Below are 123,438 nucleotides of genomic sequence, written 5' to 3' on the forward strand. Positions count from 1 at the left end.
ACACAAAGGTGCAGCTCACCTGAGAACAGAGTCCTACAAGATGCCCTGGTACTCCTACCACTCTGTTGATGTCATGCTATTTTTACTAGCAATCGCAGTGGTTGCTTTTTTATTGTTTGCCGCGTTACTGTGGTCATGCTTTAGATTGTGATGTAAAAGAGAAGTAAAATCAGACTGAACAGAAAAAACAGGTATTATCAATGTTGACATTGGCTGTCACATAGCAAAACATTAACTAATCTACCTGTGATTGGTTAAACATTCAAAGGAACACATATTTGTTACTTGAAATGTTACTTAATGTCTTACTGCTGTGGTGGAAAAACTATAAGGAGTGAGCCATCCAACTGTTGGCTGAAGCATCATATTCAATGGACAGACGTGATATTATCCATCTCTTCATCTCACCAAAAAACAGCAAATACATAAAACTATTCTTTTAAAGAGCCGTTAAAGGCTGTTAAGTCGCAGCAATCACATATGGGATGAACAAATGCACAAGACCCGTTTAAACCCCCCACTGTTTTCAATAATATCCAATATTTACGGAGAACGGCAGCATCATTCACCATTCAATACTACATTAAAATCCGTGTGTTGTTGTGGGAGACAAGCAGGGCCTGACATTAGCACCCGCCAACTGCGCGTAGAACTCTCTCTCAAGTGGCCACATTGGCGGGTGGAATTTTCTACATCTCTCTAAACGTGTTGTTGTAGTGTAAGGGCGGTTATTAACGTGTGATGAGCGCATCATCCACGAACCCACAACGCTCGGTTGGTGGCAGGTTCTTGCAAACCGACTACGGACCGCGGAGACTATTTTACACTCCGGCGAGCTTGTGTGTGCACTACCTTAGTTTAGCTCGACTGTCTCCGTAACAGACCGTCACAGTAGTCTTCTCAAAGCACATCTGAAATAATAAACTCTTCTCAGGGTACTTCAAGCCTCACGCATTGACCGTGAGACACGCGCGTTCAGCCAGTTCACACGCCACATCTTGAGAGGACCGCGTTAAACCGTCTTGCCCGCCGCACTTTCGTTAGCAACATAGATGCTCGAACACACGTGACAGGTTTTTGCTACAGCGTGAGGTTACGTGCTCAGTGGGCAAGGATGTGGCGGCACAGAGCAGGTGTAGGAAAACCCGCCGCGCAGACACAAAAGAGAAAAACTGGTGATGAAACCAAATATGAAGAGAAGACAAATAAAACTGTTCAGCCAAAAGTGGAGGTTTAGTCGAGAATGGCTGGTTTTGATACAGCAAAGAAAATACAATATTGCACTGATTGTAGGATGTAGTGAAAAGGTTAACATGGTCTCTTTGCTAGTTGGGACAAGCAATTTCACAGTGGAAACAATAAAGGACCATGAAGTTTCCGTTGGCCATGACAAAAGCTTTGCAACTAAACGGATGAAGACAACTAACTTTTGCAGTAAATGTCCTCATGAAATCGAAGAGTTTTACACACCTGCACCAGTTATATGCAATGAGCTTCTCTTCTTGTCTTCAGTCACATTTGTTTTCATACAGTAGAAACTTATAAGAGCTGAAGATTTGTTGACTGTACATATACATTTTATGTGGTCTTGATTTGGGTGTTTGGGTCATTTACAGTTAAAAAAATGTAAATCTAGTTCATGTAAATTGCGGGAAACCGTAGTCAACTAATCAATTTAAACTCAATTGCCCAACAACAAAAATTGCAGCTAATGAAATTGCTGAGTGGCTAGTAACTTTGGAAAACCACTTGCCACAGTGGCTGGTGAGCAAAAATGTTATTGTCAAGCCCTGCTTAAAGGGGTAAACAGTGGGTACACACACTGGAAAAGAGCAGTCAGACACAGGAGTTGCAGTGAATATAACAGGAGTTTATTTTAGAAACTGAAGGGGAGGAGGGAGGGGGCACAAAAAACGGTAACTCAAAGACAAGCTCCTCCGAACTGGCAGTTGGCGTCCGGGGCTCTGTCAGGTTCTTCTTGAGTCGAGAGAGACAGCGATTATTCTTCTCCCGCCAGGCAAGAGGCAGGCTGCGGGCCTTTTACCCTGAGACTTGTTGGGAAGGTGTCTGGTTCTCACTCCTCAGTAGATCAAGACGGTCCCTCTTCCGTTCCCTCTGGTTGAGGTTTAAAAGGCTCCTGATTGATTCAATCCACCAGTGAGGGACAACCCGAGCAGCCTGGGTGGTGAGGAGTTCCCTATGACAATCCTCTGGGGTAGTCCCGCCCATCCAACACCATACCTCTTTGATTGTCTTTGTTTGGCTGTACTCACCGGCTGGGCCATCACAGTGGGAAAATACTTTCAAGCAACACTTCTTGACAACAGTTGCGAAAAGTCATGGTAAAGTCTGTTGAGGGTATTTACGTGTCCATGCCAGCGGGGCAGGTGCGTTGGGTGGTGTAAGTCCCCCCTTCAGGACGTCCTGATCCGCAGGGAGCTCATCCTAAGCACAGTTCACAGCTTTCTCTGATTACATACACTATGAGGCCTTTCTCATTTCAATCCGACCTTCAGATTTCATTTTATTATTATTCAATATGTTGGGATACTTTAAAATTCCACCTCAAACGGTTGTATGTTATTTGTGATAGAGTATCTTTGGCTCTGGAAGAACATGCAGGGTCCGCGCCAATTTCTACAGTTAATGGGCTTAACGATAGGCAAACGCTGTGTAACGCACCACAAGAGACCAGAGTGAACTCAAGCGCAGAGCGCAGTTTTATTAGCGGGGTACAGACAAGGATCAGGCGTGGTAGGGTCCGGTGAACAGGCAGGGGTCGAAAGCCGGGAGCGTGGAGGTAGGCAGAGGTACCGTCGAGGGTCAGGCAGGCGTGAACGAGGTCTGGGACAAAGGACAGGTCAATAACAGGTAGGCAGAAACAGGATATCAAGAGAACTCTCAGAATGTGATGGCAACATGCACAAGACTTCGCACCGGCTTCTGAGGCTTCGGCAGCTTAAATGCCCAACCTCTCCTGATGAGAGAAGAGCCACAGGCTCAGTGGGCTGATCCTGAGTGGCACAAACCATTGTCACGTGCCACAAAGGGGTGACTGAGATCCCGAGCTTCGGACTTTAGTATTCCGGAGACGGGGAACGTCTGCTTGTGACACGCTGTAAGTAACAAAAAATAAGTCAGAGGTGCACAGATGCTGTTTGTGTAGGTTTCAGCATACGTGCTCAGTACCCAGACCAGTCTCTTCTCTATAAAGAATGTGGTGAGACACAAATGCGTCCATAGCCTGAGAATCTACAGACAAGTTTTGTGATCCTCTATAAATAACATGCTATTTGTAGAATGTGTTATCCTGTTGTCTTTGGATCCTGTCTTCTTTAAAAGTTTTGGCATTTAACACAAGTCCAAAGTTAAAATGATATTCCTTATATTACCTTATAGTTTTGTCCCATCATGGTGTTTGTAAAAAGTTTATTGATAGAGGGATGTTACAATCACACCTGGTTTCACAGCTGAGTTCATCACATGTAAAGACAAACTCAACTGATTAAAAAAATCTCTGAGGTTTTTTGTCCTTAAATAAATACTAGTTTTATCATAAAACAATAACAAAAGAAAAACACTGAAAGTCTGTTACAGAATGTGTGTACATCCCACTATTAACTGGTTGCAGCCATCATGAACATGTTGTTACATCTGTAGCTGTCTAAAGGTAATTCATTAGCACTATTAGTTCAGTCTGGAGACAGTTTCTATCCAGGAGGAGAAACAAAAACATTTCAAATGAAATTTCATAAAGATTGAACATTTTCGTTTTACGCACATACACCTCAAACAAAAAAAAGTGTGAAAAAAGTTGAAAAGGTGTAGTGATGCAGTGGAAATCAAACCTGCGGAGTTGTGGAAAACCAGAGTCTTATCAATGTGGTCAAACCTTTCAATAATACTTCAACAACCAAGGAAAAGCAGAGAGTTCTTTTTTTTCTTGGCTTGCAAGCTGAGAGAACTTGTCACAGATACGTATCACAGTAACAGTGGAAAATACTCACATCGAGTGAATGAACGAGGCCGACTGCTTCCTCCCTGGTTACAAACTTTACACTCAACTAAGCCCACTAACTGTTGGTTGAAGCATCATATTTAATGGACACCCATATTATCCATCTCCTCATCCCACTAAAAAAACAGCAAACATATCCAAACATTCTTTTATATAACCCTTAAAAGCTGATAAGTTTCAGCACTGACGTATGGGATGAACAAAGGCACGAGAGCGGTATCACAGTGACAGTGGAAAATACTCGAGTGAATAAAACCTACAGCTTTCATCATATTCTGAAGGTACTCATCAAGGGTCCTGTTGCACAACATCACACCGTGGTCAAGGTGTTGTTTAAGTTAAGATAAGACGCTGGCTACGGTCAACCTTAGGTCGAGCAGAAATGGTTCAATGCTTTTCAGGTATAGACATAGTAAAAGAGAAAGTCTGCTTCTTGAATCAAGCTAAAGAAGAAGTAGTCACGGAAAGCTGCGTACATGCATACAAACAGTTTTTTGTTTTTTATAACGACTATGGCAATGCTATTTTACCCTTTTGATTACTTAATGATCACAGTAAACAATGTAAAATAAACTTGTGGAAAAATAAAAACAGAAGATGAAATGGACAATCAAGACCTGAAAAATAAACCATGAAAAATAAAACCTTAATAGTAACACATGAAAAATAGAACATGAATAGTAACAATAAAACATGAGAAGTAGAATGTGAAAAAAATTACAAAAGTAAAACTAAGAAAAACACTCACACTATGCTATCGAAATGATCGTCTTCGTCAGAATATAAGAATGAGTCTGGATGAAGTTTGTCGATATCAGAGTCAGAGGGAGACAGCAGTGACATCATGTACGGCGGTGGGGTTTTCTCCTTAGTTAACGCAGTGACAATCAGTGTGTTCAAAAAGGTCTGGATGGAATGCAGTAAAAGTCACATGTAATTCGAATGGCGAAGAAACACCCAATTGATGGTAGGATGGAAAAAAGGACAGCCATATATTCACCAAAATGACGATCAAAGAAACCCCCTAATGGGTGGGATGCCAATTCTTCTGAGAGTGTGGTTAGACCCTCTAGGGCCTTTGTTATACTTCCATCAGGGGCTGTGTTGTATTGAAATCTCCAAACATTTTACAGACGCTGCCTTTTACAGCATGTCTAAAGCCATACGATTCTGCCAGGTCATGAGTGAAGAAGCATCTGGCTGTCCAGCAGTTGCTTTCACTGCATCTCTGGTGTAATTCACAAATAGCCACATTTTTATTAATGGTTGGCCACAGGAACAATGATTCAAAACCAGCAGCAATCTTCGAGCCTTGAACTCGTCAGGGACACCTTTAGCTACGCAGTTTGCATCTAAGTACACGTGAGCATCAAAGGAGCCACCAGGTTGGGAGCGTGACGATCTGTGGAGCAAATAGTCATTTGCAGCACTGACATATGTGATGAACAAAGGCTGTACTAAGACCGGTTACATATGACATGGTAAAACAGAAAAATTAAATTCAATAATATCCATATTTACAGCAAACGGCAGCATCATTCACCACTCAATACTAAATTAAAATATTTGTGGTGTGATAACACTTTCAAGCAACACTTTTTGAGAACAGTTACAAAAAGTCATGGTTAGGTCAGTTAAGGGTGCCCGCAGGTGTGTTGGGCGGTGTAAGTCCCCCTCAGTCCGCCCCGGCCTCATTCAATCTTTTTTCTTCAGACTCACTTGCCACTTTTTCATCGCTGCTTCCTCGATTACCCGTCCCACCTTTATTGCTTCCGCTTGGATTTGTTTCTTTGCGGCTTTGTTTGATTACATACACTATGAGACCCACACAGATGAAAATGAGGAGGACTATGCCGATAACCTGGAGTACAAAAGAGTAGAGCAACACTTAAACATCCACAGTGCATTGTTGTTTACCAAAATGTATTAACAGAGCTATATTGATAGCATTATATTATATATAAATATTTTTCAACCAGGCATACTCGGAGGGGGGGGTGTTTTCGCTCCACTGATCAAGTATGTAAACTAGAAAGCCTTCAACTCACCTGAGAGATAGAATAGAACTTCTTTGTGGTGATTAGTTTGTTTGAGGTGACATCTGGCTTACACCACTTCATCTTAGCATCCTTGTCAACTACTACAAATGTACCGTTCCAGGTTGTCATGGCACAAGCAAAGTATTGGCCATCGAAGAACAACAAAATCAGCCACATGAAAGCAGGAACAAAGCAGAAGACGGTTTTCCTGAACCACGCGTCACATCTGCATCTTTCAATGATCAGCATCAAGGTGAAGGCCAAGACGGCAGGAATGATAAAGAACGCGGATGAGAAAAATGCGTTCCATGTAGGGTTGCAAGGACACTCAAATTCGACCTCCACCATCTTCTCCAGTCCCATTTGGATGAAGCTAAAAACCACATTTGGTACCATAGGACGCAAGGAGTTAGTAAGAAGAGTGAGAGAATGCTTGCTAAGTTCTTCTCTCAGCATAGTGAGCCACCATTGTTTTTTACTTTCCATACTAGATTTGCGCTCTTCTTCCATACTAGATTGAGCAAAAAATAAAGGCAACCGCTGCAAAAAGGCCAAAAGAGGGTCTAGTATGTGAACACATTGGCAACAGATAAGCGATGTGTGATTAACGCATCCAGAGGTATGTCTTCCCCTCAGCCACATGCGACACTTCCACTCTGATTGGTTTCAAACAAAGGAGGGTGTGCCGACAGCTCTGACTCTTCTCCAGCTGATTGGTCCGTGCAAGGTTTCAGGTGGGGTTACATTTTGTGGTCTCTGATTGACAAACTGTAGGGAGGGCGGTAAAGTGGAAGGAGGTTTGTTCTGCACAGACTGGCCCTTTGCAGAATGAATGCTTGCAGTTAGATGCAATTATCAGAATAAATATGTATCAGTGACTTCTACAGCTCTGATGGATGAGATATTAAAAGGAATCAGATCATGGATTCATCATCATGTCACTTGGGACTTTGGTTGGAGAGCTTCCCCATGACTTAGCTGATGAGATTGCTGAAGCTTTTGCTAAATTACCACAGAAGGTAATCTGGAAGTATAAAGGGGAGCGACCGGCCACTCTGGGCAACAATACTTTACTTGTAGACTCAATGACACAGAATGACCTGGGACATAAAAATATTCATCATCATGGGAGTTCCAATCGCATTCTCATTGTTTTCTATCAAGCCGACAACCTTTCTAGACTCAGAGCAAAGGGCGTTGCAGAAGTTATGAATGTTCTGAATTGAACACAAAAAACCTTGTGAATGCAATGCAGGAAGTCATGAACAAGCCCTCCTAGAGGAGGAACATGCAGAGCATGTAGGAACATGGAACATGCAACTCTCCAGGCTGCACAGAGATCAGCCGATGAAGCTGCTGGATAACGCCCTCTTCTGGATGGAGTTTGTCATGAGACAAAAATGTGCAGCTCAACTGAGAACAGAGTCCTACAAGATGCCCTGGTACCATTTTAAAGTATTTAATCTCTGTCCAGAGAAGGTTCTAACTGACCATTCTGTCACGGTTTGGGTTCACTTCTTGTTTTATTTTGTAGTTCTATAACATGTCACTTCCTGCACCTGCACCTCCCTAGTGTATTTAAGCCATATGTGTCTGTTATCACTTGTGGCGTCATTACTAAAAGTTAGTTGTCCGCAGCTCATGCCATGACCGTGTTCTTGTCACTGTTTCCTTACTACGTTTTTGCCTTTTTGGAGTTTTGGGTTTTTGGAAGTTTTGACTATTAAAGTCCATTTTTGTTCTCTGCTAAACTCTGCGTTTGAGTCCCACTCCCCTCGCACGGACCTCGCGCTGACACATTCTGTGGTTAACAAATAAATGCTCAACTGTCTGCACCCCATTCACCCGCTTCCTGTTGTTTAAGCTGAGCAGGCAGATCATTTGGCTTTTTGCTTTACTAAGACACACCCACACAGATGCAGGACTCTACTTGAGAGGACCATCACTGTTGACGGGGATTGCAAAAACCTTTCATTTTTATCTCACAGCATGAAAATGGTTCAAACACTGAGTCTGACAGTGAAAACAGATAAATGAGTCACAATGAAAAATTAACGGCACGGTGCGACGGAAAACATGGTTTAAAAAACCTCCTGTTAAATGAGGAAATAATAATTTCTTTTCCAACTACAATTTTGATATTTGAAATAAATTTACTTGTAAATGTGTTTAGAAAATGGAATAAAACTGTTACGTGGAAATGTAAAGTGATATGTAGTTATTTTATAAATAAAACCATTTTTTTGAGTTCATAGATTGTTGTGATGTCAAACAAGGTTTTTTTTCATTGAATGTGTATGGAGAGCAACGGTGGGTAAATTGATGGGAGGGCTCCCAGGTAAAAGGTAGGGGCGGTAGTATATACTAGGAGGACCTCGTTGGTGAGAACTTTGCATGGCACGGGAAAAAGAACGAACAGCTGACGGACAGAGCCAGGTGTTACAGCTATCAACCATGCAACATCAACATGAGAGTGAGGTCACTGAAGGGCAGCCGCTTTTTCACCTTGGACAACACCAGAGACTGACGGAGCGCATCGCGCCAAAAGAAAAGGAAGTGTGAAAGAAAGAGAAATAAAAAAGTAGAAAAGAAAAGAAATGTGTTGGGTTTGAGTGAAATCCAGTTTCCAGAGAATCTCAGTTCCTTTTCAAGCAGGGGCACTGCACCATCTTAAATAGGAGCAAGGAGAAGAACTTGACAATTGTAATGCAATTAATTCAAAACAAAGAAGGAAGGACCCTTTTTTTAGAGGGGGTGGGGCGGAGGTTGCAGTTGGGGGTCTTGCAATGTCCTCATATCCCTATGATCCCTATCCCTAGGGGCCCTTACAGTAAAGGTTTGGGAACCGCAAACCTCAGGGTTGGTTGAATAGGTATTACAAATAAGAGGATGTGTTGGTACGTTTACCAGACAGGAGGTTGTGCTGTTCAGGCATTTAAAGTATTTCCTCTGCCTGTTAAAGCAAACTACCATTCTACATTACAATTTCCGACAAAAGATCACACACATGAGCATTGTAGGCTACAAAATAACATTAGCTGGTCCCATCAAAAACTTTATTTTTTCTTTGATAAACCCCTTTTAATAGTTTAACTGCATGTGTATATTATGTTTTTATATTGTCAAGAGCTACCTGGATCTTGAATTTCCCCTCGGGGATCAATAAAGTACTTCTATTCTATCATCACAGCATGTAGCTTTGTGCAGGGGCGTGAGTTTTGCAATTACAGTTTAACGATTTAAACTGATTTGTTGTCACAAACTGAACCTTTTACATGAGAACTGGCACACGGGAACATAATCCAGCTTGATGAAAGTTATTATTGACTTTTGAGTAAGTTGTCTTCATGAAGCATTTTGCTGCAGAGTGACAAACACTGCATGGCTTTCACTGCCCTTTGTACTTTCTTATCCCCTGACCGTTTGAGAACATAACATTTCTTCATTCCAAAGTCCTGCTCGGGCTGAAGACTGGAAGCACTTGTTCAGCTCTATACGAGAATATAGAACAAAAGTCCCTGGATAACAAATAGGTCATCTTTTTAAAAATATTTTACCAATATGTAGTTCAATAGTTCAAATGCATGGCGACCACTGTCTCCATGTATTTGAACTACTGTGTTTTTCATGAAATTAATTTTAAACGGACAAACAACAGTACAAAGTTTTCCTTAATGGAACTAAATGTGACAGACTCCTCTCACTGCAAACTCCTACAAGATGAACATGCAGACGCTCTCCAGGCTGCACAGAGATCAGCCGATGAAGCCGCTGGATAACAACCTCTTCTGGGTAGAGTTTGTCATGAGACACAAAGGTGCAGCTCACCTGAGAACAGAGTCCTACAAGATGCCCTGGTACTCCTACCACTCTTTTGATGTGGTTATCTTCTTAGGTGGAGCTGTGCTGATAATTATATGCACTTTAGATGAATTGATAAGGTGTTTATGCTGCATATGTGAGAAGAAACGTTGATGTGATTTGAAAAAATGTAAGTAGAAATCAGCATGAAATAGGATTCCAGTATATAAATCATGAAAATATTGACTCAAGTATTACTGTCATTAAATGTGGATAAGCAAAAAATACCGTTTTTAGTTGAAAAAAATAATAATTTGATTTTAGTAAAAAATTCTTTATCAACAAAGAAAAACGTAGAGATTTAAGGCTGATTATATTTGATTCCAGCATATTCTTACACATTTTTTGTAAAAACAGGCTGCAAAATTGTTGCATTAGAAGGAAGTAATTACAAGCATTTTCAAAAGTTGTGGGTTGTGCTCATGAATTCATCCTCTTTAATTAGCACACAGAGGAAGAACCTAGTGCATGTATTGCTCCAATGATTTAAATGATGTTACTAACTCACTGTGGAACACTGAAAAGAGAAAAACGAAACCTGACTCCATGAATCAGTTTAGGGACGCCATTTATTTTGAGCATCAGTGAGAAGCAGGAAGGGAGGCTGCCAGTCCAGCTGCCTCCCTTACTGCTCTTCCACTGTGGTGTCAGATTAGCAAGGCTAACATACATGAAACACAGGACCCAGACTATGACATGTGAGGACATGTGATGAAAATGTCTACAAAACATTACATTGGTGACATATAGAGACATTAACAAACGGGGACAGGAGACATTAAATACGCCTCCCTGTATTTTAACAGGAAAATACACAAATTCAGCGATATTGACTATAAAAATCATTGGATTGATTGGAATCTAATAATTACAATTATATCACAGATCAGTGACACAGGGGAGGCAGTCACCATGAAATGCCTCCAGTGACCGCACTCACTGTGCTCTGCTGTGTCTAACACTGTATAAAGGATGTGGTAAGACACTAAGGCGTCAATAGCCTGAGAATCTACAGACACGCTTTATGTTCCTCTATAAATAGCATGGCATTTGTAGCATGTGTTGTGCTTTTTGTTCTGCTGATGTCTTAGCAAGTTTTGGCAGTTCATCACATGTTAAGACTGTTGTGGAAATTTGTGAATTAGGCCCTTGTGAGAAATCAAAAGTATCTTAAACCTCGCTTTGTGAATAATGATTTATTACTAACTAGAATATAGAAAAATCATAAAGAATCCAGAAATCATCAACAACAGCACAGAACAGACAGAAGTTTAAAATAGGAGCTTTAATACACTTTTTTACACAAGTTTGTTTAGTCCAATCAGAAGACCCGCCTGCACAAAGGAATTTTAGTATGAAACACAGATGTCCTAGGACAACACCCTTGACCCTCCTTTAATGTGACCCAGGCATCCTGTTTGGACAGAGAGAAGGAATGACACAATGGATTCCAGCACACACCCACTTCCTGAGAAAGCCCCAGTGTGCAGATATAGAAATTCTCCTCCAACAGAGACAAATTCAAGTTCCCAACAGTGCAGGTCTGTGAGGATTGTGGAAACTTTCTACTGACTAAATGCTATAATAATGTGACTGATAAAATATTTAATATAAAACAATAAAAAAAGAGAAACAATCATTTTTATATTGTATTTTAAAGCATTATCATTCACCATTCAATATTAAATTCAAATATGTGTGGTGGGCAAATACTTTCAAGGAACACTTCTTTAACTTCTCCGGCCTGAAGAACTCCTCCAGCCTAAAGATCTCCTCCAGTTTGATGACCTTGAATGCATAGTCGTAGTCCATCAATTAGTAGAACCACACAGATGACAATGACCAGGATTATGCCAATAACCTGGAGTACAAAAAAAAATATTTTTAATAATCATCCACAGGAGAAGCACATTCTTGTTTATCAAAGTGTATTAACAGAGCTCAATTGATAGTTTCTATATTCCAATAGCATTCCATAATATATACATGTTTTTCAACCAGGCATACTTGAAGGAGGAGGTGTTTTTGCTCCACTGATAACAAGAATTCTGTAAGGTAGAAAGCATTTAACTCACCTGAGAAATAACATAGTTCCAGTGTGTGGTCTCCATTCGTTGTGTTGAGTTGACATTTGACTCACACCACTTCATCTTAGCCTCCTTGTCAACTTTAACAAATCTACCCTTCCAGCCTGTCATGGCACAAGCCAAGTATTGGCCATCGAAGAGCAACAAAATCAGCCACACGATAGCAGGAACGAAGCTGAAGAAGGTTTTTCTACAACGGTTGTGTACGTCTATACGTCTACAACCTTGAATGATCAGCATCAAGGTGAAGGCCATGATGGCAGGAATGATGAAGAACGCTAATGAGAATATTATATTAAATGTCAAAGAGTTGCACGGACACTGAAACTCCTGCTCCATCAGCTTCTTCAGTATCGTGAGAACGACGCCCACAATCACATTTGATAGCAGAGGTTTCCCCCAAAGTAATTCTCTCTGCCGGGATAGGACGTCTCCCATAGGTGACAGGTGGGGTTTCATTTGAAATGTGTCTGATGGACAGCGACCTCGATAGCCTGAGAATCTACAGACAGGCTTTATGTTCCTCTATAGATAGCATGGCATTTGTAGCATGTGTTATGCTCATTGTTCTGCTGATGTCTAAGCAAGTTTTGCCGTTTAACACAGTTAAAAAGTCAAAAGTTAAAAGGATAATCCTTATGTTACCATATTGTTTTGTCCCACAATGGTATTTGTAAAGGTTGCTTAATAGAGATGTTACAATCACACCTGGTTTCACAGCTGAGTTCATCACATGTTAAGACTGTGGTGGAAATTTATGAATTCAGCCCTTGTCAGAAAGCAAAAGTATCTTAAACTCGCTTTGTGAATAATGATTTATTACTAACTAGAATATAGAAAAATCATAAAGAATCCAGAAGTCATCAATAAAGCCGTAAGTACAGACAGAAGTTTAAAATAGGAGCTTTCAGAGAAGTTTGTTTCGTCCAATCAGAAGACCCGTCTGCACAAAGGAATTTTAGTATGAAACACAGATGTCCTAGGACAACACCCTTGACCCTCCCTTAATGTGACCCAGGCATCCTGTTTGGACAGAGAGAAGGAATGACACAATGGATTCCAGCACACACCCACTTCCTGAGAAAGCCCCAGTGTGCAGATATAGAAATTCTCCTCCAACAGAGACAAATTCAAGTTCCCAACAGTGCAGGTCTGTGAGGATTGTGGAAACTATCTACTGACTAAATGCTATTATAATGTGACTGATAAAATATTTAATATAAAACAATTTAAATAATGAAAAAAAAAACATTTTTATATTATATTTTACGGCAGCATCATTCACCATTCAATATTAAATTCAAATCTATGTGGTGGGCAAATACTTTCAAGCAACACTTCTTGACAACAATTACAAAAATGGTCATGGTAAAGTCTGTTGAGGATATTTACAAAGTGTCCATGGCAGCAGGGCAGGTGTGTTGGGTGGTGTATGAATGAGAATAACAATATTTCAAATTCATTACAGAAATAGAAGTCAATCTGTTAACTGTTTGTTGATTCAACTCTTGTGAGGTGTTCACGATACATTTCCTCTGGTATCTGAAACCTTTCTTTTAGTAATTTCTTTTGTTAAGTAGTCCCATCGTTCAATTTGGAAAATATTTAGTATAAGTCCCTCCTGTTGGTCAGCTCTCAGCACCCTTTGACGTCTGCATCTTACCAAGCCGTTCGCTGCTTCTTCCTTTTCTCCATCCAGCCTCTCTGGGCTCCAGGATGTGTGTGATGATCTGTCTTTGTAACTTTCCATCAGAATTGGATTTGCATTTGCATTCTCATCAGTCTTCAGGGCTGCAGCAACTTTCGGGGGTTTCAGCAACACTATTGTTACCTGCGTTCTCTACCTGTGAACTCAAAACTCAACTCATGGTTTTTTAATGACCTTCATGTATTCCTAATGAAAATGATAAAGTATTCATATCTCATATGTAGTTAAATGTATGTATGATTTGTTGATAAAAACATAACAGTTGATGGTCTGTAACAAAGTTTTCCATTCTGTACTGCTATTTCTAATGTTATCCTATGATCTAAAATTAGCTCGTTAAGATGCTGTATGAGATGTACCGTGCACTGTACATCTCATATCCACGCTCAACAACTTGCAGCCTATCACCAAGTTTAAGAGAAAATAACAAATTATGTACAACAAGGTCTACAGATTTGTCTCAAATCACATTATTTTCCACTCATTTAAATGTCTCCCTCCGCTGTCACGTGTGGTGGAAGATTTTGCACAGACAATCGTTAAGTAAGAAACAAAGGCTCTGAGTCAAGTACGTCTTTTCTCCGTTTATTTCCTTGCAAGGGAAAGAGGGTCACAACAGCTACGTGGTCAGTAGACTGTCAAGAACCTCCTTCTGCCCCCAACACATCGAGGCAGTTCTTATACCTAAATTTAGATATCTGTGGCGTCAACAGAAACCTTTGACCATCTTGTTGAGTCTCTACAGCCAGGGTTCTGGGAACATCTTGTCCATGTAAGACACGTCAGTTCTTTGACCGTGTCCTTGCTCTCCCAACATGCTAAAACAAATGTGGTCATACACATAACAAACACTTTGTTCAATCTCTACAGCTATGACGCTGGAAACATCTAATCCAAGTGGGAGACACGCTCTCTGTGTTAACTATTTAAATATTCACCCACTGTACTGTTGACTGTCTCTACATCACCATGGGTCGCACCTCTCTCGGAACGACTCCCTTTTGTCTTACAAGACCGAGTCCACAGACAGCGTCCTGTCCTTTGTCTCTTGCGGAAGTCCCATCGGTGTGTGTGCTAATGTGCATCTTTAGGACCCTTGGAGACGGACTCTAGGACCCCGTGCAGACGGACTCTAGTTTGCCTGAACCCGGGTTCATTTTTCACACCTACCCACTTTTTAAATCGCGTGCACATGAACCCAGTGAATCCGATTGACTCCGCTGTAGTACATCCCCCACGCCTGTTGGTGGCGCTTTAAGGTGCTACAGACAACTGAAGAAGACAGGAGCATGCATATAAGACATGCGCGTCGTATACAAACGAAAACTCCACAGAAGAAGAAGAAGAAGAAGACGAATGGGTTGGATTGCATTCAATCACGTGGGGCAATCCGATTAGGTATGGGGCGTGCAGACGAACACCAAGAGCAATCTAATTTTGAGTTTACTCACTTTGGACCCCCGATTAGAGGGAGTGCGGATATGGTGCGTTTGTCTGCACGATAGGGCTATACGGAGACGGGGTTCACCGGGTTCAGGCAAACTAGAGTCCGTCTGCACGGGGTCTAGGTGTGGTGCTGCTGTGTGTGTGTGTGTGTGTGTGTGTGTGTGTGTGTGTGTGTGTGTGTGTGTGTCTCGAATCAGTCTCTCTCAAACTCCGTAATTGTAAAAATGTTTAAACAATAAATGGGAAAATTGTGTTAATGTAAGCAGAGGACAATTATATACACGTTAAAACAAATAATCACATAGAGCCTAAAAAATGTCCATAGACCGTTTAAAATAGAAGCAAAAATCACATGGTCCCAAGAATGGAGGAAGAAAAAATGTTAGAATAATTTGAAAATGGGAGCAGGGGAGGCACTGTTGAATGGAAATACAAAGTGGAGGCGAGAAATACAAAAACTGATGTAACTTTCTCCATTTATCTCCCCCCGCCATCTTGTAACGTTCCAAAAACATGCGTGCTCAGTTTTCCCCAAGACCAAGCCACACTCAAATCCTTAATCCGGCTTCATTCTTTTCTAAACATACAATTATATGCAAGTTCGCAACGTCCTCGCCGGCCTTCTTAACAAGTTTGTTAAGTCTGTTGGTGTCACCGGCTCCAATGCTGCTCCCCCAGCAGACCACGGTGAAGTACAAAGCACTGGCCACAACAGACTGATAGAACATCTCCAACATCTTGCTGCACACATGGAAGGATCGAAGCTTCCTCAGGAAAAAGAGTCGACTCATCCCCTTCCTGTAGACGGCGATGATGTTGGTCTTCCAGTTCAGTCTGTTGTCGATGGAGACACCCAGGTACTTGTAGTCCTCGACCATGGCCACCTCCTCTCCCAGAACCCTCAGCGGAAGCGGAGCAGTCGTCTTCCTCCCGAAGTCGACCACCATCTGTCTGGTCTTGGCCACGTTCAGGAGCAGGTGATTTCTGCCCGCCCACACCACAAAGTCCTCCACTACTGCCCTGTACTCCTCCCGTCCATCCCTTATACACCCTACCACTGCAGAGTCATCAGAGAATTTCTGCAGATGGCAGGACTCTGAGTTATACTGAAAGTCAGTGGTATATAAGGTGAACAGGAAGGGAGACAGAACAGTTCCCTGTGGAGCTCCAGTACCACTGACAACTGTATCAGACAGCACGCTGCCCAGTCGGACAAACTGTGGCCTGCCTGTCAGGCAGTCAGTGATCCAGGACACGGTGGACGAGTCCACCCCCACCACCCGCAGCGTCTCACTCAGCAGCAGTGGTTGGATGGTGTTGAAGGCACTGGAGAAATCAAAGAAAGTTATTCTCACAGAGCCACCCTTTCCATCCAGGTGCGATTGGGCTCGTTGCAGCAGGTAGATGATGGCGTCATCCACCCCAAGACGAGGCTGGTATGAAAACTGCAGCGGGTCAAGTGAAGATTTCACCTGTGCCCTGAGGCGGGCCAAGACCAGCCTCTCCAGCACCTTCATCACATTCGATAGTCATTAAGGCCAGATGGAGTAGTCTTCTTGGGGACCGGAACCAGACACAACGTCTTCCACAGCACCGGGACCTTCTGCTGCTTCAGGCTCAGGTTGAAGGACCTCAGCCAGCTGGAAAGAACAGGTCTTCAGGACCCTGGGGCTGATGCCATCAGGTCCTGCAGCCTTGCGTTGGTGGAGTCTCCTTAACTGTCTCCGAACCTGGTCAGTAGTCACCGAGAGGCCCTCTCCAGGGAGCCCCCTGGTTGACTCTGTCTTCCCCTGAAGCCTGAGATCTTTTTCATGCCGGACCACACCTCCCTCACGTTGTTCTGCTGGAGTTTGGCCTCCAGCTTCCTCCTGTAGGAGTTCTTACACTCCCTGTGTTACGTCCCTAAAGTGTCTAGGGGTGGAGGACGTAAACAAGTTAAAATAATAAACCCGGGAGATCTGGATCAACGGCAAAACAAGGATATTTAATGAAGGAAAACAACACAACTGAAAACAATCTCCAAAGGAAGACGAGTACAGCGTATGGCTTCTTCTTTACTGGCTCCCAAAACGTCGCACGTCAGCACCTCGCAACCTCTCTGGTTCCGCTCTGGCTTCGCCTGCGAACTACGCAGCTTCGATTCACGTAACTTCACGTTTGGCTATAAAGGAATTCCACGGTCACATGACCTTAGTTCTCCCCGCTGAGTTAAAGGAGGACTAGTGTTGTAGTCTCATTCGGACCGATCCCCCAGGGTGGGGTTCAATGACTGCTTTTGAAAGTGAGTGTTAAGTTGTGTTATTGTTGTTGACAAACTGTCTGTCTCTCAGTGTGTCTGTGGATGGAAGTGTTGAGCTCAGCGATGGGACCGGAGCGAGTCTTACCAAACTCTGAGGATGGGCTGGGGGGGAGCGAGCGCCCAGCCGATGGAGCTATGCTGACGTGGAGTGGGGGGGAGGAGGAGGAGGAGGGGGAGGTGGGGTCCGAGATGGAGCTGGATGGAGAGGAAGAGGAGAACGATGGAGGATATTAGTACCAACCCCTGAACCAGGAACCTGAGGGGGAGGAGAGGGCCGTGGGGCAGGAGGACCCCCCCCCCTCCACTGAGCAGCTTCAGCAGAGGATACAGGTGAGTTGTGTTTATACGTGCAAAATAGCCCTCTTGACCTTATCATAAGTGAGCCCGTCCTCCACGGACAAAGAGGAGCAGGCCTCTTGAGCCTTACCCACCAATTTGCACTGCAACAGGATCGCCCACACATCTTTAGGCCAATGTAACGCAGCAGCAATACGCTCAAATGCACCAAAGTAAGCTTCTACCTCTGACTCACGGAAGACCTGCCCCAATGAACTGTGCTTACTGACATCAAAAGTGACAGAACTAGGAGAAGGTGCCCCAGCTGTGGTAATGTTACGGGCAACTCCTAAACCAGCTTGTATTTCCATCTGACGCATCTTTAAAGCAGTCTCCGCCTCTAATTTCTTCAACTCCCAACTCTCTACGGAGCTGAAAATCCCTCTCTTTCTCCTCCCGCTCTACCTGAAGACGAACTAACCGCACCCTTAACCTGGCATCTAGTTTAGACCCCGGAGGCGAACCTACCGACATCGGTTCAAACGGCGGCAAGGTGACTGGCTGTCGTTCGGTTCCCTCATGTCGAACAACCGGAGTAACATTAACGGCCTGATCTTTCACGTCAGGTGCACTCACCTCTTCATCAGGGTCACTCACGGGTGCAGAGAAAACTCCCTGGCTAACAAGACCATCAAACACAAGAGCCTTTAGCTCAGCTTTTCGGAGAGAAACAGACACAGAAATACCATAATATTCCGCTATCATTTGCAGATTCTTCTTTCTACACTTATCAAATGTACCTAAAGTCGGGTCAGACACAAACGTTTCTAGCTGAAAAGTCGCCATACTCTGGTCACAAGAATAATCACGCTGAAAACGCCAAGTTTAGGGTTTGATATTAATACCAGCACCAATAGGCCCCCAGCCTCATCAAGGAAACCGCAACCTCCTCAGAACCTGCCTAACCAATACTAATCCCTGGCTATCTTCTGGAGCCGTGCCGGGCAACTTACAGGTAACACATCAGAGGCCGAAACCCTGAAACGGCAGCCCCCTTTGGAGAACGTTGTCTCCGCCCAGGATTGACTCCGAAAACAATAAAGGCAAAACAATAAATTAGTTCCCGAAGGAAAGGCGGATTAGGCCCAGCTGGACACTACCCTATCTAGACTGAGGAGAAGCAGTTTCAATTACACACTAGCAAAGCAGAGGCAGCACATTGGGCTATATCAAAATATCAAACAGATAAACCTACCGCAACAAACCATGATTAATGTGTGAGCAAACAAAAGGATCCCGGACGAGCCCCGAAAACTGTTACGTCCCTAAAGTGTCTAGGGGTGGAGGATGTAAACAAGTTAAAATAACAAACCCGGGAGATCTGGATCAACGGCAAAACAAGGATATTTAATGAAGGAAAACAACACAACTGAAAACAATCTCCAAGGGAAGACGAGTACAACGTATGGCTTCTTCTTTACTGGCTCCCAAAACGTCCGCACGTCAGCACCTCGCAACCTCTCTGGTTCCGCTCTGGCTTCCACTGAAGCAACAACCCCCTCTGGCTTGGCACAGCCATTTAATCCCCTTCTGATCAGCTGCAGGAGTGACGTCACCAGCACACCTGAAGGAAATCACACACCCACTCTCATTCACACACACACACACACACGCGCGCAAACACGGCACGTAACACCAATCTTCACCTTCAGGTCGCGCTGAACTCTCCTGAGTTCCTCCCTGTCCCCAGACTTGAAAGCTGCTTTCTTCTTGTTAAGAAGCTCTTTCAGGTCCCTGGTAATCCACGGCTTGTTGTTGGGGAAGCAGCGGACAGTCCGGGATGGAACGGTGGTGTGTTCACAGAACTTGATGTATTCTGTGACACAGTCAGTTAAGTTGTTTATGTCCTCCCCATGTGGTCCACACAGCACATTCCAGTCTGTGCACTCAAAGCAGTCCTGCAGTGCCTCCTTAGCCTCCTGTAACCATCTCCTCACAGTCCTGGTGGTCACAGGCTGCCTCTGCACCAGAAGAACATAACTTGGAGTCAGCAGGACCAGGTTGTGATTCGACCTGCCAAGCGGGGGAAGGGCGGTAGCACTGTATGCATCCATGGCATTAGTGTCCACTCACACCTAAATGTTCTATGATAAACTATACAGCATTTCGGTTTTAAAACAGGTTGCCGGTTACCTTTTTCGATGGCACCGTGAGAGTGAAGAAAATTGATCACTGGGCTCTTTGTTCAGATCAGCTGTTCCTCCGTCCGTCCATTGCTCTCCATCACGCCAGGGTCACCAAGTTGCAGTGTTCAAAAATGAAGAAACGCCGGACGGACGGAGGGCATCGCAGATCTAAAGGTTAAAATCAAATGTATTTAATAAAAGAGATGGTGTTGTGGTAAAAAGAACATCTCAGCTGAGGAGCCGCTGGTATTTGCAACCAACAGGCCCCAGGGCCGTCCTTTGACCATCCCTAGTGCCCGTTTGTTGTCTCCACCAGCAAACTCGGGAACTATGGTTGCCTAGAGGTATTTATACCAATGCTTAAAGGTGTGAAAGTTGGTGTCCACACCTCTGGGAGTGGTCTTCTGGTGAGTTCAATCTCAGTCAATATCAGTTGTTGCAAGTATTACATGCATGCATTACATTACATAACATCAAATACAATCATCACTACATTGGTATTATTCTATTACAGTTGCAGAATCACAGTGGTTTTACAATATTTCCATTACTTGATGCATTTTATTAATTTTATGAACCAGGTCGTCAATTTATTTCTAATATCCTACAAAGCTCCATTAGCTTCTACAGTGCCGTGAGGATGAAGCCCACAATCACATTTGATAGCAGAGGTTCATTCCGAAGTAATTCTCTCTGCCGGCATAGGAAATCTCCCATACTAGATTGAGCAAAAAATGAAGGCAACCGCTGCAAAAAGCCCAAAAGAGGGTCTTGCGTTGTAAACACATTGGCAACAGATAAGCGATGTGTGATTAACGCATTGTTGCAAACCAGGAGGAGGGGCCGAGCCAAGACGGTGGATCAGGTTGGGGGAGGTGATAGAGGGGGTGTATTACCCAGTGCAGGGGTTGCAACCGGCTGGCAATTGCCATTGGGAACACCTGCAGCCAATCAACCCAATTCAGAGGTGACTCATATAGAGGGTGGCTGAATGCCAGAGAGGGAGAAGGAAGAGCTCCTCTGTTTTTCCCCAGGACGAGTTATTGAGGACCTGAGAGCCTGACCAGGGGGGAAATTTGTGTTGTTTTGACCCCCGCCCCTTCCCCAAAGTTATCAGTTAAAAGAATCTTTATTTTGTTATCTGACGAGTGTGTCCATTCCTGAAATCTCGCCTCCACGCCCCCCCCCCTCCCGGTTTACCACAGCATGTTTTCCCCTCAGCAACATGCTACACTTCCACTCTGATTGGTTTTGAACAAAGGAGGGTGTGTCGACAGCTCTGATTCTTCTCCAGCTGATTGGACTGTGCAAGGTTGAAGGTGGGGTTTCATTTGAAATGTGTCTGATGGACAGCGACCTCGATAGCCTGAGAATCTACAGACAGGCTTTATGTTCCTCTATAGATAGCATGGCATTTGTAGCATGTGTTATGCTCATTGTTCTGCTGATGTCTAAGCAAGTTTTGCCATTTAACACAGTTAAAAAGTCAAAAGTTAAAAGGACGATCCTTATGTTACCATATTGTTTTGTCCCACAATGGTATTTGTAAAGGTTGCTTGATAGATATGTTACAATCACACCTGTTTTCACAGCTGAGTTCATCACATGTTAAGACTGTTGTGGAAATTTGTGAATTAGGCCCTTGTGAGAAATCCAAAGTATCTTAAACCTCACTTTGTGAATAATGATTTATTACTAACTAGAATATAGAAAAATCATAAAGAATCCACAAATCATCAATAAGGCTCAAGTAGGCTCAGGCCATTGCTAGCCATGTGTTTTACTGGAATTATGGTTCATGGTGTTCTACCAAACTCAATACTGTTAGTGCCTGTTCTTAAAGATAAGGCTGGTAAACTGAACAGCATAGACAACTATCGACCCATTGCATTAGCCAGTATCTTGTCTAAAGTGTTTGAGAGAATTCTATTGAAATTGGAAATGTATGTTCTGCTGACAATCAGTTTGGGTTTAAAATAAAACATTGTACTGATCTCTGTATCTATTCTCTGAAGGAGATTGTCTCTAGGTACATAAGTCCTAATTCCTCTTCATTGATGCTTCTAAGCTTTCGATAGAATTTGTCATCAAACAATGTTTATGAAGCTGCTAGCGAGAGGGGTCCCTAAACCTCTTGTGAGGATTTTGGTGTTCTGGTATGCCAATCAAACTTCATGTTAAATGGGACAATGTTGCTCCTTTCTATGTTGGTAACGGAGTTCGACAATGAGGAATTTTATCTCCCTTTTTGTTTAATGTTTATATGGACGACTTATCAAGCCAGCTAAATAAGACAAATACAGGCTGTCTTGTAGGTGAATCTATTGTCAATCATCTGATGTACGCAGATGATTTGGTGTTACTCAGCCCATGTAGTGCTGGGCTCCAACAGCATAGATCATGATATAAAATATAATGCAAAGAAAAGCCACATAATAATAGTCCGAAGTAATCAGGACAGGAACTTAACCTTCCCTACCTTTTATCTATCTGGCAGTCCCCTTGGTGTTTGTGAGGAAATAAAATATCTGGGCCATGTCATTTCTGATGATTGGACAGATGACAACGATATATATCGACAGCGCTGTAAAATATATTCTCAGGCCAATATGTTATTAAGGAAGTTTTCTATGTGCTCAGACTCAGTTAAATGTTCCCTGTTTAGAACCTACATAACACCATTGTACCCGCTCAGTTGTGGTCTAAATACAAGAAAAGGAGTATACAAAGACTGAAAGTATAGCTTACAATGATGCTTTTAGATTGCTGCTTCATGTGCCTAGGTGGCATAGTGCTAGTCAGTTGTTTGTGTCTAAACACGTACCAACCTGTGAGGCGCTCTTGAGACAATCGATGTATGGTTTCATGTGTCGACTGGACAAATCTGAGAACTGTATAGTAGAGGCTCTGGTCAACCCTCTAAAGAGCTGCTATCGATTTACTTCGATATTAAGACGACATTGGCACAAAATTCTTCATACATTTTAGTGAACTGTACTATGTATGTTGTATCTTCTCGTTTTTCTCTTCTTTTATAGTTGCATGTCTTTATTTTATATGGAACTTGGCGTCTGAAATACAGCATTTTAAAAAAAAATCTAAGTACAGACAGAAGTTTAAAATAGGAGCTTTAATACACTTTTTCTTTAAAAGTTTGTTTAGTCCAATCAGAAGACCCGCCTGCACAAAGGAATTTTAGTATGAAACACAGATGTCCTAGGACAACACCCTTGACCCTCCCTGAATGTGACCCAGGCATCCTGTTTGGACAGAGAGAAGGAATGACACAATGGATTACAGCACACACCCACTTCCTGAGAAATTCCCAGTGTGCAGATATAGAAATTCTTTAAAAGAGACAAATTCAAGTTCCCAACAGTGCAGGTCTGTGAGGATTGTGGAAACTGACTAAATGCTATTATAATGTGTCTGATAAAATATTTAATATAAAACAATTTAAATAATGAAAAAACAACATTTTTATATTATATTTTACGGCAGCATCATTCACCATTCAATATTAAATTCAAATCTATGTGGTGGGCAAATACTTTCAAGCAACACTTCTTGACAACAATTACAAAAATGGTCATGGTAAAGTCTGTTGAGGGTATTTACAAAGTGTCCATGGCAGCAGGGCAGGTGTGTTGGGTGGTGTATGAATGAGAAGAACAATATTTCAAATTCATTACAGAAATAGAAGTCAAATTGTTAACTGTTTGTTGAGGTGAGGTGTTCACGATACATTTCCTCTGGTATCTAAAACCTTTCTTTTAGTAATTTCTTTTGTTAAGTAGTCCCATCGTTCAATTTGGAAAATATTTCTATATCTACTGTACATCCCTCCTGTTGAGGCATGTGTTATTTTAACACGTGTCTCAAAATAAATGTGTTTTATATTATATTTTACGGCCGCATCGTTCACCATTTATTATTAAATACAATTCTGCGTGGTGGGAAAATACTTTCAAGCAACACTTTACAAAAACAAACAAAACAATTAACAAAAATGGTCATGGTAAAGTCTGTTGAGGGTATTTACAAAGTGTCCATGGCAGCAGGTCAGGTGTGTTGGGTGGGTTTATGAGATGGTTACATGTTGATGAGCTCGATATCGTTTCCAGGCTGAGGTTCAGACTGAGGAGTTTCAGACTGAGGAGTTTCAGACTGAGGAGTTTCAGGCTGAGGATCTGCAGGCTGAGGAGTTTCAGGCTGAGGAGTTTCAGACTGAGGAGTTTCAGACTGAGGAGTTTCAGGCTGAGGATCTGCAGGCTGAGGAGTTTCAGGCTGAGGAGTTTCAGACTGAGGAGTTTCAGGCTGAGGATCTGCAGGCTGAGGAGTTTCAGGCTGAGGAGTTTCAGACAGGAGTATCATGCTGACGACCTCAACCTGAAGATTTTCAGGCTGAGGAGTTGCAGACTGAGGAACTTTAAAGTATAGGTGTAGTTGATACGTTATGAGACCCCCACAGATAAAAAGGAGGAGCACCAGGCCTATAACCTGGAGTACAAAAGAATAGATACTTTTTTTCAGTAATCATCCACAGGAGAAGCGCATTCTTGTTTATCAAAGTGTATTGAAGAGCTATTGATAGTTTCTATATTCCAATAGCGTTACATAATATATACATGTTATTTCAACCAGGCATACTTGGAGGGGGAGGTGTTTTTGCTCTACTGATCACAAGAACTCTGTAAAGTAGAAAGCATTTAACTCACCTGAGAAATAACATAGTTCCAGTGTGTGGTCTCCATTCGTTGTGTTGAGTTGACATTTGACTCACACCACTTCATCTTAGCCTCCTTGTCAACTATAACAAACGTACCCTTCCAGTCTGTCATGGCACAAGCCAAGTATTGGCCATCGAAGAGCAACAAAAGCAGCCAGACGATAGCAGAAACGAAGCTGATGACGGTTTTTCTGCACTTGTGTACGTCTATATGTGTACAACCTTGAATGATCAGCATCAAGGTGAAGGCCATGATGGCAGGAATGATGAAGAACGCTAATGAGAATATTATATTACATCTTAAGAAGTTGCACGGACACTGAAACTCACGCTCCATCAGCTTCTCCAGTATCGTGAGGATGACGCCCACAATCACATTTGATAGCAGAGGTTTCTCCAAAAGTATTTCTCTCTGCCGTGATAGGAAGTCTCCCATAGTAGATTGAGCAAAAAATGAAGGCAACCGCTGCAAAAAGCCCAAAAGAGGGTCTAGCGTTGTAAACACATTGGCAACAGATAAGCAATGTGTGATTAATGCATCCAGAGGTATGTTTTCCCCTCAGCAACATGATTCACTTCCACTCTGATTGGTTTTGGAACAAAGGAGGGTGTGCCGACAGCTCTGACTCTTCTCCATCTGATTGGTCTGTGCAAGGTTCGAAAGTGGTTGTCTGATGGACAAACTGCAGGGAGGGTGGTAAAGTGGAGGGAAGTTTGTTCTGCACAGACGGGCTCTTTGCAGAATGAATACTTGGAGTTAAATGCATTTATCAGAATAAATATGAAGCTACGTGTATCTATGTATCTACATACAAATATTCATCATCATGGAGTTCCAGTCGTAGGCATTCTCATTGTTTTCTATCAAGCCGACAACCTTTCTAGACTCAGAGTAAAGGACGTTGCAGAAATTAATGAATGTTCTGAATTGAACACAAAAAAGTGTGAATGCAATGCAGGAAGTCATGAACAAGCCATTTTACAGGATGAACATGCAGAGGCTCTCCAGGCTGCACAGAGATCAGCCCATGAAGCCGCTGGATATCGCCCTCTTGTGGATGGAGTTTGTGATAATTATATGCACTTTAGCTGAATTGATAAGGTGTTTATGGTGCATGTGTCTGAGAAGAAAAAGTCTGTGATATGAAAAAAGTGAAGTAGCAATCAACGCAATATGATTCCAGTACATCCATTTGAAAAAATATTAACTCAAGAATTTTTGTAATTAAATTTGGATAACTGAAAATTCGTTTTCGAATCAGTTGAAAGAAAAAAACATTTGATTATAGAAAAAAAGACATGGGGCATTTTAGTGCTTTATAATGCTTTTCTTCAGCAACAAAGAACAACATAGAGGTTTATGGCTAATTTTCCTTGATCACACCATATTTTTACATATTATTTCACAAAGACTTTAAAACAAACATGTCAAAACGAGCTGCAAAATTGCTGCTCTAGAGGGAAGTAATTACAAGCTTTTTTTAAATATGTGGGTACTCATGAGTTTATAGGACAAGGAGGAAGAACTTCCATGTATTGCTCCACTAATTTCCAAAATGTTTCCAACTTACTGTGCAACACTGGACAATGATTTTACATTTTCAAACAACTACAATATTTCCTTGATGTTGCACCGTTTTGGAGATGTTCTTTTCTCAGCCAAGCAAATTGTGGACTTTAAACATCCAATTCCACACAAAGATAAGAAACATACCAGAACTTAACTGGGCTCTTAAATGCAACAAAATCTTAATTTCAATGTTGATGGAGAGCCTCTTTTTTTAATCTGACCGTTAAATTTAATAGATTTCTTCTAGCTATGGCTTGCATGACATGAAATGATTTGTCTTGCTTCTTCAAAGTAAAGAGTATTGGGTGTTAAAAAAGAAAACAGAAAAGGAACAACTGGTTCAGGTCTGTTGAGTCTGAGTTCTTTGCCAGTATCTGTGGGTCTGGAGGGTTAACAATGTGTTTAATTATTTCTGTCCCATTACCCTTAAGGCTTTCACTTAATTCCTGAATGTGAATATGTGTCTGGAGATTTTATGTTGTCAAAAAAAAAAAAAGTCACAACAGCGATACGCTGGCTACTGTGTCAAGTCGTCCAAGCAGTTTATTATTAAAACGAAAAATGGCTCATGACTCCATGAATGAGTTTAGGGACACGATTTGTTTGAGCATGGTGCTCTGCTGTGTCTAACCCTGAATAAAGAGGAGTGGATAAAGACAACAACTTCCTCTGAGTCATACAGGAAGTACTGAATAAGCCCTGCCCCAGGATGAACATGCAGGGTCAGCCCCAATTTCAACAGTTAATGGGCTTAAGGGAAACATTGTAAGTAACAAGAAATAAGTAATTGCTGCATAACTGCTGTTTGTGTAGGTTTCAGCAGACGTGCTCCAAACCAGTCTCTCCCCCATAAAGGATGTGCTAAGACACAAAGATGTCACTAACCTGAGAATCTACAGACAGGCTTTGTGTTCCTCAGCAGATAGCATACTATTTGTAGCATGTGCTGTGCTGATTGTTCTGCTGTTGTCTTAGCAAAGGTTGGCATTTACAGTAATAAAAGTCAAACGTTGAAAAGATATTCCTAATGTTACCATGTTGATTTGACCCACCTTGGTGTGTGTGTAGAAAGATTTTACATCCAACATTACTCTCACAGCTGAGTTGATCACATGTTAAGACACATTCAAGTTACCGACAGTGCAGGTTTGTTCCGATGGTGGAAACTGACCAAATGCTATTATGATGTGACTGATTAAAAAAAATCCCTGATGTTTTTTTTCTTAAATAAATAAATAATTTTAATATAAAACAATTAAAAAAACCACTAAAAATTATTTTACAAAATTTGTGTACATCCCACTATTAACTGGTTGCAACCATGATACAGAGCATCATGAACATGTGTTTACACCTCTAGCTGTCCAAAAGGTAAATCATTAGGAAAATCGGTTGTCTGGGGCCAGTTGTTATCCAGGAGGAGAAACCAAAACATTTCAAGCGAAATGTTATCATTTTGGGAACATACACCTCCAACTATTGGGTTTATACAAGTCAAATAATAGTAGATCAGATCAATATTCCCAGACTTTTGGATTCCACAATTATAGCTTCTACAGAATGCACAAAGAAAACTTCCATGTTAAAAGTGTGTAAAAAGTTGAAAAGATGAGAGAGCAGAACCAACTTTGTTTCTGGATGATTATTTGTCCATCAAACACACACTGAATGAGTCAAAGTGAAACATAACTGCAAATAAATAGCTTGACATTTGATGAAATATTCGTATGGATGAGAAAATCGATACCACCCAAAGAGGGGAGGGGGGATTTCCTTGCTTCTCGGTGGGGTTTGCCAACATATCCATAATTATAGTAATAATTGACCGTTTAAAACTTGTCTAGTGGGCAACACTTCTTAACAACAGTTATGAAAAGTCATAAAGTCTGTTATTGGTATTTACAAAGTGTCCATGCCTGCTGGGCAGGTGTGTTGGGTGGTGTGAGTCCCCCCTCAGGACGTCCTGGTCCGCAGGGAGCTCATCCTAAGCACAGTGAGCTCGGCTACATCTGCATCCTGCATCTCCACCTCTTGTTCGCAGCTTTCTCTGATGACATACACTATGAGACCCACACAGATGAAAATGAGGAGGACTATGCCGATAACCTGGGGTACAAAAGAGCAGAGCAACACTTTGTTTAGTAAACATTCACAGGAGAAGTGCATTCTTGTTTATCAAAGTGTATTAACAGAGCTATATTGATAGTTTCCAAAGGCTCCATTTGGATTAAAATATCTATATATATACATTTTTGAACGAATCTCAGGTGGAGGTGTTTTTACTCCACTCATCATGAATCAGAAATGTGTAAACTAGAAAGCATTCAACTCACCTGAGAAAAAACAAAGAGCTGCTGTGAGCGGAGCATCAGTTCTTGTGGGGTGACATCTCCCTCACCAGTCGGCTCACACCACTTCTGCGGAGCTGCCTTGTCAACTATTACAAATCTACCCTTCCAGTCTGTCATGGCACAAGCAAAGTATTGTCCATCGAGGAACAACAAAATAAGCCACACGATAGCAGGAACGAAGCTGGAGAGGGAAAGAGTTTTCCTGCACCACGCGTCAAATCTGCATCCTTGAATGATCAGCATCAGGGTGAAGGCCATGACGGCAGGAATGATGAAGAACGCTGATGAGAATACTCCGTTCCATGTAGGGTTGCAAGGACACTCAAACTCCAGCTCCACCAGCTTCTCCAGTCCCATAAGGATGAAGCCAAAAGCCACATTTGACACCAGAGGACTGTTGCTAAGTTCATTTTTCAGCCTGGTGAGCCATTGTTGTCTACTTTCCATACTAGATTGACCAAAAAGTGAAGGCAACCGCTGCAAAGAGGGTCCAGCTTTGTGAACACATTGGCAACAGATAAGTGATGCGTAATTAACGCATCCAGGGGGTATGTTTTCCCCTCGGGCAACAGGCCACACATCCACTCTGATTGGTTTTGAACAAAGGAGGGTGTGCCGAACCCGCTGACATTGCTACAGCCGATTGGTCCGCGCGAGGTTTCAGGTGGGGTTACATTTTAAATGTGGTCTCCGATGGACAAACTGGAGGAAGGGCGGTAAAGTGGAGGGAAGTTTGTTCTGCACAGTCTGGCCCCTTTGCAGAATGAATGCTTGGAGTTAAATGCATTTATGAGGAGAAGTATTTATCAGTGACTTACAGAAATACAGGAATAAAATGACTGGCCCAAAATGTTCACGGAAAATAAATAAAAGAAAGAAATACAACAGGTAAAGGGCGTTTTGTTAAAAAAAAGCGACTGAATCACTCATCATAAAATCCAATCCTAGTCGTAAATCTAGCACGCGCTCAATTGCCTTTTAAGTTGTCATTCATTGTCTGCGATTATAAAACGCGATGCGTGCTGAGCGGGCCTACAATACCCCCACCGGCCACGTGAGGTCGCCCATGCAGCAGCACTGGTTCAGGATTGAGAGGATTACAGGAGGCCATATTAAAACCTTCAAGGGGATGTGGTACATGCACCTTGAGAACACTCAGGCCACTGATGTGAGGCATAATTTATTAAATGAGCCGAGCGAACTCAAGAGCATCCCTATTATCTTCTCACATTAAGTCATGCCTGGAGAAAGTTTGTCTGTATAGCTATTGCAATTTTCTTTTTTTAATCCGGCGATTCTAATCCAGCCTATAGATTAATTCAGTCATTTTCTCTGCATGGTCAACATGCCTGGTCACGAGTTACAGTTACATTCATATTGCAGGAGATGTTGTAAAGTGTGGATAGATATGTGCGATGTGGTTATTGCCAGAGTCGCCTGCAGTAAATACTGCATGAGCAGGAACCAAACCGTCTAAATGGTAGATGATAAAACATGTGCGCGCAGAAACGACAGATCGACGGAACGCTGTGTCTGCGCGTAAAGGGGAACGAGGGCCGAGGAGGCACGTAATACCTGTCTGCTCGACTTCACAAACAGCAATGCATGCACATATATGTTATATGCGTGTGGGTGTAGGTGTGTGCACGCGTGTATGTGTGTGCGCGCGCGCGCGCGTGTTCATCCTGAGCGCATAGGGCACGCGCAGCTTGTCGTTGCTTTTCCTCCCAGCATCTACTCCTTCTTTTTTTGTTTTTGTTTTTGCGGAGCACACTTCTGTTTCGGATACATCATCTCACGTCGGGAATCATTTCTGCGCTGCTTTCATTTGAATAAATAACCACCGGAACCCGCGGTCGTGAGCGCGCAAATGCGCATCGGTCTGCGCATCTTTGAATCTTCACAACTACGCCGTGGACAATCTCCCTGACATCCAAAGACCTCTCCTCTGCAATCCGACGCGGCTTCTTCACCGCCTATGGCCGCACATCGGCATCCCTGAGCCGCTGGCCTCGTCCTGGACCTTTCACCCATCGCCGTCCGAGGTCTTTGAATCGGCGGAGACGTTTCTTTATAAGATTTTTATTTAAATTTTTTTAATGGTAAATCATCCTCGGCAGAGTATTTTGAAGGAAGCCGGCGCTATGCTGGGCCCATCTCTGTAGATCCTGTGATTAATACACGATCTCTCATTCCCTCATTCGTCCGACCCCCCTGGTACTCTCATCGTGCCCCAGCGATGCACCCGAACGCAGTGATGCTGGCGGTGGTCCTTCTGTGGGACTTGATGCTTCCGTTCATCTCGGCTCAAAACGGTAAGAAAGCAGAGCCGCGGCATCCTCGTAACACGTCGCGTTGAAGGGGAAGTGACTTGACTTTGTGCGTGCACGCCCGAGTGGAATGTTTCCCGAAGAGGGGTTTTTTTGGAGGGGGGGGAATGACTGCGTTAACGCGCACTACTTAGTTCCGCGCATCCCGACAAGGCCACAGTTAGACGCCAACAGATGGCATTCAGTCACCGACAACAAAACGGAACTTTTACCCTTTATTGAATCTGGAAGAAAACTGACGTTGTTGTGACATATTTTTCTGCAAGGTTATTTACTGTCAACTGACTCGACGGGGCTTTTACCGTGAGGTGTGTCTGCGAGGGCAACAATGCATCCTGAGTGTGTTTTTAAATTTACAATAAGTTGTGTTGCTGGGGACAAAAGCGAGGCGTGTAGCATCCTGGAAGAAGTTCTTAATATTTACATACATGCTGTTAGTCGCCTCTGGGTAGTTTTGTGCAGGGCCAGTGTGCAGTTTGTATAGTCCAATGGGGGAATGGGGGGTGGGGGGGGGCAGCAGAGTGTGTCAAGCAAGACTAAACTGCCATGGCTGCTGATCTAGCATCATATTATCCACACCCAACACCCAGTGTGTGTGTGTGTGTAGGCCCGAGTGTTAACAGCTGGCCCTTCTTGAGCAGGAATCAGGAACATTTATTACCAAAATATGTCGGACACACAAGGAATTTGACTTGGCGGTCGGTGCGTGACATCAGACAGTGTGTGGCCCAGTTGTTGGACCTGTGCATCTTTTTAAATTGACAAATCTACTCCCCTGATGTGCCACATTCGCTGCCATGCTAGCTTAAGTTCATCGTTCTCTCGTCCGCCTGTGCTTATATTTCTAAACTACACGCTTACACAAATAACAGGCTTATCGTGTTTGATCACCAGTTGTTTGTTCTTTCCAAATATTTAGAATATTTAATAACATTAATAAGACTGGGAATAAAAAAAAAACTTGTTAAACAGGGATGCTGCTTTTGGAATTTTTATTTCAAAAGTTCACCGTGCAATAAGCGTAGTACGGATGGCATGATTTGGTTGAGGTAAATGTCAGCAGCATGCCCTCCTCTGACACAGCATGTCCTGACTTCAGATTCTGTTGAATCACATCAGCCAGAGGGGCACACAAATCAGCCGCCACTCATGAAGAGATTAAAGCGGAGTTTTTTATTTTTTATTTAAAAAAAAACCTCCATGGGTCCCTTGAGCCACCCTGAGATGATTGTGAAGATGTGGATGCTCAGATGTCCAAATGGAAACAATCACTTCCGGTATTAAGATTATTTATTAAGGTACTGTGTCGACCAATCGTGTGTATCACTGACATGATAGCACCCCCTTTCAGATAAAAATAAAGCAAGGAATTCAAATTGTAAGGCTTAATGTCCACTTCGTCTTTTCCGTGGGATAATTGGAAACCGACCATGCAAGACTTGATAAGAAATGCTTTGTCATGAGAAGCCTGTGTAACACCTCACTATAGCTTTCATGGATTTATTTCTCTAGGATTTGAAATGGGAAATATTCCAGAATATGTATGTCCTAAATATTGTAAAAATAAAAATGTAAAATAAGTATATCTAGATCATTTTACAAGAGGGCATACATCTTTGAGGAGACAAAGAAATACCAAAGCAGTTATATAACAATAGTATCCCTCTGAATTATTTTCTTTCTCCCTTCTTCATTTCTCTGGGTTGCTTGAAGTGTGTGTGCACCCTAAGTAAGATGTTCTCTGATCTTGCTATCTGGACAATCAAATAGCCGATAAGCCCTCTATTGTTTGATAAAGCTCAAGCAAAGGCATTGCAAACACTTCATATGGTCTTGGCCCAGCGTTAGTGGCCGCTGTGAGGCCCAGGTCACACCACAGAAACACAGCTACAGCCACGGGTCAGAAGGAGACAGACTGTTTGCCCCCCCTGTCAATGAATCCTCAAGTCTACAGGCATTTATTTTTCAGTAAATAGACCCAGCATTCCTCACAGGTTGTATTACAGTAACAGATGTTTCACACCGTTGGTAATATCCTGATATTTGCTCACATTGCATGCATCCAAAAGACATTTCATTAAAAGCTGACTGTTCCGGTTCAAGTTAATAGGTGCAACGCTTCTTATGCAATCGAAGATTTTAAAGAGTTCAGGGCATTGCGTGAGGGATAATAATAATTATAAGTCCATGAGATGTAATCACTGTATCTGGGAAGCCACGGGAATTCTTTACTTCCTCATTTCCAAGGAAAAGTAGGCCTGCTATAGGTGGCCAGTTTCTGCGACAGATATTTGGAGGACTGTAAATAGCATTCGTCCATTCTGCCCCGTTTCTATTTTTACCACCGAGGCACAGCACGGAGAACTGTGGCTTTAAGGTCCTTTTGTGAAAGTGAATTCATTAACTCTTAATGGACGGCCTCCTTGTGCACAGCTGCACAGCCTTCTAAAGGCGCGCTAGGTGGCTGTGAACAGTCTGAGCGGAGAGATGATGGGATCTTTATGCAGGGGAAATAAAGGCTGTTGGAGGAGGTGGCTGGGGCCGACCTGAGGAAGTGCTTTGGGTCTTACATAAGTCCCCCCCGCCCCCCCACGAAGCATAGCATAATCCTGCTGCCGACTTATTTTTTTTTATGATCACTACATGCCCACGTATATTGCAATATGGACTGCAATTAAGTTTTTTTATTGTCAATAAGTGGCCGTGTAATGCTTCTAACGCCACCGTTGTGTTTTCAGATAAGCGTTCTACATACCATTTAATCGATGGACCAATAAGATGCAGCGGCCTTGTCCATTATCATGTTTCTGCCTGAGCTCTGGTCTGGAAAATATGCTGTAGGACTCAAGCCAGCTCTTATACTGAGTCATGCCTGCCCACTGTGAAATCCGATACGGGCCGCACTGATTAGCAGCCGCATCAAACAGTATAAAACCCACTGCAGGTATTTACATGCACATTGCTTATTCTCTTGAAGGGGATGTGTCAATGTTATGTGTTATGTTTGCTGATCGTGCATGCAGGTTATACAGTTACACACGTTCACATCTGGATGTTTCCGCTATTTAGCCACAGCCCAGTTCAGTAAGTAGTTAAGTGTGCCGAACAAGGGGAGTCCACAGGCAGAACACAAAGAGGGTTTTTGTTGAGGCTTAGAGGAAACAACTAGCAGTGTGGACTCACCCCAAAAATGTGTTTTTCTCATTTTAGAATTATTTTGTGATTTTGATGACGACAAGCCGTGTCCCATGATGACCTGTCTCGGTGCTTCTTGGGTTTAACATGAAATCATTTGAATTCCCTTGTTTTGACCTCTGAGAGAGAGATAGGAAGTGCTCACGGGTTGTGATTAGAGGATGGGATTAGAGCATTTCTACCCAGCACAGGGGTTACAGGGATTTAAATCTCATTAAACTGTTGCCTCTCTTCTGTGCGCTGAATGACAGACTTAAGTTTTGCAAGCCAAAGGGAGACGGTGGGCCTAACGCCTATTTCTCCTCTAGAAATTCAGCTCTGAAAGTAATCACAATATTTGGTCACGTTGCTCCAACGCAGTGACATCAAACGAGGGATATGTTGATATTTCAGTGAGGAAAGCTGTGTGTTCAAGGCTTAACATCACCACAGCCTCTCTGGCACAAATTCAGCTGCACAGCCCACATCACACCTTCAAAGTGTATATTCCAAATTGCATTTTCAGTTCTCAGGGGAATACTTGGTGAATTTGTCGATTTTGGAGTAAACGTTCTATTACTGTACATGGCTCACACGCATTCGATGACATCTAATCCTGTGTAACATGACAATGTCAATATTGAATGTATGAATGACAGAAAAGGGGTTTCTATTACTTCCACTGGCTATTTTGCATGTATTAGTTCCAACAAAAACTGTCACGTGTACTGCACATGCTGTTATGTCCATGCATACAATGTTTTACATCCATTTAAGCTAATGACACAAGTACTTCATCATAGTAAACCTCACATTTATTGATTAGGGTATTTCACTAATGTGTAAATACACTATTATACTACTAGTATTCAGTCTAGAATGCCAATTAAGATTTAGAATGTCACAATACATACTAAAACAAATACAGTAAATGGTGAAAATACCTGGATGACTTCCTGCATTCATTCATATTTTGCTATATGCAATCCAGCGTGCATGATTGATTTATGTAGATTTATGAGTAAGAGCATCAAAGTTCAAGGTGCAGTGTTACAGTGAAGAAGTAAATCCCAATTGAATGCGTAATGCATGCGATGGTATGTCATTTTAAGGGCCCCAGCAGCATGTACTAAAGGTAAAATGAAAAAGTATCCCCTTTGGAATACAGTACATGTTTCATCCGTCAAACAGAAAACATTTAATATAAGCATGTGCCAGTCTCAGTGTGCAGAAGTGCAATTTAGCTTCAGAAGGAAAATTTCTCAAACTGTGTAAATATTGAGAGCTAAGACTGTGTAGAATTGACATAAACGGTTGTTAGTACAACGGTTGTTGTACTTCTGACTGAGTTTATTGGCTGTAACATGCAAAACCACCAAAATTGCCTTTTAAACTTGGAACATGTTTTGACACATAACATTGTGCATATTCAGCTTAACAACAGAATATAATATTTGTTTCAATACAAGATTCATGTCCCTGTGAAAGTCTGTGGAAGTTGTGTTGTATAACACACTGTAAGGTGAAGTTGGTATTAACCCCCCCGTAAATAAGGAATTTGTTTCTGTGTCATTTATTTTGAGACATTGGGTTGGTTGTGCATTGCCGTTTTTTTACTATTGCTGCGTAATAGAGAGGTTTAATTCAAATATATCAATGAATGTAAATAATATTACAATACAAACATGTTGAAGAATGAATGATACGATCTTATACCAATTAAACACGTTGACGGTTTCATGTATCTTGATGTATAAGGCTGACTCCATATAAACGTATTGTGACAAATGATCAAGATAATATGGCTGATCGATAGACACTCACAGTAAACTCAAACTGGTCTTCTGATTTATGGCATTTTCTCACAAATTAGAGGGCGTGTGCAAACGGTCCATGAACGACAACCGACTCCCCCTTGACTACTTTCGTGGCCTCTACTAGGGCAGAGTCAGTTGTATCGATCTGAATCTTTTAGGTGTTTGGTGACTGGTGATTTGGTGATCTTGATTCCCAGGGTTGCTCTGGCCAGAAATCATCAAGAATAACTGACACACCAGTGATGGCCTTTAAATCTCAGCAAAATATGTTGCTTAGACGTATATTACCACTCCGGGGGAGCGGAGGGGTTCCTACTTGATGCTCTCTCTGGTTGTAGGAATGAAGCTGACTCACTCTCAGGATGCGTGGTGTTGGTGGTGTGTGGCTTGCCGTCAGTGCTCAGGGGAACTCTCCTCTCTACCTACACCAGTCGAGTATGTGGGCTGTAATGACTGTGACTTCCACACGGCATAAGGCAGAGCTTGTCACAAAAAAAAAAAAAAAACTACAGGCTATTTTGGGATTCCATCATGTTATGAGGGACGAAAGTCTCTCATGGCACTGTGAGGGATTTCATTATTTTCTGTTAAAGCATCTGCCGCATCATGTACATTTTTGACCTCCTTGGTCTGATTGCATACCAGTCACCATGGCAACCCACCATCCCCCTGCTATCGTTAACCTGTAGCACCTGGCAGCAACTAAAACTCCCACCACAGCCAGGTCTGTTTGGCTTGTGTTTTTGTGGGTGTTTGTTTGTTTTGGTACAGTCATCATGACGGCTTTGCAAACTTACGCCTGCCTGACATATCCACTTCTAAATGTAAAATTAATTAAGCTTCTCAAGCCTCTGGTTTCAGTGTTTTTCACTGAATCCTTTCAGGTTTACGTCAAAAAGCTACATACAATGTGCTGCATTCCATACATCTTTAAAATATAGTTTTGAATTACATTTTTATTACGCAATGTTCTCCCAACCAGCTGCATCCAGGGTGCAGCTGAGCTAAGCTGTCATGGTCTTGTTCTCAACTACATTCAAGTTCCCAGTAATATCCTGTTATAAAATTATCAAAATTGTCAAAATTCCCGAGCTTATTTTCCCATGCATCCAAAACTCTCTGGAAATTTACCGCCACCAGAGCCCACTGATACAGAACATTCCCCCATGTGTTAGGTTCACAAGAAATACCAATTAGCAGCTGAGCAAATGTGTCATATGTCATATGTCTCAGTTCATGGGAACAAAAAGTACCGGCATTCACTTACTTTGTCGTCTTATTATTTCCTTTGTCCATCTAGACATTGTGTGTTAGAGAACTATATATATATATATATATATATATATATATATATATATATATATATATATATATAAATACACCCAACATCAGTTCTGTTCTCGTCCAAACATGAGATGGTGCGAAACCTAAAGATGATCTTGAAAGATGAGATCTGTCCACCCTCCATTGTTCCTCTCTTTGCCACTTCTCGTTATCCAGCACGCCTTTGAAATGTATGAGTACCGGCTGGCTGCTTAGTGTTTTGTTTTCCCTGCCAGTGTGTAAGCTCCTTGTTTAAACAACACCAAAAATTGGTCTGCTGATTGGCCGAGTGTTGTCTGTAGTTTGTTCTGTGTGTTGTTCCCCTCTCAGCCTCCCTCAGCCTGAATTTAAATGAAGTCATCTGTTCCTTTTTCCCATTTAATTTGTCCTCACCTTGGAGAACATTACTTTTTTTTAAAGCAGATACTACCGTGTGATTATGAGCACTTATGCATGGCAGACATTAGTTATCTGTGCCATGTGCCGAGCCTATTCTCCGTCCTATCATAGTAAAGAACGCCATAGTAAATGTTCTGCTGAAATATTGCTTTAACAGTGTGGGCGGATGGGCCTGGATTCACCCTGTGGGATTATGGGGTGAGCATGATGGGCCCAGATGTTTCCAGAGAAAAGAAACAAATGCTAATTACTCTGCATATCTCTAGGCATCGCACACGGAAACACACGTTATAAGCACCAGATATCCACAGACACATCTCTTACAGGAATAATGCATTTGCCACAGTATCCCCTCTTTCTTTTTCATCATCTAACTCATCTTCATCCGAGTCACAAACTGGTGTCAAGTAACAGACTTGTAACCATGGCGCTAACTAAAATCCTCGTATTGTTAAGTATGCGAAATGATGCCCAGAATGCAGACAACAAGAGACCCTTTTGATTGGCATTCATCTCTGAAATGGAACACGGCTTCGTTGTGCGGGAGAGCTGGATGCAGTTGTTTCATACTCCTTCGTCAGGCGTCCACGGGGCTTATCTGTTCATGTGCTCACGATGCATTGCTTTGAGCAGGGCAGACAGATCTGGGAGGGCCTGTAAGCTGTTGTATTTAGACGCCTCACGCAGTCCAACACTCGGGAGACCACAGGCTCTTTGTTCCCATTTCCTCTACAGCGAGTCAAGGCAGAGTTGCGGCAATTTTTTTTTTTTTTCCTATTTTATCCAAGCACGTGTGGTTCACGTTCTCAGTGTCTCTGGCCCAGGTGATTTGTCATTGGATGAGGTTCATTATGGCCGGCAGTGTATTGTTGGGCTAACTACTGATGTGAAACAGGGTCATGAATCAAGCAGACGCCCAGGCCCAGCATGGCACACTCACAGTTGTGGTAATATTTCTCATGGATCGTATTTTCTTTTTAATGCCACTGCATTTCATATTTGGATGTTGTTAGAATAAAACGGGGGCTGTTTGTCAAACACCCTATACAATAAGATGCCAGTGATGTAATGTATTGGGGATGTGAGTGCATACAGTTAAATCAACGGGCAACAATTTCTGTGAGTTGTTTTTTACAGACATTTAGACATATATGTTCTAAATGTCCATAGAATGCAGACCTTCAAAACACTGTAAAATGTGAGCATATTTCTTTTGTTTAAAAAAAAAAAAAACAGCTATTTTTTTTTGCATGCTATTAGACAAGGATTGCCAAGGTTCCCTTCAGAATCACTGGCTTCCTCCCACAGTCCAATGACATGCATGTTACGTGGACCGGTGACTCTAAATTGCCTGTGGGTGTGAACGTGAGTGTGAATGTGTTTGTCTGTCTGAATGCATTGGGCGTGTGACAGACTGGGGACACGTCAAGGGTGTACCATACCTACCCATGTGCCCTGCTGGGATAAACCCCAGCACTCCAGTGACCCTAAACAGGACACACGGACAGCGGGATTGATGGATTATGCGACACTGTTGTGGCATATCACAGGATTAATAAAAAAATCTAATTCAAACACATACAAGCACAATATAGTATTTACCAAATTTAGTGAAGATTAATACAAATGTTCAGGACTGGGGGAAGATCATTTCTACAAAATGTGCTTTTTTACGTCTAGGATGTTTACTTCTCACCAAACCTTAATAAATTGTCTTGTTACCTTCCGCCAAACCAGATTTTTCACGAACAAACGTACCAACATCTTTGCCTTTGCGAATGACTCATGTAACCCAGGGATACAAATTGGTATTGTTCTAATAACTCTTGCCGTTTCTTCCTGTGACAGAGCGGTCATGGGGAACATTTGCAAGCCAAAGATTTTGACAAATTGTTTTTGGTTTAGATTTTATTCTGCACTGGCAAATATGTGGCACCATTCTAGTGGGGCCACTGATTGTTGCCGCTCACGGAGTTTAGAAAGGGATTGAGTGACCGCTCTGTCTGATAAACAAACCGTAATGGCGACCGATTCAATTCAGTGAGAATGAGCGAAAAGAGTAATGTGTGAGGTAATGTGTGCTTTTCCATCTACTGGATTCAATGTACCATCTCCCCTGTTTGCTCGAACAACAAAATACTGTTGCGCTCTTCCGTATGAGGTTAAATATGAGAGAAACTGCTTGCTAGCATGGACTTGGGACTGGACAGCCATGACTCGGTCTGACTGTTGTACGGCCTTGGTGGGCGAAGTGACCCCGACGCTGAACGGACTGTTAACCATTAACCTTTTTTTTTTTTTCTTCTATAAATTATTTGATGTTTTCTTCTTATTAATTTGCCTTTAATCATCAACTATTTCTGTTTCTATGTACTGATCCTCTTTGATTTCCTTCTCCATCCCTTGGCCTATTTCCGCACCCTCCTACTTCTTCTACCCTTTCCTTCCCTTTGCCATCCCGATGCACTTTTCCTCTCCAGCTGGGTTTGTGAAGTCGCCCATGTCTGAGACTAAGCTTACGGGGGACACCTTTGAGCTGTACTGCGACGTGGTTGGTAACCCCACTCCGGAGATCCAGTGGTGGTATGCCGAGATCAACCGAGCTGACTCCTTCAAGCAGCTGTGGGACGGCGCCCGCAAGCGGCGGGTATCCATCAACACGGCCTACGGCACCAATGGGGTCAGCGTGCTCGGCATCACGCGTCTCACACTGGAGGACTCTGGGACCTATGAGTGCCGGGCCAGCAACGACCCCAAGCGCAATGACCTCCGCCAAAACCCCGCCATCACCTGGATCCGCGCCCAGGCCACCATTTTGGTGCTACAGAGTGAGTGGTCTATGTCCTATAGCACCTTAGATGACGAACAAACTTCTACTTCCCTGTCCCAACCACTCCTGACCGGTCTGGAGTCTTGGTCTAAATCCCTTATGCCTTTTGTATGGTTTTTATTACATTTATTTTTGGGGTAAATATTTAGGATCTTTTCTGAACTCACTAAACTCCCTGTTTTCACCCAAATCCAATGTTGTAAATGACCACAAACCCAGGAACTTTACACAGTCTCTATCTACATTTCCATCTTTCCTCCCACGCCAAACCTCTGTTTCCTCTCGTATGTCCTTTAACAATATTCTGATCATTATTTCTTTCTCTGTATCCTAATTTCTCTAATTTCCTGTTCCTGGATTTATTTGTGGCACCTGTTCCCCCAACATTATGTTGTGTCCTTGCCGTTACGTGGATTGTTTACTCCAAAGCGCTGCCTGCTAAATCTAAGGGTGCTTTAAAGTAATGGTGCTTTTGATTTGGTTTCCTTACTCTGGGCACTGTGTAAATGGGACCGTTAGAAGACACAAGGAGGGATCCGCTAAAGGTGTAAAAGAGTGATTCCGGCTGTCAACTCTTTCCGCATAGAAGCAAACATTTTCTGCTTTCCAATGACTTGCGTGTGGTAATCCAATAAAGGAAAGGAGCACGCGAGGGGCTATGGAGTGTCTCTCGTTCGGATGAGGCAGAGATTTCACTTAATAAACCAGTCTCTGGGCGCTGTGTAACCTTGTGCCTCCTCAGCCATTGAGAGGTGTGTGACTGTGACTGTGAATCAGTAATGGCATTATATGCTTTAACCCTCTGCTCTATGCACACAAACAGTCGAACAAACCGAGTTTCTACTGGATCTTTCTAATCTGTACATGCTTCAGTTCTCTGCCCACTGGAGCACGGGGGTATGTGGAATGTTGTTAGTCGCACTGAGGCTCTCTGAGAAGCTTAGGGGTGTTTGATCCTTGCTGGCTCTTCTGATTGGACCGACACATTTCTGTTTGAGCACTATTTGAAAAGGTGTAAGGGCTGGTACAATGTAAACTATTATAATATTACTTACCTATAGAACCTGCCATTCAAGTCCTCACTAAATATATTCTGTCATTACTGAGAAGTGAATGCCCTTCACATATGCATGTAAGTGAGTGATTACATGGATACAACAGTCTATACATAATGTATAGTAGTGTCGCTGGGGAAACATGCCTAAGTCCGATGGTTTGGTTTTGGTTTTGTTTAGTTTGTGATTTTGAATCACACTTAATCAATGCCCAGTATGCGTAATTCATTCTGATTACAACAAAAGTCACTCAATAATCCTCAGTAACAACCAATGGATTTCAAAAATTAATCTCTTCAACATCTTCCTCGGACAACTATATTCATTCAAGTTTCCTGCGCAAAGGACATTTTACAAGATTACATTTGAACATGTCATGAGACTGTTTCAATGTACCCAATACAGGGTTTATCTGACTAGAGGTACATTCAGTGGCACCGCCTGTTATATTTTAGCACAAACCTTTGCTGACCTGCAGTATTTTCTAATGATACTCTATCATCTAAATTTAACAAAGAAATTGTTCTTTACATCTAATCAGCAAAAATAATGAGCAAGTGAATAAGCATATCCATCAAAAAAACATCAGCTGTGGTCAGCTTTAATTCATGACAAATACAACTGATTCCAATTGTGGCCTGTTTCCTATCTGTGCCGCTCCTGCACCATTATCGGTCAGGTTTCACCAAAATGTGGCTAAAGACAGGGTCACACTGCCTTTCTTTCGGCTTTCTGGAAACTGAATTTGCAGTAAAAGTACACACAAAAGTACTACATTTAGCATGAAAAGAAATCACAGTTGTAATAAACGGAGGCCCACCTGAATTCAAGCTAAACACTCAAAGCTTTTTCAAACACCATTCATTTATATGTATTTCACACTCATACATACACAGACATGTTTCGTCACCTTAACTAATTAGCTATTTGACAGTGCATACTTTCATTAAAAAAATGTAAACGCCCATAATGAAATGTGAAGTTTCACTGATTGCATTGCAAAGTAACACAAATTAGATTATTGCCTTTTACAAGGATCTAATGCTCCTCTAAATATAGACATTGCCTATCTTTGCCGTCGCTATTCGATTTAATATATTGAATACATCTTGGCAAAATGTAACAGAATAAAGCTCTACGTGATATACAATCGAATCTATTCATCAATCCGCCATTTAATTGGATACACTATTGATCTAAATGCGGCACTGTATTGCAAGAAGAAGAATGGTGATCAGATTTCGCTACATCTTGACTCACTTGGAACAACGCATCACTTTTCTCCGCGTTCTGATACGGCGACACGTTATCCAACAGTTACCGTGTATTAAGTTCCGACGAGGCGTCCTCCAAACAACCTTCTGGTCAAATTGCCTGTGGATCACTGTGCTGTGTTTTATAAATGTTAATTTATGTACCTCATGTTGTGTGTGTACGCATGTCCCAAAGACGCTATTAATAGTACAGGCGGCTCAGCTCGGAGCGGGTGGGGGTGTGAGGGGGTGGGAGGAGATATCCCCTCAGCTATTGATGAAAAAGCATTGCAAAAAGAAGGTGTCATGAATGCTAATAGAAAGACACCTGCAGGTCTCAGTCGCCCGTCTCCGTCCCCTTCGCCCCCCCCCCTTTGCCTTGCAAGTGTGGACATGCTGCAGCAGGCAGTAGTAGGATTATGATGCTTCTCCTCTCTGCTCCTCCCCTCGGGGGCTCCATCGTTGCCATGGTTGGCCCGCCCTGGAGGAGGAGGAGGAGGAGGGGCAGAGCGGAGGAGGCTTCCTGCTCACTAGTCAAGGCAGAGCAAAGGGCGCCTCGCTCTCAGATGTCACCTCCTAACATCCCTGAATGTCCTTGAGAAATGAACCCTGGTATTGTTTAGGAGCCAGTGTGCTCGGCCGTTTAGTAATGTCGGTAGTTATTCAGCCGCTATCTAAAATGTCAGTATATATATATATATATATATATATATATATATATATATATATATATATATATATATATATATCTATCTTCAGCTCAGATCTCCGAGTGCACGGCGCTATATTCGGTTGACATTTACATGCAGCCTTAGGGTCAGCCATCTTGGATTAAAATGAAACATTAAAATGACTGCAGCTATATCAGCTATCCGACTTTGCCATTGAACAATAAGTGGTTTTACAATCTAATTAATGTAGATAAAGACCGTCTACCGAGAGTAACAAGCACAAACCAACTCCGACCAACCCCAGTGAATCCAATCAAATTCATTTAAATCAAACTATTCTCCTAATCTGATTGCTCCGTATTCATGTGCAGGCGTGAAAGGCGCAAAAAAATGAAATGAATTATGTTGATCCGTCCAAAAATACTACGTAATCAACCCTTTTTTTACTCTAAAGATAAATGTCGGACGCGAGGCTTAACGGCCCTTTCATGTCCGCTTCATGTCTTTTGTTTATTTGTTGTGCGCACTTTTGTCCTCACTACATAGACACCCTCCTACACAGAGCGAATAAAAACAGCACACAGCCTACAGCTACCACATCAAGGCAGGGAGCATTGAAACTGTGTTGAGCCTCACTTCTGTGATACGGTTTGACTGTCTCTGTCTTTCAGAACCAAAGATCAATGCCTCCGATCAGATCATCCTTTCGGCGGACAACCCTCGTAAAGAAATCTTCCTGTACTGTAACCTCACCACTGCACACACGCCCCACAGGGAAAGCTTCTGGATGAAAAACGGACTGGAAATCACAAACACGCGGACAGAGTTGAGGAACACGTCATACAGGTGACAAACAGTTGTGCCTCTGTGTAGTTAACAGGTAGGACTTGTTTTGCGGAGGGTAAGTGGAAGGAGAAATACACACAATGTAAATGTTTTATGTCAAATGGAAAGAAATGAATTGTTGCTATGCTCCGATAGCTGTCAGTATTAGTTTGTAAATGGGTCCGGACACGTACAATAAGTGGTCAGGTATGTTTCTTTAACTCTTTAACTCAACTCATTAAAGTTAGAATATAGATACATTACGTTTTAATTATCTCCAAATCTCTATTGTTTGATATACATTTTTTCGTAACCCCTCACTTGGTCATTTAAAAAAAAAAAAACATCTCAATATACTTCCAGTATATCACCAATGTAAGCCAATTATTGATCCATTCCTATGCATCTGCTGACACAAAATCTGCCAAACCCTCAAGTGGTAACTGGTCGTTAGTTCCTGCTGTGACACATTATTCTCAGCAGAGCACAAAGCTACTGTCGCCCCCCGTAGACATACCAGACTTTCCCTTGACACGAGATGAGACCAATTGGTCACTTCCTTGTCACATTATATTACAGCTTAGAGGCCTGCGGTGCCCTTTCGTGTAGCATCAGAGCTGCTGTTCAGTGCGACGTCATTATGTCTCCCCGAGCTTTGTGGGCCCCCGCAAGCGATCACTACTCCAGTCCAGACTAATTATTAGAGTATTTACTTAATTACTTGCATAGTAACTGACTTGTCATTCAACGTTTGTGTTTTGTATTTTTTTTTTTTTTGTAGAATCTTCAAATCGCGGGCAGATGATTCCGGGGAGTACATGTGCGTTTACACGTTCGCCATGGCGCCCAATGCAAATGCCACAATCGAAGTGAAAGGTATGTAAATGTATGAACATTTGACACATGCGTAACACACATATACAAAAGAAATGCCGGTGTCCTTTATTCTCTTCACCATGTCTTCTGCTGAGTGACAGTGTCTCAACCATCCAAAGCCGCTGCTAATTACTCTTTTATTACATAGACCTAATTAACCAGGCTAGTTAACAGAGTTAACTAGGAGCGTCTTTATAATAAAACCCCAAAACCTAACCGATAAACCACTGTTTTGGTACCATTCGACCTGACAGCGAAGCCATCGCCTTGAATAAGGTCTCGTTTCGGAGAAAGGGGAGAGTGAAACCCTGTTCAAGAGTAGCTCGCGTGTGTGTAACGCTTAAGCCAATTTGCCGTGGCACGGCTACGGTGCACGCCGAACACACGCCGCCTCTTAATCCTGTGCTTAAGAGCCGCTAGCTGTCTTCAAGCGCTGCCTTATTGCATAACAGTGGGGATGACCGTGTGTGTCCTGCATTCACTGGATTGCGAGATGAGGGGACGCGTCGGCATACAAACCAAAGTGTCATAGCCATCACCGAGCTGCAGGCCTCTGACTTGATGTGTGCCCCCCCCCCCCCCCCCCCCCCTCCACCCCCCCAAAGAAAAGCACTCTTAACTAAACAGAAAGCGTGCCCTTAAACTGGTAAAGGATGTCTTGAAGCAGCCGGCGCTGCAGCTGGATCTAAACAAAGCATTTCCCTCAGCGCTTCAAATACACTTGTGATTTTCTAGAGGTGTTTAAAACCTTTTGTGACCCAGGTAGCGAGCCCACTGTTATCAGCTTTGCGCTGCGCTTCTGGCAGCAGTTCGCTGAGATCCCTCGCCTACAGTGTCCTTGGCACAATCATCCTTGCAGGACGCGGCTCAGAAGGCAACAGATGGAGGGTTCTGTGATGTTGTAGGATTAAGGCTCTGAATCCGGTCCCAGCCATCTCTGCCTCAGCAGTTTATTTAGTTTATTGTCTGCGATAGTAAGCTTACCGCAGATACATATTTGGTACCCCCATATCCCTCAAAGTTTTTTTTTTTAAATAAATTGACGTTATGCTGACGAATTCACCTGTTCCTTAAACTAAGAAAACATATCTTGATTGTCCATGTTTATACAGTTTAACTTAACTTATAAAATTCAGAAAGACGGATTTGATTGGATGTCCAAAGGACATTTATTCCTGTCCTTTCTGTCAGCTTTGACCTTGCTCTTCCCCCACACATCCTTGTCACATTCATTTATCACTTTACCTCTGTCTGCCACACAGATTAATAATCACTGTAATTGTAGTCAGCGGTGTGAAATGGAGTTTTTTTGCCCGTTTTGGCGTTACTCTGAGGGTTGCTTCTGTGCTGTCTGTCACTGAGATAATACAGCCGGGGTGAGGCACAAATGAGCTTGGCCACTCCCCCGCTTGGGGGGCACGTGGGCACCATAATTAGAGTAGGGTGATGTCACCAGACCCCTCCTGCTCCATTATCCACGCGCAGCCGAAAAAATGCTCAGTCCAGGGCTCTCTCTTATCCTGCTTAATTGCTTGGAAGGAATTATTGTAATTTTGAGGATTAGTGGAAAAAGCAGGAACAGTTATCTTCCCGATGCTGTGCAGGGTTACAGGCAGAGTCTGGGTCTCACCTTTGGGAAATACTGCGTTCTATTGATGGACCGATTTGACTTGGCTTCTGTTTTAGTTATTTTATAACACATGCCAGCATTTCTTTTTTATAACCTTTGTGTTGTATTTTTATCATCAGTTCATTCATTAATCAGAGCCAATTTACAGCATTTTCCTTTGGCTCAAAATCTCTTTTGTGAAATTCATGGTGGAATTATTCTGAAAGGGAACATCTGGAAACGCTCATATCATACTGATCCCCCTCTTCCCTGACCTCATTATGCATTGTATTCAAATGCTTTTATCTCAACCACAGTGATATTCTCCCTTGCTGGGGTGTACGTCCTCACCCAATAACTGCACACAACTCGAGATGATCCTTTTTTCTAAATGAATAATTGCAGCCCACCTCTACTCCTCTGCTAGCCTCCATTCTACTGGAAAATATTGTCTGATTCATCCATCTTTCTGATAAGCTTAAAAGTCATAATGGATTATTTTGTCTATATTTTAAGGGGAGACCTCCCAGCTGATTAGAGGGAAAAATGATAATATTTGTCTTTCCCAGTACGTAACCTTTTTTTTCGGTTTTAAATATCTAAGTGAAGCATTATCTAATGCTAAAAAGAGGACTCAAAGAAAACACGAAACAACGCAAATTCATTAACCCATATGTGAAGTAATTACATTTAAACTAAATAAAGCAATGTGATGCATATGTTTTCTGAGCTTAAACCTATGGAATGTTCAAAGTGAATCAATATTCTTACATAGAAGATTGTTACCTCAAGTATATCTTTCTTAGATAGATATAAATATGAATAACACAAATGACTCCCCCAGCCAGAACAGCCAATCCTGCTTCCCTTATTCATGCAATCTGGTAGTTGAAACGTGGCCTTTAAATATCGTGCCTCTGCCAACACAGCTAACAATCCCATTTATTTATTTATTTTATCTTTCCAGCGAGACCTGATGTCACCGGCCACAAGCGAAGCGAGAACAAGAACGAGGGGGAAAACGCGATGCTTTACTGCAAGTCTGTGGGTTACCCGCATCCCACCTGGACATGGCGTAAACTGGACGGAACATCCTACATGGTATATATACACATTTATTTATCACAATAATCCACTGTATATTTACAGTAAATTTTAAAACGGAGAGAGAAAAAGACCAATATTTAGATCCAATAAAGCATCTTCACCAAATTAAGCTTGATGCAATTTCATCAACTTTGTTCATTGTGTTCCAGGACATCGACAACTCCACCGGACGCTTCTTCATCACCATCAGGGACAACTACACGGAGCTCAACGTCCTTAACCTGGATATAAGCAGCGATCCCGGAGTGTACCAATGCAACGCTTCTAACATGATTGGAAACACGGCTGAGACCACGATACTTCGGGTGCGCAGTCACCTCGCCCCTCTGTGGCCTTTCCTCGGTGTGCTGGCGGAAATTATCATCCTAGTCGTCATCATCGTCGTGTACGAGAAACGCAAGAGGCCGGACGACATAATTGATGGTAAGTAAAAAAAGAATCCCGTTTTACAAGCAGTTTGCCCAAATAAGTCAATTTTGAAAACCGAGATAGATATGAAATTATTTATGGCCTATTTACAGCATTTCACTTTTATATTTGTCTGGTGTCTGATCTTTTTTAAGGCAATATTCTTACTATATATTAGCAAAGGTAGTCACAGAGTAACTCCCTTTGCCAAAAAGGTCAATAGCTGTAAGGTCTAACGTCATCAGAAAAGGAGCCCATTACATTTAAAGCTACTGAGTAGTTGTCGCATCTGCTCCCAGAGGAGGAATCTGTAGTGGCCAACTGTCCGTCAAAGGGATGCTTCCTGTCTTCTTGAGTGATTTGGCGAACATTGTCACACATCCTGGATGCATACAAATGGGTGTTAAGGATACAACAGGAGGTCCACAGGTAACGCTGACACATTTGTTTCCACGCTGATTGCAGAGTAGCAGGACTCATGAACGTGAGGTTATCAGCCTGTAGCTATAGAATATATCAGTCTGCCTATGTAACTTAATTGGTTACTATTCTTTTCCCCTTCATCTTCTTTCCAAATGGCAACATAATCTTAACGGGTGGTAAGTGACAGATCCTGCATGGTTTTGGAGATTTATTTCTGTATGTTCTTACGAGCCCACAGTCCATCCAAAACATTATGATATTTGCTGAGATATAAACACAGTATTCAGTTTATTAACATTAAAATTCTACCAAAATATTTAAAAATACTCATCTATAAAGAATGCGACGCAGGCACAGAATGCAAAAAAAAACAGAATACATATTTTCATCTAAAAGTATTTTGTTGATTTCTGCCCAGATACATTTATTTTAGAAAACCATTTTTTGTCCAGTTTTCCCTGCATAAGATCAGCTTTTTTCGTTTAGCAAAAGCAATGGCCCGTGCTTCAGGAAGCAGACCAAATCGCACGGTGAGATTGTGAGAAGATGGAAATGTCTGGGCAGCACAGCGGCGTTTCGAGTCGCCACAGGTTCTGTTTGACCTCCACTCGTGTGTCTTCTTTTCTTATGGGAATGTAACGAGAACACGAGCAAAATACAAAACCACGACCTCTGATATGAATCGACTGGGCAACAGTTGTACTCCAGACTCTACTTAAAGTCTTAAAGTGTTCATCAGATGTGATGCTCTTTCTTCTTAACTCCATAAATGCACTTTACCCGCAGGGTGACGGACAAAATATCTTTAAATAGGAATTCAAAATAGGGATTATTAAGGCTTCACAATCCACTTATTAACCATCAATGAGTAAAAAGATCAGTCGCAATTTCCTAATATTGACATATTAAATGTATACCATCAGTCTATTAACAGCCAGACACTAAGGTGGTTAACTGCATTCATGATCAAATCTAATCTACAATCAAATGCATATGTTTATCGCACCAAATCATTTATTTTATACCGTAGAAAAAACATGTATCTTTACTACAATACCAATGATTACATGCACGGACACTAACCACAAAGCTCAAGTAAGCTCTTTGCATGGCCTCTAGTTTGGCTCCATCTACCAGCAAAAGGAAGCGATTGAGGTGGATTATATTTGTGATGTTTATGCCATTTAAATCAGGAATGAGGAACCCCGAGCTCACGATGCTCAGCCTCTCTAAAATCTCCTTTTAGCATCGCGGATTTGGCCGCTGTCTGCATGCATTATGAATTCAGGTCTCCTGATGGCTTTGCTGTGTACGAACAGGTTTATTCTCCAAAGGGCTCACAGGCAGACGCTAACATTTCTTTCAAACCCAGTTGCTAAAATTACAATTTTGCTGTGTGATGATTTGCAAAAAAGAAAAAAACAAAACGCCGCTCAAAAATCTAATTATATTCACTGCAATCAGACTTTATGTGCTACAGCGGGTAGCAATGTTCAATCTCACACAGTAAAAATCCATTATTTGTTGTGCGCTTGCAGAGGCGTTACAGTAAACACAGATTTGGTGGTGTGAGGTGTGAAAACGGTGGGACACGCCGTCAGATGTTCCTCCTCCAAGTGACCTAACATTATATCTGCCGTAACCTGATCCACATCAGTGCCATGGAATGCTGCTAATGCCGTTTTTCCCCCCAACTTTTAACTGCATGGAAAATATCTCACTGTAACTGGTTATTTTACCTTGTTGTGTTGACACGTTTTCATCTGTATGCTACACACCAACCACCTTTTCGACTAACTCGTCACACAATATGCACACGTTCCTCTTCCCAGTGTCTCTCACTGTTACATTGACGTGTTATTTATTGCACTCGTTGTATAAGAGAGGTCCTTATTTCTTTTACAAATTGTATGTTGAATTGAAGTAACACTGCATAAGGTGATATTTAACACTGCAGCACTGCAGATAATTGATGCACGGAGACATCTTTGAAGAGATTCATGTTTTCATGCCAAGTCAGTCACAAAATGACACCCACGCACCGGGCCCTTTGGAAATCACTCTTAAAAGTGCTGAGCGTGATTAAAAGACGGCATCGAGTGATCCATCTGTAACCCTCCTACACATATGCTTCGTCGGAAATTAACAGGAACCCGCGGGATTCAGATAGCCTGCAAGGTCATGTTGTGAATGTTTGCCGTTTAATATGCGGTTATTTATAAGACACCGTAGCAGAACGGGTTGTTTCTTCCCATTTCAGCCGTGGCACCACAGCGATATCACATCCATTAGCGGCTTTTATGGTCCAAAAAACCCCAAACATTTTTAATGCAAGAGGCTGCTAAATTGTGTGTGTGCTGCTTGGTGCTTGTGAGTCTGTTCCTCAGACACGAGGCTCGCCCAGCAGCTGACTCCCATGTCTGTGATGTCAGAGCTTCCCACCGAGGCACGACTCGGCCACACTAGTATTCCAGTATTGAAAGCAATCCGGGATTTCAGCAGCACGATTGCACACTATTGGTTCTTTAGGGGTTTGGTGATATTTTGTTTCTAAAAGTGTATTTTAACACCAAAATGAAGGAAAACCAAGAACTTATATTTTGCAGCAAATGTGCGGAAAGATGCAAAATGGATATTTAGCTTTTCTCATGTTTTACTTCTGTGTTCTGCTTTCTGTCCTGCTCTCTTCTCACATCGAAGATGATGAACCAGTAATAACCACGTAAGTACATAAATATGACTATTTCTAAACGTAGAATTCTACTGGGGGTGGAGTTGCTAAATACCTGTGTGTGATTAAACCGTAAGTCTTTCTTTTCTAGGAAAACAAATTCAACAAACAACCACAAGGACAAAAACATTCGCCAGAGGAATACAAAATAAGCAATTTACTCAAGTAAGACAGGGTTGTAGGGGATGTGGGCTAAATATAGAACTCACTGTGAGGATTATCCATGGTCACGCCTTCTCCCGATTTTCTCTTTTCACAGACAAAATGGCTAAACTGCATTTTTGACATGATGAAGGTACCAGAGGTGGACGGAGCTCCGGGCAGTTTTGAAGAAGAGCATATCCTGTCTCATTTTATGAGAAACAATATCAGCATAACACTGGCAACAAAAAGAACATGATGGCTGTCTTAAGCATGCCTTATTCAGTCATGCGTGGAGATTTCAGGATGACGAATAATGACTAGAATCACCGCAAAGGTGTACACATTTTTAATGTGCTGTTGATGTCTCTGTTATTTATTTCATCATACCCTCAGAGGAGGTGATCCCTTTTGTATTACATATCATGTACAATGCATGCAAGGTAATTACGCAATAGGATACTCAGAATAGACATTTTCTGTTGTTATCCCTCGTGTGGCTTTTTTTGCATCTGAAATGACCTGTGTTTTCTATGGAGTCATCCTTATAACATATGTTTGTATATACATATATATGTATATACTGTACATACATATATATGCATACGTATATATATATATATGTTAGTTTTATTCTTGAGAATTTGTACAGCATATCATGGTCAGTTAACTATGTTTGATTTTGTGACAATGAGTCCACTTTATTGTGAAGCAAGGGCTTCGATGGCAGTATTTAAATTTAATTGAGAGTGATTACAGAAAATGACTTATGTGTGTTTAACTATCTAAACAAAAATGATAAGTGTATTATTTTTTTTCTTTCCAGAGTAACTTAGGTGTCTTGTATATGTTGAAGTATGAGTGTTTAAATGATAGAAAATATCTAAAAAATATTTTTTCATTAATTGGTTTTTATTCCTATTTTCTCTCTAACTGTATAGCATGGCTATAATCCTATGCAATATGTATTCTTAAATAGATATATGGAGGGCAGTTTGTTTTACTCAGTGAAGCTTTAATATTGTGGGATCACTTGGAAAGCTGGCATAGCAAAATTCACTGCTGTAGCTGCATGACTCCTCTTTCAATACGATGTATCCATGTGTGTTGCGGTGGAAATGGACCTGCGTTGAGGTGGGAAAAGAGGGACCAGAGTATATAGCCACGATCAAACATATGGTTGAGACCAATATTTTTTTTTCTGAATAAAAAATGTTAAATTGAATCCAGATATTTATTGTATTGTAAGTTCTTCTTTTCACCGCCTCCATTTCAAAGCGTCGCCTTCAGGCCACATACAGTAACAAGCCATGTAAAAAATATCAACAGCATCGGCAGCACAGCAAGAAACATTCAAACGCCACAAGACGCTGCCTACACAAACCAAACCGAAACCACATGGCGCTGTGTTGACCTTTCGGCTTCCAGCGTACGTTGAGATTCTTCACTCTTCAAGCAGTTTCTCTAGCTCCCCTTCCATCTCCTCCACAAACGCAGGAAAGCTGGGATCCAGCAGACAAACACGCAGGATGGGCTCAAAGTCGACTTGGACCAACGAACCTTGGTGATACACTCGAGGTAGAGACACGACAGTCTCTCCCAAGATGTGCTGTGGACGGTCCAACAAACGCTTTAGTAAAGTTGAAAGGAAGAAACTTAATGTGTTAATGTTAATAATGTAGAAAGGAGAGTGACTGAATACCTTGTATCTAAAAAAAGAAATGTGCTTCAACAGGATGTTGAATTTATAAAGCTCTCGCTTTTGACTAAACAATCCCTACCTGGGTAAGACTCCTGATGGACAATGATCCCTCAGCGTCCACCTCCACAGCCTTTCCCCGACCGGTCTGCTGACACACCAAAGAAGAAGAAAGATTTGACCAACCCGGCATGACTCCACAAGGTCACCGGGCCAATCAATGGCTTCATTACTAATTGAAAAATATCCGCGCCTCAAAGTCCTTTCATCTGCTCTGTGAACTGCTCTGGTGTGTCCGTTCGCTAAAGGTCACATTCAAACCCATAGCGGAGTCCATTCCTTTCTAGGTCCTTCATGTCAGGTGCTGTGAGCCGGCTGACTCAGTCGCCACACACCGACTAAAAGGGTGCGGTGAGTCTTTTCATGTTAGAATGTAAATAAAAGAATGCAACTGACATGAAGGAGATTTGTGTGATACAGCAGCAACAATCTCATCCTTAAAGTGTCAACTTCAAATGGTTAAATGCTGCAATGTTATGTAGTTATTTTGTATTACCTTTGGAACTAAAGTGTATGCCACTTGGATGCCTGTATTTATAAATTAATATTATTATTCCACATTCCTGTCTGTCACAACGTATTCTATGTCATGTATTGTTTTGTAATTGGCTAATGATTCATTTACAAGGTATGCTCTATCTCACCTACTGTAGCTGTAAGGTTCCCTCTAAGAATAAGACAGTATTGTAAATAGCGCCATCTAGTGAGGACAACATGGCCACTGCTGCAGGAGCTGACCTCACCACAGTGCACACTATAAAAGTTCAATTACGCCACTTCGACTAGACAGCTACAATAGAAACGGTTCCTGTACTAAAGTGGTAAACCTGTATCACTGGTGCAGAGGCCTCAGCGGGGGGCGGCGGCTTAGCGGGCGATGGGGTGTCATCGTGAGTGCTGACGGACGTGTACTCCTGCAGTTTCTCCAGAGCACTCGAGCATTCCTTGATTGCCTCCGCGCGGCACCTTCCGCCAAACTGCATCCTCGACATGCGGCTCTCCCCCTGCAACGGCCCACAATCACGGATTTTTCAGTCCAACTTGTGCCCGATGGAAACACCGGGGTACGTCTGATGCTTTTGGTAAATCAACATCTCATTTTGTAAACGGAGGACGTTCAGGCAATGCCGTTCACCGTGGTGCCTGAATAAACGGGATTAAAATAAATCAAGACGTTGCAGAGTGTAATGCATGTTATAGTCTCCAGTGTAAATGATGGTATAAGGGACGGAAGTGGAGTAAATAATACTAATAGTGGGGTTGCAATGCGTCCCGAGACTCACCTGTAAAGTAAATCGAAACATCAGGTTGTCAGATTTCTGTTGCACTTTGAGAAAATGGGAGTCGCCAAACAAAGGGATTGTGTCCTGAGAAAAGACGAGAAAACACACGTTTTCAGCCGCCGAGGCAGAGGACAGTTTTTTCATTCATTCGAATTTTTAGGAATACATAATTGTCGTCTTCTGTACTGCTCCATGTAAAAGCGACTCCATTTCCACTCTAAAATGGTTACCAAAAACTGTCTGCAGGGGTCTCTATTTACTTAATAACCTCCGAGCCGAGCTTTAAGGCTTACGCAAAGCTTTGTGACGGAGGGAATCCAACGAGCACCTAAAACAACAGCCAGTGGTTGGAAATTATAAATATAGAAATGACTTTGAAAATAAGAACGTAATTATGTTTTCAGGATTTTCCTCGCACCATGCAGGAAGTAGGTTGTTACAGTTCTCATCCAGTAATAATAACGAAACTTTAATCTTTTAATTTAATAATGGTAAGCTCACCCAAAGTGTCTCTGGTTTCAGTTGGAAAAAAAAAAATTCTTAAAATAATAAAGACAATAAAGGAAAAAATATAGTATAGTGTAGTAGTATATAAGAATATAGTTGTTAAAAACTTTTGCATTATCTTTTTCTCTGTGGGATATTCAAATGCTTTATTACATAAACAACCACTGTACAGTTTGCAATGAATTAAAGGAATAATCTGAATACACATGTGTAAAACTCAATGAAATGTAAACGTTTCCAGACAGGGCAGGATGAGTTACTATAACAATGATGGGAATCATATTTCATGGCCTTCACCTCGCCCCCCACTTGGATATATTTTGGGTATCATCATGACACGCCGAACGAGGGAATATCTATCGGAGGAATGATGGCGTTCCATACTTTCAGTAGTTCAAGAAACTGTGCCATGGGGGGCTGAATCTACTCGGGTGGCTTACAGCGGATCAGAAGCCTGATTTCACTTAGTCGGGGGGGCGCCTGCGAACTCAGAAGCACCCATGTTTTAAAGGAGACTGCCGGAGCTCCTCGCTAACCCGTTGATCGTCTCTAATGCGGCAAATTTCGGTTTGTGTTCAGTTCCAAATGTCTCCTTCGGCCCGTGGGCCCGAGCTGTCGGCATTGAAAGTTCCGGAGCATTCGCCGCGGCGACCTAATAGAGCCGTCCATCATCCTCTCTGCAGTCTGACCTGAATACGTGTCTGGCTCAACACCCTGGCGCAGCAAGATAGTCGTGTCACCTGCCAGGACTCCAGTAATGAGACATTGAGAGGCCCGTCACATTTCTGTTGTCTGTGGGGATGGAACTTTTTTTTTTTTTATGTCTAAAGGTCACAATAATTGATCGAAGCCCCGGGTTCATGTTCTACTTTTACCTGCTTACTTTTGCAGTGTAGCACCACACACCCACCTTGTTTCACCTCACTGTACACAACAGGTATTCACCTATTTGTAGAATCAAGATGTACACGGCACTCTGCTGTGTTGAGCTTGGCAACGAACCAAACAAATGTCAAGTCTGTGTTCTATGAGGCATATCAAATAGAAATGAAATCCAGACAAGTATATCCATTACACCCATCATCCCACATCAAATATGTTTCATTGTGAGCCTGAACTTATTCCAAATAATGTTACTGATTTTGAACCTGTAACCCCAAAGGTTCCCAGGGACATTTGTCATGACCCACCCAAAACAATTTGATGAAATGCCATCAGATTGGAGCAGAAATGTCACGCTCTTGAGCAGAATATTTCATACAGCCTTCATCGAATCCTTTCACCCGGAAAGCAGATTTCTATTGACATCCCCGAAAAGCTGCTCAGAGAATGGTGCAGGTTTTCTTAAGCCGTATTCTGAAATGTTACTACTTATACTGTATTGACATTAACATACAGGTTATTCATTCATTTATAATCACTGAGAAATAGAATCACTGCATTAAAATGAGCCAAGAAGCTTGAATGTAGTGGAACATGATACATGATACTCTCTTTGAAGAGAGTGGCCGAGCAGTCATGTCCCACACTGGACTAATATTTCATATAATCTCTACGCCAGTAAAATGACTGTGACATACTTCAGATCGGTACAGGGCAACACTATGTTTCAATCAATGACACCTGCGACGGACCGGACTGGAATCGTTGTGGTCGTATGAGCTGTAACTTGTGAGTGAGTGAAATTAATCTCCTGCATTCAAATCTTTTAACGGCAGTTGTTAGTTCATCTGGTTTTGTTTTTGTGATCGGTTATCTAGACGTTCTGTTGTCAGAGTTGTATTTACATTTTGTTGTTCTTCCCTTGTCTTATTTATTTGTGTTTCATCTGTTTCCTGCTGCATTTTGTAGGTTCACCCCCCGTGTGTCATGTTCTATTAGCGATTGCCCGCCGCGCCCTGATGGGTTCCACCAGTGTCTGATCACTCTGCTCTCCTTGTGTATTTAGTCTCTGCGTCAGGTCTTTCTATTCCCCTGAGAGAAGTTTCTAGTTTGCTTTCAAATGTTTTAGCGGCCCTGGTTTGTATTTTTTATTTGCTTGTGTTTGCCTTGCCTGTTTTTGGACTTCATCAGTAAGTTAATTACGTGTCATTAAAGTGGGAAACACCACCTGCTGCCTCCTCATCAGTATTCCAGTCCAAACCTTCTATTTCTGGATTATGGCTACACCTATACATAATAGAGGCATCTGTTTGCCTGTGCACTTCATATCAATTTCATATTATTTTGTAACTGTATATTTAATTGTACTCATATTTCATTCATATTTCTTACTGCACTGTTACTGACAAATGTCTTATTGTCCAAATCTATGCACCACCAGCCATTACAAATTCATTCTATGCCCAACATACTTGGCAATAAATGGTTCTGATATTTCTATATTTCCATTATACCTAATTAAATTGTTTAAATGATTAATCTTTCAGAATATATAGCATATTGAAACCAACAACTGTTTTGGTTGATACTGATCGTTAGGAGTCACAACGCATGCATCCATTTGAAAGATGTTGCAGCGCTAGAGTGCAATCATAGCACTGAAATCATTATCTTAAATCATATCTGAAGTTTCTGAAAGCTATGAAGTTAGAAAAGCCTTAACTCCCTACAGTCCTTCATAAGGCTGGATCCAAACATGCAGTATCTACTGTGTCTCCTGGTGTTGTGTGAATAGGATGGAACATTGATGGGAAAACACTTTTCTTACCAGAGACTCCTGTCCTTGCAATACCAGCAAGTATCCAGATCCCACAATTGTGAGGAAAATGCCTGGTTTATTGTCTTTTGCCTCAAATATCTGGTGACGAGAAAAGAGATTGTTAGAAGATGCAAAGTTATAGAGAGTAATTGCTTTTTTCAAGGTGTTCAAGTTGCCTAAAAAAGAAAGTCCATGAGCATTAAGCTACAGTTTTATAGGATCACAAGTATTGAAAATAATTGCTTTTTTATTTTAAATTGCCTGATAAAATCTTGTAATTTCACCCTCACTAATTGCGTTGAACTGTATGTTACACCCTGCAATGTGCAAGTCAGTGGAGTGCAAATGCACCAAAACCCATTTAGAACTGTAGTTCTAGTTCTATTCTAACATTATGTTAATGAAAGACTAAAGCCATCTTTACAGCTAGACCTTCAAAAATGTGTGCCAGTACTGAACAGCATCCACCGAACCGCCGCTTTCGGATGGTCTTAAATTGCCCGACCCGAGGTAGCTCGCTTAACCTCGCGGGATTGAGGAGTGGCAGATTTCAGAGCCAGGCGCAGTTTCTCTCGACAGGCTGCGTGACCCGGGGCATGCTGGGAGACGCCTGGCTGTCACCAGGTCAAAGAGAAGATTGGCTCTGAGATTTGACAGAAAACGCCACGTTTGGTGAGAAAACCTAGTTTTATGTGTAATTGTTCAACGCTGGATTGTTGGCTTTTAGTCTCATGTTAGTGAAATAGAGATTTAATCAAAACCCATAGATTGTGTGATTGATAATCATAAGAGGTAATTTTAAGTTTTATGCAAGCTGACAGAAAGCATAAAATACAAATACATGCACATTTCCACATTAATACCACACGATACATCTGTGAACCACAAGTAGCCTACAAATCGGATCCCTTTGTTCTTCTAAGCTACTTTCCAGGTGAGGCGCAGTTCATCTCCATCCTGCCTATGTTTTTGTTATTCGTTCAACATGTCCCAGCAGGAACAGCACAGCGCTTAAATAATAAAACTGATGGCTGAATCTGATTTAGCTGTCTGGGATTTCCCAGCGTTTTGTGCACGCTTGTCTCACTGTCACACTGCCATTGTTTACTACGACGCTTCAAATGGAACAGATCCATCACTAATTTAGTTTTCGACTTTGACACATTCAAATATCTGCTGCTTCACATGCTGCCTCTCTCAAATTATTTTGCTGAAACTGCTGCTGTATTCTATTCTGGAGTTGTGTTGTTGCATCTTGAAGTGTGTGTGTGTGTGTGTGTGTGTGTGTGTGTTTTGTTTTTGTATCAACCAGCATGTGAATACTAAAACTGAATTTAAAACAGGGCTGGGAATTACTGCATCAAACAAAAGTCTTGGCAGTTAACATGATTTCGCTCCAGCATAAAAGCAAAGAGGCTCCAAATAATTTTCATAGTGTATAGCTGCTTTTCTCTTTTGAATATATTCAAGTGAATTACGTCATTTTCCTTTGGAAAAATAAGCATTTTCAGTAATACGAAAATTGAAAAATAAAAATAGGGTGGGGATGGGCCATTTTGCCTCCAGAACACATCTTGTACATAATACACATTAAGTGCTTTATCTTACACTTTGAGTATTTGCAACTTAAGAATCATCCTTAATTTAACAAAAGTGAGAGTTAGATAATGCCCCGTTTACATTATTAAACATTCAATTAAAGAACAAAATAACCCGTCTGCAAGTAATCAATTGGGGAAGTTGAATTGATTGTGTATTATTAATTCAACTCTACTCTCCATAGTATTGAGCTAATGATATTTGGTGTGTATCACACACATCTTTATAAAACCGTTTATCTCTAAATGACTTTCTACACATCCTCCACTTCAGTAAACTTATCCAACATGCACCAAACTTTCCACTTGCCCATCAACTAAATAGCTATAATCTGATTATTACAGAGGGATTCATTCAGACGTCGTCCTTAAACTTAATTCCAAAGTAAGTTTGAATTAATCAGATAATAGTTTAATGTCCGACTAAAGCTCACGTTAGCTGTTCAGCTAGCTAAGCTAGCTCACACATGCTAGCTGGCTAACCAGCCGACTGACCCCGGTAGCTTCTTCCACACGTTGCGTGGGAGTTACCTTCCATGGCTGCTCCCCCGTGGAGCCCGGCACGAAGCGGCCGTAGCGCGTTAACCTCCACGACTGGCAGGCGGACATTTCCAGGAGCGCTGGAGACTCTTTGCCGACGTGTGTTTCCCAGCGCAAGCGGGACTTTATGCGATAAAAAGTGTGTAACGTCAGCGTGTTTGGGCGAGCGCGCACGTGTTACTGTGAAAATGTAAAAAAAAATGCTTACACGGTATCAATATATTCGACTGTCAAAGTAGCTCAGCTTGTTTGTTTTTTGGTAAATATGTTATGTTGAAATTGATAATTCCTTTCCAAATATGTGGATAAATTGTTTGGCGCTTTCGACAACACCTGGCAAACAAAGCCACATTTTGAATTTGATAAGTAAAGCTATTCAGATAGAAATATCTATGAAAATGCGGCTGATAAAGTTATTTATATTGTTGTTGTGCCGTGTACGTTGTGCCGTAGCTGTTATCGTGCAAGATTAATATTGGATACACCAGATAGCCTATATGGATTTGGCTTGATTTGTTAGTTAGTTGGTAAATGGACAGTATTCATGCACTGATGACACGAGCCATCATACACAGAGCCACCTACCCACCAAAAAATAGTATTCATCACACACAGCCGATCCTTGTTTAAAGGAAGGCGCTGCTGTCCACTGATCCACATCCGAATGTTCTCAGTTCCAGGTGGTAACTTTACAAGAGAGGCAAAATAACTCTAAAAACTTAATTGAACACATACTTATACATGTATAAAGTAGCCATCTTATTTTCACGTATTGATATTTTAGAGGTCGATAGCAGGTATTATAGTATAAAACACTGAAGAATGGACGAAGTCTTTTCCAACTTCACTGCACGTGCCTGCGCAAATTACGCAGCGGATCGGACGCACGGACATTGTGGCGATGTGTTTTTCTAAACTAAAGCCCTCCGCATGGGCTGACTCATTTGCATTGCCTTTACCTGTAACCTTAACTCATGAGGACAGGACAGCCTTTTAAGAATGGGAAGAGCATACCCCTTTAAACAAGGTGGGCTGAGCTTATTTGCAGTTCTCGCTCCTATGGCAACCCAATAGATCAGCATCATGAATATTCACAATTCGCCAAAACGCACCATGACTATGGATCAGTGATGTCAGCGGTCCCTGGAATGCTCTACTGTATTTCGCAGGATTGTGTCGCTATGTTTTTGATGGCAGCCGGCAAGACAGCCGGTGAAAGGAGCATCCTTCGTCGTGCATGACCTTTCCCTCGTCTCCGTACTGCCGTCCGCCGGCACGTCCCTCACATGTCACGCTAAGGTGACTTTCAAGCAGTTTTTTCCACTTTTGCGCACGATAACGGCACGGCACAAAGATGCACATCGGGGACGCAGGGGCCAAGTGGACCGCCCAGGCTGTGCGCGAGGGCATAATGCAAACTGCCCGGTAGTCTAATTATGTGAAAGAGTATCTCTGATCTGTTCCCGTGGAGCTGCGGCGGTCCATGTCATGTGTGGCAGCGGGTTTTCAGGGATTCCGATTTGCTTCAGACTGTTCGCTCTCACAAATAGATAGGGAGCGCGGAGCCGGTCGCAGGACTCGTTACTATACAGCGTAACAATCTGGATTTATTGAATTCCCCCCACTAAGTCTCAATGTCATAATGGACAGGTTACACTCCTCCATGCGTAAAAGGCTCTACAGTTTGCCACAGCACATCGGACAGAGAGCATCCATAATGGGCGAAGATGAAGACGCAGACAAGGACACCCGGAGGAAGAGTCTTAGGATGAAGCCTTTGCCGTCACCGATGCCGACCTCTGGGGGAAGCTGCAAAGGCATCGGGGAGACCAAAAGTGGGGAGTCTGTGATCATGGAGACGGACATGGGGAGACCGATGAAGACCAGCTCAAATGGAGACTGTCGGAGATTTCGAGGCAGCCTCTCGTCCATCACAAGTCGCCATGTGCACGACTCCGACGCGGCGGAGCAGAGGCGCTTGATCACCGAGGGGGATGTCACCCCGAGCGAGGAGAGCCCCCCCGGGGCCATCGGCGATGGCCCGCCGGATCAAGGCGCGCAAGGGGCCAGCGGCGGCGTTGGCGCCCAAAAAGACTCCGCGGACCAGGAAGCAGGGTTTATAAAGTTGGATGGCATTGATCAAATCCTGCCGGACGACGAGAGATTATATCAAGCAGGGTTCATACACCGACAGTTTGGAGCAATGCTCCAACCCGGGGTCAACAAGTTCTCCCTGAGGATGTTTGGAAGTGAGAAGGCGGTCGAACGGGAACAAGAGCGGGTTAAATCCGCAGGATTTTGGATAATTCACCCGTACAGTGATTTCAGGTAAAAAGCCAATTCTCTCCGAACAACCAAATGTGTTCCGCATTCGCTGTCACGTGATGTGACGTGTTTAAGTGTGTTAGATTATGGTTTAAGAGCATCATTGATGACAAAGTAATCAACTGACTTTACTGCTTTATAAAAAACAGTTTAATTGATTATTTAATGTGTTTGTCTTATTGCCGTAACGCAATCTATGAATTACATAGGTTTAGTTTAAGAATAAGGACATCTTACTCAAAAGGCCTTCCTGTGTTAAACAATACACTAATTACACAACCATTGCTAATCAGCACAATACTATCTTGGAGAATGATATCCAGGTGGATGCATAAAGGAAACTTTTTAATGGTTTGTTCTTTATTTAATAAAACATGTGCTCAGTTTATCATTTATTAGGGCTAGAAATTAGGCCTTCATATAGTCTCCACAGGCCTATTTATAATTGACTTTTTATTCTTTTCAAAACAGGGTCTTTCCAAACATACAATGGCTACGCATTTTTATTTGGATTAATAGTAGAAGTTGTGGTGTGTGTTATGAAATGACCGATGAATATGTCCACATTTAATAGTGTTGTCTTCTTAAGTTACAAACTGCGGCTGCCAGATAGAGAGTCCGTGAGCATCTTTGTTGGCCCACAGATTTTGCTCTGTTGTCAGTGCCCTTGAGTTTGTTATTGGCCATCTGCATCAGATTCACAGCCGAGGCTCAGACTAGATGGAAGGTCTTTCATCCATTTTAGAATGGTTTTCATACAATGCGTTTCATTCAGCTGCGTGTGTAGACTTTTCTTTTTTGTAAGTTCCTTACAATACATAGCAGTGCTGTGGCTTAAACTACAAACTCCACGCACTAAACACACCATTTGTGTTACGATGTTGATCTTAATGTAATTATCCGGTTTTGACTGAAAAGCGCTCATAGAATTTGCTTCCATCAATGTATCTTAATTGAATTACTTTTTTTGACAACTTCATAGCCTGTATTGTGAGGTACTGAATCTTTTTTATATTACTGAGGACATTTTCCTCTTATTTTAACAATACAGGTAAATGCTTTCATTACAAGCAGTTCATATATGCGCCTATCTTTTAATGCATGCTCAGTCTTCTCAGTTACAAACACTATGTCTCCTTGGCTGAGCGTGGTCCAGTCGGCCCGGGGCTTTATTGGCTATGATGGTTTCTGGTGTTCTATCCTCACTTACCACAAAGGTGTGTTTTTCCACCTCAAGTACAAGATGTCTGACTTAGAGAGACATGTGAGTTGAAGTGTGAGTCGCTCTAGGCCCGGAGTGTCAGTGTGAGAGGCCTGGACTCCTCCCGGAATAGAAAGACAAATAACGCTGTGGACCTTTTCCAATGATGGACTCATTTTTTCAGCTGTCTTCTGCTGTTATGAAAAGTACTTTTTTTAAACGATCGACTGTAAAAGTATTTGTAAATGTATTGAAGTACTTAAACGTTAACCTGATTAGTGTTTCCTTCATCCAAACCCATAGTTTGGACAGGAAGTGAGACATGCGTTGGACAGTTTGCCATTTTTGGTGTGTGCTCCTTCTAGCCGGTTGTGTTTCGTCCAACCCCCCTCTGCTCTCTTACGCACTATGTTAAATGTCACGAGAAAGGGTGATTTGGGGCTGGGGGAGACTGTCCTGATACTGAAAGGTCAGTTATTTGGCACCAGTCATCAGTTTTGAAGTGTCTTTGAGCAAGATGCTTGAAGAAGGCTTCGCATCGCACATGTTTGACTCTCTCAGTGAGATCTATCAAAATGCTAAATGTACTGAGAGGGGAGTGCTCTAAAAAATTAGGTTAGCCACTTATGCAGGTTCTGAGCGTGGATACCGTATATTACCATGATTAAACATTTAGCAGATTTGAGAGCAGTTTGCGTGTGGTTCAGTCACTCGACTCTATCATAATCACCCAGCTCCACAATTACAACCACGGATTGGGAACTCAATCAGTAAAGTAAAACTATTGCGGCTGTGCTTAGGGTAATTATGGGAAAGGATTATTATGCATTTCATGCGTGTGACCAACATGAAAAAGGCATGTAAACTGATTAATTCATTAATAAAGGAAGTTGATTCCTTTTATCAGTATGAAAGTGCTTCAAATAAAGTGAAACTCGTCATGAGAGAGAGAGAGAGAGAGAGGGGACAAATAGTACATCGTGTCATTGAGTTAACTTGCCGTGAGGAGACGACTTAAAGCTTGTATTTTATTTTTAATGAACTGAAGGAAAAAGGAGCGCTTTGGGTGCCTATTTTTTCTCAAATCAGGATCAGAGACGGGACAAGATGACAGTAATTAATGTACACAAGGAGATGATAGGGGACCCTTTTAATGGTCCGGGAGGAGAGAAGGGTTTCTGAGAGGAAAAGTTTTATTCCCATGTCTGCATCAAAGCTTTGGCACTATAAGCGCAAATTAGAGTGTCACAAGGAATCACTAGTCATCAGTGCTCCAAAATTCAGCAAAATCTGCTCTTGTCAAGTATTGTATAACGCTAAGAACCGAGGGTGGAGCAATATCTTGCAAGGGAAAAAGACGGATTAAAAATGGCATCATAATCCAATCTACAGCCTCATTTCCAGATCCAAAGCTGAACAGCCTCGTTCGATTATGAACATCTCCCAGTGAGCAGATGTGGTCAGTTCAACTGGAAAAAGAACAAGCCTTCCTACATTATGACAGATTTGTTTGCAGTCTTTTAAATAAGGACAATTATAACTGTCCTCAAGCACATGCTGACCATAAAAAATCAGTGTGGGTTTAAAAGGATTGTTGGAAAACACATATGACTGATGGTCGTCGGGATGACGGCCGTCTGTGCCCTGCTACTCACTCAGTGCTTTCTTGTCACTATCTATCCTAAAAAATGTGGCTTACAAAGCTGCTGTACCATAAAGTGTGCTGAGACCTATCGAAGCTGCATGTCCGCCGCCGTAAATAGAGATTGATAAAAGTCTCACAATGTTCATTGTCCCGTTTTGAGGAATATTGCTGTGCTTGATTGATGAATTGAGAGTCTTCCCACAGTGGATCCTCTATCTGCATGATGAAAACCAGGGGATTTCTTTCGTACCTGTTGTTGTGTGAAGCTCTTTGAGGGGATTCTATCAATGCAGCAGCATTGTGGAGAGTTCCAGACAAGTGACGCGGCGCAATATTAGAATGGATCCCTCTGATCGTCAAGTGCCTTTTAATTATCTTGTGATTCAGAACCCAGAGGACACATCTGTTGGAAGGTCTTGCACATTTCCCTTGGGAGATAGAATGGAAGGTGTCGCACATTAGAACTTTTTTTTTTTGGCACTGAAGGATCTATTTATCCCCTATTTTTCCTCTTGAAGCACGTTGCCTATCAGAGAGGGGGCGGGAGGTCTGTTGAGTTTTTGTCAATCAGTTAAATCCCTTTGCGGCAGTCGAGCGAATCCTTCCATCCCCTTTGTAAAGTCCACATTTCCAACAGCCTTTTATTCCTCCCACACATCGAGCTCAGTTTCCCAGAAGACACACACCTAGACGTTTGCAAAAATACATCCTCCGAAAAAGACATCGTACAACTTCTGTTCTTTTTTTCTGAGAATCCATTAAAGAAATGTGGAGCTTTAACCAGTGGGCGCTTTAAGGCTGCGAGAGCGTCAAAGGAAATCACCGACTAGGCAAAGTGATGACTAAATGAGAACGTGCACCTTCGCGTTCCTGGAGGCATTTCATGTTGCCTAGTAATTTAATCAGTTTTTTATTTAATGCTTCATTGTCTTGCTAAAATGAGTCAAGAGCCCTGTTGAAAATATCTTTATTGGACAGCTTCTCACAAGTAGCATGGTGGGGTTTGACTTTTGCGACGGAGCCTTTATTTTGTGGGGAATCGAAGGTGGGTGTGTGTGTGTGTGTGTGTGTGTGGGAGGGGGAGGGGGGCATAAATCCCACGACTTTGATTTCCTCAATAAATTTGAGATACTGCACAATTTGAACAGTCCATAGCTCATTAGCAGCAACCAACTCTTACAGGCTGTACCAGAGTGTTCTTTTGTGTATCCGTGTGTCAGTGTGTGTATTGCGTTCGTGACCGTATGGGATCAGATTTAATAACATCATTCTCTATTTCAGTCAAGTTGAATACTGTTGATTTGAGAGCATGTTTGCTATTGATTTATTTGGGTCTCCTGGGGCCTGGGGCTTGCTGTCGGTGGATTTATTGAAAAATGAGATGGAGAAACGTACATGGCTGCAGCGCGGGTGATCCCCCTCGTTGTGGCAGGAGTCATTGACTGGGTGGGAGTTCCGCAAAGGTCAAGGCGAGGTACGGATACAGTAGTAGGAATGTGAGGACAATCGAAGCCCCATTTGTTTGGCTTTTGATCGTTTTTTCCAATCATTCATTTTCCATGGTGTTGATTATATGATTCATATGAGACTATATTGTTTTTGGATAAAAGGTGTATTGAGTCCTGACATAGAGTGTGCCCTGCACGGACTGTTGTCTTGGTGGCCACTGTGGTGCAAATATGCACAAAGAGAGAGAAAAAAACATTTTGAAACTACATAGGATGGATGACACTATTCCTTTCGGTGTCCATTAAATAATTCCTCCTTTTAATTTAGTGAGGGTAAAACATGGGGATTACAGATGGTTCTGGCTTTGGCCTGAAAGTAGGGTAATCAAAATAGGCGGCTGTGCTCTTCCACGAATATGAGGAGCCAAGAGATTATTACAGCACAATTTATTTAATGGAGGGAGCCCAGGGATGATGTTTGCGGCCGCCGGCGGGGGGAATGTTGCCTGTCATAGCGGCAGAATGATTGAAAGGTAGCGCGCGACCTCACCAGCCACACTGCTGTGGGAAAAAAGGACATAAGATCACAACTTTAAGATAATGCCTCCTCCCCCACACATTTTTCCGCTCGTCAGGAGTTTTTTTTTCTTCCTCCTCCTGATATGTCATTTAATTCAGCTTTAGGTATTAGGCAGAGCGCTGAGTTTAACCTTGGGGAAGTGATGGTAATCTCGAGGTGAGATTATATTGATTGATTGGACGTCATATACATTTAGAAAATGGGAAAGTCTGCTGGAAGCATTTTCTGTGCTGTCACCCAGCCGGTGAGCTCGGGGTGCTTTGGTCACCTGACAAATGTAATGTAGTGTGTCCTTCCTGCAGCACCATCCTCCACACTGCAACATCAATTTATAGTCTCTCCAGGTGGATGCATAACACTTGTCAGCCCGAGAGTCTTTCCTCTTAACACATTTCAATGTCAAATTCGTTTTTCTTTCCTCCGGATAGATGTGATTATCTTTTCACTGACCGGAGGTAAATATGTCAATTTCACTCATCTCAACACTTCACGGTGGTTAATGGAGAAAATGTATTCATTTTGTAACGAATTATCACCATCTAGCCAAGTCCCGTTTGAAGGGTTTGGTTTGTTAGGTCAACATTAGTCTTATTCACTCGTTTTGTACATCGGTGGCGGCGTTCCGTTTCAGACGCTGGGGTTCTTTTAGCACCACGTCCGGGTTTCGGACAGAGATCAGTTATACAATGTCTACATAGTCGAGAGTGCCCACTCTCTCCATGTGACCTTTGTTGACCTTCCCCGTTCACATGGTTGCGGCTGGATTTGTAAGCAATGTGACAATTGACACATTAATTGCGAAAAAAGGGGCTGCGACTGATTTTTACTGTGTGTAGCTAAACATTAAATTTGAAAAAAAACACTTTACTTTATGCCTGTCTGGCCCGCGGCACAGAAACAATTATTTTCCATCCAAATATTGTGTCTAGTTATAAATGTCGTTATACATTCATTACTTTTTATTTTGAAACTTTGAAATACGTATTCTCCTCTGCTGTAAAAGCAATGAACATCAACACAGATAGGTGTAATCTTCCAATGATACCCAAGAGGGCATTATTTACTCTGATTACATGTGCTGCAGTGATTCAGACCTCTGCATCATCATCTAACCAGACTAAATAATATCATCTCTTGTAATTAATTTATTTCACATTGTATATGAAAACTCCAAAAAGAAGAAACCAATTGGTTGCAAGTGATCAAGAAAGCACAGCATGCTGTAATTAATGGGAATTGTCAGCATCGTTGGACAAATAATTAAAAACAGCTCGGCTTGAGATACCTGAAACACATACCTGTTTCAGGTATTTAAATCCTCACAGGTGATGAAACACATTCCTGTTTCAGGTATTTAAATCCTCACTGGTGATGAAACACATTCCTGTTTCAGGGATCTCAGCACATGCCTCTTCAGCATCGTCCTGTTCATTCCCCCTCGCAGAGATTCTGTTATATCTAGTGCAGGTTGACCTTTTCAGCCCTGCCCGTGTCCCAGGTGGATTCTCACACCCTCCGTCTCTCTGGAATTGGATTGCTTTTCTTCCACTATCCGCCTAGATAGGCGATGGCCGAGATGTCAAACTGGCACCGGTATACTGCTCCAGGGGATCGATGTGAGAAGTACCGTATTAAAGTCACCTTAAATTTACTGTAGTTAATCGCCATTACAAAGTCAGCTTCAAAGACAAGTGCTCTTTTCAGAGCCAATTAGCAGAATGTGCCAGAAACAAGATCAGTTTCGCCTGCAGGATACTCGGCTATGTGATACCGACCGAGATTGTGACAAGGCTGCGTTATGACGTTTCCACCCTTCTGCATCTCAATCCGCCGTATGTTTTTTTTGTCTATTTCTTACCGTTATTCATTTCCTTGGTAATATATACCTCACCAGCCATCCGTATGGAACAGACGTGGCAGTAGGATGTCATTTCCTCAGATGACCTCTCCACGTGTACTATGTAGGCATATGTAGAAGGCTGAAGCACTTTGGAAACAGTGGGGTTTACACTCAGACGCGACCGCAGGCCAGTGAGCTGAATAAAGAACTCTGTGTGTGGCTGGTGTGATTCAGAGGAAACACTCCACTGGATCAATGTGTTTGGCCGGGCCCTGCCGCATGCCGGGTTGAATAGAAGACTCGGAGAAACGGGTGGATTATGAGGGACATGCAGTGTGTGAGAGACACAGACTGTTCCCTCTCTTCTTATATGAGGTGGGTGGGCTACTAGTTTCCTACACTTTGGGGAACAGGCTCGCTCCGAAAAAACACCAATAATATAGTACCTGCGCAAGACTTAAAGTTCCCCAAATGAACATTGACCTGTTCGCTTTTCTTTCTATTTGGTACTACTTAAAATGCCTAAAAATGTTTTCACTTCTCTCCTACATCACAGAGGCTCTCCAATCGTTATGACTCCAACACCCAGTAAAAACATTTACCACTGAGGTCTATTGTTCAAGTGCTTTCATTAATATTTCACAAAAAAAGAGAGGCAGCTATCCCCACACAACCTTTTAAGTTGGAAGGATGTAATGCATCAATAACCTATTCCACACGAGTACTCCTGTCACCACTGTTGCCTCGTCTCTGTCAAAAGAAGAAATTATCACATGACTCAAAAGTGACGGATGACATTTAAACGGATAAAAATGCTTCAGTTTTCTGGTAACTTCCTTTTCTACATCAATATTTATCTTAAACTAGATTAACTGAAGCGACTGAATTAATCTGTTCGATGAAGCTGGATTTACAAAAGATGGTTATTGGTTATTTTTATTCTCCTCAACATCAGCAGATTTCCCTGAATGTAGGTGTATGGCCGGGTTTAGGAGGAGGGGCACTGGGGTGAGGGGGTGTTTTTACTGGCCCGTCTTTCTTTTTGTGCAAGCACTCGTCTGAGAGTCCAGACTAGGAGATCTTTTCCCAGTTTGCACAGACGTTCCGTCTTGTAAATTCTTCCTTTTCTTGAATGGGATGTCCGCCTCTGATGACTCACTGTGAGGGTTGGATGGGATGACACTCTAAGTTTTTACCCCGATGTCTGATTGAATACGGGGCAGCAGCAAAGCTGGTGTATGTAAATCCAGCCCTGACCCTGTTTAGCATGTGCAATCGAGAAAGTAAAGAGCTAACAAATAAACATGATAAATCCCGTCCAGTCAGATAAGCCTCCTCTTTTGCTTACTCACGCAGACCATCAGAAATCATTTAAACAGCATCTCCTCTCCGAATTGCTATGCTTTCATGTTCAGAGTGTCTTCTTAAGTGAGGCTTTTCCATCAGCTTTTAAGCTCTATTCTTTTTTTATTTTTATTTTTATTCACCTCGACCCTTATGTGATGTTGCTCAAAACAGTCATGGTTCCTACTTGGTGACGCTCAGACGGATGTGGATCGGTCATCATACCCTTCGTCACTTGGTCGATCCTTTTGTGCTAATATGGTATACGGAGTCTCATTTCCTCTTCCCTTATTTCCTCTTTCCGTGTCTCATCTCTCCGTGTCACCCTTTGACCTTAGATCACCGTTTTGGAGATGGATAGAAAAGGCTTTCAATGTGGCTGCTACATTTGCTGATTGCAGCACCTGAAGCCGTGCAGATAATGGCCCTTGCTGGTGCAGCCCAGAGCAAGGGCATGAGGTGATGGTGTACACTTTGACCAGCGGCTGGTATTTTAGACATTACATTATCTTAGCACTTAATCTATCTTAGGAGAGCAGCATACTGGTGGGGGAGGGGTCTTTTCTGCTCAGTTGGGAGGCACTGTCAAGTGTTTCCTCTGCCACACTCTGAGGTTGGCTGACAGGGGACCCCTTTGACATGAAAGGACCTTGCGGGAGATAACAAGGTATCATGGTAAAACACAGATGCAATTAGCGGCAAGATGACTGCGAACAAAGCTGGAGCACAGAGGCTGGCAAATGCTAGTTGGATAAGTGCATGCTGATGGAAGCGGCGGGAGGGCTTTGTGTCCTCTCTGTGTCTTACAGCTCTGCCACCCGATTAGTTTCCACATAGGGGGCATATTTGTTTGCTGACAGCTGACTACCTGCGTACAGTATCCATTAACTCTGAGTAGATAGGTGGCAGGTGGCACCCTGGGAAGCTGTGAAGGATAGGGCCTGAGATACTTAGGTGCCACTTCCGTCTCCAGAAACCCCCCCCACACTAACTCACCTTTAAAGGAGAAAACCCCTATCTAGCCGAAAATGTGGTTCTGCAGAAGATGTGACATTGCCTTGAGCATTGCCTTTCTCTTGGCTATGTTGAATAACAGTCCCGTTTGGGCAGATTTGCCGCTGCCTCTGATGAAATCTGCCATAGTTTGATAAAACAGCACGTCTCGCCTAAATTTAGCCACCTGCAAGTGCAACGGCCCCAGTGTCGTGTGCAGTGTGCCTGCTGGCTGTGCTCGGCGAAGACAGCACCGCTACGACAGTTCATTGGAGCAAGTGACAACAACAAAAATAGGATTAACCCTTTTAAACCCTTTTTCTCGCTCACATTTTGAAGTGAGTGCCAACTAGCTTGTGCAAACTAATGAGCTGTTCTTTTACGGGTAATCAACACATTTGTTTTCCTTTCACAGATGTTGTTCTGCTATTGACTTTGATAGGCTTTAGCGTATATATTACTTCTTCTTGTTGTTAGGTGTATCTTATGAAAAAATAAGTGGTTTTCCTTTTCTTGGATGGGATATCTGCCTCAAATGGGACTAACTGATTTCAAGAACATAAAGAAATGCAATTTTAGCTTTAGCTTTAGCTTAGCTTTTGAGTTCCCCAAAATTAAAAATGCATCCTGTTACCAAACAACAGAGTGCATTTTTCTTTTCTCTTCCTAAAGGTCTTGGTGTCTTTATTTGGTATTTTGGAGGGAATTTCTGACCATTTCTAATTTACAAAGAGCTGCTGGAGCTGAGATGGTCCTGTATGATGCAGCAGAGCTGACAGCTAGCAGCTAGCGACCTGGTATGGCCCCCATCTGTCACTCAAAGCAACCAATCCCTCAGTTATGACGACACTTATATAACACTTACATGAGCTGTGAAGTGGGTCTTTTTACATGGGCATCTATGGAGATTGACTCTCTTTTTGTGCTATCCTCAAACTGCACATTTTTAAGAAGGGCATTTTTTGGCTCTTCTGTTTTAGCCTATTTGCTCGGCAGTAAAGTTGACACACACACACACGACTGAATTATTCAAACTAAAACGTCTTTCTCATGCAAAAACAGACACATTCCTAACATTTAATCAGCCAACTTTAACAGTTCACACAATATTGGCTAGTGCCCTTGTGGAGGTGCAGTCTGGGAAATGTTTTTGTGCTGTTCCCATTCAGTCAGTGTGGTGCAGAGTAAAGGGAGGAACTGTTAAATGATGTCTGCCACTTGTACCTGACATGACAGATGATCTGCTTGCAAGCTTTGCCATCACTCTCCCAGCATGACAGCCAACAGATAGACATCTTTGTAAGGGAAATCTAAACAAGTGCACACACCTATGCGTACCCATTTATGCCCTGTATGTGCAGGACTATATACACCCCATCTCTGTATGCCCTGTGAACCCTCAATTTAGATATAGGCTACCCCTGGAAGGGGGTAAGTGTCTGTCCATTTCAGGCTGCTTTTGGTGGCTCACAATCCCTTTCAGGTAGCCTGGCCGGCAAGGTGAAGAGACCGAGAGAGGCTTATCGTGTAGGCAGATGCACTCTAAGAGTGACAACATGTTCCTGCTGTCTCTGGTCACCCCACCGGAGAGCAGAGTGGGCTGTGTGTCCCAACAGACAGCAAAATGTCAGGGCTCCCTTCATTAGTGCATTGAACACTCGGCTCCACAACAAGTTAGGCGTGAGCTATTCTACTTTGTATTCCCGATGTGTCCATAATTTTAGGCTGCTTCCCTGTTGTTGCAGACGGCTCGGATGTTCCCCAGCGGTCACATAATCATTTGAAAACACAGAAACCCCAGCTGCATTTTTGTCGTTGTTGATACATGTTTTTTATCTGATCTATTTTTTTTTGTGTTTATGACCAAAGGAAAGCACAAAAATGTATTTGTGTGGATAGAAATGTCAGACAGTCATTTTGCCTTCTTTTTACTGGTATGACAGTACGCAGCGTTATTCAGTTATTTGGAATGCATAGGATGAGATATAGGATTGTTCAATGCCTTTTGTGAATGTCTGCCTGATATGTCACGCTCACCCAACTATATTTATAGAACAATGTTCTTCCATGTCAGGGTCCCAGTGAATAATAAAACACCGTAAATGGATCCCTGCTATGTTTAAGTGCCCTGACCTCCATCAGGAGCCAACCACAAGAGTGAAAAGGAGAAATCATGAGCATTTGCTCCACACATGCATGTAAAACCACAGTCTAAAAGTACACATAACGAATACTAAAACCCAAAAGGATTCCTACACAGCTCTTTAGAGCCTTTCATACTTTTTCTTTTCACATTGCAGTGGGTCTATCACAACTCACTGAATGTCATAGGACATCTTCCACTCGTAGATTGATTCATGTTAAAAATCCAATTGACCATCAAATGGTACCATGCTCTGATTTGTTTTTGGTATTTTTTGGTTTGCCACATTTCCCTTCATATTTAGAAAGATACTTTTTTCTTTTACAATGAGCGTACAAGAGCTGAATGAATCTCAAGTGAGGTTTACTCAAACAGGTGGCAGCAGAAGCTGTGTCCTGCCCATCATCAGCTCAAAGTCCATACCTCTGATACTTTGATATATGATCTATGTCTTTGTCTTTTGTGAAACCAACACTATATTTTGAGTTTTTTGTGGTTTACTTGTTTAAAGGTGAGCAATCGTTTCACAATGTAATTGTGCTTTTCCGCGTAAATGATACCAGTCTGATTTTCAGTGACTTTTTTCGTTCAGATACCTCAACATACACCGTATCCTGTGGCTTGCAGAAACCTAAAATTCCTACATTTTCAATAGCAAAGCAAAGGGAGATATTTGCATGTTTGTTTATATAGAAACAGATAACCTTAAATCATGGCTGATATACTGAGGCATGTAAGTGCCTGGAGCACGCTTGCCTCCTATGAAAAAGCTTTAGCTGAGGGTATGTAAAAAAAAAAAACGTGCGTGCTTTCTTCCATTTCTAGCATAAGATAACATGCTATATGATCTATGGTTGTATTTCTTCCTTTGAAGTTGTTCATGTCTTGTTGGGCTTTCAGTCCTAAAATGAGAAAACACTGTGGTGGCAAGGTCTGTCTAAATATAACTCAACTTGACAACGAGCTGGAACAGTAGATACCCTTTTACTTTGAAGAATTCCAATTACTGTCCCTGGTTTCTCAGTGTGTTTTTGTATGCGCTTCTCTGTGTGCAATAGATATGAAACTGAGATGTGTGACTGTGTATACTGTAAATGTATGCATGCATGTGTGAAATGCTCTTGTAAACTGTAATTGTAGCAAATTACTGCCCAAGCGTCTGCTGCATAGCAGCCTGTGTTATAGTGTTTTTCAGTCATTGCTTTTCAAAGTAATGATAATATTTCAACATATTTATGTTTTGCACTCAAAAAACTCTTTTTAAATTGAATTATCAATGATTTGTACAAAGGACTTATAAGTTTCCTGTATTGTGTACAACAAGGGACATAGATCGCATTACGAGCAACAGGAATATCGAGGTATATCAAAGATTAATATTACTTGGAATCGTTGTGCTTTATCACAAACATATCTCAAGGAACTTTTAAAAAGAAAAGGCCATTTTAGATCTAATCGTGGATAAAAATATGAACTGTAAACCTCCAACAAAGCAGGCATGCAAAGAAAATAAAAATCACAAGGGATATCACAAGGTAAGGAAACAGACTATGTACCAGATAATGTCCTGCTCTGGTGAGGCAGATGTTGTGTTCCTGCTCTGCATCATTACACTTAACTCAACTTGACATGACAATGGTCAGAGGACTTTTTCGATCAGACTGTGTCATCCTGCAAAGCAGCAGTTTATTATTTCCTTCAGCACTGTGAGTCAACCATGAAATCGAGAGTCTTTAGCCACAACAAGGACGTGGAAGAGAAGTAATAACTTGCTGTAGACTTGCTTGCTTGCAGTAGAAATGCATTTTGTACCCTGATTATGTATGTATTACCCTTCCATCCTGGTTTCTTATTGCCCTGTTCTTGAAATTGACTTTGCACACGGATTGATCTTTGTGGCCCAGTTAATGGTGAGGTGAATAAATCCTCAGAACTCATTGGGCTGGTCCACCATGCAGGACCCCTCTCATATTGTGATCTGTTGAGTATCCAGAATATATCACCCGTAACACAAAAGAGCCAATCTGGACTCAATTACCAAGCGAGCAGAGAATGCATTTGATATTCAAACTCTCAGGACTGGAAGATGGAAGAGGTCATAGTGCAATTTGTAATTAACAACTAACCCTCATTGACTTTTGAGATTTACAGTACAACAAAGTCAGGCAGCTGTAAGGGGTTACATTTGTATTGGTTATTAAGCTTTCATCCCACCCTGTGGAGATATGCTTTCTTCCACCAAACATACACACCAAAAGGTCAATAAATGAAAATATGTGATGAGGCTCAGAGAGGTGCTCAATACTTCTTGATACTCCTGCAATGTTTGCTAAGTAGTGGCATTTTCTAAGGGGGTTGATGTATTAAAAAACTGTTATGATTCATACTTATATACTCAGGAATTAAAATAAATGTTGTTAAAAGCAGACATTTCATTTTTAATTTGTAAAACTCAGATGTCATTAATAAAATTACTATTCTATTTAAGTGTCTTAATAAGCCTCGTCAGTGTGCCGGGGCTCAGCGATAAGTAGCGTCCGTTTTCCCAGGAGAATGTCAATTCGGGAAAATGGCATCAGTGGCAGAAGTAGGACCCAAACGTACACACCGTTATTTTCCAGACACAAAACCTTGTGCATTTAACAGGACCTTCCTGGAAAGGAGCCTGTTTCTATCTATGTTCTGACTCTCTTTTACAATCCTATATCTTTCTTTCTCTATTTGCAACAAGGTTTTACTGGGACTTGACCATGCTGCTGCTGATGGTGGGCAACCTCATCATCATCCCCGTGGGCATCACGTTCTTCAAGGATGAGCACACGCCCCCCTGGATCGTGTTCAACGTGGTCTCCGATACCTTCTTCCTCATGGATCTGGTCCTCAATTTCAGGACTGGCATCGTCAAAGAGGACAACACGGAGATCACTCTGGATCCACAACAGATCAAGATAAAGTACTTGCGGAGTTGGTTTGTGGTGGATTTCATCTCCTCCATCCCCGTGGACTACATCTTCCTCATCGTGGAGACGCGCATTGATTCGGATTTCTACAAGACAGCACGTGCCTTGCGGATTGTCCGCTTCACAAAGATTCTCAGCTTGCTGCGACTCCTGCGCCTCTCCAGACTCATCCGCTACATCCACCAGTGGGAAGAGGTAGGAAAGTGCGCCGTAGTGTGTGTTTTATTGTTGTGCTGAATGTTGGCTATACTTTCCTGTACGATGGGGTGCGATGCCCGTCTTTTAAGTTGGCCCAGGCAAAGTGGATTCCCTTGACATCCAGGGTATACAGTACATACCTTTCCACTGAGAAGCAAATATGGAAAGATGCTGCTTCTGATTGCATCCTCTTTTGCTGTACCCCATTCACCAACAGGTTGCTGAGCCCAGTTGATTAGCATTTTCCCTGCGTGTGCACATCCAGCTAGCAACAGGACCCCAGAGCGCAGGAAGGCATTGCTGCCACACAAGCGTGATTATGATTGTGGCAATGATTAGACAAGTTCCCATTGCTCTCACTGGATGGATCTTGTTGTTTAGCCTCAGAGGTAATGTGTGCAAAGTGAAGCATCAGAGTGTCAACGAGAAGCCACACGACTAGAGGAGGATATGAGGCAGTCTGGGCTACTTGGTCAGTCACGATATAAGTGAAAACGCAGGATAACTCGATAAATGCCAGCCATGCGTCAGACTACTTCCTAAAGGCTCAGTGCTTTATAACATATCGACGTTTGCCATTCCACATATCTGCCCTAAAGATAATCAAAGCCCCAGACAAGCTTGTGTTTCTATGAGGCCCAGGGCGGTGCAGGGCTGAGGCTTTTCTTCAGTGTTGGTGTTGATAAAGAGTACCTTGAAAGCAAACATTTCCTTAGCTACTAGTCAGGCTCTTTACCTCATGGCCCGGAAGCCATTTAACAGATGGGTTTTGCCATCTAATCCTATAGGGTAAATGTAAAATGTTTTGACAAGCCATGATAGAAGCAATGACCCAAAGTCAATAAGAATGTAACACACGGACAAGACAATATTAGGGGACGTTGTAAAGATTTATTCATCTCTTTGCAGAACAGACAATCTTGCTACCTGTCTCTCCCTGATAGTTTTTTCCTCCATATTCATTTTTCTTTCTTGATTCATTTATTTTTTCACACTGAAAGCCAGCACACAGCTTGGATTGCTAGCTCCATTTTTGGAATAGAAGGGCGCGTAATATAGGATCGAACCCCTGCCTTGTGGCTTTTCCCGATATCACTCCTCACTTGTATTTCAAAGTTGTTTGGTTTCCAAACACACACGATTTATGTCCCACTTTGTGCCGTCTCTGATTGGAGCTCTTGGATTCTACAAATGAAAGGCACACAAGTACGCATCATGTTGTGCGTGGACAAATGGCAAGCAAAAAAAAAAACAATCATGGAACTGTGAATTAAATTTGCACACTTTTGTCAAAAAGAAGTGCCACTCAGTTAGTTTGGCGGGTGTGTTCGCCTAAATGTATGACATTACAAGGACAATTGGAAAGGTTGAATAGCGAGCTGATTGCCAATCCAATCACAATATTTCCAGACCTGCCTTCGGGCATTCTTGAAAGCTCCTGGGTTTCAAATATTCAGCCGGCCGTCTGTGTAGAACAGTGTCCGTGAGTGTGGCGACATTAATCATGCAAGGCTTCTGTGATGCCATTTCAAAGAGAGGAAAAGTTGAAATTAATCACTGGGGGGAGAGAATCCCTCTGTCACTTTGTGCTTCCGTGCATGCCCGCTGCTGTACTTTTCAGGCGCAAAATAAAGGGCAGAGATATGCGTGTTGGAGGCCAGCCCTCATTTGAATAGGGTGGACACGGTGACCGTGAGCTGTCATGTGTTCAGCCTGTTCAACGAGGCAACAAAGGAAGGAGAAGAGGAGAGGGAGAAACGAGAGAGGAAACTAAAAAGAAGGAGAAAAAGGAGATTCACGCCCAGCGTAGCCCATTGAAATAGCTCATGGACCCCGTTGTTTGGTTGTAATCGACCAATCGGACTAATACTTAGAAGGAAAAGAAGGCCGTAAGATGAATATAAAACAAAGCAATGAATCAGATTTGTGTTATAAATGTAGTAGCAATGACTTTGCAGGGCAGTGACTGCAGCACCCACCAACCACTGAGACAATGCGACGACAAAGAGAGGGGGACATTTACACGCACAGAGCCAGCTGCCATTTACATTTTGTGTGTGTGGTGCGCGGTTTGCTGATTCTATTTGGGCCGACAGAGTGAAAGGCCAACTTTGCCTCAGCGCCAGAGTAGTCCAGATGCAACCTCACAGAAATGTCATCTGTCGGTGCAGAATAACTTGTCGCCAAGATCTCGCAACCCCACTGACTTTTGGCTCTTCATATTGACAGCTACACTTCTGACAAGGTGTATGTACCTCACTGCATTGGAATGTGTTGCGAACACTATAAACTGTCTGCTCGTACTCTTATTTCACAAGTGTCCATAAACTGTAAATGGTCCATCACGCATTCAGTTGGAGTGTTATTGTTTGAGCTCTATTTCCTCAAGAAGTCACACAGAGGACGCTTCTTCTGGTGAATGTTAAATCCAGCTCAATGGGTCCTACTGGATGGTTTAATGCCTCGTAGAGCGATACAGCGGGGAAGACGTTTTAATTAAGAATGAGAAAAGTCTTATGGAGCCTCTACGGTGATGAAAGATTTTTCTGAAGTTACAACACGACACATGAATAAAACAATGGCAAATGTACTGAAGTAATTTATACCAAAAAACTGTGAGGTGCCTAAATGAAAAAGTCAAAGATTTCAGGGATTGGCACACAACTGTCTCTTTTGAAGTTGTCAAAAACCAAATAAGAGCTTAGGAGCATTTATCAAAGTGTGAATAAGCTAATCATTAACTTCAAATCCTAAATTAATTAAAATTATACCTTCACAGCAATAGCTCGGTCCAACATGTTGTAAATCCCATTCCTATTCGAATGGGGACGTAACTCTGACCCGTAGTACAGCTCTCGTTGACAAAGTATGTACTTCATAATAGAAATAACAACATGTCTGAGAGATACAAAGATGTCAAATCTACTTCTGCTTCTCTAGTCCAAAAAAAAGTATCTTTAGAGTTGCCTTTTTTAAATGAATCTGCTTGAAATGTCAAGGGAGTAGATTCTAATCTACACACATACATATATGCGACATACACACAGGTAAATACATATTTGGCATGGCAATCAATTTATCTGTCCATTCATTGCGATACGCCCTATGTGTGTCAAGTGTTTTTTTATGCATGCAAGTATGTGCATGCTTTAGTCGGCTTGGTTGACATGGACAATAAGCGCATGTCCTTAAGAGAGCTCACTGTGCTAGTTGCCCTAATCTCAGACATGTTGACACACAACTGCTAATTGTTTTGTCCTTGAGCGTGATGCTTCACCCACAAACTGCTCCAGTGGGACGTCCCACAAGACAAGACAACGGAGAGGATTTGGGATCAAAGCAGGGCTACATTTAGTTATTAATTGTCATCAAACAAGCTGCAGCCAAATTAAGGAGTTTTATTTATACATGAATTAAGCATTGAATGTATTATTGTATATTCAATTTGCAATAACTTGTCCATTTAGATCTACTTTTAAACCAGCTGTCACAATAAATGGACACATACGTTACGGCATCGCACATACGTTATTGCAATAATAAATTATATATTAGTTTGAAATGAGTCTTTCATAAGTAGTACATTAACTTTAATATTTTGCTAAAACGTTTTTTTGTAATTCCATAATGTGGTATTTATACAAAAGTAAAATGTTACATCATACCCCGATGGATTGAAGTTTATTTATAATTTATTGAATAAATATGACATCTCAAGCATTATAATGTATCTCTTGTTAATTTTTAAGAAGAGCTTTTAAATGATTTACCACTATTCTATTTTTGTATTGTAATATGTCGAGAGACGAATTTTACACAATTTCTCTTCACTGACCCTGAATATTAGGATGTTTTCTTGTCTTACCGTAAAAAAGCTTGTTCATGAATTCATTTAAATGGTATTATATCAGTATGTATTCACAATATGTTAGTTTTTTAATTTATTTAGAAGGCACAAAATCCCAAATTTGTATATTGACTTAGCTATACCACAATCTCCCCCCAACTCGTGAATCTCCATCAAATATCCTTTTTTATCTCCTTTTTTTATTAGCTGTTATCAATTAACCCTATTACCTCATTAACTTAAAATAGTCCAATGTTTATTATGTTTGTTGTTCGTTAGACCAAGACCATACGCATGTGACAACACTGTCATGCACAATGGCGTTCCACATGGTGTGCAGATATCTATCACACACGCAGAGAGCTGACTGCCGTAATGGCGTCTCCCTTGTCTCCCTCCTGTCAGCTTCCTCTTGTCACTGGGATAAAAATAAGACTGTGACCGGATATTCTCCTCATTGGAGTTGTCTCCTGTTGACGAACCACTGACTTGGATGAGATTAGTCATCCTGTTAAATCAGATTCAAGGCAGTGCACTAATGACTAAACTCTGAGGGCTTCCTCCTATCGTGCCTGACGCGTACGACATGACATTCTGAATGGCCGACCCCAGTAAACGGTATTTTTTTTAGCGTGAATGGAGTGAAAAAAGGCAAAGAAGAGGATATTTTATAGTAGGTTTTGAAGCAAATTACTCGAGAGTTTTGGAGCAATGCAGTGCCACCTGTTTTTATTTACTGCAAGGTGGCAGAAATAGTCCATCTCTATTAGTATTGGCAACTTGGATTGTTAAGATCTATGACTCCACCTGCTCAGGTGGCTTTGTGCTGCCGTTTGAGAGAAACAAAGGCGTACGTCAGTAAGAAAGCTCGGGTGCTTTGATAGAAGTCGACCACGTGGCTGCCCCGGGGATCCGGAGGATTCCGATGCCTTTCATTTCCAGCCAGTAAATCTATACACAAATATTTAAATGACGTAAATCAACTAATCAGCCACCCACGCATCGACCCATTACCTTGGCAAAGGACTGGTATTTCAGTGATAAGAGAAAAAGGAAGAATACATTCGATGGGCTATTATTGAGTGCACAATGAGGCTCTCCGGCAATAGTGACAGGTCCTCAATGTTCTGAATGAGCCTTGTGTGATATCAATACCCTCAGTGGGTTTGCTTAAAGTATTACACTAAATATGTGTAATCTCCCGGAAACCCAATGGCACATCTTGGTAGGGAGCAGAGTTTGTTTTTTTTGTGATCCGAAACCTGCAGGCCTGTTTAGACAGATGATGGAAAGGTGTTCCCAGTGGTACACTCCCGGGCCTACTTCTCATTCTCCACACGTGCTTCATCCAGCGTGACAGCATGCATGAGCATGACATTTTGGTCAAAGCATTCATAGGGAGAATTCTAACCCTTACCCACCGCCTGCCCCCAGAATTTGCCATCGTGCGGGATGATTGAAAATAATACCGAGACATGATGGATGGATTGAGCTGATGAACTTAGTGACTCATCATCAGAAAATCATTCTCGCTCAAAAACAGGAAGATACTGCTTGTATTTTATATTCCATGCTGAGTATAATGTATAATATCATACATACAGTGCCGTGGATACATTTAATTACCGCCACTTCTCCGGCAAAGATAGATGACATTAGAATAATGCCAGCAAATCCATCCGAAATATTAAACTAAAACTTAACAACAATTCATAAAATAATGCACATATATATATATATATATATATATATATATATATATATATATATATATATATATACATTTAAATAACATGCTTTATTATAAGAAAAAGCTATTTAAAAATTTCTCCAATTTTCGGATTCAACTTCTCTCACCTGGATCGCACTCTTCTTACTCCATCTGTTTGAGATGATTCCTCAGCTGCCTTCAGCCACTCTGTGCCTGTGAGGCCCTGATCACCGGCCCACAAGGACACAGATTCATTCATGACTTCGGCACGTAACTCTGTTTTTGAGTAATTTCCCTGTTTATGGTCATTATTCACGCTTTTGTTTTGTCTGTGAATATTTTTGATTTGTCTCTTCTATTGGTATTTCAATCCGGAGAGACTTGTTGAAATTTGAACAATCCTTTATTATAACAGGTATAATATGATATTGCAAGTTGTTTGGGGCTTGGACTCCATCCTGCCGCAGGATAGACCAGGGGCCGGGATCTCGAGCCGAGACGAGGCATATCCCCCCCTTGGGAGTCCAGACACTGGTGGTGGTGGTAGAGCCCAAGTTGCATAACTCTCCTGCTATGCCAGGTTCTGCTGTAGATTGGAGGTGTCCGGGGTGGTGGCGGGTCACCTTTGGAGCGTGCTGAAATGACAACTGACAGCAAAAGAGAGGAGAACAGTTAACGTTTGCCTGCCCCAATGCGATTGGTTTACGGTAACGACACCCACGTCTGATACTACCCGACCCCGCCCCTAATCAGCTGGCCGTGCGCCCCCAGGGAGAGAGGAGGCCACCCGGGAAGGGCACAGCCTGTCCAGTCTTCCTGACTGAATTTTCACCTAAGCTTCATTTAAAAAAAAAAAGTAAATATGGTTTTTGTAGCAGTAGTAGAATTAGTTTAATTTCTTATATTTTTGTGTTTCCCCTCCCACCCCCTCACATATAAATAATTACTGTTCATAAGACCCATGTTTTCGATGAAAAAAAGACAGCATGGCCTCTCACATGGAGGGGGACAATAAGCTTTTGTGTTGCGTCTCCGTGCCCTTATCAATCAAAGCACTTTGTTAATGCTGATGCTAAAACTGCCGGGGTTACTATATGACCCTACAATTAAAAGAAAGTGGTCAGCCAGCCATCCATCATCCTGCATGTAACACAACATGTTGAGAAATAGTGTGTATGCCAAAAGTGCTTGAATACACATTCCTGTTCATGTTAAATAATGCATATCCACATTTTTATATAGGTGAAATCACACGGAGCATAAACGTCCTGCTGTTTGTGGCCTTTTAAAATTCACGGAAGGTCTCCAAAATAAAACGAGAGGAGATACATAAATCTAATTTTCTGCCTCAGAATAATGATCCTCTAACAACCTTCTAACAGAACAAATCTTTTTTATAAATGGAAAGTCTGTTCCTGCCCGGCATGGGTGTATTTGAATTGATTACAGCTGTGGAGAGAGATAGGGGAATCACCTTCCCCCTAGTGACAGAACACTTTGGGTTACAAACTGGAGATTTGCATGGTATTACTCATGACAGTTTGCATTGGTTTTATCCTCCTCTCGGTGGTTAAGTGCCAGAGGTCCTTTCAGGGCACAGCTACAATAGGAATATACCAGAAGTTAGGGTTGAAAAGTAATGAGTCGTTCAGGCTGCACCATTGCTTCAGAAACATACTGTGGATAAACAGTATTATTCAGTATATTTACATTTCAAGGAAAACCTGCACAATTGGAGGGGACAGCGCTCAACACACAACAGTGCATGCTCCGTGAAAAGAGTAATCCGCCCCAAATTAGCAAATGCTCTGCATAATTTTGGTTGGTTTTTGGGAAAGATTTGGCTCATGTCCCATCCAATAACATGGAGGGGGTACGCGTTATGACCCGCACTGCAGCCAGCCCCCAGGGGGCCATCAAGATTTTTTGCCTTTACTTTTCTATTGTCGTCCACCTTTTATAAAAGGTTCATATTGAGTAGCCTACACACGGCTGCCAAATGAAATGCTAATTTCTTATTTTGTAAAGCTCTGTCATGAGTTTGTGTCCATGCTTTTTTATTTGGACGTAAAGACCAAGAAGTGTGTTATTAGTAGGTCCCAAAATAAAAAGAAATATACTGCGAAAGTAATTGCACATTTGTGGATTGTGTTTTAGATTTTTGAATAACAGTTTTTCCGCTGTAGAAAAGTATTTGTAGCTTTGTATCAACATTTTAGATCTAACGCTGTGTGGTTACCAAAGATGATCCTGAAAGATGTAACTGCAAATATATTTACCATATGTACCTTTTTTTTATGATTGACACATTTAATATCAACCTCAGGTGTCTTTTATTGTGAAGGGGAGAGAACAGAGGAGTAAAGTGAGCTGTTGTCGTCAGTCTAGGGGCACTAAGCTTGTTATCTCAATTGAATAAACACAAAGTACTGTGGCTGTTTGTGTTGTGATATTTTGTGTTGTGATATTTTCGTGCCACTTCGTGGATTTGACTCAGTGGAGCTGCTTTCTCTCCTTTTGTCGTATGGTATACTGTATTGCCAAATTAGAGGCAGATACAATGCACTTATTGCAATGAATTGTGGGCTGCTTTGAATCCACGATAGAAGTTATAATCATTTTTACCATAGCATTACCAAACATAGCACCACAAAATAATAAACTCAGCCTGGAGTCCACTAGTGAGTAAAGACAGTATTTCAGACACAAGGTCAGATACAGAGCCACAGGGGATGTTTAACTCTTGTGAAACTGTTTTACTATTTACAAAACTGATTTTTATATCTCTGCTTTACACCCAAGTATCCAGCTCGTGTAGAATTAGGTATACAAAGACCAATTATCCAGCTTACTTTTACCCAGAGCCTTAAGGGTAAATGTCACTTTGTGATGGTTATTATGCCCAAATCTCAAATGACAACCCGTAATGGCCCAGTGATTGCTGTATTGGCACACACAAGTTTTTTTTTAAACAGATTTAAAAGCTTCCTTTTACTGTCTGAAAATACAATTTCATCAATAAAAAGCAGAGTAAATTTAACGTATTGAATGTCCATTATGGCTGCAGCAGGGTATTTGACGTCACACAATATTTCTTAATAGATAACAAACCATATTAATGATTGTTTGAAGGCTGAAAATTATAGCTCACATTTGTTGTGCAGCTGTAAACACAATTGTAGACATTTTATTGGTGTGTTGAGCCAGAACAGATGCAGCCAAGGGAATGATTCAGCTTAGAGTACCTCAGGCTAAACATTTTGAACAAGAGCCCAAAGAAAGAAGAGAAGGGACAGAGTCTGGAGAGATGTTGAGTCTCATTGTTTTGTGTTTTTGCGGACTCACACGGGCTGCGTGAGTGGGGATGTCTGCATCCGCTCCGAGCGAGCCTGGCTCCCCTCCTAGGCCGAGCACATTTTCCCGGGCATACCTCTGGCTTCATGCTGGCCCGTTGACGGAGCTAAATTGATTTGATTCGATGGTGCAGCAGCACCCACACTGATCCCTGCCAGCCTTCTTCTTTACACGCACACAGAAAAAAGCACACGGACGCGTGCTCACATTTTAATGCGTTCTGAGAAGATAAGCGAGCACAGTGCATTAGAAGCAAGGACCAGGATGGAGCGGTGTGCGGCGTTGTGGGTCTCTTCATCTTCCTCGACACCGTCACCTACTGTGGAACAACAAAGCGCACATGAAATATCCGCTCTGTCACACGCTCTTAAAAGGCTCTGAGTGGATTTTAATAAGGAGTTGAGCGGTTAACAGTGCACACCGTGGTCTTCAATGGGATTAAGAGGCTTTGAATGGTTGAGGCCATTAAAAGTCTTCACCAGCTCAGATTCCTAGAGCGCCTTCTGGGTATATTTATCATTAGGATTAACAGACGTAGCATTATTGTGTCTGGTTGAGTGGCTGGTGATAAGAGTGCTTCGGCACCAGGGGCGACAAAGCTCTGGTCCCAGTCGGCTGACCGTCCCCAGTGGACTGCTGTCAGAACGGCAACATCTGCATCCACCATGTCATCTGGGTGCAACGTAAAAAGCCACCTGTTATACAAGCTGCTACATTTACCTCGTGCATGATGTGATCGAAGAAGTCACTGAACTGACTGTGTAGGAAGGGAATCTCTGTAGAGTGTGTGTGTGTGTGTGTGTGTGGTCTACAGAGACATCAGGCATTTTACCATCAGCTCGTTGAATCGTCCTAACCTAACGCGTTTCCCGGTTCCTTCTTCTCCCGACCCCTCAGATCTTCCACATGACCTATGACCTAGCCAGCGCCATGGTGAGGATAGTCAACCTGATCGGCATGATGCTGCTGCTGTGCCACTGGGACGGCTGCCTGCAGTTCCTGGTGCCCATGCTGCAAGACTTCCCCGCCGACTGTTGGGTGTCCAAAAATAAGATGGTGGTGAGTGCTTCTCCTGCATGGAGTCGCCATGCCGGCTGGAACAGGATTATGCCCTGGTTTATCTCATCTGTCAGCTTTAGTAATTATTGTACTAAAACTATTTAGCATTTTGCAAAAGATTGGCTCATATGTGTAATTTTAAGCCCTAAATCTAATATACAGTCATTATTTGCTGATTATTTTAAATGTATTTTGAGCTCCCAATATCCGTATTGTGATAGGAGAGAGACTATAAGGCTGGGGGACTCTACATGGGTCATTGATTTTCTGAGGAGGACATATATTGGACAATACCCTCACACTGTGCTTTAATCTTACAGTACTGCTGCTGCAGTGGAGTCTCTTTTAAAGGCGACTCATGATAGAGTTATCTTTTATTTGCTAATGGAAGCGTACTGTGTCACACCTGATGTTTACCCGCAGCTGATGGCTCTCGTGCTAAACCAGCACAATTTATTCTCAGTTTTTGTGTGGTGGCCCTCGATAGGGATTGATCCGACATCAGTGAGTGCTTCTCTTTGCAGAATAACCTACCAATAAATCATCATATATTTAAGCCATAATAAATGGTCTCTAACTATTGGCTTATTGATATACACTTCTGTGCCAAGAGGGAAATATTTCGGCTTTCGTGTAACTGGCAACTCATTCTAGAGAAAAACGTCCACTTAATGGAATAAATGAAGTGTTTTCAACAAATAGTTTTGCCTCAGTCAGAGTAGTGAGTTTAGGTGTATATTATCCATCCAATGCTCACAGCTAATATCTATCAGAAAAAACACAAATAGTAATTTTGATCATTAGAATTGGATATGTATAATATAGGCTGAAATTACTTATTTAAGGTCATGTAGAAATTCAATTCAAAAGCAAAAAACTTCATTTAATACCGCAAAGACTTGGCAACAAATCCTATGACATTGACTTACACACATACCAGCAGTCAGCTGCGTGTTCAGCTCTCCGTGCCAGAACAGATGTCACATGAGTAGTTACATCGCTCAAGGTATGATGCATTTGGTTCATCGTGCCTCACTGCCTCCCTGACATGCTCACTTGTTATATTTAATCATAAGAAACGACAGATGTTGCCAACCACTGTCCCTCGACACGTTACACACATTAGCTCATTTTATCCTGTTTTCTATACCTGTCGGATACACACATCAGTCAGGTGAGGTCCTGCCCGCACCGGGGACCAAACCAGCAACCTCGTTGACCAACCCTCCTTGTCTCATAGTCGGAGTCAAATGCAATGCCACAAAGGGAAAGTTGGGAATAAATCGCATTTTCTAATCACCAATGTTGATGTAGAGAGAGACACTGGCTGCTCCCTTAGACCGTGAGTTGCGACCAGGAACACTCACATTGTACTTTGTTTAAAATCCCATGTGAGGCATGTAGCCTCTCATCAACATCAAAACGGAGATTGTTTTGTTTCCCACGGAAAACACAGTCTAATTAATTGTATTACGTTGAAGAATGGCTCTCGATGTGGTGGAATAACAAATATATCTTTCTGATTTAATTTAAGCCTTGAGGGAAGGCAACTCTCCGATGGAAAGCTCTACATATTTTGTACACATTACCTGACGGAGGGTTTGAATTGACCCAGTCAAGGTTGGGTTGGCTTCGATTAGAATCACTTTTGTTTTGTCTTTTACAGTAGCGGTCCCATTATCTTGCTGGGTCATCGATCCTTACCTGTAAGGAGGGCAGTAATAAAATTACTATCTCTCCCAGCTTTTCTGCTCTGGAAATGAGTTTGAAAGCAATTTGGACAGGTCTCCCCCAGGAGAGAGTAGATATTGATTTGCCATAAACTACTACTGGGATTTAAAGAAAAGGGGACAATTTATCCACAAATTACCCCGCCGTCCTATTCTTAAAGCTATGCTGCGTTCTTTTCTCCCAAATGTCTGCAGCTCGCTCCAAATATTTGCAGATTTAAGTATGTTTTACCCGACCAGCTGCTCTGTATTGGACCAAGGAAGTCCGTAGTGGATGTCTGCAATTAGTCCTGTCTGAAGTAATTTAATGTGTGTAAGCTGTCAGGATGCTCATTGACCTTTTAATGTGTCATCAACACCATTTGGAGAAAGAGAGAGAGCGAGAGAGAGCTGGATAGAAAGATAAAGTGTTTTCACCCTAAGTCACCTCATCTCCTCTCTTTCATCCAGAACGACACGTGGGGACAGCAGTACTCCTACGCACTTTTCAAAGCTATGAGCCACATGCTGTGTATTGGCTACGGCATGTACCCCCCAGTGGGCATGACAGACGTGTGGCTGACCATCCTCAGCATGATTGTGGGTGCTACCTGCTACGCCATGTTCGTGGGCCACGCCACGGCGCTGATCCAATCCCTGGACTCGTCCCGACGGCAGTACCAGGAGAAGGTGAGTCGAGATGACGTGTTCTTTGCGGCTGTGTTGCCTCGATTCATTTTCAGGAGTGCGCAATGGTGGATAGGCAGGATGTTGAATCGTACTTGTCTTAAAAGAGCAGCCACAAACACGTTCCGAAATATAACTTTTATAAAGACAATACATTGGTCAGATAAAGAGAGACAACTGGCATGTGCAAAAAAATGTTGATTCAGAGTTTGTTCTTCAGGTCAAAGAAAGACACTGTATTGCGTGAGATGAAAAGTAATGAATGTAAAACCCTTTCCCCCGTATCGCTTTAATTTGCTTCAGATCAAATTATCTTCCTCACAGTCAAAAGTCATTGAAATTTCAACGTGCAGATATGATACAGATATTTTTAGATTAACTGGGACTTGCATTTCCCCAGAATATGCCTGGGCATCATCACTTTTAAAGTGAGTTCAGTATCAAAGTAATTGTGAATTTCCATTGAAAACAGAAACTTCTAACAGCTAATTCGGTATACTTTCAATATTGCCAAACTGTGCACCTCACAGCTTAGTAACTAGCACAAAAAGCACTAATGCTAGATACAGGTGCACTAAGCAAAGGGTCCACGTCATCTCTGGCTGGACAGGTTTTGCGTTACCCCACCCTCTCTTGTTCAGGGAAAGAAAATACCCTGACAGTTGGCTGTGAAGGCCAACCATGGCCTACAGTGCCGTGCCGTCCGTTGGCGTAGCGTGGGCGATGCTGAGCTGAGACGGGAGGCAACAACCTCCAGGGAATGGAGGCATTGGCTCTAGAGACTTCACCCAAAATGAAAGAGGGAGAAAAATATCCAGGCAGAGAAGCAGAGCAACAGATACGCTTACGTAATGTGTCTTCAAGAGGAGACAAAGGGCACAGGATAAATGAACACCTCACTGATCTTGGGGTGACTAACAAAGAGCTACGTCTTCCATCAGATTCTAACCACCTAAACGGAGGAAAAAGCTCAGACGTGAAACACGCGAGTGGGTACGTGACTAATCTCAGTAACAGTTAAATGAAAGACATGTAAATTCTCTGCGCGTCTGCTGCTCTGCTTTAGAGATGCCTTGCTGCCAAGTAGACTGAACAGCTGGCCTGTCTCAGCACCAGTCAGCATGTGGCACCAAAGCCATTTGCAGCCGTTTCCAGGCTCACCCCTTAAGGCGCCTTAAGAAGCTCCCAGTGAGCTAAAAAGGCTTCACTGTGCTTGCACATCTTCCCACGGTGCCTGTCTGCAGAAAGGTTATTACTGCAGACTCCAATTCATTTTTAAGACTGCAACGTCTGTCATTTATCTTTCCACATGCCTCAGTGATAAGGCGCTCTCCTGGTGCACTGCCACTACGAGCGCATCCGGCTGTGGGAGTCAGACAGTAGTAGTTTCTACTAGACTGCACTATTGCCCTTCTTCCTCCGTGCTTATCAGCGTTACCTCCTTCAAAGACATAAATCCTTTGTCGTTTGCCCTCGCGTCGGTTGCGTGACAACGGGATCTGCATTTGCAGATATTTTGCCCTGCTTTTTTTCCATGTCAGACTAATGACATAATCTGTGCACTCAAGAAGTGGACAATCCATTGGTCAATCCCTGGAGTTTTGAGAAGGCAGGTGGCTGTTTTCATTGGCGGCCATGAAAGGGACAGCTATATTCTTCTCTGCTAAGCCTCGGCAAGGCAAGAAATCTGCCAGACACACACAACCCAGCACGCACCATACACAAGTTATCGTACTCACCTGTGAATTTACGCTGTCTCGTTAGTTAAACTAAGATGCATGTCAGGTTGCCTCACCTCGAAGCAAACAGTAATTTATTAATGCTACTGAAGATGTGATCTTACTGTTAATAGACCATTCATACACCATGAACAATATTACAAAATAACAAAAACGGTAATACAAATTCAAAGCAGCACATACTAGCTTTTTTTTTTAAATGGCACACATGGATGGGTGTTAATGTATTAAGCCACTCTTCATACATAAAAAACTATAATAATAATAAATAATAATAACGTTTGGGGGTGAACTCCTAAACGCAGGGTTCGTACTGGCAGTACAAAATAACACATACAGGATTTGTTTGGGATAGTTTGTCATGAAAATTAGGAGCTGAAAAAAATAACTTTAAAATCTCAAGAGTATGTTAAGCCTAAACTCTACCATAAAATGTGTTGTGTATTTTGGGCTTACTCTGTTTCCGTAGTAATGAAGCACCGGGTTATTCTGGGTAATATTCGGGCGGGAACTCTCTCTCGTTTGGCTACCTCTGTAACATAACGTGATGTCTGAATAAACCGTTAACGCAACGTCGTTGTCTGTGCTATGTGGGTTAGACAAGCACCCGCAATAAAGTAAGGACATAACAAAATGTATTTTTTCTCCTGGTCCTTTCCGTCCGTTTGTTTCTGAGGAACATTTGGCGTACTGACTCAACACATGCAAAGTTGATTGCATGTACGAGGAATGAGACATTTTGACTCATCAGTTAATGCTGATCTCTTTTTCCTTGGCAAGCTGAGATGGATCCCAATATTTTGCATTTCAAAGCTTTTGTGTTGGCAAGCAAATCATGCCAATGTTGATAGTCCAAAGACGCTTTCTGCAACATTTGAAACCTGCAGATTTTGCATAAACCCCCCACTCTGTGTTGTAGCATGAATGGTGACTCATCTGCAATGAAGACGCTACGCGGCCCCGAGTCACTGGCAAGTGTTTTGAAAGTTGAGCTTATTACACGGCAATTTTCAAAGTTCAAAAGTGGTTGGCACTATTCACAAACATGAACATGCATAAATTTACACCGCCTTCTTTCCCAGGGGGTATGGAGGATGGATACTAACTTCTGTGTGGTGGGTTAAAGATCTCAAAAAGCAGATCAACATTGATCCAAGCCGCCTCGTTTAAATGTAACATGTTTTTTGCTTTTTTTTGTCAAAAGTAAAGCATGGAGCTGCCACACATACGATGTGTATTGTTTGTGAGGCGTGAAGTTGGCATGCAGAGGTGATGTCCAGGTAACAGTTACATTTAGAGGTAACTTTGATGAAGAAAATGAGTCTATTAAGGGATCTCAGAAGAGTACAGATGGGAAATGGGAAAGGAAAAAAGCTCTTCCCTGAAATATGCTGGAAATTATCATCAGAAAGCCTGGGTATAATCTTTTTTGAATAGAATTCTATTACAATATGGCACCATGTGATTAATGATCAGGCTGTCAGAAGCTAGCAAGGAGACTTAAATGAGCTGTTGAATAGGAATCAGGGCGCCTGCTTACCGTTGCACACAGTGGAGATTCCAACAATCAAACTAAATACTAGGGTTGATTTGTGGCTCACACTGAGATGAGAAATTGCTTCATTAGATTCATCTTCTCGATGCCAGTCTTTGGCTGTGTGAGAACACACGGCTGTCGGTACAAAAAATGCTGGGAGCATTTTCCACCTTTTTGCAACTGAATTTGTTGCAGATGTATCTTGACTGCCAGGGTTTAGGTTTCATATCCAATGCAAATGGAATATAAACAGTTTGAAGGTGGACATGGTGTTTGATTATCCTAAACAATCCCTGTTCTTCTCAGTGTCTCCCGTGTGCTTGAAGTGCTGAGTTCTTTAGGATTCAAAGTGATATAATTGTCCAGTTAAGAGTATTTTACATTGAATATTGTGTAAGAAAAAAACACATTTTATTATATAATTGATTAAGTGCTCATTTTTCAAAATGTCTCAGCTTTTAATATCTTTTCTCTGAAATATTTCGCTGTGCTTTTTTTTCATCTTTCTGTAATTTTCTGCACCAAGATTACCACTGTAACTGTAGTTTATAGAATGTTATAGTTGTTTAGACTCCTGTAGTATTATCAATAATAAATAATAATAGTATATCTATTGGAGTCTCTCATCCCCACATTGAACTCCTGTATCAACCAGGAAGCAGTTTCTCTAAATCGTTGTGAGCTGGAATGAGTTAAGCATTCGCCAAATTCCCCCGAGGATTCCTCCCTGTTGTCTCCGGCATGTTGAGAGCCGTTATGACACAAAGAGAATTACCTCTTTCCAGATCGGGGCCACAAGATGGCTGCACATGTGACTGTGCATACGGGATATCCTCGCCACTCCAGCTCTCTGCAAGCCGCTGCTTATCTGCCTCTACAGCCCTCTACAGCGCAAATGCATAGAGAGTCGGGTGTAGGGACACCAAACTAAAGAGATAATCTCAATCATTTGTAAGTGTCTTGTTGTCTTACTTTCTTAGGGGAAGCCCTCTGATCCTTTCAAGCATTTCTTCTCTCAGTTTTTAAATAGTATATTATTAATGGTATTCAGCGTGGGATGACTGAGTTTATCAGTTTTTGGTGTTGGCAGTCAGGATGGAAATCAGGGATGCCCAGGAGGGACTATGAACGGCGTGTTGTGGCATGCCATTCTCAAGTGGCTTAAGAGGGAAATGTCAGTGGGGTTGGACAGTCCCTTCCCTGTAAGTCTCTAATTAACACATGGCAATTAAACACAGCACTTTGGGGAATAGTTAATAAGAGGCCCAAAGCTGATTATTTATGGGTGAAGAGGCTCTAGAGATCCTTTGTCCGCCCCCCCGTCCATCCCCCAATCAAGACCTTTGGAAATATAATAAATAGTCATTAGAGGAGGACATTTGCACTTGTAGATTTTTCCTTTTCTTTTGAAAAGTGGGAGAAATATATTTGTGCCTGTGAGGAACTAGATGTAAATCCGATTCTGCCTTGAGAGACGGTCTAATTAGTCTGGACCTGACATTAATCTAAACCCTGTTACATTTCCCTTTGTCTCTGCCACACAACTCGTATTGGTGAGTCCAGAACTGTTGACATGTCCCAGAGGTAATATGATACAACAAGTACAACCAAAACAAAATCAAAAGTACAACCAATGTCAGCATCCTCTGTATCTGATATCACGGTCATTTCTGGCTTTTAGCCAGATTTGCAATCTTCATGTGTAGGTTTTCATTTCAACAGCCGGATAGTATTTCATCAGATATAAAGTAGCAACATGGTGTTTGAATATTACAGCACTACAACATCTAACTAAGACATGATACTTCTTTGCCTATGTCATGGCAGCATTGGTTAGTCTCAATATGGATTGCTGATGTTGGGAATGTTACTGGCCCCTCCCATGAATGGATATTCTATTTAAAAGAGATGCGCTAAGGCCAAAAGGTTAGAGACTATGCTGCGAAATAGAGTCAGAGCTGTCCTCCTACACAAACCAAGTATTTTGAGCATATCAAGTTTTGGTTATTTTCCGTGTTTCCCTTTTTTTTTTTCATGCATTCATCTGTGGGTTCAAATATGAAACAAATATTCAGTTAGGCTCGTTGTATGAACTACACCTTTTGACCATGCAACACAAGGCTATACAGGAGGAGACGGAACAGTGGAGACAAATACATGTTTAAAAAGTTTTATTAAGTGGCTGACATCTCTGTTGGGAAACAAATTATTAATTTTATTCGGAGCAACAAAATTTGCATTTGTTTGCAGAACTGTGTGAGAGAGAAGGCATTTGGGGAAAACAATTGCATAATAAAGAGAGACAGAAAAAAAAAAAAAACATGAATGGAAATCCAAAGAATTTCGTGCGGAGAAAAATCAAAACTAGGGAAGGGAAAGAAAGAATTTGTGAATGAAGATGAAGATTCTCAGATTGTCATACCTCTGGGCAAAGCCAGACTAGCTTTTTCCCCTTGTGGTAAAGACTGCTGGTGGATACTACAGATATGACCATTTAGCGCTTCATTACCAATGTCTATCCAAAGCCAGACAGAGAGGAAGAGAGGATTAATCCTGTGGATCTCATCAGCTACTCCTACATTCTGATCAGCCCCCTGCAGCATCAACTCTTTTTTTTTTTCCAAAGTGCAGCAAGGGTGGCTAATGGAGGAATGGTTACTTCTATAAGGCTGACTATGGTTTGATTTAGCCCGAGTAGGGGTCTCCTTGATGACTGTGTGATGGCGACTGTGCAGAAATAAGATAATTTCGCATCGGGGGGGTTGTTATCAGGAAAGAACCGTCCCCCCCGCAGTCGTCCCTGTCAGCTTCTCTTCTCAGGCTCAGCGGTGATAAGTAAATATGAAATGCCTTTGACTGAGCCACAGTGTGTAGTGTAGTTCTACTCATCACAATATAACAGAAATAAGATATTATCTAGCATTTGTTCACTTGACTAATGCCCTTTCATGCTGGGAGAATGAAATTGTAAAATGCTGCAACGCTGAAGATAAACGTTCCGAAGGGGATGATAATGCACGCCATTGAAACGGAGCGGCGTGCTGTGGCAGATCAAATGCAGGAGACATTAAGACATTAGGCAAGATGCTGAATGTGGGTTACACCTGTCATCTTCACCCCATCTTCACGCAGCCACACTGCTCTGCAGCCAAAAGGAGACTGTGAATTGTTTTCAAGAGCTGTCTGTCTCTTGGAGTAGGGGAGTGGGACTGCTTCTCTGTGGGAGGGTCGTATTTCATCATCAGATCAGTGAATGCTCAATTTTATGCCGGAGGGATTGTGTGGAAAAGACTCAAACACTTACCCCAATCCTTCTTTTCTCATACGCACTTGAGACTGGGTATGTAAAAGCTCCTTTCCACATCTTATTTTGGCCTCTGCAAGTATCTATACAACTATATAGTGTTTTCTTCTCTGAGACATTCAAAGGGCACTGGTCAAATACAACTCCAAACACATCAAAATTTGGCAAAATTAAGGGTGCAAAAAAGAGAACATTCTAGTGGCTTACAATCACAGCAGGGTTAAAGCCGGGTGTTGGCATCTAATCCGACCCCTGTGTTGGATTCTGACCCCTTACATGTTTGTCTTTCCAGCTCTAATCACAACTCTTGACTTTGAGGAACCCTGACAGCTTCTTGGATTCCACAAAAAACAATCTGACTTGCAGGAGACGTCTTCCCTAATTTACTGTGCTATATTTCTAAAAGGATGGCCTTTTGATGATCTCCTACAAGAAAAGTGGTGACTAGGATAGTAGAGGAGAATAACAAATAGGGAGACATCTGAGGTCAGCCATGTCAGTTGGCGCTGTAGCAATGGTGATCAAAGAGCATCTCCAGCATTGCGCCATGAATGGTTCGTTTCTTTTTTCTTCTTTTTTTCCTCTTCACTGATGGTCAAGGATTCTGCCTGGTATTATTCCTGATGTGCTCTCGGTATTCTTTGATCTGAATCACTGTTTCCTATACTGTACTATCAATGAAAGGGCACCAAACATGTTTTGAGTATAGTAATTATTTTTAACAACAAACATAAGACTGGAGGATGGAGACACTAACCCTAATATTTAGTTGCAATGTAAGATGTTAAACCTATTACATGCATATATACACAGAAATATGTAATTCCACACGTACCACAGTAAGTGCTTGGATTCACACGCAGACATTATCATCAATGTGGTGCTTTCTCTTAATGTAACTTTCATCTAGAGTGCTCTCTATTCCCTGCTGCTATTCTCTTTTTTCACTTGTCTGAATACATTATATGGACATATAGTCACTACGTAACTTCTTCTCCCACTTTCTACTTTGTACCTTTACTTTCCAATTCTTCTTGAATTCAAGAAACGATCAATGTACTTAGAGCAAATATGGTGATATTGCCTTCTGTCTTTCGAAAAAAACAGTCAGACCGACTGTAAGAGACATCTTGTGGAGCACCGGTTGCAACTCGCCCACGATGGCCTCTACGTGTCCGTCTCCGTTTCCTTGTGTGTGTGTGTGTGTGTCTTCGGTGCCAGCTGTTCCCTGTGGCTGTATATCAGTGCTAAAGCACCATGGCCTTTAGGTAACCTAATTGTTGTGTGTCTCGGTGTCCCTGCAGTACAAACAGGTGGAGCAGTACATGTCCTTCCACAAGCTGCCAGCGGATATGAGGCAGAGAATCCACGACTACTACGAGCATCGTTACCAGGGCAAGATGTTCGATGAGGACAGCATCCTGGGAGAGCTGAACGAGCCGCTGCGAGAGGTGGGATGAGAGTTCCTGTCTGGGGGGGGGGGCTTCTATACGTGTGATGTATTCAAAAGCTACTGTGTACTGAACAAAGGGCAAACGCCATTTGTAGAGCGCCGTATCTCGCTGACTGCTTCCTCTGTGCGCTCACGCAGGAAATCGTCAACTTTAACTGTCGAAAGCTGGTGGCGTCCATGCCTCTGTTTGCCAACGCCGACCCCAACTTTGTCACTTCCATGCTCACCAAGCTGAGGTTTGAGGTGTTCCAGCCTGGGGATTACATCATCAGGGAAGGCACCATCGGCAAAAAGATGTACTTCATACAGCACGGGGTTGTCAGCGTGCTAACCAAAGGCAGTAAAGAGACCAAGCTGTCAGATGGCTGCTACTTTGGAGGTAAGACGCTGCACCAAAATCCTCAACTTAAAGGTCACATGCACACACATCTTCCTCTGTTTTCATATTAATAATGCTTTAGTGCCTTGATAGGTTGGCTAAGGTTTGAATTTGTATTTGTCAGGGGGCATTTGGAAAAATCTGCTCTGTTATTAGATCATTGTGGGGAACTGACATGTTGTTTGTTGCCTCACTTGAAATTCCACTCCATGGTTCATGCAGGGTTTATTTCCCTTAATTCACATCATAAGCTGTTTCTTGAATGTAGGGCGAACCCAAATTAAGAAAACTGCTTGGTGAATTACAAAATAAGAAATATGCATTCAACGGTCAAAAGGGAGAGGAATCTGTGAAATGACATCTTCTGCATGCATGCTTAAGCCATGCAAAAACCCAGAGCTGTTATGTACTTAACTCGTGTTGTGCTTTTAATCAGGGTCAGATAAAGCGTCGCCTTCTCACGGTCCCACAGAGTTTATGACACATGTAGGAGACAATGCTGCCATACTGCCCTCACCAAATACCGATTAATTTGCCCAGTGACAGCGTATCATTTAGTCCACACAGTTAAGTAATGAGAAATGGTGGCAAAGCGTTTAACAGCACATGACCTGCTTGTGGAAGTTTAATTACGCCTTGCCTGCCCAAGTCCATCTCCATGCCCTCTCTCCGGGGGGGGTGCGGGGGGGGTTCCAGAGAAATAATGAAAAGATGGCAGGCAATCTATCTTTCCACATGCCAAAACGAATCAACATTTTAGACAACATGGACCCCGAGCGAGCTGGGTCCATGTAGTCTAAAATATTGCCCAAAATGTTCCCTCGACCCTCCTCGACAAGGCAGGAAAGGGGTTTCAATGAAAGGTCACAGAATTGTTTTTAACACAAGCTTTGTACAGGGAGTATCTGCCACATCTCAGTTTAGTTGTCGGTATCAAGAAGAGGGAATTCAAAAGCAAAGTTTATTTCAATTTAGCAGGCCGCCGTGCGCAGCGCAGGGGCCCGTTCCACATGGATTGACAGGCTTTGACTCACCATCCAGTATTTGAGTGTAGAGCGAAATACCTCCATTCATTGAGGAGCTTTTTTTTTTTTGCAAAAAAACACTCGAAAAAAAAGGCTTGAGTTTACGGCACGACAAACGCCACGCGTATGTGCTCATTAGCGTCTCATCAAACCCATGTACCGTACCTCCTTCATTCCGATGACCTGAATTATTTACACAATTATATACTCAGCAGTCTGCTCCAGTGTGTTAGCTGTTGGATTTGCCCGAGCCTAAAGTCTAGAGTTGACACGACAGGAACTGGATGGGAGCGTCGGATGGGCACACAGCGATCCAATGTGGAGGGGAAATGTAATGTGACTGCAGCACTAACGCCGAGGGACACGTCGGTCGCTGCCATGCCTGCTCTTTGGACGCTGCTCTGGGCTCAGGAAGATAAACACGCACCCTCGCCTCTATTTTCCTCGTTCCCTCGTTATACTTCAGTATTGGAACACTTATCCGTTCGGCATCTCCGCTCCCCTCTCGGTGTCCAGACTGAGCAGGTTATTGCGTTGTTGTAGTTCATCCTTTGTTGCGTGCAGGAATCGATGTGCTGCAGACTGTGCCTCTCTCTTAGTTGGAGCAGAGCTCAGTGACCTTGCGGTGGCCCTACATGCCAGTCGGAGGTTCTTATCAAAAGCTGCCTTTGATTGCACCTCTAAGATGGCTCACTCGGCCGTTGGGAGAGTGGCTTGTAGCAGACGTGTGGGCGCGGGTAAAAGAGGAAAGTGAAACTGAGTCAGAGGGTGGGAGTGAGGAGTAAGGAGGGAAGTACTTAGACTTTGCACAGTTTGCAATCTCCCGTTTCACCCTTTTTGGATTTACCAGATTCTTTTTGTGAATGGTCTCCATAGGCAGCTCGGTCAGGAGAACGAACTCTCCCATCTCTTTTGCTTTTTTTTTTGCCTCTCGGAGCTTAGACATGGCTGTGCTATAGAGGTGCCAAATGGCCCCTCTGACGGAGTGAGTCATTGAGAGGGTCTGGCAGCAGCAAAGGCCCAGGTAATCCTCCCGGTCCTTAACCCAGTTAACACTCCTACGCCTCTTATTCTGGAGCAGCATCTGCTGAAGATTGAGGCTCTGCAGTAGTTGAGTGAGTGACAGTAAGGGGGTATATAATAGATTGGAAAGGGTAAGATGATACAATGCTTTCTTTTAACACAATTTGTCATGTGACACAACTCAATAACTTTGTGAGACATTATTTGGCCATCTTCCAAATACTGAGGGCATAATGTAAGATAAGTAATGATGTGATCACACTTAATACACAATAATATTTTACAAGTATGCACGGTATTGTTGGATAGAATAAGGTCTGATAAATAGAATATCCAAACTGTGTGCACGCTGGCCAAACCTGAGGTGTTGCGCAGCTATGCTAATGGTGTGATGGAGTGAGCATAGCATGTCATGGGGAATCAGGCGTCCCACCGTGGATGTTGTTGGGAAGGGAGATGGTAGCTGACTCTAGGACTCTGGAGTCCAGGTGAGCTTTGCTGGAGGACACAGATACTTTATTACAGACCACTTGCCACTCATGAGTAGCAGGATACATACATCCATGCACACATAAGGATCATTTGTTTTATACACTTGCTTCAGAGGATCTCTCTAACTTTGGTTTGAGTTGGATTTATGCCTGTGACAACGACAATTTAAGCAGGTGAGTTAAACCCATTGCTCATTGATGGTTTTTATATTTTAAAGAATTATCTTGGGTTTTAATGATATTTATTGATTAACATTTCACAGGTGTTTGTATCTCAGTGCCTAACCATATTTACCTCATAAAGATCTATTTTATTGACTGTATTTTGCTCAGCTGTCTACGCCCAGTGGAGTTGTGGCTAGGAGGAAAGCCAATAAAAACTCAGAGTTGTTGGCCCTCTATTTATCTATACCCCCCGCCCCCCTCCTATCTGATCCCCACTTTGAGATATCTTTCCAGGAAGAATCTAAGACACATGGGCTGCAAAATCACGAACGGATAAGGCCACAGCACATGACGTCGATGTCCTCCTTTCCCTGAGCAGCTTCCAATTTGAATTGATGCCATTCGAATTTGACGAATGCATTGTCAGTTAAGTGTGAAAATGAAATGCGTCTTGGCTAAGGCAAAGTTACAGCTTCTAGTGCATAAATGTAATGTGATGTAACAAAGTCCACAGTTTTGGCCTGATAATGAATAATGTGATTGTTGTTAGGGACGAAACAGAAATGGAGAATTGTAGAGGCGGCAGTCAGTCTGAGGAGACAACATGTGGCCATTGCAGAACACAGGCAGATCTACATCAACTGAGCCTGTTCTATGATTTCATGCAGGATTTGGGGATCATTGCAATGAGTCATGAGAGATGTCAGTAAGCAGTGGGAGTAGAGCATTCATAAATAAATTGAATGTAACTCACAAACCATCAGCAAAAGCGGTTTTGTTCTCGGCAATAAATAAGAATTGGCTGAGTTGAGAGCCGGTGACAAACCTCTGTCATGAAAAATGATATAAAATGAAAGTGTCCTTGGGATTTTTTCATCACATCAAATAAAAAAATCCAATCCACATTTCATAATGAAATGAAATCAATTCTCTTAGTATCAACAATATCATTTTGTTTTTGATAATGTTTCCAAACCAAAACGGCGGACTGATATTAGATTATTTATTGCTCCAAAAGTGAATCTTGCTTTTTTCGTTTTTTTTGTTCTACTCAAAAATGAGAAATTAGCTTTTATTGTTAAACCATATATTTTATAATTTGACATAAAATATACTTTATTTTGACATGACATTTTCTTGGCTTCTAATTATCCAAGTATTGAGCTGAAAAATATCATCACTTATCGTCCAGCTCGGAGCGGGTTGCAACTTGTAGTTCAGATGGCATCGCTAAGTGTCTGGGCTTCACTTTCTTTCCACGAAGATAGTTATGGGCCCACTGCAGCTTACCGCCTCATATTTTCATGTGCGCGCTTCATCCAGAAGGCCACAGGACAAGAGGATTTAGTACAGAGCTGTGATGCTCCTCTCCAGAGGGGATTAGTAGGGCAGCGCTGTGGGACATGGAACCCCAGCACAGCCACAGCTGTCCCGCTATCACACAGTACACACACACACACATATGTGTATGCAAACACCCACCATGAGGGGAGCGTGGTATTTTTACCCTCTGACATTCACACAGCTCTTTTTCTGACTTTCGACCAATGTTTGTTGCCCCATGGTCTCTCTCGATCACACACACATGCATTTACAGTAATGCACTGCACATTTATTTATTCCACGTACAGAAGTATACATTCCTTATTCTCTCTTCTCACATCTTTTACATTCGTTATAATTCTTTGACCAGAAAAAAAGTTAATTATTGCACAATATGAAGCAATCATTCACAATCTAATTGTAGCTGTAACATGAGATCCACATTTTCTGTTTTATTCTGGTTGGGTGTCTTTTTGCTTAAACCTAACTGTGCATCAAATTACGAGGATTTAAAAGAAAAAAAACGAATCATTTAGAAATGCTGTGGAAAATTAAGTATCTGGTGCATTTGTAATTGACAAAAAGTAGCATGATGTGGCTAATTAACTGAAGTGTTTTTCGTCTAAGTGAATTAACTTCATATGCAGCTGCTTGATACAGCTATTATTTACAGAACATTTTCCACCTGCAGTTCCTAATATGAGTGGTGTGCATTATTAAATTGCAATTGGCTACTCAAATCTGTCATGAACAGCAGGGCTACAACAAACCACACAAACGCCAACTGACTTGTGGACAACAAAGTGTGTATATAGAGCAAAATCTAGGCCAAAATCTAACTAAAAGTTTAAGTTTTGGTCTTGAACAATGAAAAAATAACAATGTATTCAAAATTAAAATAAGTGGACAAGATTATTTTGAGGTTTTTACTTTTTTTCATTCTTAAGTTATACATATTTTTTTACATTCGCTGATTCATATTTTTCGGTTGCAGATTTTGTATTTTTAGATCATCATTCTATTGATATGCAATTGGAACACAGAAATTTCTGCACAGAATCAAACTATCCCTGCAATTTTAGGGGCATAACTTGGACAAAGAATTGTTGATGGCTACTCGGGGGGAAGGTGGGAAAGTGCATTCTGAGATCTTTTGGGTGAAGATGTGCTGGAAATGGGTTTCCGTTCCTGTGGGATGGCGAACACGGGAAGGGAGGGCAGCAGATGAGATGAAAGCTAAAGAGAAAAGTCGTGGATTGTGTACAAACACATGGCAAACTAACACATGCACCCATGCTTACCTATTTTCACCATGCCTTCCTCTTCCAAACTGCATTGTTCTCATCAATAAAACACTGGCATCATAACGGAGCCTTATCTTCCCCGTCATTGGCCTTGCCCCCCGTCATTGGCCATGCCCAGTGGCCAATGACGGGGGGCAATAATATGGCAATGCCTTGAGCTCTGGACCAATCGGTTAGACAAAAGTTATGGGTTTTAGATAAAAAAGGTTTTGCTTAGAAAGTGTCTCTTAGCCTACCGTTTCTGCTGGGGCAAATAACTGGTATGACTGTTTTGAATTATTCATATTAAGTCAAAGACAGGTGAGCCCATGGGTTTAACTCCACTATATTACTGTCTCTTGTCTGCAATGTTCTGTTGCAGAGATTTGCTTGCTGACACGAGGCCGAAGGACAGCCAGCGTCCGAGCAGACACATACTGTCGCCTGTACTCTCTGTCTGTGGACAACTTCAATGAGGTGCTGGAGGAGTATCCCATGATGAGAAGGGCATTTGAGACTGTTGCCCTGGACAGGCTGGACCGCATCGGTAAGAAAATTTATGGGGAATCTTGAAACGAATGTTTAATACCGTCAAAAAGATGCCATCAACTTTTCTTCGAAACTCAGGACACGAATGCTTGCAGTTTTATGTTCATGGCCCAACATGGTGTAAAAAAAGAAAAGTCCTTATTGATAGTCAATGACAAAAATTACTTTTAAAGTGATTTATTTCATTGAGTATCAGTGTGGATATTAAAATGCGTATCTCTTATGGATACAATTGATATGCTTTCCATATCTACTGCTTTTCCCAGGCTTAGCCTGAGTAGATGAAAAATTCACAATGAAAGGCACGCCTGCATAATCACTCAGCAATCCCAGCATGCTCTGTTTTATCCTTGCCTATGTTTAGAATAGAAGATAGAAAAACTGCTTTAGGGGTTCTCTTTGTAGAAAATGGCTACTTCCAAAAGATGTGGTGGACTGATAGCAATGTATCTGTCACTGAGTATGTCCTTTCTCCGAGGAGGGATGCTCATGTACACCCTTTTTTCCTTTTTACGTAACTTACGCAACAATGGTCTAAAAATTAATTACTGTCTTGATGGCCTCACAAACTGATTGGAGGCGTGCAGATGATGAAGGATCAGATGGTGACCGGGTTGAAGCTGGATGGAGATGCAATACCTCAATATAGTATCTCTTTAATCTGTGACCAGCCATTTCAGAAAATGGAGGGATGGATCTGGCCCTAATTGCATTTACAATAGCTTCTGATTTCACAGCCTTTTATTTGTACCAAATTGAAAATGGTAGTCACATGAATTACCCCCGTCATTGCTGGTGCAGCCATTAAACAATGACTAATGGACTGTGCGGTCAGAGATGCACAAATGTTTCTGTACGGTTGGGTCAGCAGTTTTGTATGCCTGTCATAGTGGTGGGACTTCAACTTGCCTCTTTGACCGTGTCTCAGCTCACAGGTACTTTATGGTAAGGAGGAAACTTAAGGGAAGCAATTAGGAGGAAAAATATCATGAAACGGTTCAGTCTTGAATTGAGTCTCAAATTGTTTCATTATGCGTCTTTCTGTTATCAAGCGGCTCATCACACAGAAATTGTAGCATATGAGAAAAATACAATTTCAAATTGAAATTTAAAGAAAGTTTGTTTTTGATATTGACAGCCCATAACAGTACAGAAAACATCACACCAGAGAAATGGCTCGACCTATTATTTCATTGCAGCTCCGGTTTCCCACAGTACAATGTTTGCATTATGTTCTGTCCCAGTTAGCAAGGGAATAACAGTCAGAGTTAGTCAGACATACACCGCCTACACCTTAGGCTGTCATCCTGAGCGTAGGTGTCTCCCATCTATCTTTTGTTGTTTTTCTTTCTCTGTGCACTTTTATGCTTTGTCTGTACACTTCTCATCCATTACCCCATCTCTTTCTTAAGTCTCTTCTCCTTCCTTACCGCTTGTGAGGGGTTGTTGGATAATAATGCAGTTACACTCAAATGTCAATTCTAACATTCTCCTTTTCTCTTTTTTTCTCTCAACTGCTTTTTCAGGCAAGAAAAACTCCATACTGCAGCACAAGGTACAACATGACCTAAGCTCGGGTGGACTCAACTACCACGAGAGTGAGATCATTCAGCAGATTGTGCAGCATGACAGGGATATGGCCCACTGTGCCCACCTCTTGCAGAATGCCCCATCCCAGACGCCTCCTTCACCCACCCCTGTAATCTGGGCCCCCCTCATCCAGGCCCCTCTACAGGCAGCAGCTGCCACCACCTCAGTAGCCATTGCCCTGACACACCATCCTCACCTTCCACAAACTCTTTTCAGGCCCCCAGTTTCTGTTCTGGGGTCCTTAAAGGACCCACCCAGCCGGCTTAAGAAGTTCCCCACATTTGTTTCTCCATCCCCAGGACCTGGTTCTGTTGGGGACTCACCCTCTAACACATCCTCTGAACTGGGGACTGGGGTGGACATGCCATTGCTGGCCTCTTTTCGGGCCCTTCACATGACGTCAGGTACAGGGCCAATTGGCTCGAGCCAACAGGCCTCAGGTAGCGGGGTCCAGCGTGGACCTAGTGGAACTGGTTTTGGGTCCAGTGGAAGACAGGCCTCTGCCTTCCCCTTCGGACCATACTCTTCCTCTGGTTCACCCTCGTCTAGCACGGCCCAATTACACCCACAACCACAGCATCAACAACCATTCCGCTCCAGTACTCCACCTCTCTCGAACCTTTTTAACCAAGGATCCACAGGTGGAAGCACAGGGTCAGGAATAAGTGGTGCAGCAGTTGGAGCATGTGGTGCTGCTACAGGTTGGTCTTCGAGTGGAGCAGTTGGAGACTTTGGGGAAGGAGCCATAGGAGGAGACACAGCTTGGGCTGGAGAGGACTTTACATTTGGAATGACGGGGCAACTGCCTGATGCACACTTTGGGTCCGGAGGAACTACTGGTGGAGCAGTAGCCGAGATCTCAGGGGAGATTAGAGGGAAATCTGAAGGAGCAGCGGCTGTTGCTTGTGTCAGGTTAGCGGGTGGGGCATCAGGGGGATCAGCGGTTGGTATTACCTGCGGTTCAATAGGAGAAACAGCCAGGAAATCAATGGGAGGGACTTCTAGGGGATCAATGAGAAGAGCTTCTGGGGGATCAGTGGGAGGGGCTTTGGGGGAGTCACTACTAGGATTGTTCGGAAAGCCTTCTGCTGGATCAATAGGAGTGGTTTCCGGGGGATTTACTGGAGGGCCTTCTGGGGGACCACTTGGAGGGGCGTCTGACGGTTCAATGGTAGGTAATCCTGCAGGATTGTTGGGAACGGTTTCAGATGGATCCACAACTAGCTATTTAGGAGGTGTGAGTGGGCCAGGGGGAGCAATGATTGGAGGACATATAGGTAAAGCATCAGTAGGAGCTGTAGGGAGCCATATAGGTGGTGCTGCAGCTTGTCCCATAGGAGGGACTTCTGTTGGAACTTCGGCTGGACTTCTTGGTTCCTCCTGTTGTCAGAGTCCTATATCTACCGCCTCATCAAGTCCTATGCCTGGTCAACTGCTACATAGTCAGCCATCACCCAAGCTGCCTCAGGTAGCCCCTTTCCAGCAGTTTGCTGGGGGAGGCAGGACTACCAGTGGCTTAAACCTCTTCCATTCTCCTCAACATGGCTCCCCGTCCTCTAGCAGAGGACAGCACAGCCAGCAGCCTGCTGAGGGCTCCCCGTCCTCCCTCAACCATTTTAGCCTGGCAGCCCTCCAGTCTGGCTTAATGCCTCACCATATGTCCCTAGAGAGGTCCGCGCTGGCCTCCCTGGCACAGTATGGTTCAGCAAACGCCTCCCCCTGCCTTACCCCAGTAGCGCCTAGCCCCACTATTCAAAGCCCAGTGGCGGGCAGGACTTTCTTCCATAGTGACCACTCAAGTGCCACAGGATCCCACAGTTGTCCACTCATGTCTCAGTCCTCTCTCCCTTCACAGCTTCGCAGCCCGCCACACGCGACAGAGAGAGTTTCTCCACTTGGCCACTTTTCTGAGGACAGTAAGCTTTCATCCAGCTCGCACCCTTCTCTGCCCCAAGAGGTAGCCCAGGCCTTAGGCCACCGTACTGCCTGCTCCTTTGTGGACACTGGATATTACCCCTCACCCTTCTCCTCGCCCACTCTTGTTCCTAAACCCTGTAGCTCAGTGCCAGGACACATGACTCCTCCAACCCATCTGTCTCCGGGGCACCCTCACCAGATACAGTCCACTGGGGCCTCCCCGGCCTCGCCTCTACAGAGGGCCTCTGCAGCCTACTCATCAGATCTAGAACCTCAAACGGTCCGCTCTAAACTCCCTTCCAACTTGTGAGGATTAATCACACCCTCCAGTGCTCCTCGAAACTGATACACACAAACAATATTTTTTTCTGTCTTCAGATTTGACTAATTTTACCATGATCTTAAAAATAACTGTGATTGAAATGACACTTTATCGGGTTACTCAGAGCTCTAGAATTCTCTATATTTGTGTTTAGCTTTACAATTTTTTTTATTCATACTGTATGTACATAGATAGAGGTATATTTAAATTATAATTGAATCGGTGACTAAGATGGTGTGACAAAAACATCTTAATCTAAAGGTAATTTTCTTTTTATCTATAACTATGCCAAATTTAAGTTTTGGAAGACAATTTGTTTGACAACACATTAATACTCAGCAGGAACCTATGCACTAATACCTGCATGCATAAATGCTTTTTCTGTGTTTTAAAAAATAATGATCTAAATTTATAACTAAAACAAAATTCTTCGATACTGGCAAAATCTTTTACCATCTCATATAGGATCACATATTGTTGATCCTTAAATTTATCTATTAGATTGTACTTATTTATCCTCTGTATAAACCTTTGAAAACCTAACAAGAGATGGATAAGAGATTTTTGAAAACGTAATAGGAGAAGGAGAACAGGTTTTTAGGAAACCAAAAAGACTTTTTCTGTCGGGTTTATTTACCGTCTCTTGGCCCGTCAATCCTTTTTTTATACCACTTTATTGTAATAATAAGGTTTTTTGAAGCAGGGGGGAAAGGGGTTCATGGAGCAACCCGCCATCTTAATATTGCGGCATAACGGTATGTGGGTGACTATCTTCTGCAGAGTCCTCAACCACGTCCTAACAAGCTCACTTTGTCTTCCAAACTCACGCCACTAATGTGTGTAGAAAGCATGCTTTTTTTTCTGACTGTTTGCAAATTCTAATGTGTGAGTGTTATTGCAGATATGTGTGTGATTCAGTGGGACAGTCTGATGCAAAGACAGACTTTTCCCTTAACTGATCAAAAGGCAAAACCTAAAACTTCCTTTCACCTCAGCTTGTGTGTTGCATTGTCAAAATTAGCTGGTACACAAGCGGAAATATCCGAGTGAGGTCACCTGACTGTATTTGATTTCTGCATTACTTGGTCCACTATAGCTTCTATTTCAATATAGACATGTTTCCTGATTGAAGGCCAATGCTGAGTTTGAGATGTTGAATGTATGTATATTTAGGGTTGCTAAAAGTAAGCACTGTAGCTGTGGTCGATGCACTGTGACCCCGGGGGTTTAAGAGACTGTTCCGTAACTGAAATGTTCATTGGTTGAAGACTTTTGACGTTTTCTCCAGCAGCCATTTCTTCTGCCAAAGTGTCCTTTAGCAAGACACAGAACCGACTCAATTGGTGTGAGGCCTGATCTGAAAACATGACTTAGTAAATCTCCTAAAACATCCCACTCTTTACTGCATGTTCTCCTTTAGGTATTGCCATGATCAAGCCTTTGCTTCTGTAAGTCGGAGAAAAATAGCTTGCATGAAAGTGCCAGAAAGACCTTGTCAACCATTGGTTTGAGTTTTAGCTACATTGCTATTAAAAGGAAATCTGAATAATAAACAGTAAAGACATGAGCATATCTAGATGTAGCAGTAAAAATTGAAAAGTTCCATTGTATTTTCAAAATCTGGTCAAGAAAACTGAATACACAGTGAAAGGAGGTAACACCAAACTCCCAAAGGAGAATATCAGCGATTTGCTTCTACATGTTTGTCTCCATAGCTCATCACCAAGACGGACCCAGGTTCCACACAGACACCTGAGTCCCTAGCTCAGTCACAGCCCTCAGCCACAGAAGACTAATTTAACAAGACATGTCTGTAATCCTTTGACCCTTGCAGGCTATCGTGGACTCACACACAGAAGTGCACGGTCTTACCTTATTAAAGTTCTCAAAAGTCCCTACAGGTAGTGATTCACGTGACCAGACACAACACACAGCTGCATACAACAAGAACACCTGGCAAAAATAATAAATATTCAATTATACCTTTCTCTTTCCACAACATTTTGTGAAATTATTGAATTTGCAGTAAACTAATCTAAGACAAATGGATTGTCTACCTTCTTATTGTAGTCAGATTCGCCAGGCTTGTTTATATTTAGCCACCAAGGGTATGATCAATGATTTCATGTATGATTTTTGGTAAAGACATAAATGCATCTTTTGTAACCCTTACTACACATGGGATCTTTTTAAAATTATTATGTTCATTGTTTGAAAAATATTAGGTAACACTATCATAAAATAACCGTCTTCCATCAACCCATCCATCCAATAACTTTTATTTGGGTAACTGGCGTCATGAATATATTATTATGTGATCCCAGAATTTCTTTCACTCAGCAAAATAGTAACATTGATTAAGTGTTCATCTTTAATGTCATTCTCATAATTGCCTCATTTTACAAGTACCTGTATAAACAGCTCAATGCAGTAAGCCCAGGACTTATCTATGTAACTAGTCACGGGAAATGTAGTCATCATCATGACATATGATTTGATTCCGCAGAATAAGGGGAAGTAGACAAAGCAAGGACTCTATGATTAGCTTATCATTATAGAATTACTCTCAAATGAAATTACATAAGTGAAATCAATACTGGATCCTAGCTTTCATCTGGATGAGCATCACCTTCTCACGGTCTTCTTCACCGTTGGAGAAGTCTTTACCAATAGATTAAGCAGTGCTGTCTTCACCTCTCCCACATTTAACACCTCTTCTAAATCTACAGTAAGCAGACATCTGAAAGGAACTAAAGCAATTTGTTGGCCTTGATCCTCATAGTGGGAGTTATCCAGAGTGCCTATTGGTAGGGAGGGACACAGCTCTGAGACAAATAATACGGGATGTAAACCCACAGAACAGGCTTAGCTGGAACACGCTCAACTGGAATATGGATTGTTTTGACACAGGGTAAGCTAATGGGTTTCAAAGTACAAATTAATTGATATGGAGCATTGCCCTGAGTGTGTGAGTGTCTGTGTGAGTGTGTTTGCCAAACTACCTAGCAGGGTCGATGGCTGGGGCTGGACGCCGTTGGAAAAGGGTGGGAAAGGGAGGCACGGGTCATAGTTCGCTGAGAGATAGTCATTAGACAGGGATTGATTAGTTGGCCCTGAACTTAATCCGGTCCATTATCACAGATAAGTGGTTTGGGGACGGTTTGGCACGGTGTATCCGCTGAATCCGTCATTGTCAGTTAGAGAGCTGACACAATCTGCATGATGTCCTGTCAGTTTCATTTGGGGCAACATCATTGAAGTATCTGTGCTGGAAATTTGTGCAAGAAAACTGCCAACTTGAAGATTGAGAAAAGCATATTTTCATTGATGGCATGAAGCTTTGAAATGATGTAATGCCAATCATTTTTCAACTCACAGAAGATCATGTACTCCCTCATTCCGAGTAGAGACATGAAAATAGCCAAAAGTAGTATTTCGATTCGATAAGGACCCTTTGAAACTTTGCGTCTTCTGAGAGAAGTGAAATGAGAAAAACATCTGTGACTCATCTGCTCCTGCAGGGTATTTTTTGCATGATGTCTCTCCATGTCACCCATCTAAACATGGCAAGAAAGCGGCTCTATGAGATTAACAGAGGATAACGCAAAGAAGGGTTGAAGGATCACAATAGCTGCCAGCTTTATGTCCAAGCGCTACAAGCTAGTCTGTTCAGAAGTCAGCTTAGAGGAAAAGGGGGGAAAAGCACCTGCCATTTCTGTGTGTGATCCGTTATAGTTTAATTCATTTCAATATCTTTCATTTGTGTGAATGGGTGATTCTCTTTCAATTTAATATAATCTTTGTCAGGGCAACCTAGCCTTAGGAATAAAGAATACAAAAGGAACATTTATATAAATGTCTGAGATATGTTATTTTCCCTCTGCCTGAGGTCCCGGCTGGATATGGATATGGCTATGGCCTGGCTACATGGGTAAGTGGCCTTAGCGTAAGGCCGCTTTGCAGAGCTAGAGTAGGGCTTCACATGGTACCCACGTAAGACGTTTCTTCCTGTAAAACAGAAGACTCCAAGTTTGGTGAACTTCCATTTTTGTTGTGTAACATTAGCCTCCCTCTCCCTACTTTGTTGACCTATCCTTGCCCATGAATGTGGGTTGGTGAGTCAGCGATGCAAACTAATTAAATAATTTGCTGTGATTGAGGATTAGATGTTGCAGCAGCTGAATCTCTGGAGAGAAGAAGCCACGGGTGTTATTTCTGAGGCCATCCTTAATTCATTCATGACCACAAATCCTTCCTAGTCTCCCATAATCGCACTATTTATTTTATACAAAAGCGCTAAAATCAGCTGTTCGTGTGACAGTATACCTCAGAGGTATTGGATATAATATGAAGATTGGTATATAGGGGGAAAATTTTAGTTTATCGTAGCGTCTAACACAACTGACCCCCTTTGCTTGGAATTTGGAATGGAATTACTTGACAATAATGTTATTTTGAGTTGTTGGGCAGTGTAACCTGGATATGATGTAGTTTAGGCAAAGCATGCGATAGTGGGGAGCAAACCATTTCACTCTAAGACCCATTCACACTATGAAACGGGAATCTGTAGCTGACCTGTAGTCAGTGATTCATCATTCTTTACTGCTTGTTCATATTTCAAATTTGACATGATTCCGTGAACTAACAAATATATTTAGATGCTAGGATTTAGTTCGGAAAATACATTTCATATTTTTCTCTACTGGTTTTAGCTGTTAAGAAAATCCTGTGTGGCAGCCAAAGGTGATTCTGTTCTTCAATGTATTAGTCTGGCAGAAAAACGAAAGGGGACGTTCATACTACATTACGTTATCTTCTGAAACTATCCTTCATTTGCAAAAGTATGTATTTAATTCCACTTTATCTGCTGTTGGGAACCTCTTATCGACAAGGTACTTATATAGATTTATATATTTCCATAGGACCTATTTATATTTCTGTATCTATTTTAGACTTTTAAGGGATCTCATTATCTCCATAATGATAAGCAACGTTCACCAAATTGTGTGTATGTATAGAGTTCATAACATATCCATGATTTTTAAGGAAACATGTCATTTGCATTGTATAATCTCTCTACTTTGGTGCAGCGCAGGAGTGGGACATCATCATATTATGATGCTACAGAATAAGACTTTCTACCTAAAGGCGCTTCCTTTTTGTTCCCGCAAAGGCAATGACTGGTTCAACACTTCTTAAAAGGACACTTGACCTTTCGGGGAGGACAGTATTATGACTGCTTTGCTATTTGATCAATGGATATCTATTTTTTTTCTGCATTTAACACGGGAACTAAAGGAAAAAGCAATAACGGAACTGTACAGGTATGGTGTGACTCGATGTGTACCTGTGGGACATTGCACTGACCCACGCAGCAACCCGCCCACACACACTGTAGCAGTGACTCGTGGCTTGCGCGGCGGTCAAAGGGGTGAGGCCAAAGGGGTGAGGCAGAACCGGCATTGTCGATAAGCACATACTGGATGAAATAAATCGGTATAGAATAAATAAGGAAAATCTGAGTTTGTTTTTTTTCTCTGTTAACATGCAGCATGCTCTCAGTGGCCCTCTTCTGTAGGGCGCTCCAAGGATATTTGTATCGTACATTTTTTTCCCCAATACATGTGTGTCTCGCCGAATTTGTGAAGTTACTCTAATAATCTCTTCCCTCCATCTTGTGAGAAGCGTCTGTATGCGAACACACTCGCAGAAGCACAAATGAGCGGTCAAGAGGCAGGTGACACTCCTCTGAACACTGGAAATGTTGGCAGAATGTATAAAGAAGGACGATCTGCGCCGGCCCCTGCGAGCACTCAGCCATCTGCCTCATTAGAATTCCCCCTTGAGGTAACCTTCCCTCCTCCCAGAGCAACTCATTGAAAGTGAAGGGCTTTGTTTTAGATTGTCTATTGTAATTACACAGTATTCTCTTCCTCTGTTGCCTGCTTGCTGAGAGGAGAGGAGCTGGCTTACGGACGTCCACTCTGCATCTGATGGCGGCAAGAGAACACACAGGAAACCGTGGCGTATATGGTGGCCGTTCTACGCCGCCTCTTTGTGGTTTTGTTCAGCGAGGTTCACGGTGACATCCTTGCGGTTGAGGTGGCTCGTCTCTCTCTTCTGCCATAGCGGGGCGACTGGCACTAATACCTTCCTCTGCAGCATCTGGGATAATCTGCTCCAGTTCTTCTTGGGTCAAACTCAACAGTAATTAATCCTACCATTACCCTGCGGGCTTCGGGGTTAAAGCGCTGGATATGCCTGTGTCTCACGTGTTTGCTTTTTCCAGATCACCCCTTTCAATTTCACCGTGTTACCGAAGGAAAGAGAAAAGGCCTCGACTTTTACATGTTTCAATTGTTGACACGAACACGGGATTTGGGCCGATTTCAGGGAAAGTCAAAGATCTGCTGCAGAGCAGTAACCGAACCAACGTGTAATGAAAGTACAACTTTCAGTAAATTAAAATATGCCGTTACCTCGTTGTCACATCCTCTTGTTTCCCTTATATCTAACTTAAATATAAGTATGTTGTTTGTTTTTAAAGGGAAAGGTTTTTACTTTATCCCCATCTTCTCACGCCTGTAGGATGCAGGCCTGGCTGGCACTCTATTATTTTGGCAGCCCAGAGCCCAGAGCACTCAGAAACAAGCACACAGTAACTACGGCACATCCGTATTAGTGCATTTTTTCCCTCTAAAACCCTGCCTTCAAAGCCTTTTGACATCTGCCAGTTTGTTCACAAATATTGTCCGAGTGCCAACTTTGCAATGCTCCAGCTTTTGATGCGTGTGGCTGAAAGTTTTCTTTTTCCGTCGATGTGTACGTGTGTTTTCATGCATGTGGGTGACTGTGTACTTGCGCGTGCCTCCTGGGATTGAGTTCATGAAAGCATACGCATGGATAACATCAGAAAGATGGCCACAGGTTGTCAACCTGATGTCCTTACTTCGCCTCCTGCTCTGCAAAACGCACACCCAAAAATCCACGGCCCTCTGCTCACTCCTTCCGTCCCTTGATGAAATAGCCTCATGGTCAGGGATGGGCCATATGCCCTACTTAGGAAAACAGCTGAAATATGTGTGAGTAGTCTTTTTAGTGCTAAAAACCACTGTAAAAGTTCCCTTAATCGTGAGAAGACATGTGGACCTGGATTAGCTCTGTGATAAATGGAATGTCCATATAGATTAACTTGTCCATGTTATATAGACATAGAGGACATTTTATGTCCGTGGTGGAAACCGGTACATTCATCAAGTTCTGTACTGGAGCGCAAATTCAAAGTACATCTGAGTCCACCTTAAACTTTCATCCAGCTACATTTCAGGGGAATATTGCAATGTTTCTACTGCATCATTTTCCATGTGGTGTTTTTATTTTTCAAATTAAGTTTCTTATTTTACAAAGAAATTAGTTCATAAAAAACATTATATTAAAGACTTAACCATTGTGTTCCAACTGTGGGTCTACGAGGTGTCCCAACCTTTAAAAAGGAAAGATTTAAATAGCAGCTTCTTATATTTGTTTTTCCTCTCATTTCCCTCATGACACCAAGAGAGCAGCTCCAAGCATCTTCTGCTAACATGTTGACGTAGCTTCTGATTGTTGTTCCAGTGCCTTGGATGGTAATTTGTCTCTATTGGTCGAGGAATGAGCAAAACGATGTAAAATTTGATTAAAAAAAAAAAAAATATATATATACAAATATATATAAATATATATATATATATATATATATATATATATATATATATATATATATATATATACTATAAGCAGGAAACTGTACTAGAATTTAGGTAGAATTTTTTAAGAACGCTTATGTGTAATAGAATATTCGTACATTGTGATGTTTAACTGAAATAAGGACGATACACTGAAAGTATTTCACGTCCACTCTTATTAACCTTTGCAGGCCATTTTCATGTTATCCGGCGAGTGTTAATCGGAACTGAGACAGATTTTCATGTTATGACGTGCTGCCTTGAGCTGCGACCTCACTGATATGTCAACTCAAGAACCAGCAGCTCAAGTTGTCACCCAGCCATCTGCTAACAGTGTGTGCTAAATGTCTGTTTCCAAGCACCGACCCCCCCCCCCAGACATCCCCGCAGATGCTGATACAGTTAGCTGCCTATTTCTGACTCTAAACTAAATCCATCAAGCAATACTTTTTTACAATTTTCAAATACTGTTTTTTTCTGTCCCTCAAATTGAATTGCAGGGATTAATTCCATAATGTGATACTTGCTATATCCAAAATATGACCCCTACTGTGCTTAACCGATTGCTTTGCATCAGAGTAAAACGTTCCAGTTTATATTTTGGGACTTTTTTTTTTTTTTAAGAGGATCTTTTGTCCTGTTTTTTTTTAAATTGGTGCACAATAAGCTGAAATTGTTTCTCTCCAAAATAAACTTGACATTGCAAAAAACAAAAAAATACATTTCCATGTATTATCATGCTTGTCCCGTTTCGTCGTAGGACCGGAGACCGGACGATTCAAATGCAGACTGCGCCAAAATAACAAGGTACTTTAAAGTTCCTTAACAAAAAATGTCTAGAGGCAAACGGCAAACGAAATCTGGTCCCACTGGTCCCATTTTCTCACAGACAAAGACAAGACAATGAACTGACTAGAGACAAGGGACACACGTGGTTTAAATAGACTGTGAAGGTGCAGGTGATTAGACGCGGGAGGAAACAATCAGGGACACGGCAGACAATCACCCCCAGGAGAAAACACACCAGGGCAGAAAGTGAAGTTAACCCTGGGGCTCGAGAGGCTGCCAACTACAAAAAACAACAGGGACCCACACCGTGACAATGCTATATGGTTCGGTGAATGCTTTGTGCATATTTTATGAAACCACTCTTCCTCCTAAAGAACAATAACAACAACAAAAAAGCCAGATGGGTTAATGGCAAGAGAGGAAAGTACCAATATCTCATTATCAGCAATGATAATCCTCGATCCCTACAATAACATCCCTTGTTGAGAGTTGATTGTGGGGAAAAGAAAGATCTCGTCCGTTTTCCTCCCTTGGCTCCGGAGCCGCGGCATCCCTCAACATACTCCAGCCATTGCTTTCACAGGGTAAACTGCAGTTTGCATGAGTCTCAACCCCCTCAGCCTGCAGCTTCTGTTCCCGGTTTATCACATTAGCCTGTGCCCTTGAGCATTTTGCAGCCAGACTCATCCTTTGAACTGAGGAGAGAAAGCAGACCAGGGCTGCCGTACCATACATCATGTGGGTTTAAAGTCTGACAGTAAATGGTCTTGTGCTAAACCATTGCCAGGCTTAAGGAGGGAGCGTCTTGATTGGCTGGGTTCGGGAAGCTGGTTTTCCGTCCGTGGCTCCTCTTATAGCTTTGAAAGAGATGAGAAAAACACAGTCCTTTATCAAATTCTCTATGGCCTTGAAAACTAAATAGATATTAGCAGCACAATATGTCGTGATAGCATCATGTCGACGTGAGGGTCACGAATAGCTAGTGGGATCAAATTATCAGCAACCGCATGCGTCTGAGGCTTAATTAGACCTCGCCATTGTTCGGGATAATTAAGGCAGTTGGAGTGTCATAACCGACTGCCAAAGTTGTAACGTTGCAGAGGAGACAGTCTGCTGAGCAGAATCATTTCTGGAGAGGAGCGGAAAGGAGGAGTAATTTTGGAGGCAGCCAACCAAAGCACCGAATGTCACACTGGCCATGCTCGCCACCCCCCCCTCACCACCCATGTTTCATCTCACTGGCAAGTTAATGACTTTTCTAGCGGTGAAAAGTCTCAGCTTAAAGAACTGCTGAACAGTCAGCTGCTCATTAACAAAGCGAAGGGCTGTGCGGGGAGGACGGGAGGGGCGGGTGCGGAAGGAGCGATGCAGAGGAGGCTTAAGAGTGAGAGGTGTGGAAACAGAGAGACCTCGAGAAAAATTAATTAAGTTTAACACGACGTCTACATTGTCTAAATTGTGAAACCCTAAAAAGGATTCATATTCTTCATTGACCAGGCCTGGTTCTCTTTTTAGCACTTTGAATTGATTTATTCCAATATGAAAAAAAAAAAGAATCGAGTAGGCGTCCATATTAAATAAGACTAGAATCCCCTGCATGGTTGGGATGGCGTCCTCACTATTTTAAATGAAAGACAAACAAACAAAGAGGCATTATTATGGAGGCCATCTTGAAGCGTGCCCCAAACGTAACGGATGGAATGCAAATGGCCAAAGAGTCAGTTCCAACATTGCGTTCACCCTCCTCATGTCAAGTGGCCTGTTTTATTATGTCGTATACTCTGAGCTGTTACTTGTACCAGCAGTAAGTGGAATCAGAATACAGCTGTGATTGTCCAATCTTAGTACAGTGAAATCTTGAAATACCGTTCCCCGAATGATTTCTTTTTCCAATGTGGAACATAACAATTCCCCGTCGCTGACCAGCTCTGGAGTGCTCCGGAGTCAGAAATAGATTTCACTATATGGCTTAACGGACTGCTGAACAATCAGCAGCTCACTCACAAAGCTCGGGCCGAGGGAGAGAGGGGCGGGTGAGGAAGGAGCGAGGCAGAGGGGACTTACGAATTAGAGGTGTGGGAAAAGGGAGACCTCGAGAAAAAGAAATCACACAATATCCACATGGTCTATATGACTCAGGCCCGATCCACTTGTAGATGACGCTGCAAAAAGGCTCTGACATTGCACCATTCTATTGTTTAATTTTGCTTGTATATTTTTATCTTATTATGTTAACTTATTTTATTCCTGTCATTCTATTGGTCTGCTTTTGTTGCACCATCAACCAAGACGCTTTTGCCAATATGAATTCAGAAGGAATTAAGTCACATCTCGCCTAAAGAGGTGGGCAAGTCATTCAGGCATTTGTGAATGCAGCCGTTTGGTTTGGTTGACCGAGTGAGCTTGTTAACCCCGAGTCAGGTGCGTCCGCGGTCGCCAGTAACTTGTGATCGGCGCAGATGGTAAACGCAGATGATCAGTGTGTCTAAAAATGAATGAAGGGTATTTTATGGACATTCAATCACACGTTTTCTCACGTTTTCAACGGCCACTGTGCCTGCGGCCTCTGGGGGAAATGGCATATTCATGTAATGTATGTATACAATAGATAATGTAGTTCTAAGCATTTATTGATTAGTGTACGCTTGTAATATCTCACTGATGACATGAAAATATTAGTACACTCTCTCCCTACTAGATATTAGGTTACTTGCTAATGTATTGTCCCACCTCACTTACTGGCACACAGACCTAAAGTAAAATGTAAATATCAATTTATTCAGACTGCACTCACAATCTGAGGTATTTAACGCCCTTGCATTGCTTGACAGGTTATTGTTCCCCGCTGTTTTTGCCAAAGTAAGTGATTATTGTTTAAAAACTGTAAGAGCAATAAACTGCCTGTAACTCATTTATTCAATCACGCTGACCTCATCCCTCTGTGGACTTAATGGCTGAAGAATAAAATCACATGACTCCCTCCCTCCTTTACCTCAGAAGTACAACAGTAGTGATTGGTACAGCCTTTTTGTCACTTGAAAATAAACATATCATTTTAGGTGTCTTCTGTTGTTTTTCTAATAGTCAAGGTTCACCCAGAGTCTAAAATGAACCATCAATGGAGTAGGTCTGAAGCTATAGTCTTGACATGAAGAAAGAGGATGCTAATTTGTGCAAAGGATGACTCACTTCCATTAGCATAGGCGGATCCTTCAGAGCCATTGTACCTTTGATGTTTCCTCCTCAGGTGTTTGACGAAGGTTTGTTTTTTTACTTGCAAAATGTGCAAGATCTATATTTATATTGCATTTGTGTGTGTGTGTTTGTGTGTGTGTAACCCACAGCAGTGGATACAATAGACCGATACAGTACATAGTGCCAACTTCCCCAGAGCAAAACCGAGATAAAGAAACACGAGGGAGGAGTTGGGAAAATTGCATTGTGTTGTGTTTCTGCTCTTACGTGTATGACTATGCCTCTTTGGCTGTGTCAGCCTGTGTGTGTGTGTGTGTGTGTGGAAAAGGGGGTGGGGGGGTTGTTCTGTGTGTGAAAAGAGGAGGTAGTGAAGGAGAGACGCCGTACTGTAGGAAAGAGGCAGAGCATGTGAGGTTTTTGCAGGAGGGAGAGAAGGACCTGTGCGCTGATGGCCGTGCTCAGTGCACTGTGGGTGACAGTGTGTGTTTGTGAGAAAGAGAAACAGCCAGGAGGGGAAAGAGGTAGTCTTGTTCGACATCCAGCTCTGCTTCCTTTCAAATCCTTGCACGGCCATTGGGATTAAAGGAGGCAGTTAAGCTCTGAATATTTTATGATTTTTATGTCAACCACAAAGACTATTATACATGCTCTGTTCTGATGTGCTGATTAGAACAGTTATATCACGTGTGTTCAATCCAGTGCATATTTAAGACTTCTTTTGCATGATTCTTTATTTTATTGTTGATTTTTTATGAACAAGTCAACAAGAAACATAAGGGAGTTGTAGACCAGCTCAAGAGACTGAGTATATGGAACTTAATTGTGTTTGAGTTGGGAATTTAACCAAAACAAACTAGTTAGTTATTATTATTAACCCTGTTAAAAAGTTGGAAAACTTTTTAAGGATTTTCTACTGGTTTGGAACAAATACATCTTTATTTAAGAATAGACTGATCGGAAGGGAGTGAGGTATTTGGGATTCTTTAATTGTTATTTCAGCAAAGCTAATTTTGTCATATATATTCAGTTTTTCTAATGGTATAAGTCCAGCAACATCTAATCGATTTTATTGGTAGGTCTCATGTTAAGGAAAGATCAAGACTAACCACAAAATAAGGTATATATCCTCCACATGTATTCACTGTAACGTTTAACGTTAGTTTTAAGCTCATAAGCTGTATGGAAATATCCAGACATCGCCACAGTGAAGGAAGAACTGTGCACTAAAAATCAACTAAAGACATTGGTAATTATCTCAGGATGATGATGACGCGGAAAAGCCAAAGCCCAATTTAGGTATGGATGTTCTGTGCTGTGTCGCGGATGAGAGGCCGGGTCACACAGTTTGATATGCAGGTGCACAAAAGCCCCGGGTTTCCTGCTGCAAGCAGGCAGCTCTCTTGTCAGAGGTGTACCGAGGCATGACGCATAAACACACACACACACGCACACACATTTCGTGCCTCTTGGCAGCAATCCGCCACAGGACAGCTGATAAAAATATCACAAGTCCTATCAGGCAATTAAACGGAGGGACGCAGCGGAGTGTGTTGGCTGCTTAATGGCTTCCGCCTCCCAGCAGAGGAGTCAGTGTGACTGGCCAACAGGGGGGACACAGGCCACTGATGGAGTGGGAAATCAGAAGGTGAGTGAAGCAGCTACATTGGTCTCAGCGAACAGTTTGTCTGCCACGTGGTAGAAGCGGGGGGCTCAGGGGTGTCTGAGAAGATGTTTATGAGGGTTAAAATGGTTAAATTGTAAAGTTCGGTTAGAAATTCTAATGAGATTTATTGTCTGTATTGCATCATGTTGGTACAACTTGTCACGAGTTATGAGACACGACTTATACACTTTCATGAAGTGGGTTTATTATTAGGTAATGCATGTGTTGGCAATGCTTTGTATATCAGTAACAAGCCAGTAATGACAATGCTTGAGTTGCCAGGTCAGCGTTTTGGCTGTTTTTTTATGGTCGTCATTCTTTACCAATGGTTTGTAAATTGTAATGTATTAATTAATAGTTATGATTCATCCACATCTTTAAAAAAAAACGTGGCATGAGCCAATAAAGACCACTCTGATACAACACAGTGATACCCCTGGACAGGTCTACCGCGGTGAGCCTTCATTTCATTATCACACCAAGAAAAAACATTGCAACACGATAGACCACACGGGCTTACACCCCCCTGGAAGGCAGCCTGATTCTCTGGATCTCAGTATGACACACAAATCCAATGAATCAGTGTCCTCTGAGGAGCTGCTGGCAGCCACGTGTGGCTTAAAAGTGTCTGAGACGAAAAACAGAGGCGATTGTTTGATAGTGTATCAGAACTGGAGGGCGTTTGTATTGTCATAATATCTTTATTGAAAATAGAGCAAAGAACTGTAGTGAAGGCTTCTCTCAATGGAACAGGTGTTTTCGCTCTCCTCCTTGCTGGCTTCTGCGACAGTTTGATTGACACACGGTTCCTGTTGTCTTTTTTGAAAGGACCTGCTTGTTTCATGACAGTTTTTTCAACGACGGCCTTCTGTGCATGTTAAAATCCCTGCTTCACCTCAAGACACGCAGAGCACTGTGGAGGTGCAGGATCTACACTAACATGGAGGTTATCTGTTGGCTGATGATAGAGGTTGGTATCTGCACCCCCCCCCCCGCCCCCCCATGCCTCGGCTCTCTACACAGCTTCCATTATGACCTCAGCTGAGGCTCCGAGATGGGCTCCACATGGCCTCACACGATCTCAGTCAGCCGACACGTGGAGGCATCACCTTAGATTTGGATGGTGACACCATTTATTTTGGGGTGTGTGTGTGTGTGTGTGTGTGTCCCACGTCCCCTAGATACAAGCTGCATTTAATTGAGACAAATAGTAGTTACTCCAGTTCCACTGGACGGATGCAGGACTGATGGAAACGGCACCTTGTTTAGCACTCAAATAGAAATACACAATCACCACAGGGGCAAAATGTCCTCTCAAAGTGCTTTTATCTCTTGGTTAGAAAAAGCTCTTTCAGATCCATTGGGTGAAAATATTAAAGAAAAAAAATAAGATGTAACACATTGGTTAACATGAAAACTCACCCTGGTAAATCCATTCTCCTTGTACTAATGTCTGCAACTTTGGTCAGAGTATTACAAAATGTGTATTGCTTTGCTTGTATATTTAAAGATTACAGATGTGAGGGGGCATTTTGGTTCTAGGCCGGACAAAATGCACAATATCGTGTGGAATAAACAATCAACATATGTACACATTTGGCCTGATGTGTCATCTCCCTCCAGCTTCAGTGTGTTTTCATCCTCACTATAACAGTGGACATAAACATAAAGCATCAGCACCAGCAGCAGATCAGCACTGACATCCAGATGAAGGGCTGCTCTGGTCCAGCCTGCTCCTGCTCCCCACCCTCCCAGTGTGTGTGTGTGTGTGTGTGTGTGTGTGTGTGTGTGTGTGTGTGTGTGTGTGTGTGTGTGTGTGTGTGTGTGTGTGTGTGTGCAGACAAAGATAGGACTCTCAAAGGGCCAGCACAGGAGCCGGGGCGGCTCAAAGGCTCCATTTCTGCTTTCTCCTCTCAGTAACCTTCCATCACACTTTTTCTAATGGAAAAAAAAAGAAAATAATCCCGGGCCACACATCAGAACATGTTGTAGTATTGACAAAATGACTTATTACTTCTCTCTGCACACCTCCCGCTCCCTCCCCAAGCCCCGAACCTTCCCCTCAAAATGGCACCTTCTGGCGCTTGTCTCGCCTCACACCCTTCCTCTGCAGTGACCTTGAGCCGTAGATGAAGGAGGGAATGTGCTCCTGTAAACTGCTGTAAGGCTGTAATACTCTTTTTACCCCCCCCCCACACAAAAAAAGCAAATACTAATCAGCAAGATGGCTTATAACTTACACTGAAGGCTGGAAGAAGGGCGGAAAACCCTTTTGTTAATGTGTTTTTATTGAGAATGTCACACATTTAACATCACTAATTGTTATGTGTTCTGCTTTTTTATCAGCATCAATCAAAATACGATCAGCATGCCCCCGTCTGGTCCTTTCTTACTACCCGTTAACTTGAAGTTGCTGACGAAATAAGGAGCCGTTACATGGTAATTGCGGTTGGGAAAGCCACAATGGGGCCGGTTCTATCTTCAACAATTATAATTCTAAAAGAGTTCAAACATAAAATAACAAGCTTGCTCAGACAAATCCTGTGTGTGTTTTATGTTTCTTTCTTTCTTCTCAAAATGAGTTTTTCTAACAAAAAGAGGTATCTTTAACAGCAATAGGAACAGATGAAATGAGGGGACAATGTGTGAAACAAAACCGTCTCCTGTCATCAAGCACCCTCACAACAAAAACAGACCATCGTCTCTGAGGAAACTGCTGTGACCGGTCTTGGTTGTCCTGGTTGAACGCGGACAGAGACAAAGGATGATGCATGAATTCTTAATCGAATACAGACAGTGAGAAGTGAAAGGAGTGGAGGGCAGTCGTTCTGGCCTTGTTAAAGGTTTGTGTCTATACCTCCATCCCACGGCCTCAAACCACCATCTGATAGTGACTCAACAAATCTTCACAAAAGCTGGAAGGCCGATCAGTTTGCAGGTTTTTTTTTTTTCTCTATTCATGACCTTGAGTTTATGCAAAGAAGGGATTTTTT

General features: G+C 42.3%; 5 protein-coding genes and 1 long non-coding RNA gene across 9 annotated transcripts; 2 read left to right on the forward strand and 4 right to left on the reverse strand.

Annotated features, from left to right (window-relative positions):
* Nucleotides 1-11,188: 11,188 nt before the first annotated feature.
* Nucleotides 11,189-12,381, reverse strand: LOC144385339 (uncharacterized). The gene is made up of 2 exons (XR_013451585.1): nucleotides 11,994-12,381; nucleotides 11,189-11,779 (listed from the first exon to the last, which is right to left on the reverse strand). It is a non-coding gene; the product is annotated as an uncharacterized LOC144385339 (long non-coding RNA).
* A 10,654-nt stretch (nucleotides 12,382-23,035) lies between these two features.
* Nucleotides 23,036-25,288, reverse strand: LOC144385279 (uncharacterized). Its single transcript, XM_078084781.1, has 2 exons — nucleotides 24,639-25,288; nucleotides 23,036-24,420 (listed from the first exon to the last, which is right to left on the reverse strand). The coding sequence occupies exons 1-2, from the start codon at nucleotides 25,083-25,085 to the stop codon at nucleotides 24,013-24,015; spliced, it is 855 nt and encodes a 284-aa protein (XP_077940907.1). The 5' UTR covers nucleotides 25,086-25,288; the 3' UTR covers nucleotides 23,036-24,012.
* A 674-nt stretch (nucleotides 25,289-25,962) lies between these two features.
* Nucleotides 25,963-29,177, reverse strand: LOC120833276 (calcium homeostasis modulator protein 6). Its single transcript, XM_040200261.2, has 2 exons — nucleotides 28,553-29,177; nucleotides 25,963-28,325 (listed from the first exon to the last, which is right to left on the reverse strand). The coding sequence occupies exons 1-2, from the start codon at nucleotides 29,015-29,017 to the stop codon at nucleotides 28,173-28,175; spliced, it is 618 nt and encodes a 205-aa protein (XP_040056195.1). The 5' UTR covers nucleotides 29,018-29,177; the 3' UTR covers nucleotides 25,963-28,172.
* A 952-nt stretch (nucleotides 29,178-30,129) lies between these two features.
* Nucleotides 30,130-52,771, forward strand: nptnb (neuroplastin b). 2 transcript variants are annotated; one of them, XM_040200193.2, is made up of 10 exons: nucleotides 30,455-30,672; nucleotides 30,808-30,885; nucleotides 40,094-40,441; nucleotides 44,094-44,268; nucleotides 45,029-45,123; nucleotides 47,700-47,833; nucleotides 47,989-48,262; nucleotides 51,371-51,392; nucleotides 51,493-51,566; nucleotides 51,661-52,771. In XM_040200193.2, the coding sequence occupies exons 2-9, from the start codon at nucleotides 30,810-30,812 to the stop codon at nucleotides 51,551-51,553; spliced, it is 1,185 nt and encodes a 394-aa protein (XP_040056127.2). In that variant the 5' UTR covers nucleotides 30,455-30,672; nucleotides 30,808-30,809; the 3' UTR covers nucleotides 51,554-51,566; nucleotides 51,661-52,771. The 2 variants fall into 2 exon arrangements, with proteins under 2 accessions (XP_040056117.2, XP_040056127.2); XM_040200183.2 differs by having other exon boundaries at nucleotides 30,130-30,885.
* Nucleotides 51,877-60,421, reverse strand: rec114 (REC114 meiotic recombination protein). 3 transcript variants are annotated; one of them, XM_040200237.2, is made up of 6 exons: nucleotides 59,922-60,421; nucleotides 57,802-57,891; nucleotides 54,585-54,668; nucleotides 54,129-54,305; nucleotides 53,324-53,392; nucleotides 51,877-53,151 (listed from the first exon to the last, which is right to left on the reverse strand). In XM_040200237.2, exons 1-6 carry the CDS (start codon nucleotides 59,997-59,999, stop codon nucleotides 52,987-52,989), a joined length of 663 nt encoding a protein of 220 aa, XP_040056171.2. In that variant the 5' UTR covers nucleotides 60,000-60,421; the 3' UTR covers nucleotides 51,877-52,986. The 3 variants fall into 3 exon arrangements, with proteins under 3 accessions (XP_040056171.2, XP_040056180.2, XP_040056152.2); XM_040200246.2 differs by having other exon boundaries at nucleotides 53,324-53,389; nucleotides 59,922-60,114; XM_040200218.2 differs by having other exon boundaries at nucleotides 52,464-53,172; nucleotides 59,922-60,114.
* Nucleotides 60,422-60,924: 503 nt separating this feature from the next.
* Nucleotides 60,925-107,211, forward strand: hcn4 (hyperpolarization activated cyclic nucleotide-gated potassium channel 4). Its single transcript, XM_040200170.2, has 8 exons — nucleotides 60,925-62,258; nucleotides 76,181-76,604; nucleotides 86,417-86,578; nucleotides 88,759-88,977; nucleotides 96,859-97,005; nucleotides 97,146-97,386; nucleotides 103,079-103,243; nucleotides 104,772-107,211. Exons 1-8 carry the CDS (start codon nucleotides 61,573-61,575, stop codon nucleotides 107,060-107,062), a joined length of 4,335 nt encoding a protein of 1,444 aa, XP_040056104.2. The 5' UTR covers nucleotides 60,925-61,572; the 3' UTR covers nucleotides 107,063-107,211.
* The last annotated feature ends 16,227 nt before the right edge of the window (nucleotides 107,212-123,438 follow it).

This window comes from Gasterosteus aculeatus, chromosome 12 (genome assembly GCF_964276395.1).
Source record: "Gasterosteus aculeatus chromosome 12, fGasAcu3.hap1.1, whole genome shotgun sequence".
Lineage (NCBI taxonomy): Eukaryota > Metazoa > Chordata > Actinopteri > Perciformes > Gasterosteidae > Gasterosteus > Gasterosteus aculeatus.

What these genes read in the sequence shown, in the direction of transcription:
- LOC144385279 (XM_078084781.1), bottom strand. Translation starts at nt 25,085, where the DNA reads ATGGGAGACTTCCTATCACGGCAGAGAGAAATACTTTTGGAGAAACCT. An exon ending in GGAACTATGTTATTTCTCAG is followed by an intron (nt 24,421 to 24,638) that starts GTGAGTTAAATG and finishes TTTGTACTCCAG; the next exon opens with GTTATAGGCCTGGTGCTCCT.
- LOC120833276 (XM_040200261.2), bottom strand. Translation starts at nt 29,017, where the DNA reads ATGGAAAGTAGACAACAATGGCTCACCAGGCTGAAAAATGAACTTAGC. An exon ending in AGCTCTTTGTTTTTTCTCAG is followed by an intron (nt 28,326 to 28,552) that starts GTGAGTTGAATG and finishes TTTGTACCCCAG; the next exon opens with GTTATCGGCATAGTCCTCCT.
- nptnb (XM_040200183.2), top strand. Translation starts at nt 30,810, where the DNA reads ATGCACCCGAACGCAGTGATGCTGGCGGTGGTCCTTCTGTGGGACTTG. An exon ending in GTTCATCTCGGCTCAAAACG is followed by an intron (nt 30,886 to 40,093) that starts GTAAGAAAGCAG and finishes TTTCCTCTCCAG; the next exon opens with CTGGGTTTGTGAAGTCGCCC. An exon ending in GATGAACCAGTAATAACCAC is followed by an intron (nt 51,393 to 51,492) that starts GTAAGTACATAA and finishes TTTCTTTTCTAG; the next exon opens with GAAAACAAATTCAACAAACA.
- rec114 (XM_040200218.2), bottom strand. Translation starts at nt 59,999, where the DNA reads ATGTCCGCCTGCCAGTCGTGGAGGTTAACGCGCTACGGCCGCTTCGTG. An exon ending in TGTTTCGATTTACTTTACAG is followed by an intron (nt 54,306 to 54,584) that starts GTGAGTCTCGGG and finishes GGGCCGTTGCAG; the next exon opens with GGGGAGAGCCGCATGTCGAG. An exon ending in CCTCTGCACCAGTGATACAG is followed by an intron (nt 53,393 to 54,128) that starts GTTTACCACTTT and finishes TTGGTGTGTCAG; the next exon opens with CAGACCGGTCGGGGAAAGGC.
- hcn4 (XM_040200170.2), top strand. Translation starts at nt 61,573, where the DNA reads ATGGACAGGTTACACTCCTCCATGCGTAAAAGGCTCTACAGTTTGCCA. An exon ending in GACGGCAGTACCAGGAGAAG is followed by an intron (nt 88,978 to 96,858) that starts GTGAGTCGAGAT and finishes GTGTCCCTGCAG; the next exon opens with TACAAACAGGTGGAGCAGTA. An exon ending in AGATGGCTGCTACTTTGGAG is followed by an intron (nt 97,387 to 103,078) that starts GTAAGACGCTGC and finishes GTTCTGTTGCAG; the next exon opens with AGATTTGCTTGCTGACACGA.